The 136857-nt window shown below is 38.3% G+C and overlaps 6 protein-coding genes and 1 long non-coding RNA gene across 8 annotated transcripts in view; 3 read left to right on the top strand and 4 right to left on the bottom strand.

Moving 5' to 3' along the window:
- Positions 1-36433, top strand: part of LOC140227882 (RILP-like protein 1) — a 37616-nt gene extending 1183 nt beyond the window's left edge. The window contains exons 2-7 of the mRNA XM_072308268.1: positions 1904-2039; positions 3327-3445; positions 25990-26202; positions 28898-29031; positions 29711-29800; positions 35866-36433. Coding sequence (XP_072164369.1) covers positions 1904-2039; positions 3327-3445; positions 25990-26202; positions 28898-29031; positions 29711-29800; positions 35866-36433 — 1260 coding nt within the window. The remainder of the gene's footprint in view (positions 1-1903; positions 2040-3326; positions 3446-25989; positions 26203-28897; positions 29032-29710; positions 29801-35865) is intronic.
- LOC140227261 (uncharacterized) lies at positions 16268-22065 on the bottom strand. Of its 2 annotated transcripts, none has more exons than XR_011901032.1 (4): positions 21948-22065; positions 18838-19105; positions 18296-18518; positions 16268-17774 (listed from the first exon to the last, which is right to left on the bottom strand). It is a non-coding gene; the product is annotated as an uncharacterized lncRNA (long non-coding RNA). The 2 variants fall into 2 exon arrangements; XR_011901033.1 differs by lacking the exon at positions 21948-22065 and adding an exon at positions 20347-21073.
- An 8189-nt stretch (positions 36434-44622) lies between the features above and the next one.
- On the top strand, positions 44623-46847 carry LOC140227260 (carbohydrate sulfotransferase 1-like). The gene has a single exon (XM_072307682.1). It carries the CDS (start codon positions 44975-44977, stop codon positions 46703-46705), a length of 1731 nt encoding a protein of 576 aa, XP_072163783.1. The 5' UTR covers positions 44623-44974; the 3' UTR covers positions 46706-46847.
- Positions 46848-52187: 5340 nt separating this feature from the next.
- On the bottom strand, positions 52188-73014 carry LOC140227881 (C4b-binding protein alpha chain-like). The gene is made up of 11 exons (XM_072308267.1): positions 72870-73014; positions 69911-70087; positions 69043-69222; positions 63740-63913; positions 60775-60960; positions 59896-59924; positions 56437-56632; positions 55160-55339; positions 54633-54806; positions 53920-54099; positions 52188-52764 (listed from the first exon to the last, which is right to left on the bottom strand). Exons 1-11 carry the CDS (start codon positions 73012-73014, stop codon positions 52565-52567), a joined length of 1821 nt encoding a protein of 606 aa, XP_072164368.1. The 3' UTR covers positions 52188-52564.
- A 4420-nt stretch (positions 73015-77434) lies between these two features.
- On the bottom strand, positions 77435-85232 carry LOC140227880 (C4b-binding protein alpha chain-like). Its single transcript, XM_072308266.1, has 8 exons — positions 85136-85232; positions 83960-84145; positions 82846-83040; positions 81679-81858; positions 80785-80958; positions 80377-80550; positions 79395-79512; positions 77435-77708 (listed from the first exon to the last, which is right to left on the bottom strand). The coding sequence occupies exons 1-8, from the start codon at positions 85230-85232 to the stop codon at positions 77435-77437; spliced, it is 1398 nt and encodes a 465-aa protein (XP_072164367.1).
- A 13337-nt stretch (positions 85233-98569) lies between these two features.
- On the bottom strand, positions 98570-102893 carry LOC140227879 (zona pellucida sperm-binding protein 3 receptor-like). Its single transcript, XM_072308265.1, has 4 exons — positions 102767-102893; positions 101037-101222; positions 99680-99871; positions 98570-98763 (listed from the first exon to the last, which is right to left on the bottom strand). The coding sequence occupies exons 1-4, from the start codon at positions 102891-102893 to the stop codon at positions 98570-98572; spliced, it is 699 nt and encodes a 232-aa protein (XP_072164366.1).
- An 18238-nt stretch (positions 102894-121131) lies between these two features.
- Positions 121132-125040, top strand: LOC140227259 (uncharacterized). The gene is made up of 4 exons (XM_072307681.1): positions 121132-121929; positions 122702-122850; positions 124037-124161; positions 124948-125040. Exons 1-4 carry the CDS (start codon positions 121278-121280, stop codon positions 125030-125032), a joined length of 1011 nt encoding a protein of 336 aa, XP_072163782.1. The 5' UTR covers positions 121132-121277; the 3' UTR covers positions 125033-125040.
- The last annotated feature ends 11817 nt before the right edge of the window (positions 125041-136857 follow it).

Here is a 136857-nt window from a genome sequence, read left to right as displayed (position 1 = left end):
AAAACCAATTTTTATCAAACAAACTTGAATTCCTCTTAGAATTGTATGCACTTGCATATTTCATAAGAGATTTCTCATTATCTCATAAAAAAAGTTGAAGCCTGAAGACCCATTTCCAACAAAACTATTCCATCCCTTTATGGATGATCATCCTGAGAATAAACAATCTGAATTTGTTCATTGTTTACATACTTTCAAAACATTTTTTTTTTTCAACAGTGTCACTATATTGCATTGGCCTGGCATTTTGTTTTTGTAACATCCAGTCCTGTCCTATATTAGTATTTGCTGTAGGTTTAACCTTTACATTGTACGAATTATGTGAATGCAAAACAAGGAAACATTTCAAACTGGATTAAAGCCTTATATACAGCTCTGTTTAACTTCCTCATGTTCCTCTTCCCAGAGCTCTGTGAGCCATTTTGTCCAATTTTGTGCTTAGCTTTGCCAGTTTCTCATAACTTAGTTATTGGGTGTGCTTCACTACATCTGGCAGCCACCAGGACTGGTTAGTAGAAATATGAATTCGCATGCACTGGAAACTATTGAATTAATGTCTTCCTCTGTGAAGGCTGAATGCAGAATAATCATTTTCATTTTACCATTTTCTAAGCTTGATAAATTTGCAGTATGAAGAAAGAATTTGTTTTTTCTTTTTTTGCAACTGATTGACAAACTGCCCTACATCGACGTAAATAAGCACTGAATTGATCAGTGTTTTGGTAATATCCGTGATAAAATATCATGGGCGTACATACTCGAGCAGGATTCGAACCTACGCCCTCCTGATCACTGGACAGGCATCATCTCCACTAGACCACCGAGCTTTCGCCCGACAGCAAGTGTTGGTTCTAATCCTTATAGCATGCAGCGGGTACTGCGTAATTATTCAAATTCATGAAATTCTTCCATCGAGATGTTTTCATTGCAAATGATTGACAAATGCCCTACATCAACTTATTTATGTCGATGTAGGGCAATTTGTCAATCAGTTGCAATGAAAACATCTCGACGGAAGAATTTCAACAATTTAAATAAGATTTTTATTGTTGTTGATTTCTTTTAAGGAATAGTGATTGTGCAAGAGTGAATACATATTTTGCTGTTTTGTTTTGTAATTGAGTAGAATAATACAGACTGAATAGCAATGTAAGGTTCAGCGACTACATAGTCAGAACGAATGTACCAAGAGAGTAAACTCTTTTCACTAAGGATACTGTAAATACTGACATGTTCGCATTATATTGTACATATATTGATACATATGTACAGTGTATTATCACCACTGGTGGTTCATTCAACCTTGTAGTAAGTTGTTAATATCTCACTTTTGTTGTCTTCTCATTATCGGTATGATTGCAAACAGTTTTTAAAATGATACAAACTTTCAGAAGAAAATGTGAGTTCTCAAACAAACTTCTTTGTTAAAATATTGCCTGAAATGAGATCTCAAGACAAAAAAAAAAGAAGAAAAAAGTAGGCCCTACTAGTGCCAGTATTCTCTTAAAATTGCAATGCTGGAGTGCTGGCCTTAGATGGTGGATGCAGGGCAAAGTCTTGTTTCCATTTTTTCTCAATATTTTGGTTACTGAATTGCAATTGAGAGCCTATTCCAAGGCTGCACACTGGTACTGGTCAGACAGTCCCTGACCAGTAAAAATCAGTGTTGAACCAGGTCTTGGACCAGTAACTTTTCCAGGAATAGATGAGTAAAATATAAAAAAAAAAACTGGGTACCTACTGATCCGACAGACAGGTTGAACCAGTAGAAAAAATGGGTTAGTCAGCAGCCCTGCCTATTCACAGAATTCACCATAATTAACACTCCCCCGTAAATTTTAGCATTATACAGTAACACTGATAAAAGTCAAACACCAAATTTTATCTTATTATAACTCCACAGGACCTGCAGAATCTTGAAGATGAACACTTTGAAAACTTGGATGAGTGGAAGGGACTGCTGGCAAAGGCTCGCAAGGAGAACGCGGCACTCAAACAGCAGCTCAACGTCAAAGAGGGGGAGGTTTCACAAGAAAAAGGTGGGTGTCCAGGACTTGTCCAATTATTCTGTGATTGTCCCTTTAAGAGAAACTGTGCTTCATGTTCAAGCATGCTGTAACATATATACGGTGTAAAAGAAATTGTCAGTGAAAGTTTCTTAACCCGTTGAGGACGAATACTGAGTATACTTGGGCAGGTGTCTATATGGGAAATGCGTGTTGTAGCAAAATCAGTCCATCCTCAATGGGTTGAAGATGGTGCAACGAGTGGGAGAGTAGTGATGTTGTGACACCGTGGCCTCATTTGCTAACTTATTATGAAATATCCGAACAATATGATTTTGATGTTTGACTTTAACTTGTTTCACGGCTTACTATGCTTGTGCCGTTTCTGTTTCAAGCCTTTAAAGGACAAGTTCATCTTTATTAACATAAGGATTGAGAGAATGTAGCAATATTAGTAGAACACATCATTGAAAGTTTTAGGAAAATCGGACAACCCGTTCAAAAAATATGAATTTTTGAAGTTTTTGTGCAGTCACCGCTGGATGAGAAGACTACTGTAGTGTATGATGTCACATGCGTACAACAATATAGGAAAATATAAAGAGAATTTCACAAAATTTCATCTTTTGAAAAAAGTACGCATTCCCTTGACTCGTTACTGACATATGTTATGGGTAATAATATTCCCATTGCCTTTAGAAAGAGGCAAGTCAAGTGCTCTTTTATTATGCGAAAAAAGTGAAAATATGTTGAATTTTCTTTACATTTTCTTTATACTGTTGTACTCATATGACATCACGAGCCCTAGTAGTCTCCTCATACAGCGGTTCCAACACAAAAATTTTTAAAATTCATAACTTTTGCATCGATTGTCCAATTTTCCTCAAACTGTCACTGATGTATTCTACTAATATTGCTGCATTCCCTCAATCCTTATGTTTATGAAGGTGAACTTGTCCTTTAAGAGTAAACTAATTTCTTGCAAATTTTATTATGTCATTATAGAGTCAGAAAACCTAAACAATAAATGCTCCATTAATGCTCAGTTAATATACAGTATAGGCCTTCAATTACCTTGTTGGGTTTTGTTTTTTGTTTGGGTTTTTGTCTGTATTGATGAGTTTTCACGAGAGGATACTGTAAATTGCCAATGAATGAGAAGTTTTTATCTGCAAGTTAAGGAAACCCTCTGCAGTGTTGTCTCATACACATTATATAAATGTATGGAGGGTAACCTACTACAGCATACAGTAAAGAAAACAAGGGATGTTGGTAATCATGCTCATTTTAATTCATCTTTTTTTTTAATCGGGTGAACAGCTCATGAGCAGGAGGCTCTCAAAGTGCTGATGAAGCTCAAAGAGACGGTGGACAAGCAACGGGACGAGATTCGGGCAAAAGACAGCGAACTCCGGGCCAAGAATCTGGACGTTGAAGCGGTAAGGGGAGTGTGAGAGGGACTGCATGATGTACAGTACAAGTTATAGTCATGATGGATCCTCAAATTGGCAATAAAACAACGTGGATTTTATCTCACATTTGGGACCCTCATCCGAACTTGCCACTTAGTTACCCTGACTCTTGGCAAGACAACCTACTTCCAGAGTGCTTTTTTTTTTTTGCCCTTTCAGCTAAAAATGTTTCACCCTTGTTTCGCCAGTGTACAAATAAATGCTCGCTCATCTTTTACCAGTGAAAAATTCCAGCTTTTGATCTTGTCATGTGACTCTACCACTTGCAAGCATAAATATTATTACAAGTGTCTACATGTATGTCTTACACCTTTCAAGGATACTGTGCATCCTTCTACAAGGAGTAGGGCAATACCACTACATACAACAGTAACAAGTTTTGAGGGATGCATACTTCCACGTGCATTTCTGGTACCAGCATTAATAGTGGATCAAAAGAGTGTTGGTTTTGGTTTTACAAGGAATAGGGCAATAGCAATTTTTACAAGTACAGCAACAGGAACTTTAGAGGGATGCAATTTCTAGTAGCAGTGATAGCTGGACCCTTGTGGTTTTACAAGGAGTAGGGCATTATAAGTACTATAAATACAACAACAACAACAAGTTTTGAGGGAGGGTGCAAACTTCCAAGTACTTTTTCTGGTGAACTATGTAAACCATGAATCAAAATACCTGTAGTACCTGCAGTTTGGGTCTGTTTTATTTTTTCATATACTATTGATATTGCAACGTGGCATTAAAAAAAAAAAAAAAAAAAAACAAGGAAAGAAAGCATAGGTGCTGTCAATCATTTTGTAGACATGTCCTCATTATCAGAAGTGCCCATCCCAAGAAATGTGTGTCGGTTAAACAAACAAAGTAGGAGAAGATCTATGTATTGCCCGATATCAGAGTTCGATGTGTGCCTATATACCACACTGTTCAGTGTATGTGACATTAATCTTTTTGGCCTTTCCTTCAGTGTAGTCATGAATGCCTTATAAATCTTATTAAGTGATGCAGGTTGAAAAACACATACACATACATCAAAATACCTGTAGTACCTGCAGTTTGGGTCTGTTTTATTTTTTCATATACTATTGATATTGCAACGTGGCATTAAAAAAAAAAAAAACAAGGAAAGAAAGCATAGGTGCTGTCAATCATTTTGTAGACATGTCCTCATTATCAGAAGTGCCCATCCCAAGAAATGTGTGTCGGTTAAACAAACAAAGTAGGAGAAGATCTATGTATTGCCTGATATCAGAGTTCGATGTGTGCCTATATACCACACTGTTCAGTGTATGTGACATTAATCTTTTTGGCCTTTCCTTCAGTGTAGTCATGAATGCCTTATAAATCTTATTAAGTGATGCAGGTTGAAAAACACATACACATACATCAAAATACCTGTAGTACCTGCAGTTTGGGTCTGTTTTATTTTTTCATATACTATTGATATTGCAACGTGGCATTAAAAAAAAAAAAACAAGGAAAGAAAGCATAGGTGCTGTCAATCATTTTGTAGACATGTCCTCATTATCAGAAGTGCCCATCCCAAGAAATGTGTGTCGGTTAAACAAACAAAGTAGGAGAAGATCTATGTATTGCCTGATATCAGAGTTCGATGTGTGCCTATACATATATACCACACTGTTCAGTGTATGTGACATTAATCTTTTTGGCCTTTCCTTCAGTGTAGTCATGAATGCCTTATAAATCTTATTAAGTGATGCAGGTTGAAAAACACATACTTTATTAACCTAGAACCTGCCATATCAGTGGTATTCATAAGTGAGAAGGTTTTTCTTTTGTATTTACACGAGTGGTTTGATTGAATTTAAAGGTCCACAATGTATGGTTTAAGAATACTGGTAGGTAACACTTTACACTGGCACTGGTCCAACAGTCCCAGACTGATAAAAATCACTATCAGGCCAGCAACTTTTCAGCAACTGCCAAATTTGCTGGTTCGACATTACCGATAAAAGCAAAGAATGACATTGTCATTGAAAGAGAAGAACAGGACTAATCAATTTAGGTTGGGACCAGTAAAAATGAAAAAAGAAAGAAAAAAAAAAAACAACCTGAGCACATACTGGTTCGACAGGGACAGGTCGGACCAGTAGAAAAAAAAAAAAATGGGTCAGTGTGCAGCCCTGGAATAGGCTAACATTCTTTTCCTGGTTTTATTTTTTTTTTTTTTGCAAGTAAGACAATGAAAGAGTGATCACACTTCCATGTTATCATTAGAGTCTGTGAAGTAAAAAAAATACTTAACCCCATATGAATTCATTAAACCTTGAGACAAGACCTATACCATATAATGTAGATCAAGGACTGTATGCTGATATTTAATTGATAACCCCTCAAAATTAAAAATATTGACATTCATTCAGTTCATGTGCCTTTTGTTGGTGACAGTTTCAGAAGCGCCTTTTTAAAACCAGGGAGGTGAACCCCTCCCTGGTAAAACACATCCTAGTGCATTTCTGCTCTAGACGTATAACTTCATTTTCACTCATACACCAGTAATGCTCCCTCAGTACACTGTACACAGCTTCATTTTGATGTTCTTGTACCTGTATGATATTGTACTATATCACCCCAAACTATCAAAGTTTGTTTGGTGGTGGACCTCAATCTTGCAGACATTTACAGTATGCCATTAACACAGCAGAGTAATCAGTTTACAAAAATAACCATGCATTGGAGTGTTCCAGAATGACGACACATGTACAATACTGATAAGATATATAAGTGGGTCGTTCTCTGAACGAGAGAATGCCGCCGCACCGAGCATCACGTCGCGATTAACGGCGGTATAACAGATTTTGACATCATCGTTGTGTTTGCCTTTTTATGATATCAGCATCACTGGTTCCGCAAGGAGGAGGAATCGGTGTAAGAATGGGAGAACAAACCATGGAGTAGATCCATGAACCAGCCATGCTAGCTCTCTGAGCAGATGTTGAGTTCATACATTTATAAAACTTCGTCTCACTGTATTGTTACCATAAGTGACTTGCATGTCTACAATGAGACCCATACTGGCTTTTGGACCCACATTGTGGGCTCGTTAGTGGGTGAGGGCTCAAGGTTGGCGGAGGTCCATGTATCAAAGGGTGAAATACCGTACCATCTGGTGAACTCCCAGTGCTGTGCTTAAAAGGCACAAATAGTTCTTGAGGCATGTATGTAAGATTGGTGTTAGGGATTGAGGCTTAGGATCGGGAAGACAAGAAAAAATTACTACAGGGGTCATACAATTTTGGTTGAGACCTAACATCAGGCTTTTTTCTCTTTTTTGGTGAGATAATGAGAAACTTCCTATGAAATATGAAAGAGCATACACCTTTCAAGAAGGAGACGATGTTTAGGATAGATTTAGGAGAAGGATTCAATGATGAAAATTGGTCTTGAAATGGCTGAGATATCTACAACAACAACAAAATGATCTTAATAAGATTGACAGGCCACAACTTTTATTAGGATCTCTTTGTTTTACTTTGTTTTTATATATATTTCAGTCATTTCAAAACTGATTTTCATCAATAAGCTTTTGATTCCCTTCGAATTGTATGCTCTTTAACACTTCATAGAGTGGTTTCTAAATATCTCACAGAACAAGCTGAATCCTCACCTCAACCAGTACTGTACAGTCCCTTTTGTGTGGTTTGGGACTTACACTGTAGGTGTGTGATTTCATTTGTATGGTCTGGATATGATGAGGATTATTAGCAAAAAAAAAAAAAAAACTTTGTTAATTCAACCATGTTCACAACACTCACAATAGTGGAAAGTGTATGGATGAAATGACAATAAATCTGTTTCCAACAGATAAAGTCAGGTAGACAGGGTGGTTGGGCTTATGAGGTCATAGGACTTTGGTCTGGCATACGGCACAATTTGATCTCTTGTCTAACCAACACACATGCACACACACACACACACACACCATCAAAAATTTATTATTAGAATGAAGATTCTTTGTGGCCTTGGGCCCTGTCATTTCATCACATTGTTTTGCATTGTCATCAAATGCCCTCTTCCCAAATTGTCTTCCGTTCGGCTTGATATGACCACATCATCATGTCAGTGATCCTTTTGCTTTGTCACTCGACATAGGACACTGACGTACATCCTGGAAATACCACTGGAACGAGGACAAAAGAAATAAAAGATAACAGCGTTTGAGAGCACTCAGTAACTTCCTCTTCAAGTGAAATGTTGGCAATGGTTTTACAGGCGAATTTGTGTGTGTAGGTGGATCCTATGTTTGGCAGTCTGCTTAAGTGGAATGTTCTATTCACTCCCTCTCTCTCTCTCTCTGTATGTCTGTCTTTGTCACTTTCTTCCCCTCTTCCTGGAATGTACACGTTTTGCATGCCTTTAAATGTTTGTGACCCATCACTGCAAAATGCTGATAGTCTTGTTGAACACCTACATGTAAATTATGATTGATCATTATTTCATTTGTCAGATCGTGAGTTGTCCAAGAATATTAACTATTTTCCACTGTATTTTCAATTAATCTACCACACTGTAGGAGGAAAGTTTACCACTAGACCAGGCCAGTTTACAGAATATCAGCTTTATGAATTTTTCAGGAACTCAGATGTAAGTGTACACTACAGGAGGTTAGGTGTTCCGACACACTACAGAATATTGTAGGTCATTTCAATTATCCAAATCTGACATGCTCCATACAAATGGAAACATTTAGATTTTTAAACATTCTCAGACTTTGAACTTGAGATACAAAGTACAGCACATGAAGGCATGATTTCAAAGTTTGTAGATTTTTTGTACTGATATCATGGACTGTATTTGTTTTCAGACACATTACCTGTACTCATTGTTTTACAGTCTCTCAGCTAGAATGTGTGTATGACTTTGTTGGGGGTATTGATTTTAGTGGGTGATCACACTTCATTGCCTTTGCAAGTCTAAACTCTGCAGTGATGTTCATTGTACAATATTATATTTAAAGAAAAACAAGAGAAATATTTAGACAGATTAGTTTAGGAATATGCCAGACAGTGTCTGGTGTAATCTATAGGACCTACACTATTGTGTATCCATACCCTGTATTGTAAACATGATGGTCTCTGATTTTTCCTGTATGTAGGTTGTTAGCATACTGTCTCGACACACTGTTTCACAAATGCCAGTAATTCAGACAGAGACAAGAACATACTATGGACTACAGCATGTAATCTATCCAGCCAGCACCCTTGATAATCATGTTAAAAAAAAAAAAAAAAAAAAAAAAAAGTGGTAGTCTACAGAGAAACAGAGACAAATTGGACAAATTGATCTTTAGCAAAATGTAGGGTCTGCAATGTCAAGACTATTCCCAGTCACATGAGCTGCTGCTTCTGAAGTGCCTATTATTGATCAACAAACATCTGGCAGGTTTTGAGTGTCATGCTGCTATTTAAAGGAGACAGACTGGCAGGGACGTATCAACTTTCTCTGTTCATCATTCAGCTGTCACAGTGTTGTCAAGTTTATGTGAAGTTCATATCCAGCACATTATTTGATAAAATCAAATAATGTTATGAAAAGAATTAGGGGGTACCGGAGGGTGTCTTGAAGATAGACTACCTGACAGTTATGCTCCCATCATAGCCCACAGAGAGAAAATATTTCTGAATGATGGCTTAGACAAAGATAATTACATTGAAAATGTACATTGCAGGACACTGACCTTTCATATATGCGTATACCTCCTTGTATATGTGTGCACAAATGGTGTATATTGTATGTGGATATCAATGATTTTGTAGGGCTTTGAAATTTGCAAAAGTGCTATCACATGGTATTCAAACATCTAGGATGTGAAATACATAGTCACTTTGTGCTTGGTGAACATTACACTGCATCTGAACTAATGACTATCTATAGAGACATACTTCATTACATTCATGGACAGACAATTTGGTCGTACAGTATGTAGGTGATATCTTTTTAATCTTGTATTCTGAAGAGTGTTTTTTTTTTTTTTTTTTTCATGTGAAGGGGGAGGGGATACAACATAGTATGATCTGTGTTTCATGGTAGTATTTTAATACCCCTCAGCTGGATAAGAATTCACAATGAACTGAAATAATTTGGAGATATACTAGAAACAGAACAGTGAAAGATACATGACGTACAATGTATGGACATTAGATTCTAGCATGAATTAGAAAGTCATCACATGTTTTATAGATAAAGTGGCATCAGTCACATTCATATTTATGTGAAAATTTGACAAAGGGATATCGTCCTTGTTTTTCTAATCTTTTTTTTTTTTTTATTTCACATGAAGCTGTACCTTAACTGACTTTAAAATGATAAACTTTTTGTAATGAATTAAAATTTGAATTACATATAATGACTTTATAAAGGGGATGCTAATATTTATTGAAAATCAACATTCAGATATTGGCATAGCTGTGTAGGGTTTCTTTCATTATTATGATGCCCTCTCTTTTTTGTAGCTTTACTCTTTTTGACATTGTCTACTTTAACATATAATGAATTTTCCCCAAAACAGAGTTTGTAACAATCATTTTATTGTACTGCTTCCCATCAAAAGGTAGGAAGATCATATCCCCTGAATAGATTGTTCACAGTTCTATACTGCGAGCCATTGTATCTCCCGTGGTGTCAAGAGCCCTCTAAAGTGATGAGTCCATGGGTGTCATTGGCCACCATAGTTAACATGTCAGATGAGATCTGCACATGTGTACTATACAGTTCAAATGCACCCAGCAGGTCCGTCAGAAAAGGTCACCCGTTTGGACCAAATATCAACAGAGTTAAAGGGAGCAGTCAGATCTCTAGACGTGAAGGTACACTGTATGTATGTATCAGACAGCTAATATTGTTGCTTGATGATGTCACTCCCTTGGGGGAAAATAATCTCTCATAAAAAGGTTTCTCTTCATTATTTCTTAGAGAGACATTGTAAAACATGCAAGGATGGTGCAGTCTTGTGCTGACCCAGACAGACTGGAAAATTTTGAGTTAAAGGGAAGGCAAACCCAAAGAGCAATGTGGATTGAGTAAAAGCATTAGCATTAATAGAACACATCATTGAAAATTTGAGAAAAATCGGACTATCGATACAAAAGTTATGAATTTTTAACGTTTTGGTGTTGGAACCGCTGGATGAGGAGACTACTAGAGGTTATGACGTATTAGTGGACAACAATATAAAGAAAATATAAAAGGAATTTCACAAAAATTCCTTTTTCTACCAAAGTGAAAGAGCTCTTGACTAACCACTTTCAGAAAGCAGGGTGAATAAGTGCTACCCCTCACATAGGTCAGTACCAAATTGAGGGAATGTGCAATTTTCATGAAAAATGAATTTTTACTGATTTCCCTTTATATTTTCTTTATATTGTAGTCCACTCATACGTCATAACCTCTAGCAGTCTCCTTTCCCAGCAGTTCCAACACCAAAACTTTAACAATTCATAACTTTTGCATCGATTGCCCGATTTTCCTCAAACTTTCACTGATGTGTTCTACTAATATTACTGCTTTCACTCAATCCACATTATTATTGGGGTTTACGTTCCCTTTAAGCAAACATGATTCAAATCATCATGTTATGATTTGAAAATGTTCTGTGTAGCACTGCAGACAAATATCACTCTGCTACGTGGTGATTTTCCAGCTCTAAACCGAGGAGCACCAAATGCACTAATTTTCCACAAGCACTCATAAAATAAGGGGAATAAAGACTCTACCAGTCTCATATCTGTCTATAAAGTGGACCAGCCCGAGCCATGTCACTTTTTTAGTGCCAAAGATGCTATTAAAAATGAATCTGGAAACACAGAGTAGTCATACAAGCCTGTTGAAAACTTTTGAGTTTGGTTGATGAGCTATAAGGGTGGACCCCTCTACAAAGTACACCTCATTTGGAGGCTGGAAAATTTAGAGGGACTACATTTTGTTTTGCCATAGATTCAGAAAAAAGACATGAAATCTTTTAGGAGTGAAATCATAGTCGTACTTTGAGGGTCGCTTTAGAAGCAGAGTTTGAGCAGAAAAACGAGACAAGCAATACAAAACTTGCAAATTTCTAGACTGAAGTGAAATAAGTTGGTTTATTTAGATATGAGACATAATTGATAATTTTAATCTTTATTTTTAACTATTAGTATGGAGAATTGTTTACAGATGTGAGACCAACTATGTTCTATCTAACAGCAACTTGATATCCATTCAAATCTGAATTCAAAATTTCCGAACTGGTTGGAAATAAGTTGGTTCACTTTGCCAAGATACAAACACAAAAGATACTGAACATTTTGTGTATTTATTTTTAGCAGTGGAGAATCAGTTTTACTGAGAGTGCCAGACCTACCATGTTCTGTCTACCAGCACCTTCTCCATTCTAATCTGAAAGAGAACCCTACCGACAGTGTGATCATATGGTCAATCCCATCACTCAGTTGATATTGGCTGTGTGTCTTAATTTATCGCCTGTCAGACATCTGCAGAAAGAGTATAATTGGAGAATGAAAATGAAAGTACTTTTTGAATGTGAAAGAGGATTCAGAAATAATGATGGTGATCATGATAATCTTATATATCTGGATTTCTTCAGTGCAGTATAGTCATTGAGGCAATTCATTTTTTATGATGATTCTTTCTTTCAGATAAAAAAAAAAGTTTGAATCTGCCATCAATCTGTGGGCCCATATGGCAAATGCCTGATCGTTTTTAGCTCACCTGAGCCAAAGGCTCAAGTGAGCTATTGCTAACACTCTTCGTGCGGCGTCTGTCGTGCGTCGTGCGTAAACTTTTAACATTTTCATCTTCTTCTTGAAAACCCCATGACCAATTTTCACCAAACTTGGCAGGTAGCTTCCTTAGGGGGTTAGGATCTCAATTTGTTAAAATGGGCACCATGCCCCATCCAGGGGGCTACCGGCTCCCGGGGGGAATCAGAAGGGATAGAGCTAAGTAGATACTATGGGTTAGTACATAATGCAGTTTCAAGTTTGTTCATGGGCAGATCCAGGGGTGCCCCCATGGGGGCAGGGGGGGGGGAATGGGGAGGTCCAAATTGGGGCCTAAATTGTACATTTTCATCTTCTTGAAAACTTCACAATGGATTTTCACCAAACTTGGCAGGTAGCATCCCTAGGGGGTTAGGATCTCAGTTTGTTAAATGGGCACCATGCCCCACCCGGGGGACCCCCACCCCCCCCCCCCCCCCAAATTAAGGAATCTTTAAAAATCTTCTCTAGAATTTTCATCTTCTACTTGAGAATGCCTGGTCTAATTTTAGTAGAGCTGTATGTAATTAAGATTAGTAACTGCGTGAAAGGTAAATTTGCGATACTCAGGTGAGCGCTAGACCCCTGGGTCTCTTGTTTTGTTTTGTTTTTTTGTTTTTGTTTTTTATTGGTGATGTTCATAATACCAGTGAATAAGTGCTCATCAGATATTAGAGGTATAATTCATTTTGACACAAACTTCTCATTTTTTACATATCTGCTACACACATTTTTCATAGACACTTGCTTGAGTATACTCAAGGACTTGTCCTCAATGGGTTAATACCCTGCAGTGGTTCAGAAGAGAAAGAAACATGACAATTATCATTGTTATTATTGATAATAGGAATGGTGCGTAGATATGAATGTACCTGTTCCTCTTTCATTCACATCATTCTATGATGTAAAATACCGATTCCACAGGTAGAAGACACTGTTCCTGTACGATGAAACAAATATTGTGCAATCCCACAGTCTGAAGGAGGAAGCTCACCACCTGTGAGCAACAAGAGAACTTTGTGAATCCATGGATATTTTGCTTTTGTTGAATGAAACATGATAGTGATAATGTACTTTAATATATAAAAGGATAACATTGCAGGCTCTCATGTCTTTTATTAGTCGAACATAATCACTTCCTTTTGGGTTGTGTTGCATGATGTTTAGTACTAATAGCTCATTTCTGTCATAAGGAGTGCCAGATACGAGAAAGTGTCATTAATCCTTTCCTGCAATCCATAAATTTAGTATGACTGCATACAGCGTTTTACTTTTTATTTTTCCTCAGTCTGGCATGAGCATCCTAATGTACCTGTCCAGAAATATTTGTAACATCACTGATTACCTCCGCCAAGGGAGGAGGTTATGTTTTCATTACCGTTGGTTTGTTTGTTCGTTTGTTCATTTGTTAGTTAGTTTGTCAGTGTGCAAAATAACTCAAAAAGTAGTTAACGGATTGGGATGAAACTTGCAGGAAAGGTTGAGAATGACACAAGTAACAAACGATTAACTTTTGGTAGAGATCCAAGAATTTTGGGGGAATTTATGAAGGATTTTTGATATTTTGGCAGGTACACTGTAGGGTCAATGAACTTGGGAGTTCAGGCTGCGCGTATTTGAGGTTTGCATGCTTGCACTAAAGTGCGTGCTCTAGTTTCTACTAGGGCGAGGCGCCGTGCAGCTGAGGGTTTATGACGTAACAAAGGCTTCTATATTGGGAAATCGGGCGGCTTTCAGCACACAATGCTATAAGTACCGGTACGTATGGGTGGAAATCACTGATATCTCTGTGGAAGAACAAGATCAGTGGTGGAAATGAGCTGCATGCTTGGCGGAGGTCTGCGCTCTCAGAGTGCTTCTCTAGTTTATTCATGCTTCAGGTCTTCTATACTGTGACACACTACCTTGTACACGTGTACATAACAGAAATGTAATCTTGGCAACATGTAACATTTTTCTTTTTAAGTGAATCAGGATGCTGTCAGCCATTTTCAGTTTTTACTTGGTTATTCTGCATCATTTGTTTAATACATATTTAAAGAACATGGAACACGCTTACTTCACAAATATGGACTAGTGTAGAATTACACTGTATAGTCACACACACTATGGATTCTCAGTCTGTCTTGTAAAGATAAGGGTTAGGGTTAGATAAGACATTGTACAATGTGCACATACTGCTCTACTTTTATCTAAAGTTAGGTATGAGCTCATCATTCACATCTGTGTGAAGTATTGTATGGGGAGCCATGGTTGTGGGACATTATTATGCTGGGGGTATTTATCCCCTTCTTCAGTGATATTTTTAGTTTTCTCTGTATGTGGTTATCCTGAATATCTCTGTAAAATACAGAAATATGGGTACTGCACTATATTAAGGCAGGGGTATTTATCACATTCAGTGATATGTCTGGTTTTCTCTGTATGTGAACATCCTGAATATCTATGTAAACCCTTGTAAAAAAATACCATGGTTTGACTATGAGGCATAACCATGGTTTTACATTGGATTCATCCATGGTTTAACCATAGTGCAATATGGTTTGATTATGGTCAAACCATGGTGCACTAATGTTTAACCATAGTTTAACAATAGTTAAACAATAGTGCACTATGGTTAAACCATGGTATCTACGGTTAAACCATAGGTTTAGCATGGGTTAACCATGGTAACCATGGTATAAAGGTGGTAAATTGGAACGCACTTACCATGACATTACTGTGGTATTACCATGGTCACTACTGTGGTTCTACAGTACCAAAACCATGGTTAAGAAAAAGTAAAACCATGGTTAAGGAAGTGTGAAACCATGGTTAGAAAATGGTGAAACTATGGTTAGGAAAAGATTAAACCATGGCAAACTTATGGTTTAACCATAGTGCAATATGGTTTAATTATGGTCAAACCATGGTGCACTAGTGTTTAACCATAGTTTAACAATAGTTAAACAATAGTGCACTATGGTTAAACCATGGTATCTACGGTTAAACCATAGGTTTAGCATGGGTTAACCATGGTAACCATGGTATAAAGGTGGTAAATTGGAACGCACTTACCATGACATTACTGTGGTATTACCATGGTCACTACTGTGTTTCTACCAAGCCAAAACCATGGTTAAGAAAAAGTGATACCATGGTAAAGGAAGTGTAAAACCACAGTTAGGAAATGGTGAAACTACGGTTAGGAAATGGTGAAACTACGGTTAGGAAAAGATGAAACCATGATAAACTCATGGTTTAACCATAGGGCAATATGGTTTAATTATGGTCAAACCATGGTGCACTAGTGTTAAACCATAGTTTAACCATAGTCAAACAATGGTGCACTATTGTCAAACCATGGTAACCACGGTTAAACCATAGGTTTAGCATGGGTTAACCATGGTTTAAAGGTGGTAAATTGGAACGCACTTACCATGACATTACTGTGGTTTTACCATGGTCACTAACTTGTGTTTCTACCGTGCCCAAACCATGGTTACGAAGAAGTGAAACCATGGTTAAGGAAGTGTAAAACCATGGTTAGGTAAAGGTGAAAGTTTGGTTAGGAAAAGATGAAAACATGGTTTTACAGCTGCCAAACCACAGAATTACAACCAAAATCACGATACAACCATGATCCATTGTACATAGTAAACCCACTATTTAACCACAGTGCAATATCATAGAAAAATGTATTTTTAACTACAGTTGTATTTCACAAGTACTTTGAGAAACCATGGGGAAAATTAGTTGGAGAAATATATTTTTCCACAATTGCTTTGCTATTTGATGAATAATGATCAATAAATAGCACAGTAGAGTCTTCACATAAAGTGATGAAATAAAAATATTTTCAGTAAATTACCTGGAGCAGAATAATAATTCTTACAATTCCTATACATATGTATTGTGATACAGTACATTTGTAAACATGTATATGAACCTGGACTCTGAAACAGGAGAAAACCAATTCTCTATTTTCCTTCTAGCTATAGTCTAAAAAATATGTACAGCTGTATTTAAAAACTGACTTCCATGTGTGTGTTGGTGGATGGGTGCAGATTGTAAGTGTTAATTGATTCACTGTTTAATAAAAAAAGCTATATGTAGCAACGAGTAGGTCGATGCTCTTACCAGCATTGACTTTCACACAGCCAAAGCTCTCCCCAAAACATACATGTATATCGAATACACTATGGCCAAATTGAGGAAACCAATAAGTCCCAATTTTTATGGCCTAGTCATGTGTATTCCTCTGAACATGCAGAAGTCAAACATTGCCCAATTTGATGCGCTTTTTCAGTCAAAACTGACTGACTGGAGTTGACTGTACTGTCATTAGCATTTAAAGGCGCATAGACCCGGTGGTTTGCTTGCGTACATGGCGCACGGCACAAGCTTCCTTGAGAGACCTATGCTATCGACTCCTCTTTATCGTTAGCGTACACGGCGCACGGCACAAGCTTCCTTGAGAGACCTATGCTATCGACTCCTCTTTATCGTTAGCGCTTACGCTTTGACCCATTTCCATGAGTCCGAAGTAGTCCAATCCACTGCTGATGATGACAGCTTTAATATTTTTTTCTCTGAAGTCAAACAAAGAAGCATGCACCCTGGCATTCAAATTCTACGGACTGTCTGACACGCAGAGAAGACAATGAAGGCAACATTACCTAGCAACACCTACGCGCTTTACCGTTGACGACAGCTCAATTTTGGCAGTCTTTGTATCAATGCTAATGGTGATCGGCACTCTCATCCAAAAGCGCTGCAGCAACTACCGGGTCTAGGCACCTTTAAAATAAGAAAGTACACAAGGGTAGAAACAGTCAACTATGATTATACATTCAAAAGTTATTTTTCAGCAGCTGGGTGTGAGAAGTCAAAGTATCATACAAATATCACATTATTTCCAGTTGCAAAACTGTAGGTTTATGTAAACAAATCAATGAAGAAAATGTACTCTTACTGAACCTCAGTCAACAAATAAGACATAAGAATGCACATTTGCTCACTTTGCTGTTACGTTTGAAAAGTAGCTTTTTATTGCTTCATGAGCAGCATCTTGACTGTACGTAGGTATGGCTTATTGCCAGTCACATGATTTAAAACTATAACAATATCACCTGCAAAGAATTAGTCGGATAATTAAATACAGTGTACATATATTAGTGCATGTTTGATGTACATGATCATTTGTAGCTTTGTATAGATAATGCGAATTTGGACTTAAGTGACACCAGGAGCACTGGACAACAGAACAAAACAGCATCCAAAAAAAAAAAATTTTCTAGCAACCAACAGTCCTGACATGAGAGCATACATGCACACTTCACATGCTTTGAAAACTGTCCTTGTACTTCTACTGTCCAAGACTATCCAGCAGTAAGCTTTGGTGCAACTTCTGGATGAGGCTTCGCAGGAACTAGGTCTTGATATAGCTTGGTTAGTGTGCCCTTTGTCGTTGTGGAGCCTTGAGATGTCCTTCTTTTGCAACCGTGAGCCGTGAGAATTTTCTTGGGGAAGATCACTCCTGCAACCAACTGAGAATTTATTTATTACGCTAGTATCTTTTAAAAATAATAATAACATGTAGTACGTGTTAAACTCTACTTCAAATACTCAACACACAAAATTCTTGCACAGAATAGCTACCTTGCAAAAAACATAAGAAGAATGGGATTAGATTGATGTGGTACACCTAGCCATCATTTCATCACTCTAATGTGCTGGAGAGATACTGTTTAAAATGCAGTGTACTTTTACAATCATTTTAACCCCTAAGTGCCACATACAGGTGAAGCCATTACATTCAACATTCCATATCATGTATTGTGCACAAATTGCCTAGAGTAATTTGATGTTTTTCAAAAATTGATCACATTCTATTTTAAGCAGGTTGCCAATATTTTAGGATGCTGCATATCATGCTGCTGGTATTTGAGGATGTTGCACAAGAATTTGGGTATGCTGCAGTGTAATGCTCAAATTCCTCATGAACCACACTAATAATGGGTTGAAAAAAAGAAAGAAACAAAGAAAGAAAGAAAGAGGAGTATCTTACCCTTGATGACATGGAAAAGCGGGAGAAAGTACGACATCAGCAGATGACTCCTCTGCACCAGAATTCAGCCAGGAGGATGCCATACACGTATCAGCACTGCATGTACTTGTACCCATGAAAGGAGCTAGCTAGGGGACAGCCTGATCGATGGTCATGGGTGGACTTCAAGTCTTCTATGGAGAAACCTTCTCGTCTCAGCCACTGGCACAATCAATCATTGATTCTGATGAGGAAAAAAAAAATAACACAACATAACGATAATAGTTATGATTGAGAGAAGTGAAATAAGGTTAGGCAGAAAAATCACACAGGAAAATGATGTAACATACAAAATACAGCATTGGATGATTTAAAGTTTGGTGCTTGTGCTAGCTCCCAAATGACTGCTGGAATAAAAGACTCCCAAATATTCTACAATGTCGCATAGCATGCTGCTGGTTTTTGAGGATGTTGCACAAGAATTTGGGTATGTTACAGCGATATGCTCAAATTCCTAGTGAACCATACTGGGTTGAAATAAAGAAACAAAGAAAAAGGAATACCTTCTCCTTGATGACATGGTCAAACGGGAAAAAACATGACATCAGATGATCCACTTCTTTGCACCAGAATTCAGCCAGGAGGATGCCATGTACACATATTGATGTAAATCAGCGCTGCATGTGTATCATGTACTTGTACCCATGAAAGGAGGAAGCTAGTGGACAGCACGATCAATGGTCATGGATGGACCTCAAGTCTTCTATGGACTGCAAGTCTTCTATGGAAACACCTTCTCACATCAGCCACTTGCACAGTCAATCTTTGATTCTGATGAGGAAAAAAAAAACACACAACATAACAATAATACACCTATTAATGATTGAGAGAAGAAAAATAAGGTTAGCCAGAAAAATCACACAACAATCCGTTAGGTGAATGATATACTGGTATAACATACAAATTACAAAATACAGCATCCTTTGCCATTGGGGGATTTCAAGATCAGTGCTAGTGCTAGCTCCCAAATGACTGACTTAAACTGAGCTCCAACACCGACGGTCGGATTAACTAAGCGATACTTATCAAAGTTATTGATCCCCAGCAATAGGTGTTGGAATCGCAGCATCGCAAGGTCCGTGAGAATCGCACGACGAAAAGTGATGGCGCATGATTACACTCGAATATTAAAAGATGCAGGACTGCTTAGTTTTTAGACACAAAGTGAGGAAGACAGACTAAAATGCCCCAAATTTCAACCATTCTTCAAAACACAACTTAATATTTAATTTTATGCTTCCAGGCTCAGATTTACGAAGCCACATGCTCGTGTAGGGCCTACGTTTCGTGGCGTGGGCGACCATTGCATTAGCATAAGATGTACATGCTACAGGCCTAACTCTTACACTACGAAATGGCGGAGCTAGGTTCAGCAGACGACATTCTTTGATTTCAACACCAAGCCCAGCACTTGACCGAAAGATTGGTCTGTATCTCGTCAACGGGGATATGTTCCACAGAGCAGAAACTGCATCTGGCTTTACGGATCCCCTCCTATAGACATAGTCCGGAGGTAGAGAGCCATAAGTAACGTCAAAAAAAAAAATAAAAGAAGACTCCTTCGGACAGATGAATCTTTCAGAAGTTTGCCCAGCACCAGCAACCAGAAATTTATGACATATTTTTGAGGTCATCCCACCAGCACCTACGGACTTCAAGTTCACTTCAGTTTTATCGCCAGTGCCAGTGGCTGCCAGTGCTTAAGTTAGTGCTGAGACACAATCAAAGAGTATAGAAGCTAAGAGGGCGTACTCTCGCGACTTCGCACGCAAACGGGTGTAGTACGGCATGGAGCGGGAGCCCAACATGGAGCCCAATGGCAGCCAATTTAGTAATAATACCGCAAGCTTCTTAAACACGTGAGCCTATGGAGCAAACCCTACCTTCCTTTCATTTTCTTCATTTTAAAAGGAAGCACACAGCGGTAGAATTGCATTTCAGACCTCAAAATATCACAAAAAGTATACTTTCTGTCGATATGTAAAAAAAAAAAATTGAAGTAATGTAATTACTTTTTTATCAGTAGTCCCTCAGCAAGTTTGTGTTTGAGCTGACAAATGCCACCTATCTCTTTCTCTCTCCCTCCCGAAACATAGTTTGGTCTACCTACTTCAGCTCAAACTTTGTGGGCCTGCAGATTGCGATTGGAAAGTAAATGACATTTTTTTCAAATACATTTCATGGTTAGACAGGAATGATACTTCTTTACGACAAAACAAGATTCTAAGTACATACATCGGTACATATCTTCCCCTGTATGCCCCCTAAAAAGGGGAAAAATGAAAGGGAGACAGAAATACGAGGACCCAGTGATACGGCACTGATATCATGATCGCGTAATATACAGTACGCCCTCTAATCAATCTATCGGTCTGTTGCTTTCAATGGTGGAATGGCGTCCGTATTTCGCCCATGAGCATACTAGTTCGCAGGAGTAAGCCCTTGTGTCTTAGCGTAGCTTCTACTGATACTCTTGATTCACTGGAGCAGTTACCACTAGAAGTCCCAACAGAGTTAGCAGAAAATAGTGTTGTTGATGTAGCTTGCACCGAACCTGATATCACCACCCAATATGAGGTAGGCCTATGCCTACTAACATTGTTAGGGATTACGCCTAACTGTTAGAACTACCGACTACCGTCTTGTTAGCCCGACCAGATGCTGTTAGAGTACGCTGTGCGAATAAATTATAGCCTGTCACTACTAGTAGGGTTGGGGGTACCACGTATCGTCACCCTAAGGATCTGTAGCTTGTTTATTCTAAAATTAGCACAAATCCGCCTAATTCTTACCTCAAATATGCCATAAATACTGCAGTTTTGAATGTCGTGACCGTCTCGTTGATTATGAATCTCCGTTTTAAAATAGCGCAATTTTAGCGCGTGCGTTTCGTTTTCTTCGCGCAGCTAAAAAGGGAACCTTACGATCGGCACCCCCTAACCTCCATAGGTATACACGTGAATTTCACAGCATAGGTAATACACGTGAATTTCACAGGCCATAGGTAATACACGTGAATTTCACAGCCATGCGTCGTTACTGAGCGGATGTGTAATTTTTAGCGGCCAAAGGCTTGGTTTGTTTGAGTTTGATTTTCGTTTCTTCGTTTTTATTGTTTTTATAGCTCATGACACTTAATCCCGCGCGTACCTTTTCGTTCTATAGTGACTATACGCAAACAGCCATGATACGCAGGGTGCCGAAGGGAAGGTGCCCTGCCGATAGGTGGTGCCCCAACCATACTAGATCTACACACTGTCTACAGCGACTGGGTTGTGTATAGAATCTGCGTAGATAACTTGTAGAATTTACGTGACACAGTAACACTAACAGTTCAGTACATATACAGTAGCTGAGTTAGAACAACTCATTCCAAACTCTTGAGCTCTCATGTCATACTCTCACACTCACTGACTCAGTCACACTTTCAGATACAGAACAGTCTACTGGACTGGTTATCCCCACTTGATACGATCATGCGAAATTTGCACAGCAGGGGCAGGGCCGCTGCCGGCCCCGGGTCGGTCGGGACAATTCAATGCAAATCTCGCTGGTAATTATTTTAGCTAAGATTAGGTCTACTAATAATGTATTAAAAGTTACGTTGACCAACCTTCCTCGAAGAATCCCGAAGGAGCAGTTCCTCTTTTTCTTAGGGGCCGTTTGCTAGCCATTTCTGAAAATATCAGATGGTTCGTACGTCGAGATGTTTGACTCCGGTCAGAGATCATCACGAAAGAGCGTTTGAATGAACAGCAAATCGTAGCCGTGTGTGTGGTTTTTGAGCGCGGTCGCGGACTAACGGTTCAGCAGTACATCGTACATACACATAAGGTTCAATCAGCGACAACAACAACACGCACATGACCTCTTACGTTACATTATTATCAAGAAAACTTGTAATCATTAATTTTTTGGTTTTGAATAGAAAAATATATGTTTAAAACTTTTTTTATTGCAAATCAAATTATTTTTAATGTGTCAATATTTTTTGTGCTCCATATATTTTGAAATATATTTTTGTTGTGATCTTTGGTACGAACGAGCCTCATATCAACAACCCGGATCTCCCGATCTCCCATTCATCGTACACAATTACTACACGCCGATTGCATTCATATAGTTTTCTATTGTTGTGTGTACATGTCAAAGCTACGGGGAACGAACGGGCGGCAATGGGTTACTACCTTTTTTATATTTTTTCACGAGTATGTAATCTCATTTAAGGTTTTTTACGTGCTTTATTCCGTAGTGAATAGATGTTGCATTTTAGGAATGCTGTAAATCAACCAAGTGAAGCAGCTTTTTGTTTGCAATGGTAAGACTACTGTTCGTTTACATAATCCTGTTGAAGCCAAACGGGTGCGGGTGGTTGCGTTAGATCGAATGTCCGTCATGACTTGCATTGGCATTGCGGCCATCAAATTATGAGTTTTCATATTGATTTTTGTGATCGACATCATTCAATAATCATAGTGCACGTGGTTTAAACTTTGGTAAAGCAAAAAGTTAACCATGGTTTCACTGTTCTTATGCTATCATGCAAGGTTCCATGGTTAAAATTCTAGAATATGGTTTTTCTGCACTCTATATCTGATGAGCAATGAACCACGGTTGAAACCATTGTTAAAATAACCACTTTTTCAACCGTGGGTAAACAAAAGTTAAACCACGGTTTTATAACCACTGTTCTTATGAGCTATCATACAACCATGGTTAATCATGGTTTTTTAACCGCCTCTTCACTATCATGAAACCACGGTTCGTAGAACCAATCAATGTTTCATAACCATCCTTTGCACATCACACTATGATAAAACAATGGTTCAAATCCTGGTGTAGCTATGACCATCCTTTTCCTTGCTAAAATGGAATTTGAACGATTGTTTAAAACCGCTGTTTTCACACTTTTGTTAAACCACTGTTAAAGTCATGGTTATATAGCCTAACCATCATTTTTTTAACTATGATAAAACCATGGTTAATATAATCATGGTTAATAGCCATGATCGTTTTCAACCTTTGTAAAACGAAAGTTAAACCATGGTATTATAACTAGTGTTTTTGTGCTATCATAAAACCACGGTTAAAATCATGGTTTTATAACTATTGTTTTTACACTTATCATAAAACCATAATGAAATCATGGTTTTATAACGATGGTTTTCAACCTTAGTAGAACGAGAGTTACACCATGGTTTCCTAACCATTGTTTTTATACTATTGTGAAACCATGGTTACAACCATTGTTATATTATTATGTTATTTTTACCAAAGTAGAACGATAGTCTTGTTGTGGTTTTCTCACCATTGTTTTTTGAATTTCTTAAAACTGTGGTATAACGATAATTTTTTAACCATGGTTTTAAAACACTTTCATTAAACCACTGTTAGAGCCATGGTTATATAACCATCATTTTTTAACTATGATAAAACCATGGTTAATATCATGGTTAATACCCATCATTTTTAACCTTCGTAAAACGAAAGTTTAACCATGGTATTATAACTAGTGTTTTTGTGCTATCATAATACCATGGTTAAAATCATGGTTTTATTACTATCTTTTTTACACTATCATAAAACCATGATGAAATCATGGTTTAATAACGATGGTTTTCAACCTTAGTAGAACGAGAGTTACACCATGGTTTCCTAACCATTGTTTTTATACTATTGTGAAACCATGGTTACAACCATTGTTATATTATTATGTTATTTTTACCAAAGTAGAACGATAGTCTTGTTGTGGTTTTCTCGCCATTGTTTTTTGAATTTCTTAAAACTTTGGTATAACGATGATTTTTTAACCATGGTTTTAAAACACTTTCATTAAACCACTGTTCGAGCCGTGGTTATATAACCATCATTTTTTAACTATGATAAAACCATGGTTAATATCATGGTTAATACCCATCATTTTTAACCTTTGTAAAACGAAAGTTTAACCATGGTATTATAACTAGTGTTTTTGTGCTATCATAATACCATGGTTAAAATCATGGTTTTATTACTATCTTTTTTACACTATCATAAAACCATGATGAAATCATGGTTTAATAACGATGGTTTTCAACCTTAGTAGAACGAGAGTTACACCATGGTTTCCTAACCATTGTTTTTATACTATTGTGAAACCATGGTTACAACCATTGTTATATTATTATGTTATTTTTACCAAAGTAGAACGATGGTTTTGTCGTGGTTTTCTCACCATTGTTTTTTTAATTTCTTAAAACTGTGGTATAACAATGATTTTTTCACCATGGTTTTAAAACCGTCGTAAAATGAAAGTTTTATCATGTTATCATAACTATGGTATTTTAACAATGGTATTACCACACTTTCGCCACACATTTACCATGGATATGAATTAAAAATCATGGATTACCATCGATCCATTGTAAAACCGTCCATAACCATGGTTATACCATAGTTACGGTTGTAAAACCATGGTTTTTTTTTATAAGGGAAGTATGTTACCATGGTTGCAGCACATTATCAGACCCCGTTTACAGTGCGGGCTGGGCCGAGCCGCGGCCGAGCCCAGCCTCATGCAATTGCGGGTCCGAGCCCCACAATTTTTACACTGCTGGGCTCGGCCGCGCTTTTAACTCAAACCTTTCAATATTTTGTCGTAGTGGCGCTGTGCTTGTAAACAAACGCAATTTGGTATAGCCTGGTTTTCAGACCCTTTGCCAACTGGATTCCGTGGTGACAAAGTCGCCGTTCGGGCAAAGGCCTCTGCTGAAGGAAAAATCCTTTGCAGTACAAAACCACCTTAAACTATACTAGTTTTCGACGTTGAGGGGGTTAGTATCCTGAATAGCGAAATAGTACGGGCAGAGGGTTTGGAAGCCAGACTAAAATTGGCCGCGCAATTGGCCCAGTTTGCGTTTACACTGAGAAAAGGCCACGAGACCACTTCCAGAGCGTGGCCCAATGCGCGGCCAATTTTGGCCGTGCATTTGGCCATTTGCGCGTTTACACTGAAATGAAGGCGGGCCCGGCCGCGGCCATGCAGCAGCTGAGCCCCGCACTGTAAACGGGGTCTTAGGCTAGGGATATTTATCGCTTTCAGTAATTGTTCTCATTTTCTCTGTATACCCCATATGATCATCCTGAATATCTCTGGAAAGTATGTTGCCATGGTTACTGCACAATATTAGGCTGGGGTATTAAAGGTATTGTTTACCATTGGGAGCAGTGATTTAAAAAATATATGAGTTATCACATTTGATGCATAGATGTCTAACAGGTCAGTTGTATCACAAAACATCCTACCATATAAAAATGTTGCAATAAAGCCTAAAGTATTTAAGGAGATATCATTATTCTTCTCAATAAACCATAACTGTAGACAGTTTAGTCTAGAAACAAATTTTATTATAACTATTGTTGACATTTTCTTGATATTGATTATACTGATTAACATTTTTACATTGGTTTTTTTCTATCCCTAGCTCACATTTTAGAACCATTTTTAACCACTAAAGCTGGCTTTTTGTTTCATTTGCAAATGGTAAATGATGCCTTTAATTATGTTCAGTGATATTTCTAGTTTTCTCTGTGCACATGATCATCCTGAACATCTCATTGATATTCTTCTTTTCTTTATACTTTTCCTCCTTTTTTGTTTCTTGTGGCTACCATAGCTGCAGCAGCAGGTGGAGAGGCTGGCCAAGGTGAACAGCAACCTGCGCCGGAAGCACGACGTGATGGAGAACCACTCCCGCTCCCTCATCCGGCAGAAGTCCACCCTCCAGGTGGACGTCATGACCCTCAACAAGAACCTCAATGCCCAGCGCTCCCTGATGGAGGTGGAGGAGGAGGGTGAGGATGAGGATGAGGATGAGGAGGAGGAGGAGGTGGTGGATGAGGGGAAGAAGAAAAAGAAGGAGAAGAAGGAGGGAGTGGGCAAGGGCGGGACCGAGACGGAGACATCGAGTTCGGAGAATGAGGAAAAGAAGGCAACGTGCGAGGTATGTCATAGGGCTTGATTCCTAGATACAGATATCTGGGCAAGAGCCTGTACCAGTATGTGATGCCTTTAAAGGGGCATTCCGGACGATTTTCATAATTTCACATCATGTAGTACATAAATCAACAGCTTCATGTATAGATTTGTAGAATTTATTGTGGTTCTTGAGCAGAGAAACAGTACTTTCAAAAACCTTAAACAAATTACACTGAACAAAGATGATGACATAGGAGCCTCACATATCTCAGAAATGTAGCAGTGTCATTCCATTACAATACCGCATGCTTGCAAGCTCACCTGTGTGTAATCTATGCATGCCTTCTTCTTTTGTGCTGCTTCCTTGAGCCACATCTCATGCATTCTTACGGTGAGGCTGCCATGTCATCATCCTTGTTCATTGCAATTTGTTATAAACTTCGAAAACATTCTTATTTTTCATCCCAATCATTATAAATCCTGAAACTCTGTACCCAGTATAACTAATTTATGTATGTTCAAATGTAAAAATTTGAAAATCATCCGGAGGTCTCCTTTAAACCCTTAGCTGTGCTTTCTTTGTTAAACAATTGGCAGGCCTGCTGTATTGGCTTTTTTGTTTTGCCGATAGGCACATGATAGACGTTATTGCCAATGAGTACATGTAGATATTATAAAGTTTGGAGGGATTAGCTGAGTGCTTGTACAAAAAGTTTGCAAAGTTGAAGTTACAGTGTGGACACATAAAAGGTTAATGGATACCGGACCATTGTAAATTCGCAAACTTTCAAAACAACTTGTTTAACCTGTTGAGGATGAGTCCCGAGTATACTTGGGCCAGTGTCTATGGGAAATGCATGTTATAGCAAAATCAGCCCGTCCTCAAATGGGCTAAGCAATATTGGCTGAGTCCCATATCTTCCAGTATTAAGTTGGGTTTGGTTGCCACGGAAACAAGCCGGATATTTCCAAATATAACATAGGTGCTTTGTTAGTCATCATACATCTTTCATTTTAAAGGTACTGTTTACCATTGGGAGTAGTGATATAAAAATGTTTGAGATATCACATTTGATGCATATTTGTAGGTCAGTTATATCACAAAACATCCTGCCATATAAAAACTATGCAATGATGCCTAAAATATAAGGAACCAATAAAACATAACTGTTAATTATAACTATTGTTCAAATTTTATATATACAATACTTAACATTGATTATACTGATTCAAATTTTTACACTGGCTGTTTCCTTTCCGTACTCACATTTGAGAACTATTTTGAAGCATTAAAGCTGGGTTTTTGATTCATCTGCAAATGGTAAATAATGCCCCGTAAGTGACAAGAAATATCTAATAAGGGCTTATGGTAATTATGGGGGATGCGGTCAGTGAATGCATCATCTGATTTTTCTTCCTTCACAGATTGGCTGATACAGGAAACATGAGAGGAACTCATCATATTATCACATTAGGTCGTAAAAACCACATTGTCAATACAGAAACAGAAAGTGGTCAGCGCTTTATTAGAGAACAGAATATCTCAGTCAATATAGTCAAATTTCCTAGTTGGGTATCAACAAAATGATTTTTGGTTTCATATCTCAGTGGATACCAACGCATTTGTCAGATGCCATTTTCAGCTAGATATGAGAATATTGAATGTAAAGTGGTTGGTGTTCAAATGCCTGAATGCCTTTTACTTCCTGGATGAACCCCCCCCCCCCAAAAAAAAAAAAAAAAACTAAATAAATAAATAAATAAATAAATAAAAATAAATAAATAATAATAATAATAATAATAATAATAATAATGATAATGATAATAATAATGATAATAATAATAATAATGAATTAGATTAAAGAGATGGCACAGTATTGGTGGAGATGAGAATTGGGCCTTTAAGTTTTTGCGAGATACCAAGAAGACACTTATGATATAGTACAGAGCATACCATTTTAAGAGGAATTCAAAGTTTATTTGATGAAAATCGGGTTTTGAATGACTGAAACATCCAAAAACAAAGTGAAACAAAGCGATCGTAATAAAGTGTGGGTCCCACACTTTATTAGAATCGCCCTTTTTTGGATATCTCAGCCATTTCAAAACCAATTTTCATCAAATAAGCACTGAATTCCTCGTAGAATTACATGCTCTTTCATATTTCATAAGAGGTTTCTCATTATCTCACCAAAAAATGTTAGAAACCTGAAATTTGGTCTCAACCAAAACTATACGATCCCTTTAACGTGTCAGAGAGAAATAGAGTAGTTAGGGCGGTTGTTGTTGTTGTTATGGGGCATTTGTGTGTTTGGTTTGGGGTTTTTTATGGAGCATGCAGGCACTATGCCTAGGTTTCATTGGGCAAGATACACAACAAAATAACAGACAAATCAACGCCGATGATGATTAATCCCCTTCTTCCTTGGCGGAGGTAAAAAATCGGGTAGAGGATTTAATATTGTGGGACGGTTACACCAATGAACCAATTTTTTTTTTTTTTTTTGGGGGGGGGGGTGTAGGGAGTGGCTAACATAATAAAGCATGTATATATTGTATATTCCACCACAATGACCATTCTTTCCTAGATTGACTGCAGGAGGGAGAGTCGGCGAGCGGTCATCAAACGCGACCCCGACAGACCCCGCTTCACCCTCAATGAGTTGAGGAAGGTCCTTGAGGAGAGGGATGAGATGCACCTCAAGGTGGTCGCCTTGGAGGAGGAGTTGGAGGAATACAGGTGTGTTTTATTCTCTCCTTCTCTTTTTTTCTTATCATTCTCTCCTCTCTTTCTATGTCATCTCTCTCTTTTTCTCTCTCTCCACACGGAGGAGTTGGAGGAATACAGGTGTATTTCATTTTCTCCTTCTCTTTTTTTCTCTTCTCTTTCTCTTCTCTCTTTGTATATCATCTCTCTCTCTCTCTCTCCTTCTCTCTCTCTCTCCTTCTCTCTCTCTATCTATCTATCTATATCTCCACATGTCAACCCATATCTATCTAGATATTATGTCTACATATCTACCTATATCTCTCTGTGATTTTTTTGTGATCTTTTCCTTTTTTCCCCTTTGATCGCTTTCATTCTCTACATCAAAGTATAAATCAATCTTTTTATGATATTCACAGCCTCTCTCTATCTCTCTTTCTTTCTCTCCCTCTTTCTCTCTCTATCTCTCTCTGTCTGTCAATTGTCAGTCAAATAGATATTTTCATTCATGTTAACCCTTTTTCATGTAGCTCTTTTGTAGACCAAGGATGCTTGTTCACCATTTATTCCACTCCATATATTCTGCTTCTGCTCGAAAAAAAAAAAAAATCAAGCCATTCTCTCCCCCCCCCCCCCCCCAGCCAACCTCAGGCCCTGTGCTGTCTCATACTCATGTTTTCCCTTTCTAACTTTCATCTTTGTCAATCTACAGACCGAAAGAGGAACCACGCCCGTGCGCGGGGAATGTCCCAAGCTCGGATGAATCGCCTTGCAAGGAGAGGACGTCTGGAATCAGAAAATTGTAAGTCTGTGGGACGGAGACATCCGCCGACGCTGCTTTGGCTGTCTTTTGAAAAGTTTCACTTTCGCTTTTGCTGCTGCATTTTTTGTGAGCAAGTGTAAAAATCGGAGTAAAACAAAATTTCCTTGTGGAATACAAGTGCAGGTTTAACTGTATTGCAATTATGTTCTTTGAGTTCTGGGTCGCATTGACAGTAAAGCAATTTATGCTGTATGTGGGACAGATGCTGTTTTAAGTAGTCTGACCCAATAGCTAAGAATTTCAGCCAAAGTACTGAAAATTGACACTATTGATTCATGAATGGATCAAAAACTTTGTGATGTTCTTCTTCTTCTTCTGTTCACTACAAGATACTCTTTGTGTGGGACTAAACACCACCACTCAATTCTGCACATTTGCACATGCATGGGGCCGAGAAAGTCTAACATGCACTCTGAATGATAAGGGGCAGAATGAATGAATGCCTCAAATTGGTCCTGGAGTATCAGGAACACGAATGACTGGCTTCTGTTTGTTTTATGTTTTATGGTGGGTTTTTTTAAAGACATTTTTTAGAAAACAAATCAGTCTTTGCAGATGGCTGATATTACTTTCACAACACATTCACTCTCTGTGTGTAGTTATATGGAATAAAAAACAAAACAAAACATGGATAGGGTATGCATACAGTGTGTATGCTATCACATGAGAATCAGGGCATTTTTGTAAGGTTATATTTCTTTTTCTTTTTCTTTGGTTTCATTAGGGATTTTGTTTGTTTGTTGTTTTTTTTTAGGGTGGGGGAAATACTGCCTACAGCTGTAATTGATATAATGGTATCTACTTCATTCTTGTCAATATTGAGACCCTAGTTCTGAGGTAGGTCTTCAATACCCTCAGAAATATTCATTCAGACTCCCATGCCATGATATGACTTTTTTGGTGCGTCAGTTTATCAGTGAGTAGCTTTCTTGTGTTTTGACCTGCACTCAGCAAAGCAGGCCAGAGTAACTCTCAAACTCTTGAACTTCCCACCTGACTAGAATAGCTGCAAGAAAATTTGTCACAGTACAATTATTTTGTACCGTTCTGTATGAGAAGTTATGTAAAAAATACTTGTACATCAAGTGTTGTGACTTGCCTTGATATAATTTCTTTGCTAATATTTGTGGAATGTTTGGTCATTGACAGCTCAGCAAACATATGATTTATAAAGTTTCTACAGCATGGTGGCTATTGATGTCACAAGTCAATGTTCAATGCGCATGAGAAATTTTATCTTTTTTGTCTTTTTCTCTCTGTATTTGTGTATGTCCTGTCAAAAAGCATAAACCAAGCTGTTGACATGTCTGAAGTTTTTGTTTCTGCCTTTCCTCTCCAAAATTATATTTTGTAAGTTCCTACTGCATTGCGGCTATTAATGTCACAAGACAGTGTCCAATGCGCATGAGAAAAAATTTTCTCTTTTTTTTTTTCTCTCTCTATCTGTGTATGTCCTATCAAAATGTTTAAGTTACGCTGTTGACATGTCTCAAGTTTATGTTTCTTCCTCTTCTTTCAGCTCAAGAACCTTTGCCTCCTTTGATTGCAAAGATTTCTTTGAAAAAATGCACTTTTACCCATTGAGTTTGAATTGAACTGCCTGGTGGCACATTTTGTTCAATATTTCCTTAAACCTTTCTAACTCTGTCGTTACCATCAGCCACCAGACTGTACACAGTGTCCCTGACATTTTGCAGCAGTGGTACTATAGGCCTGGGTTCAACCTAGATGGAACAGAGTGTTTAATAGTAACAGACCTTAATAGTCCCATACACTGTTAAATATGTTTTATCATCCCAATAGAGACCCGCAACCCTTTCTTACTTTGAATATGTAATTTGCAGCATCAGTTGTCCTATGTGCTGATTTCATGACAGTGTGTGTTTGCGTGCACGTTTGTACACTTGTCTGTGCATTTCACTGTCGTCCGTTTGTCTGTCTGTCTGTCTGTCTCTATCTCTATTTCACCCCCCTCTCTCTCTCTCTCTCTCTCTCTCTCTCTCTGTGTGTCCTGTCTATGTGCAGCTCTGTTTGTTGTGTTGTATATTTGTCAGTCTGTGTGTAGTCTCTCTGTATGTCTGTCTGACTACAATCTGTGAGTCTGTCTGTCTGTCTGTGTGTGTGTGTCTGTCTGTGGGATGTTACAGTAGCTATGGCCTGGTACAATACAATCAGATGAGATATCACAATAAATTTCTTTCTCACATAGACCCATTCACAATCTTTCTTGGTACTACTCAGTGATCAATTGTCCATCAAAGCAGTTTGCAATCTTGGACAGAAAGTTGAAACATGGAGAACAGAAAAAATAAATGTTACGATCTAGTCATTTGTCTCTCCAAGATCACTGCTTAAAAGATCTTACAGGAGACATACTCTTTTGCTTTCTACACACGCAGATTTGCTGAGGCTTTAAACTACATCCACCACAAAAAAATTGGGGGAGTTAAAGACATTGCATTGGTATCCTAGTTTCCGTGGCGATGGTATCGAGGCAAGGATAAGTCTTCACTTTTTTGCAGCAAAATTTCGGAATGTTGCATGGCACTCTTGCATGGTGGCACTAATAGAATTTTGTTCATGAGAATGCACACTTTAATTTACTAACCTGAATTATATGACTACACATTTTAGATACCTCCTGAGGACTCACATTTGTTCGATATGCAGGTGGATATGAACAGTTTTGTTTGCTTCATTTTGGAAGTGAATGTAGCTGTACAACATAATTCATTCATTTCTCCACAGGCAATTTGTCCTTTTTACCAGGATAGGTTTGCCCTTTGACATTTTACTTATTTGTTTTGCTTTTTGTAGTGATTTTGATTTTATCAGAATGCATTAAATGTATAAGCTGTTATTTTTGTGAGGGTTTTATAATTTTTGCAAATTTTGTGAATCATTGTTGGACCACAAATTTTAACATCATGTGAAATGTTGCCATGTGCGAGGGTAATTCTGCTCTGGCGATAGCCTTGGTGTCAGTTCACGAGAACAACATCTAGCGAAAATGACATTGATCTCCTCATTCACGGAAATATGTGTACATGAAAAAAGCAGCTTATACAGTATCAAGTTTTCAATGTACAATCTATATGCTTTTAATTTCCTCATGAATAAGAAGACATTGTGACCATTTGAGAATGGATGACTTAATTACATCATCTGGCTCATTATTATCAACTGATATTACGTGTTTCAAACTTCCCAAATAGAACACTTGATACTTTCTGTTTCAGATTTTATGCATTCATTCTTCAAGTATGAACACAATCATACACAACAGTTGTATACTCTGCCATAGGCATGCCTGACATAGCAATAACTAACATAGATAACCCCAAAATTCATTGAGCGATGCAGAATTGAAATGATTTGTTTTTAAGTCCACTAGATTGTCACTTTGCTGCTGGCCACTTCCCATTTTAATATTCACCGTCACTCCAGTTTTTGTATTTTCCCTCCATGTTATTGTCCTAACATCTAAAATCCAAAATAAATACTAACATGTGACAGAGCAAAGGCCAACTTACACTTTGTGAAGATTAATTTTGTTCATCATGTGCAGTTGTTTTCTTAGGAGTCCACCTTCTTGAAGGTGGCACAAAGTTTAGATATTTTGTTTTGGTTTGTTTTACAATATGATGTATAAAGCTATCTATTCCTTGCATGTTTCAGAATGTAAACAGCAACTTAATCTAAGAAGGACAGATTATGCGAGGGTTTTTTTTTTTTTCCAGCTCTCCTCAATTAAGTTCTCTCATAAGCTCCATCTTCAAAATACATGTATAATCCGACTACATTTACTGAAAGTTGATTTGGTGTGCCCAAACAATTTTTTGAAAACATGTTTCTAACCCTAAAGACTAATTTTGCACCCGAATAATGAAGGCCAAACAAAGAGAGTAAAGTTTATCTGGCTTTCATGGGGACAAATCATGTACTGCTGCTTTCTTCTTCTTCTTCTTCTTCTTCTTCTTCTTCTTCTTCCTCTTCTTCTTCTTCTTTTTGTTTGAAGAAGACTCTCTTTTTGTCATGTACCTACCACTTACTGCAAGAATTTTCAGATTTAATTCTAACTTATTTGTGGACAACAACCATCCTGCATTTATTGCAACTCATTGACAAATTGCCCTACATGAATGTAGGGCAATTTGTCAGTCAGTTGCAGTATAAACAACTCGACGGAAGAATTTAATGAATTTGAATAATTACGCAGCTCCCGCTGCATGCTATAAGGATTAGAACCAACACTTGCTGTTGGGCAAAAGCTTGGTGGTCTAGTGGAAATGTGACCTGTCCTGAGATCAGGAGGTCATAGGTTTGAAATCCTGCTCGAGCGCATACACCCATGATTTTTTATCATGGCTACTACTAAAAAACACTGATCATTTCAGTGCTTATTTACATCGATGTAGGGCAACTTGTCAATCAGTCGCAATAAAGATACCTCAACGGAAGAATTTCATGAATTTGAATAACATCCTACATTTGTACATGCATTTCTAATGGCACTAATTCAACAGAGAGGGAAAGAAATTATGAATGTATGGAGTTTTCATTGCTTGCATTGTTAAAGTAACAATTTCACACTAAGTACAAGGTTCCTTCATAAGTAGGATAGATTCAGACAAACAGAATGATAGATGTTTTATCAAGATTGGACACAGGATAAAAAACGCTGTGGAATTCTAAGACAAAAGTTTCACATTCCGTTTTCAAGGAATGTATGAACAGGTGAGGCAAAGACATCATCACGTCCACCAGGTTGATTATGCAATGCGAGTAATATCACTGATTCATGGAAACATGGGAAAATTTCAAAATTCCGTAAATTTCTTGCTGTAGTTGAGATTATGATGAGACCTCAGTCATTGCATTTGTCTGCCAATACTCTGTGTGTAAAAGCAAACTTTGAACATGGTGTGGATAGTGTAATATCACTCTTTGCCACACTGCAAGAGGTTATTAGTTTTAAAACCTTCCAGATACAAAGAGTCGTATGCATGACCAATGTTATATGTTTTCAAGTCATTCTAATTTGCAAATCGTTGCTTTATTTCTGTTCATTTGTCATTGCCATACTGTATAATATGCTGTACACATTCAACATTGTGATGAAAAGTGTGTTCAATTCAAGATGTCTCTGTAAAAGTAGTACAATGAATTAACCTCATCTCCATGCAACACAACCTTTGGCATGACTCATCAAGCCATGTTGACCATTATTGTATGATAGTGAATTTTGCCAGCAACACCATTGTTGCACTTTCAATGAAGTATAGCATGTACATTGTAAATCTGTGTAGCATGTTGTTATAGTAGAGGAAGCTGTCAAGTGGTAGCCAATGATTTTAATCATATAAAACATATTCAAACTATTGAACCATGTATTTGTTGTTTCCACATATACAGTGAGACCCAGCTGTACCAAGTACCAAACACTGATTATCAATCAATTCAATTTTGTATTTTGCACTGGCTTCAATGTGTGAAAATTCATGACCTATTTAATCAAGTCTGTTACTTAACAGATTAAATGAAGTACAAGTGAAAGCATGATACATACAATGGATGTACAAGTATGTGCATTTCATAATATCAATGTGTCTGCCACACTTTATGAATTCCCATACTGCATGTTTTATGTTATTCCCATTGGAAAGTGACAGAGAATACATTGGTCACTGTTTTGTCATGTCAAAGGCAGAAATGGTAAGAAACACACACATACAAACAGTCTTTATATCCAACCAGGAAACAGCATGCACAACCATATCATATAAAAAAAATATATAATGATATATCTATATATATATATATACACGTATATAGATATAGATAGATAGATAGATAGATATCCTTTTTTTTGTCAGTTTCTTTGGCCGTGTTTTGTGTTCTTTTCTTTTTGTGTCGCAGTTTTGTTTCATACTTTTGTTGTTTTGTGTTGTATGGAGAATGCACTTGTCACTATTCAAGCTGGGAACCAGGGATTTGACACCCTGTATTTGCTTTTTATCTCCTTCCTTTTTTTTTCATTCCAGCTTTACTAATCTCTTCGGGATTGGCAAGAGTAAAACAGATGTAGAGGAGGAACTAAAAAATTGGGAAGTGCTGGACATTGAGAAAGAGGACATTCCATCTGCAGATGATGAAGAGATTCTCAATCTGTCCATGAGCTCGGACAATTCCAAGAACGGCTTTGCATCGCCGCCCGCCGTCGTGCCACGGAGGAACTCTGACCTGACGCAGAATCGCCGCAGCAATGGCGGACCCGTCGTCATGAGTGGCAAGAACGAACACTGGTTCCTCAATGCCAAGCAGAGGTCGGCCAGTGAGGCAGAGATGTACGAGATGACCGCCACGCCGCCGCACAAATCCAGACTCGCGGCATCCACCAGCAGTTCCCGATCTCAATCTCCCGTGGAGAGGTGCTTGCAGATGTTAAAGGGCACACCGTCGCAGAGTCCACGCTCTGAGAACGTTGGAAACGAACCAAAAACGAACGCTGCAAGCGGCGATGCCGGTGGTGGATCAAGGGACACGTCGCCATCCAGATGTTATGATTCTCGTCTGGTTCCGATCCATGATATCGTTGGCACACCATTTTAAATTGCTGATGGACACTGTCATCCTCCAATATATGATATACATCTGCTAAAAACTGCCCTCCTGAATACACTCTGTAGACAAAAAGTACTCAATTGAAGCAGAAACACTTGGCATTTGCATTTCTATTATGATAATTGCGATCAAAGCTTTTTGAGAAGTGTGAGACATGTTTTTCTTTTTACTTGATATTATTGGTGCACATATCTTTCTATTCATACGTATATTTTTCCTGGAAGGAAGTCCTGGTAATACAGCAATATCAAAAAGCATATTCATCTTCTGGAAATATTGTACTACATGTATTGCAAATATAAAGAAACTCATTGTTTTGCGTGTTTTATACAGAATTATTTGGAGGTAGTGCACCATGAACAAGTCATTTTTTTAGTGCCTGTGACTTGTATTTCAGCGAGCAGATGTTTTTGCCTCAAGTATCCAGGTGGTGATGAACACCAGAGCTTACTGGACTCCATGGCACATCTACAGGAGAATTCCTAGATCAGTGACCCAGAGACCAAGGAAAATAGCCCCCTCTCAAGTTTCTGTGTTGCAGACAAGAGTACCTTGAGATTTGTTCATCCATCTTCATCCCAAGATTTTAAACTTGAAATTGTATAACATAGAAATGGTTGCAAAATAAACAAACCAGTACCGTTAGACACCAGAAATGACCATCAGTGGCAAATGAACAAAAAAAAAAAGATAATGACTGTTCTGTTGTTTTTTCTCCTTTTTTCCCATTTCTGTTGCCCCCCTTTTATAGGAGGAGGATTTCAGTGCGTTGGAACTAATTGCTCGCAAGCTGTAGGTAGCATTGTAAGATTTGGATAACATGTGCAGCATAGCTGACATCTTAGCAATTAGCTACAAACCGTATCCTTCATAATACACTTACTAGAGTCTTTACAGTGACAGATTGGGTAGACACAATGTAGTAAACAAGTCTACAAGTAACAAGGATGAACAGAATTCTGACATAAAATGCTTCTGACATGTTAATGCGTATGTAAGGGACAGTGTATACTGGTAACCAACATGACTTGATTGTTAGCGAGTGGGTGTATTATATCTTCCAGATTTAAAAACAACAATAACAATAATAATAATAATAATAATAATAATAATAATAACTGTTCATCTACTATAAAGCAAGATAGTTTCAAAGCATGAAATTTCCGCAAATTGGAGCAGACAGCCTTTTCGCTGCATGAAATTTTTGCAAAATGCCTCTGGCATTCAATGCATATAGTGCAGGCAAGAAATTTTGTGTGCCTTTTGATTTTGCACATCTTGGCTATTGTGAAATTTGCAAAATACATGTAAGATGTATGCAAAAATTTTGGGTTTTACAGTATTTAATGAATGACTTTCATTGACCAAGCAGGCTCTGTCCCAGTTGTGCCTTACATTTGTATTATGATGTAATTGGTTTTCTGTAATGCTGCTTTAACTTTTTTTTTTTGGGGGGGGGGGTTGTTTTTCGACCTGTTTTTTAGGGCTTTTTCAGAGTGGGATTATCTTTATACATTATTATGAATACATGTATTATGTTATATCCTCTTCAGAATTTTTGTGCCTCCAGTGTACGATGTGACATTCAGTACTTGTCAAATCTTTACAAAGAGTCCACTCTGTGAAATCTGTCACACTAGCCTTTACAGTCAAAGTGACTCTCTGGGCATAGTCATGGCTGCCATGTTTGAATTTTGAGCATTGATGCCCATTCATAAATCTATTTCAAATAGCAATGCCATTCACACGCTATAAACCACACTGTATAAAGATCTGTGTATACGTTTGCAAACACAGAGCATTATACATGATGTTACATGATGTTGTGTCTAGGAATGTATCGACTGACTCCTGCACACAAATTCTATAGTGCCTATGTGTATGAAAACACAAAGTACACTCGGTTGATATAGACTACAGAAGTGCTTTACTAATGCCAAAATCTGATTTAGGTTCATGCTACTATCGACCCATTATAATCTCTATAGTAAGTATGCATGTTATTGTGTAGAGGCAGTTACAGAACTGTGTATCATTTTCTTGGCAGCAGTACTACATTACTGGATATATATATATATAAGAAAACTGATCAAGTGATTAAGATTGGATGGCCAATGGCTATGTTGAACAGATGGCCATTGCATACAAGCTTTTCCATGTATTTTTGTCATGGGGGAAATGTCTGTGGCAGTGACAAAGTGGTGCCCCTCCCCCCCCCCCCCCCTTTTTTTCTTTTTTCTTTTTTTTAGATAGGTGATCACTGTCACAGATTTTAAAGGGATGGTATAGTATTGGTTGAGATGAAGATTCAGCTTCCAACTTTTCTATGTGATACACGTACATATTATGTACTTAGAAAGCCTCCATGAAATATTAAAGAGGATATAGTTCTAAGAAGAATTCAAATTTATTTGATGGAAATCAGCTTTGAAATGGCTAGACATCCAAAAACAAAGCAAAATGATGGTGAATCCCTCCTTTTATCAAGATCCCTTTGTCTTGGATATCTCGACCATTTCGAAACCAATTTTCATCAAATAAATACTGAATTCCTCTTAGACCTATACACATATGCTCTTCGTAACAGATTTTTTTATTATTTCACCAAAAAAAAGTTGGAAACCTGAAGACCCAATCGCAACCAAAACTATACCATCTATTTAACTGTAGTTTCATATAAGCATTAGTCATTCAGGTGCTGGTTGTTGGTATTAACCTGTTGAAGACGAGTCCGCAATTACACTCGGGCAGGTGTCTATGGGAAATGGATGTTGTAGCTAAATCAGCCCGCCCTCAATGGGTTTAATAATTCCTTCCAAATAACATGCATTACTGTATTGTGAAAATTGTAGACAGTGTTAAGGTGCCTTATTATAATTTGTGTGTGTGTGTGTGTGTGTGTGTGTGCGTGTGTGTGTGTGTGTGTGCATATTCAAGCATGCATATTCAGGCATGCTCTTTAAATCCATTCTTTCTACTCAGTTTGCCTTACCTGCAAAAATCCTCCCATGCAACTCTGATATGATCTTGTAAAAAAAAGTTTCACTATATAACTACTTGTGGCCATGTTATTCTATGTATTGTTCTGAGAGTGCCTTATTCTGAACTAAAAAGGACAGAACTGCGCAACAGTACTCTTTTTTTTAACACATCTGAAATCTCGATGTAAAGTTTTTGTATTTTTGTGACTCACTTTGTGTTCATTGCATGCAAATGATTTTTGAGTAGAACTCATGAGGTCAAAGGTCATGGAACTGAATTTTAGGGGCAAAAGTAACAAACTGAATATCTTGCCTTGGGTTGATTGTGGGAAATATTGTAGTGTGCATGATTTTATCATATTTCCAGGTAATATGTAAAAATGTATAGGTTTTTATTACAAGATAGTGTCACAATGAGAACATTTGGTTAATTAAGATCAACTAACAAGCATTTCAAATTTTTTATTGCAATGATGAGTGAAATTAGTAATTTGTGTAAATAAGCAATAAAACAACTTCAGCCTGCAGTTAATGTTATTTGAGCATGCTGTTTTTGTTTAAAAATGTTAAAGTGGTATATATTAGCTAAAGGAATCTATACTATTTTACTCAAAATTTTAATCTTGGGCATATGCAATAGTGTAGATTGCAGACTTCATTACAATAATGAACATAGTATCAAAATGGCCTAAATTTAGATTTAAATAAGAATAAGAGCAATGTCTATCGCCATTTCAATTATGGTGGAGACTTGATCTGTTAATGTTGGTGTCATAGAGATGATGTGTTTCTAAAATGCAATTTTTGTAGTTCCTTTCTTTTGTCTAAAATTTAACTGTATTTACCTCTGCAGTGATTTGGAGTAATAGGTTCCTATTTACTAGCGAGACATCCTTGTTCAAAACATTTGAAATTGGCGTTTTGAAGGGAGTGCCATTTACAGGTAACAATTTCTCGAGTTCATGGCATCACAGATATATATCTAATTGACTTGGTAAACACAGAAATTGTCCTATGTACAGTATCATTAGCATGACATGTGTGCAAACAGATCTATGATATTATGCAGTAGGTTATAGACATGTACCATAATTACTTTTGTTGTCATTGTTGTTTCTATTATTTTTATCATTGTTATTATCATTATTATTATGATAACTATCATTATTTCTGTATCAAATGAGGACATCCTAAATCAAAGGTTGGGGTTTTTTTCTGAATGACACTGCTCAAGAGTGCAATGAGTGAGTTAATATGTTCTGATTTTATCAGGTGGATATCAGACGTGAGTATGACTTCTTATCACACAGTTACCAAAGAGCAAAAAAAAAAAGAGAGTAAACTCAGGAATTCTGATAAATACATTTTTGAGCTTTGAAGTGTTCAATTTTCATAGAGATTGCATTGCTGTGTTTCAGGACAATGTTCCTTGCCAAGTAGGTTTTATGATCCTTTTCTGTTAGACATATAGGGCCAGTTCACACCTACACTTTTGTTTGGTTTAAACCATGATTCAAGCACTGTTTAAGGTTCAGTTTGAAATTTTTATTTTACTGTTTATTTTTTTCACACTGTGTGTGTGTGGGGGGGGGGGAGGGGGTATACTGACAGCATTTTGAAGTACGTTATATTTTGATATTACAATATGTTGTGTTAGTAAACAGGTACATGTATATCTTTTTTACCTGCCTAATCAGTTAATAGATATGATAATTCATAAAATCTCTCGCCTAAAATGCCAGGAACTGCATTCTATTTCATACACTGTTAATTGTAGTGCAGTGTTACGAAGACAAATCGTACGCACGGTGTACAGTGATGATGCAGTGGTTTAGATTTGCCAGTTCATAAAACCACTTGAAAAATGCATAGAGAGTCCAGTCTCTCTATTATTTGATTGAAGTATTAATTTGAAAGATCTTGTTGTGAAATGAATATTTTGCTGAAGTTATGTTGTGTTTCATTCCAACCTCAGACATATGTAAAATTTGTACAGAGTATACATTGTATTTCTGCCATCAATATTATGTAGAAGCAATTTATCAAAAATTGAGATATGAGGTACAGGTGTATCATGAATAAACTTTATATTTCCATGAATATAAATTTTATATGGAAAAATAGTATGTATTTTCACAATGTACTACAGTATTCTATCACTGCATTTGACTTCTAGTTTTATCACCAAATTTTGGAATACATATTCTGGTGCACACTTACCATGTGCCTTATATTGCATATTCTGCTGGTGTTATTGTTGAAGTAATAACGTATCAATACCACCTATTCCTTCCTATAAATAATAACTGCGTGTTCCATTTTTTCGTACATGTATTGTATTTTTTTTTTTGACCTTGCATCATGCGCCATTTTGTTTTCCCATTTTCTATGTTCCTTATGCAGACCTGCCCCCACAAAAGATAACAAAGATATAGGTATACTGTATGAAATAAACCCGAAAATAGAAACTGAAGAATTGCCTCCATTGCACTGTATTATAATTCTGTCTCCTGGCTTTTGCTCTTTATCCGCACGCGTAGATTTGAAAGCACACGCCACTTTCGGCGTCAGATGGTGATCTGTCAAAAATTTCAGCACCTCTAAAGATGACAAAAGTACATGGGTGTATTAACAAGACGAAGCCATATTGTTACTTCCTTTTCGGATCTTCTGAAATACGCGCAGAAGTTTTCAAGGCGTTCCGACAAAAGGAATCCCTTAATATCCTCTACCATACAGCTGAGTTAGCAAACTCTTGTGAAATGTTATTTGTTTGCTAGTGAGGTTAACACCAGCCTGTAGAAAAGGCCGTGTCATTGAGGTTTACTTATCGTTACATGTAGGACCTATGTCCCATGCAACCCACAATAACAAGTAAGCCAGTTCGGGGTTACACATGAGCAGAAAAAAAAAGGATCATGTTGTACAAGCAGGGCACGTTGGGTTTTAGAATCGCTGAGATGAATGATTATTCCAGTAATCCTTATACACGTACATGGTGAATGCCAGCATATCGACGTGACGGCAAAAGCGGTACACTGTACATGTATTATTTGGCAATACTAATAGGAATAGATTGTTATTGGTTTATTGTTTGTTTGCTTATTTATCATCCATTTCATATTAGAAAGTACACGGAACAATACGTGAATCATGCATAAATCAAATTGTGGCAACATGCAATTCAAAGTAATGAAATGGACGCTTTCCCAAGTGTTTATTGTCGGACCATTATGGTCACCTCGGGGGCATTTCATGAAGCATTTCGTCTGACAAAATTGTCGGACAAATTTGCTCTCAGCCAATCAGATGCAAGGATTTCAGTAGCTTGTAACAGTTGGGGAAAAAAATATCAGACCGAAACGCTTCATAAAATGTCCCCCTGGACTATGCAATTTCATCCTTTGTTTGAACATGATTGGCGAGTTCCTATAAATTGCTGCGTAGAGCAAGCTTATGCATGTGAGACAGGTAACGGAAGATCACTAGAGTGAATGGTTTGACTTTCGTCCACCGCCTCTCTTTACGATTGGTCTCGTTCATACGGAGGAGTCTTCTCACCCTAACCCATGGAGCTGTATATATTGTAACCCCATTCTTCACCTTTTCGTACTGAGAAGTATGGAAACATCCTTAGTGCTGTTGGCTCTTCTAAGACGTCAAGGGATCGGAAGTTCGCCTCAGATGAAAAAAAAAAATACAGAAGCACAAAAAAAGAAGAGATATATCCATCATGAGTGGTCCATATTTTGCGCATTGAGATATTGGATCCTGTAGCTGGTGTGTGAAGAGCAAAAGGTCGGTTTTGCATTGCACATAATTCTGACTTTACGACTGTCATTCTGCATGTCAATAGACTTGCTGAATGGCAGAAAATCGTATAATCATTAAAAATAAAGTGACATGAGTTTAATTTGAGAGGATATAGGCCCCGGAGGTGTTTCATAAAGTTGTTCGTAAAGTTACGAACAACTTACGAGCGACTGGTGATCAGTTCTTGTGCTGAATTATTAAGATTCTGATTAGTATATTACATCAGAACTGATCACCAGTTGCTCGTAAGCTGTTAGTAACTTTACGAACAGCTTTATGAAACAGGGCTTTGATTGTGACGAGATTATGAATGACATTTTTAAGGTTCGGCGTTTTTCTTTTTTCTTTTTCTTTTTTTGCGATATAGTGATGATACAAGAGCAACCAGATAGAAATGGATGCAAATAGGTGTTATATCATGGCCTCATATGTCTCTGGTTATGGACCTGTGTACACATGCACACTTGTCACTTGTATTTTTTACACGAAATTTGATATCAAACCCTTTCCCTCAGCGTCACTCTACTTTTATTGCGCTACAATATAAACCAGCAACTTTACTTCTAGGATTGAATTCTTCGAAGACAAAGTGTCTATACCGTAAACTTGATTTGTATTGATGTTTGTCATCATTATATGATGTGTATGGATGACATCATCACACTAGCTACTTTGCATGTAGGTTGCAAACTATATCGCGCTATTCGACATTGTAAATTTGATGTCTGTTACTTTATGTTTATGTCCTGCTAGATTTGTTGAGATCGAGTACTGTACTATGTTCGTCTGTTCGATACGTATGTATTTTGTTTCAACCCAAATGGAGCATGATTTAGACTAAATACATGTTTTCAATGCGTCAGAAAGTTGTCATCTGAAGTCTCACTTTGCATAAGATTCGACCATTTTGTTCATAGGATTTCACTCTGCTTCTACCCCCCCCCCCCATTTTAACACGGAATGGAATTTTGCTTTAATGGCTTCTTTGCCACGTTGCTTGTGTAGAATACACTGAGTAGGTTCATCAGCAATATCTAGATGACGACACATTTCGTTGTCAATGCAAAATACTTAAGAGGCAACTGACCTTCCAAATCAGGTTGTGTCAAAAGAAAAAAAAGGATGAAAGTAAGAAAGAAGTCAAACTTTTTTTTTAACGATATGGTGCACCGCAGTGGCCAATACGCGACAACTAGGGGAGTAGTAAGTAGGCCTACATACTGGGACTGAATATCAAGACTACGTCGTATCGCGACGTGGTCCGAAACGTGGGGTGAAAGCTTTACAAAAGCCGATGGAATCTGTTACGCAATCGGACACAATAGGAATGATTTCGCTTGATGCTGCTGTATAGCAGTCATGTCAACACGGGAGCGTCTTCTGAATGGTAAACCTCGCCGTGACATTATGAATAGCGGCAGTGAGCGAGAGAAAGCTCGTCTGAATCGTTTCTTTTTCAGTCTTCAAGTAAACTTCCAGGCAAAGGAGCTATATTAGAATGGAAACTGTCTCAGCGAGAGTCAAAACTCTACGAGTGGGAGCAAAAGGTGCTGCTGGTGCTTCATTCATCAATGTATGACATGTCAGTCATGCGAAAGTGTTGTAGGTCTGCTACAATCGTTCGTGCAGCAATGTACATGTAAGATCGAGCGTCAGTCCGCATTGCAGTTGCAATTCATGGGTACTGGAACAACACGCACAGAGATACTCGGGAGCTGCAGACTGCGCTAGAACGATGTCGCTGAAGTTTCGAAGACAGTGCGTACCCGGCAGGTTCCGGCCAGTCTTCCTCCTGCTCTTGCCAATCATGGTCTTTTACACCGTGCGATATCTGGTGAAAAGATACGAATGCAGCGGTCAGACGACTCCGTATAGTGAATGCGACGTTGGCTTCGGATCGTCATCGCGAAGAAACGACCAAGCCAGCGTTATCAAGGCCGTCCAGGGGAACATTGTTGTTGAGGACGTTGATGATCACGGACGAGAAAGGCAAGTAGGACGGTTAATGGATCAGGGCGGTCCCGAAGGGGGACATGGGAGGGAAGTCGCTTACGACGGCGGCCTCCACGCAGATGTCGGGCTCGTTCAGGGAAACGTCGTAGAGAGGAAGGACCTGCCACAAGACTCCCCAGCTGGCGCAGAAACGAAGATCTCTGAGGGCAACAAGGATTCGGAGGATTTTGCCACCTCCGATTCCGATGATGGTGATGACGGAGCTATGCTGAGCTTCAGGAAGGACGAGGTTGTCATCAAGAGTGGACCCGCGGAGGACAACGAGCTCGAGGTTGTAGAAAACTCAAAGAAGAATGACGCACTGAAAGCAGAAATGAATGAGATTTATAAGCAAACTCATGACAAGGTCGCAGAAGACAAACTAGCAGGAGATGAAGGAGGGGTCGATCAGGAGCCACCTGCTAACGAGGGTAATGCAGGCTCTAAAAGAGTCACCGCTTCAATCCAGAATACGAAGATATTGGAGACCAGCTACGACGATGCTCCGGTCTTCGTCATCATCATGGCTCAGTGGAGATTTGGGTCCAGCGTCATTGGCGAGCTCTTCAACCAAAACCCGGAAGTCTTCTACCTTTTCGAGCCGCTTCTGGTCGTTGAGGACATGGTCAAACTTTGGCGAATACCGGGCCCATTCACCCGGGAGACGTATTATTACTCGATGAAAATTCTTGGGGATATAGCAAAATGTGACTTTGCTGATAAGGTTGTCGACTTTGTGAATATCACGAATAGCCAAGGGGGACGGACTCGCAACCGAGCCATCTGCGAGGCATTGCCTTTGGAGGCCGATCGCCAGATTCCCGACGCGTTGTGGCTCCGTGACCTGTGCCAAAAGCACAATCGGAGTTTAGCGACGAAGATCATCCGCGGAGATCTCGGCATGATCAAACCCCTCGTAGTGAGCGATAAGGTGAACGTGAAGGTCATTCACCTTGTAAGAGATCCACGAGGATCCGTGGCGTCGAGGCTGAACTACTTGTACCAATGGGGGCACGAAAACCTCGCTCACAAGAACTTCTCCGCCTCCGGCCGACTGAAATCGCTGCAGCTGCTCGACAAAGAGACGCGTCACATGGAATCGGTACCTTTCATGTGCAGCTGGCTCCGGGAAAACTTTAAGGCCCCGTCGCAGCTCCCCGAATGGCTTCATGGGCGATATCTTCTCCTTCGCTACGAGGACTTCGCCGACGATCCCGTCGGAAAGACGGAAGAGTTGTATCAGTTCGTCGGGTGGACGCTCCCGGATAGCGTGCGCGAGTGGGTGAAGCAGAACACGAATGCTCAGATGACCGACCAGGGTACGTTCGGCATCGCGAAGAACGCGACGGCTACGGCGAGCCGGTGGATGAGTGAGCTCAGCGAGGTTGAGATCGAGCAGGTCGAGAGCTTGTGTATGGACGTCATGAAGCTATTGGGATATCCCCCTTACAGTGCTCTCAAGCGGAGCAAGTAAAAATGAACGTGGGTGTACTTTTGATACAGGCATATACAACTTTGTATACTCATGTATGTTTCCCATAACCTTCATTATTCTTTCCTTCCTTGTCCTTCTCTGTTTCCTTCCCATCTTTCATCCTAGCTCTCTTTTCTTGGTAATATTTGAAGAGTTTGTTCGCAAAAGCCGATAAGTCCATATTAGAAGATTTTGAAGTACGGTCTCTGTCATAAAGTACAAAATAATACCTTTTAAATGATATATTGGTCACTACATATAAAGGTAAATTTTTGAAGTTATGGTCAAAAGAAGCAAAAATTTTCTTATTATTCTCTTTATTTTTCTTGACCTTTAATCGCAAATATCTCCATTTGGCAAATATGGACTTATCGCTTTTTGCGAACAAACTCTTCATTTATTCACAGTCTCCATTACTTTCTTCTTCACCCTTCGTTCTACTCCTTACTCCATTTCATCTGTCCATTCCTCAATCTTTTTCCTCCTCATTTAATTCCACCATTCTAAAATTTCACATTCTGTCACTCCTTGTCCTCTGTCTATTCCTTGTACAATGTATTGTCATTTCCACTCGTCCGATTGTGTATAATATCGTTCCGACATGAAGCGGTGTGCGAGAACAGTATACTTGTCAAAATATAATTTCTGTTTAGGGGATCCTCTGTTAGCCCCTCTGTACTTGTAGAACGTGGGTTATTTGTCCGTGTATTGTTTGTAGAAGAAGAATAAGGTAAAGGAATTTTCCACTTGACTGGATTAATCAATACTGGAAGAGGGAGATAAGTAGCATGCATGCAATGGCTCTCTAATACCTTACAATTCTCCTATCTTGTGAGGAAAGAGAAGAATAATTATTCTTTACTTCTGGTTTGTTTTTGTTTTTTATTTCAATTTCTTTTTTTTTCTTCTCTGTACTGTTTTCACATTTTTCCCTTGATTTCTTCCTCATTGTTTATTTTGTCGTTTAAAAAAGAGCACTTTGAAACGTATTGTCATTTGCAAAAGAAAACTTTTTTTCTTGGAAGTATTTGTGTTTTGTTTTGTCTTGTGTTTTCCTCTTATCAAATATCCTTACTCGGGAAGAGTAACGACCTTGATTGCAATAACATAACCAACGAAGTAGTGTGAAATGACAAATGGACCACTATTTACCACAGAAGTGACAGATTTGAAATTGTCGCAACTCATCAAAGTTGATTTTGTATAATGTAGGCCTACTTGCTTTCCAGTTCAAATCTATCTTTAAAGAGAAAAACTAAAACTGAAAAAAACTAACGTGTGTTATATGTATATTTGGTATTCTCGGCACTTTATTGCGAAAATACAGTGTACGTGTTGTGCCCTGCCAATTACGCTCCAATTACGCTCCGTTCTACAATAGGAAACCTCGTAATTTCAATGTACATGTATATCGCTCGGACGTCATATAGCACTGCCGGCAAGTATTTATTTCATACTTTGTATCCTTGTACGAAAGAATTATAAAAGAATTAGAATAAATATTATAGGAGTTGTACTGTCTACTATACCATTCAAGTCGAAATGTATATTCCCAGTCTGTTCTGCATGTACCGTATCGGGTAAGTTCAAAGTGATGGCCAGCGCTCCCAATATTCAACTCAGTGTCATATTGGTTTGTTTGTTTTTGTTTTTTTATTTTGAGGAATTTTATACCCAAAAAGAGATATATAATAATAAGATATCTTTATCTTCAGTTTTTTGAATTTCAATTGTAAAGAGAAACACTAATATCGGATCAGGTGGTAATAAATTATACACGACGAAAATCGCGATGGCATAAGGCTGCAGTCATTGTCATTTGTAAGTCGCCTGCATAGAGGCCAGTGACGTCAGTAGCTGTCAGTAGCTGTCTAACAGTTAATCATGATATCAATAATTGTCCATCCACGAAATAGAATGATGATGATGATGATGGTCAAGTGGTGGTGGTGGTGATGATGATGATGATGATGATGATAATGATAGTAGTAGTAATAATAATAATAATAATAATAATAATAATAATAATGGTGATGGTGGTGGTGATGATAATGATAATAATAATGATGATGATTATGATTATGATGATGACAATCATGATGAAAATGTGACAGTGTGTGATGGTGACGATGACTGTGGGTCAGAATAGATGAGAGGGAAAACAGTTTGAGTGTCATCAGGAAGAAACAATAAATGTGTCACGGGATTGATGAGATCTGCCAATGAAAGTGACCAAAGAAATATCCTGTAATAACTCGGGTTTGTGTTTGGGGTATGTGTTTAGAGTTTCTTCTGACACTTCATGTTTCATAAACTTTTAACATAGCCACCTGTCCGATAACTTTGTTGGTCATTCCAACAAAAGGCCAATCTACTCAGCCCATTTTTCTCTGTTCATGTTCAACACGCACAAGCTCTCAGCGACAAGCCCTGTCTTGAATATCAAGAGAGAAATGGATAAAGGGTTAGAGTTTGTGGGAATGACCAAGTCATCGACAACGTGACCATGTTGAAGGTTATGGACCATAAAAGGTTAGGAGAAACCCTGCAACCTGCAGTCGTGCAGGCTGCCCTCTTAATTTGACTCTTTCATTAACATATATCATCCATTCAGTGAGACATTCATTGTTTCTTCACGATCACACGCAAACTTGAAAAAAAATGCAATTTGTCATAGTTGTCTTTAAAGTTCATGTGCCCAGTCATGCGTAACATTTGTCAACATAATTAGGTATCAATGGAAAGAGGAAGAGTTCTTCTTTTCTCACAATCATCATTGCGCTCACCATAGCTTGCAAATGGATGAAATGGTGGCCCTCCAGAGTTGAATTACGTCTTCTTCTTCTTCTTCTTCTTCTTCTTCTTCTTCGACTACTTCTTCTTCTTCTTATACACACTGTATAGTGAATTTAATGACTGACTGGAGGCCAATGCAGTGCGTATAGTCAGCTTTCGGCCGAGTCGGCCCTTTGAATGCACTACAGGCAGCGGATTTCGTGTGTGGTTCAATCGGTTTACAGTGAGTTAGATGGGCGGAAAATCCCCACTTGCTACCGAGAAGTTAGTATCATAGCAAGAATTTGCCTCTATTGTTGGCTAAGAGCTCCTACACCCAGCTTTAGCAAAGCACAACAATGAGTGTTCTCCACAAAGTAGTCTGGTGCTATGCGATTTCTACAGGGTGTCGAATGAAGTACTTGTATAATACTATGTATACTTTACTGGCTTATATACGCGAGCCGAATGAAATATTAGCTCAGGCACAGTTTGAAGGCCTCGGCAGATAGAATTGCTAAATATGCTGTTCTTCAATATGAAACAATTTAAAGGCCTCTGAAATCATATTAAAAAAAAACACCATTCATCACAAAAGCACAGGAATGATTAGTTCAACTTGCTTCAATCAGAATGAAACACAGCATGAGAACCATTCTGGTGAATAGGATAAGACAGAATGGCCTCTCCCTTTATTAAAGCAAGGGCAAGATATAACAGAGTTGTACACTTGAAGTATTTTATTAAAGAAGTAGAAAAACGTGATAATTAAGAGATAGCGGTACAGAAGGAGGAGTGATGACGTGGTAATGAAGTGGTAATGACAAAGACATATTAGAATTTGTCGGAGTAATTGTCATTTCAGTAGAAGTAGGAATAGAAGTAGAAGTAATTGAACAGTAGAATAGAAGTTGGTGTTGTAGTAGTCATAGTAGTAGTATTCGTAGTAGTAGTATAGTAATAGTAGAAGAAGTAGTAGTAGCAGTAGTACATGTAGAAGTCAAAATGGTAGTAGAAGTAGTAGTTGTAGTAGTAGTAGCAGCAGCAGTAGTTTTTCTTTTCTCATGATCAAAAGAGAACGATATAAAAAAGTAAAGAAATTACGACTTGGTCACTAATGATGAGACATAATGACTTTTGCCTTTTTGAGACGACTGGTCCTACATAGTAGGGTGCAGAATACAAATGAACGAAAATGATAAACTTATCGTGCAGTCACAATAAACAGAAGAAACATATCACAATCTTTCCAGAAAATATATTGAATAACGCAACATCAGGTCTATGAAAAAAACAAACATTGAAGCATTTGACATTATTACTATTGCCGTTTGATGTTTATTTCTGTATTTACTAACATAATACAACATGCAACATTACGACACAATATAGCCTGACACTTACTTTACTGAACACAAGCTAATTTTAGAACGTTAAATGTGATGAACAACACGTATCACAATACATTGATGCTGTCGCAAAACTAGACTAAACATTGAGCTATGTCGTTGCGATATACAACGTAATGAATCCAGCTTGGAAGGTACAATACATGATATTAATTTTTTTTTATGAAGAAAAACGTAAAATGAAAGTCTCTGGTAGTCTAATGGAACTCAAGATGGGAGGGACCTAGGGCGTTAGCATGTATTGTAAAAGCTTCTAAACACAAAACGATTAACCACGACAGGGCAATGTCCAGTAATCGAATCTGTTGCAAACATGCTTGTGATAATTTAAACAATCCTTACATACATGTCATACGATGGTCATTAAAGGGTTTATAGAGCGTCATGTAAGTCCATACTCAGCATATGAAACTTCTCATGAGGAAAAAGGAGCATTTACTTAATAATGAAAGTTCACTATCAGAACTAGGATCTAGGATGAGATAGTGGGAAGAAAACGAGGCAAGGAACCTAAAAGTAGATATCTTATAATCTTGAAATGTCACTTTTTCGTGGAAAATTTCCACTAGATACTACACAGTCATGCATCGGTACACTTTCTGACTCGTTCTTTGGTTACATTATTACAATATCCATAGCATAATTAATATTAGCTCGGTTGATGCCCCATGCGGTCACCACTGACAAGTAGAAAATGTATACAAATGAACACGTATAGGTAAGTATGCTCATCTTTACTACTTCATTTCTTTCTTTTTTTTTGTGAGGTGAAAGGCGAAATGAAGGCATTGTATTCTCCATATGACATAATTCTGGAAATGTTTTGACTTCGCATGCAAGGATGACATTTAAGGTGTCTTCTATTGGCGAGAAGATTACCTAAATAATAACCAACCTACCCTCCACACAAACAAATTGTTGAGTTTTGAGTCTATGACATAATCCTCCAACATCTTTCATCATTATTGTGCAAGAAAAAAAAATGACAAAAAAAAATCAATTTTATATTTTGCCTTGGATTTCTGTGGAACTTTCTCCTCCTCTGTTTGTTAGCTCCATCCTCTATAACTTTAAGATATAAACTTTTTTTTTTATCTCTTCAAGAAATAAAATAGGAGGGTAAGGGAGCCCCTGCGTCTAGATTATGTTTGGCGGGATGTTACTTAAAGGGGCGATATATAGTTTTTGGTGAGATGGCTTTCAACTTCTTAGTGAGAAAATGTGAAACCTCTTATGAAATATGAAAGAGCTTACAATCTAAGAGGAATTCAAAGTTTATATGATGAAAATTTGTTTTGAAATGTTTGAGATGTCCAAAACAAAGCAAAGCAATCCTAATAATAGGTGGGACCGACCTTTTGACAGGTTCGCTTTGTTTTACCTTTTTTTATACCAGTTTATATGATGAAAATTTGTTTTGAAATGTTTGAGATGTCCAAAACAAAGCAAAGCAATCCTAGTGATAGGTGGGACCGACCTTTTAATAGGATCGCTTTGTTTTACCCTTTTTTTTATACCTCAGTCATTTCAAAACCAATTTTCATCAAATAAACTCTGAATTCCTCTTAAAATTGTATGTTCTGTTTCCTAAGAGGTTTTTGCAATTATCTCGTAAGAAGTTAAAAAGCTGAATTCTCATCTCAACCAAAGCTAAACCACCCATTTAAACCACAGGTTAGATACACACAGGTAGATAATCCGGAGTCCAATATCCATCATTACAGGTTAACGTGCCACTCGGCGGGCCATCTACGTGTCGGTAATTTGGCGCGCACGTCACCGTAATGTCGTCGTTGTGGTAGTAGTGCGCGTCGTCTGTTCTGGGGGCTGGAGTTATCCTCAGAGAAGGCGGGAATGTGGGGGCTGGGCAGTTTGCTACACAAAGGGTAAACGATGTGATAACATCCATGAAATGACATAAGAAAAAATATATTAAATTATATTAATATCAAAACAACAATAACTACGAGAGTGATAACAACTCTGATGGCACGAATATAAATATCATGGCAATACGATGAAAAAAAAAATAAGAAGAGTGTCTTAGTCTAAGACTGAACATCAACGATAATGATTGTAACCATTATGATTTTATCAGTCAGTGTCAGTGTGTATGTGTGTGTGTTGGGGAGGGGGAGAGAAATCATTGATTCACCCATGACCAATTAAACAGCAAGCACCCCCCCCCCCCAAAAAAAGACACACACACACGCACACACACACAGATACACAAACAACAATACAAATAAAAAAAAGAGAAAACCAAAACCTATTCGTATTTGTGTCTTTCTTTTTCTAATAACCTTTTTGAAACAATGGGGACACTGTGTGTCATTCCCTTATATCCTTATACCGGGTGTCCCCCTCCCCCCCAAAAAAAAAAAAGCGGAACGGTGGATTTTCAGTACCTTGCGTTCTAAAAGTGATATATTTTTTAACAACATTAGAAAGAACATCTTCCGCAGAAGACAATGGTACCAAAATCATTAAATTTCTCTAAATGCAGTCATTTTCAAATTTCACCGGATTTTTGCGACGTATGAGATAATAATTTGGGTACGACACGCGTTCCATACGGCGAATAATTGTGTAAGCTCGTTGATCTATATGTCGAGAAAAGATACAGCTTTCACATTGGGCGCGGAGCAGGAAAAAGCAGTTTGTGTGTGTGTGTGTGTCTGTGTATGCACGCCCAATGTGAAAGCTGTACTTGGTATCTTTTTTGACATGGATCAACGAGCTTACACACAATTCGTCGTATGGAGCTCGTGTCGCACCCAAATTATTATCTCACACGTCGCAAAAATACAGCGAAATTTGAAAATGACCGAATTTACCGAAATTGGCATAGAACAAAAAGAACTGAACCAAATTTAATGATTTTGGTATGATTGTCTTCTGCGGAAGATGTCCTTTCTAATGATGTAAAAAAAAAATATATATATATATCACTTTTAGAAAGCAAGGTACTGAAAATCCACCGTTTTTTGGGGGGGACACCCGGTATAGGCCTACAATGCAAATGATTACCGTAGCAGTAGACAGAAATGTCCCATACACCATCACTGCAGGTAATGGGCGTAGAGTAGTTTGACCCGGATCCGGAAGTGTAACCGTTGTCGCACGTTACCACCACGTACTCTCCATGAGCTACTTCATATCCGAGTGCTTCGTAGTTAGAATTAGGGATCAGTGGCGAGATGCAGTTCTCTGAATCCGGGAACGTATACATAAAAACCGTACACGAGGTTTAAATGACTAATCAGGTTTCTTGAGCTCTTGTAGAGCAAGCCGCACTCTTAAAATGCATCAATGAAACGCGTGTACATCAACATATCATAAACTAAATAAACTTTTACCTTTTTTCTGAACCAATGTATAGTTCGTGTTGAATGACTTCAAGTTGATTTGATCTTTTTGGTCCGAATTCACGAAGGTGGTACAAATGAAACCGTGGTTCAAACCATGGACGAAAACCATGGAGCGCCAAGTGTCGCATGGAATATTTCGTTACGAAATCAGTCATTTCGTCGATGAAATGGTTATTTTGTAACGAAACGACATCATTTTGTAACTATATTAACATTTCTTCCACGAAATGATAATTTCGTTAACGAAACCGTCATTTTGTCGACGAAATGACCAATTTCGTAACTCAGTGTTGATCTACTATATAGTAGAGTATTCGTAGATCAACATGTTCAGTTAAAATGGAGTCCCAGACTGACGAAAATCATACGCACCTAGGCATTGACCAATTGCAGCCTGCCACATTCCATCCCGACACGTGACCGAGTTTGGACCAGTAAGAGTGAAGCCTTGATCACATGACACGATAAGTACTTCTCCGCTCAGCACCAGAGTGCCGGGTGCAAAAGAGGCGTCACCATTGGACAAAGCTGGCACAACGCAATGCTCTGCGGAACACGATGCAAAAAAAAAAAAGAAGAAGAACATAATCGCTGAAGCATCTCAAGAATGCGTTCGACGTTTAGTCATAATAACTATTTCATTTTGACTGAGTGTTGTACATAATATTTCTAAGGTGCATCAAAAAAGACAAAGAAAATTATACGATTTTCTTTACTGACTCTTTTCAACAATTTATTCTTATCACTATTTTTGTTTAAATTGGCTCCGTGTAAAGCCGTTTACGATATAATGTAGCTGACAAATCTGCAAATAGTAAATGAACTGAAAAGTAAAAACAGTTACATTGCAGTTTATGCACTAAAAATCTTACGCCCTTTGTACATACACACACTCCTACCTTCACAAATCGGTACGGCCGGTGTCCATTCGCCAGTTCCGCTACACATTACTTCCTGGGATCCGAACAAACTGTACCCATAGTTGCAGGAAAAGAACGCAGTGTCGTATAACACGTACTGGTTCATGGAATCTTCTTCGGATCCGTGAAGGGGAGGAGTTGGTGGTGGGCAGAAATTTTCTACAAAATGTAGATTTTTTTTATTAAACAACATAAAGTCTCATGAAATGACGTTTCCTTTGGAAAACGAAACGCGCTTCCTGGTGATACACAATAAACAAAGATATAGATTTGTAGAAGTCCTTTCGGTTCTATCATTTACAGCGTTGCGCTGTTTGAAAGATGAGTGTAATAATTGCTGATTTATCCTTTCTTCAGTAAATGCATTCGCATACAAAATTATACCAAAAAAGGAAAATTACTTCATTCGAATTTATCATTCACCGTGTGAGTGGCAAATTAAATGGATTCAGATAGAGAGACGCTGAAAATCGGAAGTTCTAAGCTTCTCGCAGGGACATTATTTTGTTCCTCAAAATATGAGATGAATTGGCCCGACCAGCGAAGCGGCAGGGTTGTGTATAGAAAGATATAAATTTAAGTGATGTATTCATACAGCACTACTCTCTTTTACTTTTCTTCTACAAAACGTGTGACTAAAGCAAAACTTCTGTTTTACACGTCTGTGACTATACTACATAAAAGCTGCGACTTTTCAATACAGTTCAATTCAGTTCACTTCAAACTTGATTTCATTTTTCAACAGTAGACAAATAATCAACAAAGTGGTCGAATAAAATGACGATATAAGGGTGTAATCAAATGGGAATTATCATTCTTTTTGAACAAAAAATACTCTTGTCATAGCAATAAAAGGAACCTTTCAAAAATGTTAAGAGAAAAACGGAGGGGCAAACATATTCAAATCTTTCAGTGTGCGGGGCCTCAAAGGAAATCCACATTAATGAATAAGAAATAAGTAAACAAGTCAAAATGATGAGTTTTTGATCATTACAGTGTCTCACCTTAGAGGAGGCATAACAATTCTTCGTACAGTGGACATTCTACTTCAGACAGCGGAGCTACATTAATTGCGGTCTTTAGATCTGTGACGCCAATCCTACGAAGCGGCAATCAAGCCAAAAAAGGAAAAATCTTGTTCTGCACATGCGCGATACAAACAATGGGTGTTCCCATTGTCCAAATCGCAAGTATCAGCGCGTGTCATAACCTTGATAGCGTCGCAGATCTATAGCTTGTTATTCTTGTGTAGTTACCCTCACAGGTAGGTGGCGACCCGTAATCATCAAAATACCAATAGCTCAGATGGCTGTAGTACGCATTCGACGACCCGAACAGGACGCCGCTACAGCCAATGGTCACGTTACTTCCGCCGGGGTAGCAGGAAACGGACGGAGAGAAAATAGGAGTGCCACTCCCGTAGACCGTAGGGGTGGATGTGCAGTTTGCATACTCTGAAACGGGGAATGATGCAATAAGTGACTCTCTCAGTAATGGATTTAAGATAGATGGAAATACCCGAACAGATATCTATCATAATCATCTAAAAGGGATGTGTCTTCGTACACAGTCATGTTCAGAATCAAGGTTAGTCAGACCTTAATAGAAGCAGCTATTTTCATCTATTAGGCTTAACAACATTATTTGCAAAAGGAAACAAAGACATGATTTTTTCCAATATCTAATAGGTCCTGCAGTCCCATTGATTTACGTTTGTTTTGTTTTTGTTTTGTTTTTGTTTTGTTTTATTTAGAACATGCCTTTACCAGGAAGTATGATGGGTGCTTATGTTATGAACCGATAAGTAAGATAGAGTTTGATATGACTATTATACACCTTTATACTACAGCCACCGCAAGGTTAATTTGCTTTCACGACAAAACATGAAGAGAGCATTAATGAATAGGAAAGATTGGTTAATCATATAAAGATATTTGACTCTACATGACGAACAACGGTCTATATAATATAATTATATAGACGGAACTTTTACTCCTCAATCTTGTTTAAGAGGATATGACATCTAAAGCAGATATGAAAGAACTTTTTTTCACTACCATCGAACAACACCTACTGTGTCTCAACTCAGCATGCAAGCACGTTTCATTCCTCTCTTCCTCGCTCTCTCTCTCTCTCTCTCTCCACACACCAACACACACGCATACACACACATACACACACATGCGCGCGCACGCACGCACATACTTGTGCTTACCCTAGCTCACGACACAAAATCGATTCTTGCTCAACTCACCTCCCCCCCCCCCCCCCCCCCCCCCCCCACTGATGACATGACTACTAGTATTCGAGATATTATTGTAATGCAAACTTCGCTGTTCCCGGCAGGTGTCTCTGCATACCATGACACATGACGTCAGAATCCAACTGGCCGTCATAACAGGTCACAGGAGTAGGGAAGTCTGACCCGGAAGTATACCCTTTGTCACATTCCACGATCACGTAATCCCCGTGTGCGATGGAGCCCCGGTCTTCTGCCAGGTTCGAATTGCCGATCGTCGGGGAGGAACAGTCCTCTATCATGACATAACAATTTCGCTGCATGCTTAGTATTATTCATGAGAGAGAACCAACGGAGCAAATAATTACAGTTAATCATTATTTAATCATCTTCTCCTTCTACTTCTTCTTCTTCTTTGCCTTTTTGCCGTTTTTCTCTGAACTCTTATCCTTATAGACTAGGAAACACAAATCATCAAAGTACACAATCTCACTTTATTTTACTAACAAAGTCGGAAGAATTTAGTAAGACGTCAATGTGACATTACAACCAAACATTTGGAGTCATCTCGCCAAGATACTTACACTTTAACAAGGCTATAAAGCGTAAAACAAAACTCGGACAGAATGTAAATGGTTGCTATGTTTATCGAATAAACTATAGCTATACCTCCATTACTGATTTGGCGTTTTCCTTATTGTTATCCTAACGGAAACAGTCGCCAATGATTGGATCCCAAACACGGAATCATACTGGAACAAAATGTCAATCTGCGCTATAATTGCTAAATAATGACTGCTTTGTTCGTAGGCCTAATTGACTTCCAGAATTTCCTTCCTGTTCTTTATTTTTTAACAACAATGAGTCTACTCACTGAGACATTCGCCGATGATTGGTTCCCAAACTCCATGACGACACGTTGCTGAATCCGGCCCGGTGAGAGTAAAGTCGTCTTCACACAAAATACTGATGGTTTGGCCAGACCGAAGAGAGGTGCCGGGTGCAAAACTGCAGCTACCGTTGGTAACTGAGGGAACGATGCAGTTTTCTAACAAGGAGGGGAGCGGAAAGAAAGTAGACAGACATCAGTCCATAAATGCAATGGCTCAGTTTTTATTTTCCTCTTTTTTATTTCTTTATCCAAAGATCCATACATATCCGAAGACGGGTGGCCTATTAAAGCCTACATTAAGTGTTATTTGATTGTATCGAAAATAGAAGAAATTTTTTAATAGTGTTATAAGCATTGAAAATAATTTATGTGCCATGACACTGGAAAGGAAAGAAATTAAGAGACCATGATTATACTCTAACATGTTTCAATGTAATAATCAATATCTCATCGTAACAAAGCAAACGAATGCAAGAGAAACATTACGGAACTTACATGACGAAACTGATTTTGTGAGAATGGAAACAAGAAAAAAAAAACAATATTATTATTCCTGGCTTCTCAAGCACTCTAGCTTGCATGCTATGTATATGTTATATAAGTATATGTATATGTGTGTGTGTATATATAATAAATATAATATATATATTTGCAGTCTCGGAGATAATTTCAGTTAGAAAAGCATTTCGACCAATAGTACTACTCCATGTAGTAATTGACTAATTTGAATTTCCAAGAGATTCAAAATCTTACAGTGCTGTTCCATCATTGACCCATTCAAATGGAACATGGTGTGTGTGTGTGTGTGTGTTTGGTTTTTTTTTTAATTTGTTTGTTTGTTTGCTTTCTTGCTTGTTTGTTTGATATCCAAATCATATAAAATTACCTGCACACAAAGGAATAGCGGGTTCCCATTGACCAGTACCGGTACACATCACTTCACTGGATCCGACCAAACCGTAGCCGTCGTCACAAACGAAGGACGCCACGTCGTACAAAGCGTACTGATCGCTCGGATATTCTTCGGATCCATGTTCAGGAGGAGTTAGTATATTGCAGCTGGACTCTTTTATTGCGCCACCAAGCGGTACAGATGAAGAATGAAAAGTACTTTGATGATAAAGCTGTATTTTTTTTTATAAAAAAGTGCTCCTCAGCGCTTCAAAGACTTTATTGTTATTTATTGTTAGTATATTATGCTACCAATAATCTTTGTTGAAAAATGAACATTCAACCATTAACCATGGGAAAAGCTAACGCAAGTCATAATAGTGCGCTCTATGCATCAAATGCAAACAATTAGATGTGAAGGTTGATTTATTGTAAAATGTGTGAGCTACTATGTTTTCAGAAGGGCTAAATACTAGTAACATGTTGGCACTGTGTCTCTAGTCAAGGGGGTTCTTTTTTCTATTACATACCTTCACACGTAGGCGAGGATGAGGTCCAGTCGTAAGACCAGGAACCGTTGTAGAAAGCACTCGACGAGCCGAACAGCACTCCACTGCAGTCGATTTCCACCTCAGCACCGAGTGGGTAGCAAGTCGCATCCGGTGAGAAGCAAGGAGTACCACCCCCGAGTACTTCGGGCGTCGAAGAGCACTCTTCAGATTCTTGAATGTTCATGATCCAAAGCAAAGCATAGAGATGGATAGCGATTCAGCGATTATAAAGAGTGAAGATTAATCACTGCGGAAGTTTGTGGATCCACGGAACGCACTAGGAGAAACAGATACACACACACACACACACACACACACACACACACACATATATATATATATATATATATATATATATATATATAACAGCAGCAACAACAACAACAGCAGTAGCAGCAGCAGCAGCAGCAAACAAACAAGCATAGAGACCCGGTGGTTTCACTTTTCACAAATTCGTGAAGACTATTACGCAAGAAAAAATATAGCAAACTTGACATATAACCCTACTTGGCACATAGCAAACTTCGGGTTACTAGTATCTCACAGAGGGCATCAGTTTCCGTTTGTAGGCCATATTCTATCACAATGGCGTTGATACCTGCCAAGTTTGTGGAAAAACTTGACGTTTTTAATAATACTATCTAAATCGTAGTGCCCATTTAAACCAATTACGACCCCTGATCACCCCAGGATTGCTACCTGCAAAACTTGGTTGAAATCCGTCATATAGTTTTCATGAAGAAGCTAAAAAACAAACAAACAAACAAGCAAAAAAAAACCGACGGATGCCTGACTATGATTAGCTCCAATAGCTAAATTGAGCATGTTCGCTCAGGTGAGCTAAAAAGGAACAAGATTGGAAAACAACCCTGAATTTCAGACTCTATCAATAAACTCACGATTAATACTCAAGTCGCCATCTCATTAATCGTAGGAGTATCGAAAATACCTTATTTATGCAGCTTCATAGGGAATGATCGACATTAGGAGGCCCTGACAATAGGAAGGCAAATAAGTATACCTGAGCAAGTCACTGTGGAGTCCCAAGAGCCGTCATTGCATGCTAAAGGCACGGGTAAATTGGCTCCTGAACCAGGAGAATAACCAAAGTCACATTCAACCACCACGTACTCTCCATGTGGTACGGTCACGTGACTATCGGCTTCGGCGAAATTCGAGTTAGGCACGGTCGGGTGTAGACAATGACCTGACATACATATTAAAATAATGGCAGACAACATCAGTCCAACTTTACATTGTTAAAGGCTGCATTAGAATGAAATAATTCATTAAAGGTTTCACGTGATCTATCCCTTTGAGCAAAAGGCTGGTGAATCCTGGGCTGTACTTACAATTCAGATTTGTGTTTGAGCTGGTAAGACAATTTTTCCACAAGTAACTCAACATTAATCCGTACAGTATATCTGTATTCATATGAAAACGTTTGTAATCACTAACCCTCGCTTGTTCAGATGTTATTTCTGTTTTGCTTAATTTCTTTTTGTTGCGGTTAACTTGAGGGACGTACTCGAACCACGAGTAATATTCGGTAGCGTTTATTAGCATACACTGTACTTTGAAATGGGATTAGAAAAGCATAGTATGGCAAGCAAAAATAACTCTTAAAGTCCAAATTCATGAAATTCTTCCGTCGAGATGTTTTCATTGCAACTGATTGACAAATTGCCCTACATCGACGTAAATAAGCACTGAATTGATCAGTTATTTAGACAAGCCTTTTTTGTTAACATTTCCTTTATTCCTTTTCTCATACCTCGTTTTCACTGGTATTTTCTTTCTGCCTCTCTTTCTTGCGCCATGAGCATCTATTCTTGATGGATACCGGCGCATTACAAGTGTTCATATTATTATTATTATTATTATTATTATTATTATTATTATTATTATTATTATTATTATTATCATTATGATTATTATTATCATTTTAGTAATAATAATTAGTCATAATAATAATAATAATAATAATAATAATAATAATAGTAGACATAGTAATAGCCATGATAAACAAATCATGGGCGTACATACTCGAGCAGGATTCGAACCCACGACCTCCTGATCACCGGACAGGCGTCATCTCCGTCACGAGTATGTACGCCCACGATTTTTTATCATGGCTTCTACTAAAACATTGATCAATTCAGTGCTTATTTACGTCGATGTAGGGCAATTTGTAAATCAGTTGCAACTTTAATGTCGTTTATAGCCATAATTCAATTCAATTTTTCAATTCAATTCAATCATAGTTTCTTTCCAATCAACGAAAATCAAAAACATAGTACAATGTATACATGTCATTAAATGATATTGTTCAAGCGCTTGCAAAAGATTCATGTAATATACGAGACAAATTATAGAACAACATAATGTACAATAATAAAGAGGAACACTGTACAAATACTACGTGGGCGAGCGGAAAATAAATTCCATCATGGAAAATAGTGATCCACTAAAAAGCAAAGCTTGTCGGATGTGGATCGCTAGATAAATAATGAGTGAATGATATACTATTCTATAACAATATACATGTAGTTATTTTGAGATACACAGGTCGGGAAAAAAATATAGAATACCAATGCTATAGTGCCCGGACACTGTTCATTGAACCACGTGTACCGGGAAAATATGACAAGGACAGTACATTCGTACACACATTCAATTACCCACACGCATATGCACTGTTGGACGCGAGACAGTACCGAGAGGAGAGAAGACGGTAACAATACAAGTCTACGAAGAACAATAGACAGGAAAGGAAAAGGAAAGAAGAAAGAAGAGAGGTCTGCACACAGAACACGCCAAGTGCTGCGACATCAGGACAGGTGAAAGCTCAAGCATAAATTATAGCAATTTAAATTATCTAAGATTTTAAGTAGAAAGTAAATGTTTTCTGAGTTTATATTTAAATGTGACAAATTTGGGGGAATCTTTTAAACTATTATCTAAATTATTCCAAAGTCTGGGTCCAGTATAAAGAAATGTATTTTGGGCATGTGCGGTTCTCATTAACGGAAGATGGAATTCGTCGGATCGTCGCGTGGGATAGTTATGAACATGACTGTTTCGATGAAATAAATCGTGGAATATTTTAGGTAAAAAGTTACTGTCGTAATTAAACATAAACTGACCAAGTTGAAACACATACAAATCATTTACTTTTAATATTTTATGGTCAGAAAACAAAGCATCTGTATGTTCTCGGGTATGTAAATTAAAAACAATTCTAAGCGCCTTCTTTTGCAATAAAAGAAGTTTATCAAGTTACATCTGATATGTATTACCCCAAGCAAGAATCCCGTAGATTAAATAAGGGAGTATCAAACTAGAATAAAGAGTTAATAATGCAGATGAAGGAAGATAATATTTCAATCTATTCATTACGCCAATGTTACGTGAAATAATTTTACATATGTTATCAATATGATTCCTCCATTCATCAGGGTCACGTCGGGTGCACAAACAAGAATTGAACTTTTCCCAACACAGTAACAATTACTTGCGTATAGTCATCAAGATAATGAAGAACCCCTACACGGAGATTTCATTTTTTTTTTCTTTTTTTGTCTTCTTAACGATAGACTTCCGCGGGGGAGTAACAGAATTCAAAACACATCTATCACGTCTATGGACGTGCCCGGAGTGTGTTTAGATAGGTGGGTTCGGTTCCTGAAAACAAACAGGGAAAACCCAGCAAATACTGTCTTCATTATCTATCTCAGCAGAACAATCATTTCTGAGATTAGCTCTTCAATGGCTTCAGCATTTCGTTTTATGCAATTTCCCATTTCGTAGCATTTCAGTTTTATGATAATGTGTTTACAAGACTTTATTTTATGTGATTTCCCATTTCAATAGCATCTCATTTTCAATTACGTAGGCACAAGAAAACATCCCTGCACCCTGTTGCCGCTCATTAGGCTAGGTAGCCATGGTAGCAAAGCGAAATTTAACAGTCTAGGACAACTCACTCAGGCACTGGCCGATGAACGGCTCCCAAATTCCGTCATTGCATGTGACGTCATGAGGTCCAGTCAGGCTGTACCCCTCGTCACACGACACTTCTATGCCTTGCCCTTGAGACTTTGACGTTCCGTATGAAGATGAGGTGTTTCCATTGGCAACCACTGGAACAACGCAATTCTCTGCAAAAATAAAAGGAAAATTAATCTAAACTACTAGAATCTTATTTCATAGCGATATAGATGCTCTCCATGCTGTTTTAAGAATGCAATGTACCAATTTATGATTTCAAATGTTTCAAAGACACAGCACACCTTACCCAAACTTATAGGCAAAGATTTATATGAAGCAAAAAACAAAAAAAAAAAAAAAAAAACAGTCCGAATAGGCACGATAAAGTTCATGCAAAGTATGCATTTTGGTCTTATACTTTTATACATTCATTTGCACATACATTTTGTACTGTAGGCTTTATAGCTTGTACTTCTTTATTTTTTGTTTCATATTTTGTATCATTTGTCGTCTTTTATTTGATTGATATAACGCCAGTAAATAAAAGGGGAAACCGTAGACGATTCGGATGAGGTTTGGATCTGGTTTATTGCCGTGGCCGAGACAACTACGGCAGGCCAATTGTGCACAAACGTAGATTACTACATACACTGTATATAACACAACCAATACTGGCGTGACTTCTTCTTTCTTCCTCTGTTCTCTGACAGCTTAATCATTACTTTCCATTAGCAATCAATCATATGTTTATACAACCTCAAAACTTGCCTCTGTTACAAACACTCTAAAAAAACTGAAACTAATCACTAAGTAAAACCACAACTGAACAGTTAGCATATCACCCATCACTGTGATAACAATCACTATACTGTAGTTAATAACAAAACTCTATCGCTGTCAACAAACAATTGATAACCTTATGCATAAACACATTGATCATACAGACTATCAATGTCCAACAAAAATCTTGCCCATTTAACCTCTGCATACAAGTATATCGACACACAAATGTAACTTGACTTGCTTTACGATTTTCACAAAAAAACACAAAATCATCATATTCATGTAAACTACCGGTACACTGTATTTGCACCCAAACTCCACTCAATTACCAACATCATATTGTTCCTAGATTTCTGACAACAACTGAACACAAATCACATTTCACAACAATCTCACTATTGTGTACTGTATCCCAATATCTTCTCTTCCCCCATTAATTAACTAACTACGCTAACATGACACTAGTGAAATATAACAAAATTGGAAAAGCCCTATACATGTATATCATAATCAGATACATAAACTATACATTGTACATGGTCATCTGAATAAAACATGAAATTCCTCACTAAGTTGAGCACGTGCAATGTACATGGTACTTATAAAAACATAACTGGATATGAATTATAACATAACCAGGGCAGACCTGGAAAACACTGTTTTGTTTTCATGAATCAATCCTGCTCAATAATAGTGAATAAACAATCCAGACAACCACACTATATAAAAATACATGCCGGTAAGTATGTTTAAGCTGTACATATATGTGCCAATCTTGTGGGAAAAATTAACAAAACTGTGCTAATAAGGGGCATGGGCATGATAACACTACAAATCTGTAATACTGTACTGGAAACATACAATGTATACGGTCATACGAGTCTAATTTACCATGGACAGTAATCAGGCAGCCGGGAAGTTTGCCACCATTTATCAACATTAGTATTAAAAAAAAAAATTATCATAATTTTGATCCTCCATATTTACAAAACAACATACAATACCTGTAGTAATAAATGAGTATACCACATATGTATCCGAAAAAGCGAACAGACAAATACAAAAGTGTACTGTCTTTAAAAAAATCATACATACCAGTAGATTCCACTCATGTGTCCTATACATTCTATGACCATCAATAAAAACAAGTGACAAATAATAGCTAGCTAAATACGACATCAGCATGAGATACTTGTATGTACTTGCACAGGCTGCAAAAACAAACTTATTGTGAGTCAAAATGAAACTGGTGAAATAATAAGCATTAAAATAACTAGACGGCTTGTGCATTGCCATACACAGTCAGCGATATGTTGACATCAACCCTGACAAAAATCGTACATGTCCAGTCTATCTACATGTCTGGTTAAATACTGGTATGAGATGAAATACAGTGTAGTACATAGCTGCCATACTAGGAACACTAAAAACAAAAAGGCACCATATTCCTGCCTGATAGCCAAAGTGGTAATAATTACAAAAACACACATTGCATCCTTAGTCCAAAGGGCAAAAACCTTTACTTGAAAAAGATTCAGATCTCGAGAAATCAAAACAGAAAACTGTACGAAAAAAAGGGGTTCACAAAATGATCAAAACATCAAATGATACCCAAAGAATTTTAGAAAATGTAAGTTTACCTATCGCAATGACAAAAAGGTGGGTATAAAAACGTACGATACATACAGTTGATGCATGTGGAAACATGTGAATTACAAAAACACACACCTAACACTGTGCACCTTTATACACACTACAAACATGGGTACAGAATACAACTGAAATGACCAATTAACCTGGAGGAGATAGGGGCATGGGAGGACCATGGGTTATCGCTGATGGGCGGGAGGAGTCGGGGGGTGCTGAGGGATGGGGGATCCGGAGCACGCAGGGGAGTAGGACATCCATGATACCCACATCAGCGAAGCCATGGGTAGGAGCTCGGGGATCATCAGATGAGTGTTTGGTGGGGATCATCTGGTAGAATGCACGCGAGACTCCATCATCGGGAGAGGGGGAGGGATCTCCTTCGGACCACAAACGGGACAGGCACAGGCCGTTGTGCCATGGTGGAGCCTTCCAGGTCGGGTGTGTGTCACGATCGGCGAGGCCAACGTCATCCATAGGGAGGCGGAGGCGAACAGCATTGTTGGAGGCAGGAAAACCCTCTGGTTGGATTTTGGTGACCACGCTGAAGACCACCATGAACTGGTGTTCACTGTCTGGCGGCGTGTAGGAGGGAGAGGCATCATCAGGAGTGAGGTAGTAGCCAGGCGGAGAACCTGTAGAAGATGGTACTTCACCCTGCAAACGAGTACCGAGGACATCGACTGGCTGATGGGTGAATGTCGCGGTGGTCTTCTCCACACAGGCAGAACCATGACTAGCACGATGTCGATCAATGCCAAATACACGCATGTCCATGTGGGTTGACACCTTGGGTAGAGGGACATGATCCGTGACAGGAAGAGCGTCCTCACCTGTCTGACAGGGAAGAAGCTTGGAGAAACCTTGAGGTAAGGTAGCTTCCACAAACTGGTACTGTTCATTGAGACTTTGAGGATCATTGTAGGTATTATACCAATTGTCAATGGGAGTGTATTGACCGTGGTTGTTAGACTGTGAGTGTATGTGTGAATGCACTCGTGGTTGCTGTGAAGTGTCTGTGAATGTATTGTCAATGTCAGCGTGAGGGTTTGTATTGCCCATGAAAATGTTTGTGCTATACTCAGTGAAGAGAGTAACAGAGCTAGGCTCAGTGAAGGGAAAAACAGAGCTGGGCTCAGCGGAGGGAGGATCAGAGCTGGGCTCAGTGGAGGGAGGACCAGAGCTGGGCTCAGTGGAGGGAGGAACAGAGCTGGGCTCAGTGAAGGCAGGAACAGAGCTGGGCTCAGTGAAGGGAGGAACAGAGCAGGGCTCAGTGAAGGGAGGAACAGAGCTAGGCTCAGTGAAGGGAGGAACAGAGCTGTGCTCAATGAAGGGAGGAACAGAGCAGGGCTCAGTGGAGGGAGTAACAGAGCTTGGCTCAGTGGAAGGAATGGCCATATTGGGACTCTCAACATCACAGACTTCAATGCCAACCACACCTGCATAATCAAACGTCAATGAATCACTGTCAGAATTTGTCCCATATTTCTGTTCACACTCAAACCAATCGCCTTTGTCCACAGCAGTGATCTCACTCTGTCCATCATCATAATTCGGTAACACACACTCTATTACTTCATCTTCTGTATTCCACATCTCACATTCAAACCCTGGATCTTGCACTTTTGCCTCTTTCACCATTAAGCCTACACCAACACCTTCAGGCTGCATGTTGTGTGAATTACACTCTGCTTCAGCATCCTCTGTACTTTCCATCTCACACTCAAACTCATTGTAATCATGCGCATGTATCTCCTTCTCCATTACACTGACAGGAACGGCTTGTGCGTGATGATTGTTACGTGAATCATAGCCAGCGGATCGATCGCTGACACTGTAAGTGTACATAGTATCATCTCCAAACATAATCTGACCCTTCGAGGGACGAACAGCAATATCATTTTGCTCCATGAAATCTGCACCTGCGAGCACATCGACACCGTCATTCATCACATGATCATCCACAACGAAACCGTTAAACATCAAGTCACACTCATAGTGGTATAATGTACACGAAACAATACCAACAATATTAAGCTCTGGAAGATCACCTGAGTGACCAAGGGGTACATCAATGTAATCCTCATATCCAGACCCATCGACAAGGATTTCTAAACCAAGCATATCAGCTGCAGTTTCACTGATCAGACTACAGACAGAGCCACTTCGAACTTCAACCTGTATGACCTGATTATCATTCCCTTGCCCTGTAGCAGGGAAGTGTGGAGGTTCACGTTTTGTCGCGTCTGACAACGCGGATTGCTGGCCAAGGCCAACCTGCTGGCCCGCGGGACACCCCCGCTTGGGTGCCTCAGCTGCCGGGGCTGCGCGTCGCTGCATCGACGGGGAGCCGGTGGACCCGGCCACGGCGGCGCATCGCTTTGTTGATGCAACGTGCATATCACCACATGGGACTACACACTATAAATCGCCCAAATACTATATACGTCACCCGAATTATCACTGTAAATTACAACAGAACGCCTACTCCTGCGTATATCAGGCGAGATTCTCCTTTCTCTTGGACTAGGGTAGAGCAAATTAATGGCGTTAAATTCGCATCCAGCTGCCACCACGCCAGTAAATAAAAGGGGAAACCGTAGACGATTCGGATGAGGTTTGGATCTGGTTTATTGCCGTGGCCGAGACAACTACGGCAGGCCAATTGTGCACAAACGTAGATTACTACATACACTGTATATAACACAACCAATACTGGCGTAAAATGATTAACTAAAATTGAATTGAAACTAAAATTACGTCATTTTTTCTCAGATGGGGAAAATATCTTATTAGGAAACGTGTACTTATTTTTCAGCATACTGAAACAAAATTAATGGCTAAAAACACTAGATTCACCTAACGTTACCTTTGCACTTCGGTATGGTCGGTACCCACTCGCCAGTACCGGTGCAGCCCACCTCTTTGGATCCGACCAAACTGTAGCCGTTGTCACAGGAAAACATGGCAGTGTCGTATAATACGTATTCATCCATTGGGTATAATTCGGATCCATGATCAGGAGGACTTGGTGACGAGCAGAAGGACTCTGTGAAAATGTGACGTCAGCTTTTTATTTCTGGCTTAGTATATGCACTATACAGGCCTACACAACAGCGTCTACTATTCTACTAATTGAAAAAGCATTCGAGAAATGATTGCTCATTATTGTTCTTTTTAAGTGAATTATAGGATGAAATCAATCGGATTACAGTGTAATATTGTACATCCTTCAAAAACAATATCATGGAATTTGTCTTTATATATTATATTTAGGCCCTTCAAAGGTTTTTTTCATTAATCTCTCTGATAGAATCTCTGTTCTATCTCTGTTTCATACAAAGAAGGATCAGGCTCAAATCTGTCAAGCTTATGATGATCCTGCGTTTGCATCAAGTGCCCTTCAAAGCAAAGGATTTGTAATTCTCACTCGCTTTGGTTCCCTCATCTGCATAGTGACAATATTTTCGATAGTGGCAATGATTTTCGAAAGTGCTGCGTGAAATAACTTGTGTGGACTTGTTAACATAACTGATAATGATAACTGACTCGTGATGTTACTCTACCTAAAGATGTGTAATTTCGCAACTGAGTGAAGATTTCAGCGTACACTTCAGCCAGCATCAGAAGGCCAGGAAGTCTGATTAATTGCTTTTCTAAATGTTTCCACTTTTGTTGTTTTTGTTCTTTCTCCCCTTTTCGTTCATTAATTTTAAAGTTCCTTTATGTTTGCCTACCTTCACAGGTTGGCTCTGCATACACGTCCCAATACCCTTGGACACAGGTTGCATTCTGAAAGCCGCCGTACAACTTTCCGCTACACTCGATTGTGACCACTGTCCCTTCCGCGTAACACGAGACAGCCGGTGAGAACGTAGGTGTTCCACCCCCGTACACGTCTGGTTCCGTACAATCTTGATCGGAAATATTGTAGGAAGAAAATAGCGCAACGAGTAGGGCCTGCATGGTTTGTGGTTGGTTGAAAATAGACGTGACGTGACATCATTGGCCAATACACGATTGTACATTTAGATACAAATGTGTACAACGTAATTCTTGGACGAAAAGTCCGAAGTGTGTATGTCATAAGTATGTTCTGCCATGCACAATTCTACAGACCGAAAGATGCACATGATTTCATGAGGTTTAGATCAGGCATGTTACTTCACTTTTCGTTGTAAAGAAGTCACCTTGTAAACAGCCCGTTCCACTCTATCATCTGCATTTGATTTCGATTAACCCTAATGCAAGAATATAAATTTATTCTAATGCAGTCTATAGTCTACTTCCGTTAATCTATTTCAATTCTAAACAAAGAATAAATCTTGCACTATATGTATTAACATAATTATGCATGTGAAGAGGGTAAAACAAAAACAAAAAGAATGGTTGCTAACATACTAACAATCTAAAAGTACTAAAGCATAAGAAGTGCACGTGGCCAACATAGAATTTGGCTTAAGAAAAGGTACAGTTGATAGCGGCAGTCATGAGTGTATACCAAAACTTTTTATTAACACAAAAATGTGATCTAGTACATGAGTGCGGAGTTTGTTTGTTTGTTTGTTTGTTTGTTTGTTTGTTTGTTTTTTTAGGGAAAGTCCGGGCCAGTTAAAAGTTATTGCAACTGATTGACAAATTATCCTGCATCGACGTAAATTTACCTTCATTTAGGGCAATTTGTAACTCAGTTGCAATAAAAACAACTTAACGCAAAAATTTCATTAACTTTCATAAATGAAAGTCTGATAAGAAGGAGTATAGACCTACTTTGCAAGAACAACAGCAAAATGTTGATAAAAAAATCAAATACAGATTACGGAAGTTCTATGACACTGAAGTTTCGCTGATTTTTTTGCGAAACAGTTTTGACACAGTGAATGTGAATATGCAAATATTAATATGATTGCATGTCCTCACACACTGTCATATTATAGTTATGGCGCAATTATATTTTGTATTATACGCAATTACACCCCGTTCTCAAATCCTACTATAGTATCATGCTCTACACTTTCACAGTACAAGAAATGAGCTTTTATACACGATGAGTGAAAAATTGTTAAGTGATGACATCATCAGCTCACTCATTTGCATTTTATACCAACAGTAACGGCTATGCAACAGTTATTTTATTTGTTTATTTTAATTTTTTTTAACAGTTACTTTTAGTCTGATTTTGATCAGATTTTCACCGTTATGCCTTTGAAATACCATTTTTCTGTTTCTTTTCAGGCTAGCATTAATTTGGTCAGAAAATTCGTCTCTAAGAAGAAAGTGACAGAGTACTCATTACAGAATGTCTATTACACCATCCTGAACCATTCATTCATTCCTTTGTTTAAAGCATACAACATGATGTATTTAGCGGAAACTGACATAATATCGATAAGATACGAGAACCAAGACAAAGAATTGTATTTCCACGTGTCTATCGCACTTTGATTTAAACTTTGTAACAACTTTCAAAGTAAATTTGCTGAAAGACAAATAGGCCTATATATACATATATATATGTATATATATATGTGTGTGTGTGTGTGTGTGTGTGTCTGTCTGTCTGTATGTGTGTGTGTGTGTGTGTGACGTGTGCAGAAGTAGAATGATTATGCCGAGAATGAATTATCATCTAAACTGTCATTTAGAAATATACAAGTATTTATCGCTTTTCATATACAAAAGATGTAGATTAAATGATAACTATTTTCCCGAACTCAAAACATCTCATTGAAGAATAAGGTTAGGAATAACATTCTGGGAATCACAATCTTTTCTTGGATAGAAGTATACCTTAACACTGTCAATGTGAATGGGTAGATGCAGTTAGACTTATCATCAAATATTGATTATGCATTACAGAATATGTAGACAATGGCATCATCCATTGATATCAACATACGAATACAGCCCACATGCAGGAATAAGTAAATAGATGAATGTGATATATATCGCTTTTTGTTTTGTATGTTAATTGTTTACGCGTGTTGATATTTCCAAGTAATGTTTTCTTAACTGGATAATGAAATGAAATGAAATGAAATGAAATGAAATGAAATGAAATGAAATGAAATGAAATGAAATATGACTATGCTTATTAATCAGTATTCAGAAAAAATATAATAAAAAAATGTGCAATATTTCATAGAAACATTGCGACACTGCAGATATTGCTGAAGAACTTACTGTAAAATCCCCCACAACTGCCTCTAACACACACGACCAAGGAGCAAAGGAAGAGGATCGAAATCCAGAGCGGACTCCTTCCCGCCAGCTCTCGGCGAATTCGCCGCGGGAAGCTCACCATCGTCACCTGTCTTGCCTGAGATTGTCCACAACATATGGCAGAATGATGCCAGCTATTCCAAGATCGATGGCATATGTTTGGATTCAGTAAATATCTCCTCTTTGAACCATTCACGCTTTATAGTCTGCCCGACATGGTCGAAAACGACAACGCGACAGTCCTTCCAACCAAAAATGTTGCTTTTCACCCTCACCTTAAATACTTAGTAGAAATCACCTGCACGTTCTTTGGTTATTTCTGTCTTGCAGATGATTATAGGGTTAATGTTCGGCATACACAATGCTCACAGGCTTAATTGTTTATACATTTTCTTATCTGATCTTCGTGTGGAATTAAGAACGCAAAGTCCACTGTCATGACTGATGACTTAACCCTTTGTGTTCTGTGAGTACCGATTGGCACAGCAAACCCTATAGCGTTGAAGGGTCCTACATACTGTCCAAAGTCCGTGACAAAGAACTGGTTAACAACAATAGAGTTGTAGACATCGATAGAGTAATACTTGGTTGCATTTCTAACATCCTGGTTTACAGCCATTTTCGGTATGTGAACATTTTTGGACAATACTTGAAAAAAATAAGGATGACATCTTTGCATCTGATTTACGTCGATGTAGGGAAATTTGTCAATCAGAATATCTCGACGGAAGAATTTCATGACTTTGAAAGGATGACATCTTGTAGTTAGTTTTTTTTCTCAAGTAAATATTCCTAGAGCTCAATAAAGCTGTCGAAACACTGCTACACACTTAACAGAGTATACAATAGTCTCTTAAAAATATCAATACGTGATCCCATTTCAGTCTTATCAGTTATCTTTGTGCCGCACATGATTGTCTAACAGGAGCATTTATATTGTCGGAAAAATATTTTAGCTTATAGAAGTATATGTACAAAGGAAAATCGGTAAAATAAGACGTGGACTGTAGTTTGGTTTCCTTATTGATTACCAGTAAACATACTCAATTTAATTTATTTCAAACTTCTTCTCTTTTGTTTTTACTCCATTACAACAAAAAGAAATAAACGCTCATGAATCCTCAAAGGCAGTTTTATGGGCTCTTCCTCTCTCTCCCTCTCTCTCTCTCCCTCTCCCTCCCTCCCTCTTTCTCTTTGTGAGTGATCACACCACAGAACTCACAATCCTCCAAAATTTTCAAGCAGCCATACAAGTCCCGAATTCATGTGACACTGATTTTGCGAAGGAAAAAATACCCAATGTCAACCGCGGCTAAAATTAATAGTTCTCCTTCAGTTATAATCTTATCAACTGTTTGTTATTTCTCTCCCCCAAATCAGTGCTTTGCTGTTGGGTTCGGCAAAGTAATAGTGTCTAGAAAGAGCCTCTGAATACACCACTGTGACACCACAAACATGGATTAGACCACGGTGTGCCAATAGCGATCAAATGACTTCCATTTGCCATTTCTGAGAACTTTGTTGGCTCAAAACACATTCATCTACGATGGGCCAAAGTATTGGAATTCACTTCCCAACAACATTACAACAGCTCAATCTCTGAATCCCTTCAAGAATAAATTAAAATCATTTTTATTGAAATTTTATAATATCCAACCGAGTTAGTTTCCCTTTATCATCTCAGTCAAGTCATCATTCCTTTTTACATAAGTCCTCCTTCTAATTAAGTCCCTGTCTGTGTTCTAAATATAACGATGTGTTTATTCTCTCTTTCTCCTGCATTCTTACCAACATAATTACGTATGAAAAATGTTTTGCATTACATTCAATCCAGCTTGTATTTCATCACTTATTTTACATTATGAAATCTAGATTGCTTGCGTACACGATGGCACGTGCTGTAGTTTTTTTTCCCCTTTTTTTCCCCTTTTTTTTTCTCTTTTTTCTCTCTTTTTTGCCTTTTCTTTCTTTTTCCCTTCCCAATCATCTTGATGTCAGTTGACATCAGTTCGTATATGCTGTTTTGTGTATTTTCTGAGGGTCCCATATCGTACAAGCTCTGCTTCTTAGTGGGACCCTCCACTTCCATCCTCATCCTTAGTTGACTTGTATTATACGCTTTATGTATATATTAACAAATATGTAATCGCATCTACTTCTCATTTTCATATTTATGTACCTTGTCAAATTATGTTCTGCAAGTATTACAAATATCCTGTACATATGCAATATATATAATTTCTTTGTTTATTTGATGGAATTGAAAATAAAGTTGAATTGAATTGAATTAAATAGCATTTCACGCGAAACATGAAATTACAGTTCAACCCCATAACGTTCTACACAAGGAATTCTATTTACAAATGTAACCCAGACCCAGTTGATACTTCAAAATCCACATGTTGCCTTTAATAAGAGGTATCTGGGAGGAAAATCCGATGCGTACCTGGTGCCGATGAACATTACGCAATGTACAACTAGCAATATCGTCAGTGTTTTAATGCAAACTGAAACTGTTGTTTATAATTAAATAGATTGTAATGATGATTTATGATTAAATACATTGTAATGATGATAATAAGGTCTTATTTACCCAAGGTAGCCTCTCCAGTGTTGCCACTGTTCTACCAGAGGGCCTGCCATTATCATTACCCTAGCGTTGCCAGGTACCCATTTCTACACCTGGGACATGGTGGGTAAAAACATCTTGTCCAAGGACGCCGTAAGCACTGGGCTGGATTTGAACTCGGGTCCTCCGATCGGGAGTCGGGAGTCTTATCCACTGTGCCACAGCGTCCCCATTTGGTTTTTTGTTTATTTTGGTTTGCAATCTTAATGTAGAAATTGTCTGTCCCAACCGTTCTTCGACATTCTGCCAGATGTAAGCGAACCTTAGAAGTGTTGTTTCGTATTTAGGACCATAAACACAATAAAATGTAAACACAAAAATCTGTTCATGTCCGTCTAGTTTAAAGGGATGGTACAGTATTGGTGGAGATGGGAATTGGGCTTTTAACTTTTTGAGAGATACCAAAAAAGCACTTACGAAATAGTACAGAGCATACCATTTTAAGAGGAATTCAAAGTTTATTTGATGAAAATCAGGCTTGGAATGACTGAAACATCCAAAAACAAAGTAAAACGAAGCGATCGTAATAAAGTGTGAGTCCCACACTTTACTAGAATCTATTGTTTCATGTGGCCGCGTGTATATCTTCTCTTTTGGTTACATTTTCCTGGCATGCGCGGCAAAATAGTGTCTGTGCTAAATTTTTCTATATTATGATATATTTTATATGTATGCATTCTAAAATCACGCAGTAAGTATTGTTTATCAGCATCATATATCAATGAGCAAATGTACAATGGTATATATATGAATTTTATAGATAAATTGGTGCTGTCGCTGTTTTATTCCGGTGTTTAGACGTCCTGCAAGCTTGACTTTTTAGTGGAACACTAATTTTCGTCGTTATGATTACTTACTTATTTCTTACCATGACAAAGTGTGCGTTGTCTCTTTTTTTTATACAGTGTATAATATCATTCGTGCATAATTATTACTTCATATTGTATTCGACGAACTGTATTATCAGATGAATGAAAGTCAACAACGTCGGTCAAATTGACAATTTGTATCGCTTTGAATCATGCTTTCTTTTTCTTCTTAGATGGAAATAAAATTGATGGATAAAATATTGAATACATATTGAAAATTGATATTCATTATATAGTTAATGAACGTGAAAAAAAAAAGAATAATCAATGTGGGTTGTTCTAAGTAAATTGATTTTTAAAAATGGATTTATTGGCGGTCAAAGAAATATTAAGCAAGAATAGATATCGAGCAAAAAATGGAGGACAGGTACCAATACAAGCACTTGACAAGAGAAACAGTGCGTGAATATGAGTATGACTTGTGTTGGAACAGAACTTTGAAATAATTGGACGGTTCTATACTTGCTTGAACAAAGGCAAAGAGAAAAGCATAAGTATATATTTGCCTGGAAATCCATGAAGGCTTACACATATAGAGGATATTAGTTAGATATAACGATTTCTCATCTTTTACACACACACACACACACACACACACACACACACACACACACACAACTATGCTTATAAGTCAAAGAGGGAGATAGAGAGGAGAGAGAGAGAGATGTGTATATATGCGCGTATATGCGTATGCATTATTCCTTGTGTATCGATATTCCATCATGCATACATACAGTACATGATTCCATTTTTGGTTACATACAGCAGTTAATCAGCACGAAGTTGAACGACTACAGGGACAGCTTACCGGTAACTTTTTTGGACATTGAGTTGTATGACTGGTGTTGGGGGAGGGGAATAACCGATGAAGTTTGAGGCAATTCTGAAGGACCGTTCTAATGCTATAATTTTTTGATACTTTGCATAAATATTCTTGCCACCATCGCTAGACGGGAATAAAACAGCAGTACGAGTTATCACGATAGTTCAAAGATATAACAAAAATATAAAGAGAATTCCACAGAATTACTTTTCTTCTGAAATGTGCACATTTCTTCTACTTGTTACAAATATAGTTGTGATAACGGTAATGTAATTCCCTTGCCTTCTGTGCCCTGCTGCATGAAACCCTTACCGCTGGACTTACCGCTCCTTTCTAGCGGTAAGTCTTCAAATTAGCGGTAAAGCTTATAATCCTTGATGCTGATTGGCTGTGACGCCTAATTTTGACGGTGGTTACCATTGAATTTCAACGGTAAGTTTTATGCAACGGGCCACTGGAGTGAAGTCATGAGTTCAATCAGTAAGGTAGATAAAAATGAAAGCACATGACGTTCGCTTTACGTTTTATTTTTCTTTCTTGTTTTTTATCGTTCCACTGCTTAAATAAGAAAACTCTTGTATACATCCTTATAAAAAGACTATACTTGAAGCATGCGCACAATTATCTTTAAGATAATGTTACCATGATCAATCCAGTGTATCGACCAATAACTGTCCTGGCGTCTGTAGCCAGTAACGGCTTAATGGCTCGTATTTTATCAAAAAGTCGTTTTAGGAAAAGTAGCCTCAATGGTCTCGTAATCGTGATGGACATCTAGTTCCAAGTACTCTTTGTCAATGCCCACATTGTCGTAAGGACCTTGGTGAGTTTTATCCAGTTCCTGTAAAGAAGTATACTCTGACTGACTCATATCCGATAGGGTGAGATCACTGTAACCGGAAGAGGCGCCCTCCTCGTTCATTGGAGCCGAAGATGCTGTGTCGTCCTCATAAGGCGAGGAAGGAGGAAGATGCGTTCCAGAGGATGATGCCCTTGGGAATGACGAAATACGTCAGTGATAAAATGAGAAGTTAATGAATGACGAAATAATTGAGTATCTGAATATAAGAACGACCCAAGTCCATGGAAGGCCATTTCGAGTAAACTTTAGAAAACTTCATATTATTTTTATTTGTCCAATGATATTATATTTAACTGTGATGGGAAGGCAACTATACAAATTAGAATATATATTATTATGACAATTAACATTTAGATTAATTGTGGACAGGCCATTTTCTGTGATGGACTTGGGTCGTTCTCTGAATCATATACAGGATAGGCTGCTATACAGGGTGACCCAAAAAGAACGGAACTCATAAGATCTTTAATTTCAGCAATATCGTTGCAAATATGTCATCATGTTGCATACTATTTGAAAGGCCATTTTTTTTTCCAATAGAATGACACCAAACTCTTTAATTTCAGTTAATGCGTTATGATTTTAGCCCCATTTTTGTCAGCCCTTGCAATTTTCAAAATGTGATCATTTTGCACTCTCAGAGATACAGAAACCAGTGAAAATTCGGCTTACCGTAGAACCAGTAGCGTTCGCAATGTGCGGAATGTGGGGCGGAATGTGGGGCGGACAGTGTTATTGTCGTAAGGTCCCTCATTCACAATGGTAACGGACAATGACAGCCACATTCCACACATTGTAAACGTTACTGCTTCTATGGCAAGCCGAATTCTCGCTGATCTCGATGTCTCTGAGAGTGCAAAATGATCACATTTTGAAAATTGCAAGGGTTGATAAAAATGGTCCTGAAATCGTAACGCATTAACTGAAATTAAAGAGCTTGGTGTCATTCTCTTGGAAAAAGAATGACCTTTCCAATAGTATGCAAAATAATGACACATTTGCAACGGTATTGCTGAAATTAAAGATCTTAGGCGTTCCGTTCTTTCTGGGCCACCCTGTATATATGAGATGAGAGAAGCGATGAGAGAGGGCGCTATAATATGAATGTAAAAATGACCCAAGTCCTGGACTTGGGGTCATTCTTACATGTAAGATTTGACTCATTCATTTCAGGCACTTCCGGGGATAATTAGGATTTATCATTTATTATACACAAGATGAGTCCATGCATAAGCTACAATTTCCCATGTCAAACTGAATTTGGCCAAAAATTGGACTTGGGTCGTTCTTATATTCAGGTCTTCAATTGAGAGATTCGGGTCACGAGGTGCGCATAGTTAGGCAATGCCATTCATCCTGCTACCCCACCCAGACCCATATCGCATATTATCCACTACACACAAACACATCATGACATCTCACATGCTCATAATACGAACATGATTATCTTATGTATGCAACGAAGAGAGATTGTATTAGCGATGTGAACATCTTTTCTTTTTCTTTTTCTTATTTTTTGAGTTTGCACAGAGCTGTTCTGTTATGCAGCATCGTCTTATGTTATGGTTTGTTATGTAATGGTATGTTTATTATTAGCACTTGGTGTTGTGCTTGTCTTTCTCATCTTATGTAATATGTTATGCCATGTTAAGTAATGTTTTGCTATGTCATGCTATGCTATATAAGCTATTTTGTTTTGTTTTGTTTTGTTGTATAGAGTGGGATGGCACTAAATTACCTATTAACACACGAAGCTTTAGTTTGTGGTGCCGTAATTTCATTGTTAGAATTATCCAGAAAAAAAAAAACAACTTACTGCAGCTTTCTCTTCTTCACGGCCACACAGTAGGATACCAGCAGGACATTCACAATAGTGAGCACGGACACTAACACCGCAACGATATATATCGCTATCGACCCACTGCCAATCTCCTCTGCGGAAGAAAACAAAACAAGTTAAGCACCCTGTATGTTTTCAAAGTATTGTAAGCTTAAATGATTTCAAAGACAAAATTCAATGTTTTGTTGTTGTTATTCCGTTACTTAAAATTTGATCAGTATCAACCAATAAAAAAGTTTTATTGCAAATATGGCTGAGCGTCATTTCTAAACATTTTAAAGTAAGTCGACCCATCAAATTGAGAAAAAAAAAAATCTTCAGTGATACCTCAATTGCTGCATGACAAGGCATATTCTTGAATTTTTGCTTAAAGATATCCCAATTTTCTTACAATTTCCTGTTTTTATCAGATTTAATCGCAAGTATCTCAAATCGACAAAAATGGAGTTAACTCGCTCTGGGATGATTTTTTCAATTGCAAAGTAATATTCTACAGCCGCCTTAAAAAAAAAGAAATGATGGTATGGAACACCACTATTGTTCGATCAATAATGCTACTGATGTGACGTCACCAGTGCACAAATTGCACTACCAGCATTGATCAGCACAAGAGACTTAAACCCAACGTTCACTATTCAAACATTGCAACAAAGTATCACATATACAATGTTTCTTCCTCCAGATATGAACTTAAATTCTCTAAACTACTAAAGATTTTATCAATAATTTGACTTTCTTATACAAATTGTTACATTAACTGAAATAAAACAGGAAATTAGCAAGGATTCAAACACATTTTTGGAAAGAATATCATTGCTGTTCGTTTATAAACATGGGGCGATTTTGCGATGAATCCATGTACCAATTTCATAATCTAACAGATTATTATTCTTATTTTGCCGACTTATTCAGATCTTATCGCGGCTTTCTTGTTGTGTAATTGCTGTTGTGGTGTTACCGTGACATGTGACTTCAAAATTCCACTGTCCGTGATAACAGGTCACAGGAGTCGGGAAGTCTGACCCGGAAGTATACCCGTCGTCACATTCCACGATCACGTAATCCCCGTGTGCGATGGAGCCCAGGTCCTCTTCGTGGTTCGAATTGGCGATTGTTGGTGCGGGGCAATCCCCTATCAAGACAATAATTATAGATAGATAGATGACCTATTGTGAGCGTTTCGTTACGTGCTCATTATAGCTAAGCGTCAATAAGAGAGAAGCAAATGAGGCACGGTAAATTGAAGAAATTACTTAATTCTTTATATTTGCCTTTTCCCATTTGTTTCTTCATAACAGTATGGTTTTTCTTTTCCAGAATTTCCTTCCTGTAATTTATTTTTTTGAACACCAATGCATCTACTCACTGAGACATTCGCCAATGATTGGTTCCCAAACTCCATTACGACACGTTGCTGAATCCGGCCCGGTGAGAGTAAAGTCGTCTGCACACGAAATACTGATGGTTTGACCAGAGCGAAGCGACGTGCCGGGCGTAAAATTGCAGTTACCATTGACAACAGAGGGAACGATGCAGTTTTCTGTCGGGAGGCGAGGGAGGGGGAGGGGGTTATATGGATATAAGGCATTAGTCCACTAAGTTTTGATAGTTTGGTGTGAGTTTCACCATTCCGCATTTCTGCATTCAAAAGATCGTACACGTCCGAATGACGACGGCCAGCCTAAAGAGGCCTATAGATGATAATATTACGTCAACGATTTCTATTTCAATTTTCATTTGAATTTCAATCTGTTTCTCATGCTTCTCAAAACAAGAAAACATTGGTTACGAAGGATTATAAACATAGGCCTACAATTCTGATGGGGATGACGTTAGAAGGAGAAGAAAATGCGTAAACATGATCATACATTTCAATGTCATGTATAATGGTTATAATTTTTATGAATGCATTTCAAAGTAACTTCTCTTTGTGAATAACTTCGCTGGCGTGCGTCTCCTCGGAGACGGCATACGTAAACTGAATTAACTCAAACTCATCTTGGAATCTTTTAAAGCATAGTTGCCTCTTTTGGATTTCAAAGAGGTTTAAGATTTTACAGTTATGATTCATCTTTGTTATAGGGCCTACTTCAATTCCAATGGAACTTGAAAATGTTTCAGTTTAAATGGTTTTAGGACTGCACTTAGATTTGAATAGATCTGTTGCGAGTTTCCAGTATATTCTGTGTTTTAGGTTGCTTTTGGTTTACTTTTTTGTTTTTTGTTTTTTGTTTTCAAAATCCGCGTCATATGAAATCACCTGCACATGAAGGAATATCTGGTTCCCACTGGCTAGTACCGGTACACATCACTTCCCTGGATCCGATCAAACTGTAGCCGTCGTCACAAACGAAGGACGCCACGTCGTACAAAGTGTACTGATCGCCCGGATATTCTTCGGATCCATGTTCAGGAGGAGTTGGTATATTGCAGCTGGACTCTTTTATTGCAGCACCAAGAGGTAGATGAAGGATGATAATGATTACTTTGATGATATGAAAAAGAGCATATCAATGCTTGATTATTCTCTTTGTGCACATTTTCTTTTTTGACGTAATTTGCAGTGTATGTTAATCAGTAAATAATCAATGTTATACAACAAACACAGGGAGATATACATGTTTTAACGCGCACTGTGAAATAGTCTATATCTCCTGTGGAACTGGTATAGTTATACAAACCTAACAAAAAGAAATCATGAAAAAGACGGAAAAAACCCGAGACGTTGTAGCTGATGCTCTAAATTTCAATGAACGTAAAGAAACTGTTGAATTCTGATGACGTTCTCAGATTATTAGAAGAAAGCAAGGACACACACATACACACAGACACACACACAAATCTTCACTGGAGCAAAAATGTTTGGTATATACCACTGATGACAACTGACAAACCAGTGTTTGACTAGCTAGTGTGACGCGGAGTGAACTACACACTAATTAACGTAAATTTTTACAACCACGATGTGTGCCAGAATTGGTTATCATCGGCAACTGGAGTATAAGATGAAAAACTGTACAAAAACCTTCTGCAAAGCTAACGCATTCGATAGACACAGAGTGGCAAATCCGAAAGTAATGTTGATTTATTTTTAAGAGTGTTAGGAAATCTTTCTGCAGCATGTGAGTGACACTGATTTCACAAGGAGTGTATAAATGTTGGCTTTTGTCTGCACTCTAAAAAATCCGGGTCAGAACTGACCCGGAACTGGGTCCGTTGGGGGTCACACCCCGTTCCGGGTCAAACATGACTTGGAATTTGGTCGTGAAGACCCGGAATGGGGTCACCCTGACCCAATTCATGACTGTGAATGGGGTAATATCTGACCCCATTCCTTGTAATTTCTGTAACCCCAACGGACCCTTTCCGGGTCAGTTCTGACCCGGAAGTTTTAAGAGTGTGGAGTCAAAGAGATCTTATACGCCACCTTCACACGTAGGCGAGGATGAGATCCTGCCGTAAGACCACGTCGAACCGTAGTAGAAAGCACTCGACGAGCCGAACAGCACCCCACTGCAGCCGATATCCACTTTAGCGAAGAGTGGGTAGCAGGTTGCATCCGGTGAGAAACTAGGAGTACCACCCCCGAGTACTTCGGGCGCCGGAAAGCACTCTTCGGATTCTTGAATAGTTGTGATTGAAAACAAAACAAACAAAGAGCAAACAAAAACAATTTAACTTGATCAACAATTAAAGGGTCCGTAGGGGAAAACAACACCATCCTTTTCAAATGCAATAATAAAGTATTACAAAATCGAAAAGGAAGCAATTGTACATCACATGCATAAAATCAAACTCCAGACTACTCCAATTGCAATTGCCTTACCCCACATGCCACTCTGTGCGACATTTAGGACATCGGATGATTACCTGTGGTTCTGAAAATTACAATACCGTAGGTATGAGAGTGTGTTGCATAATACATTTTGCACACGACATGACTGCGGAGATATTCGAGAACGCATACCATCGAGCCATTTTATGAGTGGTTCACAATATACAAGCTTTGTTACCTCTCAATTTTTTTTTTCAACTGAAGCATGACTTTGTATTATTTTTTTGCCAGTATGCGCTCTTATGTTTATCGGTATCATTTATCTATTGCAAAGGCAAATGTTTGTGTTTATGTTTGTGTTTAATTCCATATTTATCTTGTGTTGTGTTTTGTTGGAAAAAGAAGAATGAAAATAAATAAATTGAATTGAATTGAATTGAAGCCCTTGACTTCACAGTAGTGTATTTCGATGTTTAACAATTTATTCCCTTCTGCCTGCTATGGACATATTATTAAGCTGAAAAATAAGAATAAATCAGTACAATGGCATGGCTAGAGTGAATCTCTGGACTGTTCAGTTCAGTAGTGTGAACGCTCGAGCAGGCTGGATGCTTTAGCAGGTATAGAAGCGCACGTTTAGGCTCTTTGGTCTGTGTATTCAATCGTTTGCGCGTTCCAGTCCTTGTTTCTGAAGTCGCGCCGCAGTGTCCGTCCGAAACCTCAAAGACGAGAGGCCTTGTTAGAAGACTCAAAAAAATATTCGTACCTGTGCAAGTCACTGTGGAGTCCCAAGAGCCGTCATCACATGTTAAAGGCACGGGTAAATTGGTGACCGAACCTGGGGAGTAACCGAAGTCACATTCAACCACCACGTACTCTCCATGTGGCACGGTCCGGTTAGTATGGGCTTCGGCGAAATTCGAGTTGGGCACCGTCGGATGGGGGCAATGACCTGCCGTACATAAAAACAGAGGTTGCATGCAACATAATCTGTGCATCTTTAAAAACTACATTTGAATATCATTCATTTAACGATTTACGTATCCGGCTTCAACCAGAAAATCTCCTTCAGCCACAGAAACAATGGGAAAGGTGTGGGCATCATTTTGTTGTGCTTACCATGCAGATGCGTTTAAGCCGTAAAGAGTTAGTTTTCCCCTAGAGATTCAACATTCGCATATCGCTTACTAAGTGGTAATAATTTTTATCATGCCATGCTGATTTTGTTTCAAAGTTTTTGCATTTTTTATACTTTGCTATGTTTTTTAGTTGCATTTCTCTTGGTTTAGAATTTGTTGGTGTTTTAACTTTCATTATCTTTGTGGGCCCTGTTTTATAGATGCGTAGTAGGTTCTCAGCCATCATAATTGTATATTACCCAGTTGGTACGACCACAAGATTATCTTAGCCCCCCCCCCCCCCCCAAAAAAAAAAAGAAAGGAAACTGATGTCCCATGGTCATGATGGTATCTATTGGTATTTATAACATGCCGAATTTTATCCGAAGGGGAACTCATCTATTATAAAGTGATGTCAGACAAACTAAATTATATGGGGCTAGCATAAACAGCTTCAATATAGTTTGTTATGATTCATAATTCACCAGAATCACATTGGGCAAACAAACAGTGTTCGTCGAAATCAAAGTCCATGATTATACGCTATCTCATGGTAGAGATACCAGGTGCATGGAATCAGCGTCATCAACCGACAGAAATCAAGCAGAACGTGATCGCATTATAACTTTGTACTGGAGTTAAACTCGTCCTGGTTTCAAAATCGATTTTTATCAAATGAACTTTGAATTCCTCTTAGAATTATGTGTAGTTTTTTTTTTTTTTTTTTTTTTACTTTTTAAGTGGTTCCTAAGCATATCGCAAAAAGTTAACGGCGATTTTTCACCTCAACCGATACAATACCATCCCCTTAAAGGCCCACTCACTCAAACATTGACCGATGAACGGCTCCCAGTTTCCGTCATTACATGTGACGTCACGAGGACCAGTCAGACTGTACCCCTCATCACACGTCACTTTCATGCATTGCCCTTCAGACTTTGACGTGCCGTATGCAGATGAGGTGTTTCCATTGGCAACCACTGGAATGATGCAGTGTTCTGAAAAAGATATTCGATTAGAATGCTGCATACAATATCGCGTATTATGCAATTCACGAATCATTTGAAATTGAAATCACGTGATCCACGTGATGTCGGCGTAGCAGCAACGCTTTTGTAGAGAGCTCCCACTCATATTCCGAATTTTGGAGGAAATACGCGATATTTGGATCATATTTCTCCACATTATGGATGTAAGGAGAAGGGAATATAATTTCCGCTCTCAGACAAGTGGAAAACCTAAACAACCGTCATCTAATACGAGAAAGGAACCGTCAAATCTCAGTGGTTGTGCAGCTAGAAATTCAAGCACACATGAAGCTATGCAGACCAGCGGATCTATTGGTGGCGCCACGAGCAGCACCATGGGCGGAGCCTCGCCCGCCAACACTTCAACTACTTCTACGGCTAGCAATGTGTCTCTGCTCGAGTCCAGCGACCAGCCGGTCGCTACAGCTGCCGCGCCTCCTGAACTTCTTTCATTCATGAGGGATATTAAGGACATGTTTCGCTCCTTCACGAGTCAGGTAAACACAAAACTCGACTCTGTAGTGAACGAAATAGCTTCGCTCAAGAACGACCTTGCAAGCACGAAAAAGACGGTTTCTGACCTGGAAACGGGTCTAACTGATGCTTCTGATCGGCTGTGCACAGTGGAGAGGGATACCCTTCCTCAGCTGCGTATCTACATCGACAACAAAATCGAGGAATTAAATGAAAAACTTACCTTGAGCGAAATACATGACAGAAAACAAAATCTCCTTGTCTATGGCGTACCACCTAAACACAACGAAAACATTCATGAAGTTGTCACTGAAGTACTTACCAACTTCCTGAACATCTCCACAACGGAGGCCTCGTCGATACCCATCATCAATGCTCATCGCTTGCCACCAGCTAATCGTGGACCCCAAGACTCTGGACGCCAAGACTCTGGACGCCAGCCACCGGCACTCATCATAAGATTCGCACGCATGACGGATAGAGACCGGCTCTTGAACGCCTACGAGCATCGCCCCCGCCAACGCCGTGACCAAGGCCAGCAACCCCCTCCTCCTGGAAGTGACGCGTCTCCAGCCCCGAATCCCTTCAGTCGAGTCTCCATACGTACTGATCTTCCCCCGAAGATGAAGCGCGAGAGAGGGAGACTGGCAGCAATGGCATACAACATCAGGAAAAACAATGACCTATCGACCAGGATAAAGGTAGCTGGAACCAAAGTCATCCTCCAAACCAGGAAAAGTGCACGAAATGGAGGGAACGCCGACCGTTGGACTGACTGGAAGGAATAACATGTAAGATTAGTATTATTCGAATTTGTTGTACTCTTTAATTTGAATTGATGATATTTCCGCTCCATTCACATTTTTCCTATCTCATGTTGAAATTGATAATTACTTCAAACAGTACAATAAGTGCTACATGTATCTGTATGCTTGTTGCTTTTGGTTTCCCGCCGAAGTAGTTGGTGATTTTGAATGTTTGTTTCAATGACCCATTCTTTAACTCCTAATCAGTTGCCATGTGGCTTACCCTTAAATTACCCCTAAATTATATACCAATTACCCTTAAATTACATAGCAAGGTACAATGAAAAGCCACCTTTTGTTTACACTGAATCATCTCGTATTAGCATTAAATGCTATTGCTGTCAGTTACAAAATCGACTGTATTAAGAATTCAATAAATTGTTGTTCAAAGTTTCACTCCAAAACTGTCACTAAAGTCACTGATGTGATACGTAGCATATCCGTCACACTCCTCCAATGTCGTATTTTGTCTGAAATCCTTATGCTCAGAGTTATAATTACCCCATGCAAACAAATACCGAGTAGTGTATGTTTGCTTTTTTTTTAAATCTGAAGTATTAAAAAAAAAAACCCTGAATTTTGCTCTAATGACCCATTATCATTTTATACTCATTTCGAATCAACTGCCAACTGGCTTCTTACCCAACGTGTTTAGCAAATGATTAAATAGAAATGTATGTACTGTATATCAACTGTCCTTGAAAGGTTCAATTTCATGCTAGTTGAATTTCGGGCTAGTACGATTACTCCTGTTGTGAATTTTCCCCCAAAACGGAAACTAAAGTCATGTATTTGATGTACAGCATTTCTTTTTCTTGTCCCAAATTGCTTACAGAGTGCATAAAACTTGTCCATACACTCTTCACTGATATCCACCTGTGTGTATTCCTTAGATCGTTTCGTTTGCCCTATTACTCATAATGTGTTAAACATACTCTTGTCAAGACGTTATGGAATCCAAATAACACTCATTCTTTGTACAGCTTTTCAGGGTCTGTACCCTTCCATTGAAGGTCAAGGTGTTTTTTTTTGAAACCCATTCCACTCCCCCACGGGTATTCACACACTATAAGACTCGTCTATTTTATGGATGTACATGTGTACCCCCAATTTGATTCAACTTTTAATTTTCCAAATACTCATAATGTTTTCAGTTGTATTTGTTTCCACAATGCCATTAATTTTTTTTTTTTTTATCATATAGTACTTATTTCAACCCAAACTAGAATAAGACCAGAGGGTCATTACGTGTACGCTCTCTTTGTTCATCCCTTACACCCCACATTATATGAGGGCAGTCATCTCAACCACTTACCTTATAGCCAGATCAGCGAACTTCAATCTCCATTTTGATCCATCGTGTATACCCCTCCCTGTTATGTAACATTGTGCTTTGCGTCTGAATTGTTTTCACATTTTTTCTACTTGTTGTGTAACATGACGCGTGAACTGTTTTCATGCACATTTTTTCCCTTCCTTTGCTAGACAAAACCCGGCAAAACTTGGCCGAGAAGGTCGTTTGTCTGCTCTGGTTGTTCGCAAGTTCAATTACCCTCTCTTTTAAAAGCTGAATTGTATGAGTGTTTAAACAGCCTTGGCGTTTTACATGCTGATTTTTCATCACATGCCTGAGAAATATTTGTCTATCCCACCTCCGCCCTTTTCCCCCTCCTCATCGAACACTTTTATTCTTCTTCTCTCCCTTTTTTTTTTATATACGTGAGTGCTTAGAAGTCCACTGTTTTTCCACACCTTGCCAAACAATAAGTTACACATGCAATCAGTGCGTTTAACTCCGGGACGATTGAATCGGGAGCGGAGGTGCAGGATATACAGTACATCCTTTTCCGAACAATAGGCCGGTTTATTCATGCATCCAAAGGTATTTGACGCTTCCCCTGAGACTTTCGAATGATCTGTTGTTGTTTTTGTTCCGTGTCACCTTTTGTAAGTATTATAAAATCAGCTCGCATACAGCTGTTGCCCTGTCTGCCCCTGCGAGGGTCATCAGTAGAGTACGGACATGTTCACTCATTTCAGCAGTGGTCCGACATGCGTTATGTCAGCAAATTAACTTAAATCTGTTTCATTCGTGCACTGGTATTCACACGTTGCAAGACTTTGCTATTAATATTCTATGTACATTGGATTATAATGTACCCCAATTTGGATTCAACTTATCGTCATCCCAATACTTACAATGTTTTCAGAGGTATTCGTTTTCAAAATGCCCATGGATTTTTTAATCATGTGTATAATCCAGTTTCAACCAGAGCTATGATAAAACCAGAGGGTCATTATGTGTATCCTCTTTTTACTCATTCCTTACACCCCCCCCCCCAATTGAGGACAGTCACCTCAGCCACTTACCTTTATAACCAGATCAACTAAGTTCAATCTTCATTTTGATCCGTCCTGTATACCCCTCCCTGTTATGTAACATTGCGCTCTGCGCATGAACTGTATTCACATTTTTCTACTTGTTATATAACATGACGCGTGAACTGTTTTCACGTTTTTTCTATTCTTTTGTAAGACATTGCCTTGTAAAACTTGGCCGAGAATGTCGTTTGTCTGTTCTAGTTGTTCGCAAGTTCATTTCCCCTGTCTTTTAAGAGCTGTATTGTATGTGTGTTTAAACAGTCTCAGCGTTTCACATGTTGACTGAACAACTCATGCCTATGAAATAATTATTGTCTGTCCCATCACCTCCACCCTCTTCACGCTCCTCATCAAACACTTTGGCTTTTGTTTGTTTGATTGTTTTTTGCTCTTGTTTTTTTGCTCTTTTTTCATAAGTGAGCGCCTAGTATTCGATTGTTTTTCCCCACTTTGTCAAATAATACAAGTTATACATGCAATCGGTACGTTTAACCCCAGGACGGTTGAATCGGGAGCGGAGGTGGGACATACAGTACATCTTTTTCCGAACAATAAACCGGTTTATTTATTTATGCATCCAATAATGTACGAATAACGCTTTTCCTGAGACTATGGAATGATCTGTTGTTGTTGTTTCTTATCACCTTTTGTAAGTCTGGCATTCAGTTCGCATACAGCTGTTACCCCGTCACCCCTGCGAGGGTTATCATTATCATCATTGTAGCACGTTCATGTTTACTCATTTCAGCAGTGTTGTCCGTCATGCGTAATGTCAGCAAATTAACGTGAACCTGTTCCACTCACGTATTGGTATTCACATAATATAAGACACATTTAATGATATATAGGTACCATGGGCGTAAATCCCGGGGGGGATGGGGGGATATATCCCCCCCCCCCCTGAAATGGAGGAGGGGGGGATGGCCTGTACAATCATCCCCCCCCCCCTCCCCCATAAATTTTGAAGGAAAAAAATGGAGGAAGCAGAAATGTGATTGTATCAATTTTGGCATATTGCATGACGTTTGTACGCCGGCCTTCAGACAGGTAACAGAGCTGAACAGTATTCTATCTTGTAAGAAATCGAATGCATAATTTTCTCAAGCGCTCGCTCGCTTCGCTCGCTCGCGGACATGGACATACACTTATAAGGTATGGCTCAGACGTTGACAACGTCAAATAGTGTAGGCCTACATGTAAACATGCTAAGACGAGAGTAACTTGGGACCATCTGCAAAATATGTACGAAAACAAACAAACAAACAATAACAAAACTATATTGCCATAATTCAACCCCCTCCATTTCCTGAATCATTCATGAGGAACGACAGTGACTGATAATTCAGTCAAGATACATCTATGGGTATACCCAGGGAAGATCAGGGGCGTCGAAAATATCTCGGGGGGGGGGGGGGCAAAGGGCATTTGCCCCGCCCCTACGAAAGTGTTTAGGCAGGCAAATCATTTATCCCCCAAGCAATTTCCGAGATGAGGACAAATTTCGAACTTTCTTAATGGAATTATTGTCCAAATACCGCCAGAACTATGCACCAAATCGTTGAATTGCAATCATAAACATGCAAAAGCTCCGCTATACTGGATCCCTTTCGATAAGTACACTGTTGAGATTGACGTATATTTCCCTAATTTGTCAAAGAGTGTGCAGCATATCTTTCACTTAACAAAAGGTCCCTCATATGCAGAGGCGTCGATGGGGGGGGGGGGTGGTTCCCCCATAAAAGTGGGACAAACCAAATCGCAAAAATATAGCTAAAAACGGCAGTTTTTGGGGTGTAAAATGTCAAAATTTTAAAGCTCGCTCGCTCCGCTCGCTGGCATTTAAGCGCAGGTATAAGCCATTCCCCTGATGTTGCTACCAGTGATTGACAGCAGTTGCGCCCGGTGCCCCCCCCCCCCCCCCGCCAATCTCCAAAGCAAAAAATATAGCTACAAATGGCAGTTTGGGGGACTGTAAGATGTCAAAATTGTTCAAGCTCGCTCGCTTCGCACACTCGCATTTAATCATTATGCCATTCTCATGATGTTGCTGCCATAAATTGCCAGCAGTTTTCGCCCGGTGCTCCCCCTTAATTTCCAAAGCTAAAAATAAAGCTACAAACGGCAGTTTTGGGACTGTAAAATGTCAAAATTTTAAGGCTCGCTTGCTCCGCTCGCTCGCATTTAATCGCTATGGCATTCTCCTGATGTTGCTGCCAGTGATTGACAGCAGTTGTGCCCGGTGCGTCCCCTTTAATTTCCAAAGCGAAAAATATAGCTACAAATGGCAGTTTTGGGGACTGTAAGATGTCAAAATTTTCAAGCTCGCTCGCTTCGCACACTCGCATTTAATCATTATGCCATTCTCATGATGTTGCTGCCAGTAACTGCCAGCAGTTTTCGCCCGGTGCTCCCCCCTTAATCGCCACAGCGAAAAACATAGCTACAAACGGCAGTTTTGGGACTGTAAGATGTCAAAATTTTGAAGCTCGCTTCACTCACTCGCATTTAATCATTATGCCATTCTCCTGATGTTGCTGCCAGTTATTGCCAGCAGTTTTCGCCCGGTGCTCCCCCCCCCCTTAATTTCCAAAGCGAAAAATATAGCTACAAACGGCAGTTTTGGGACTGTAATAAGTCAAAATTTGGAAGCTCGCTCGCTTCGCTCGCTCGCATTTAATCATTATGCCATTCTCCTGATGTTGCTGCCAGTAATTGCCAGCAGTTTTCGCCCGGTGCTCCCCCTTAATTTCCAAAGCGACAAAATACAGCCACAAACGACAGTTTGGGGGACTGTAAAATGTCAAAATTTTCAAGCTCACTCGCTTCGCTCGCTCGCATTTAATCGTTATGCCATTCTCCTGATGTTGCTGCCAGTACGAACTGCCAGCAGTTGCGCCCTGTGCGCCCCCTTAATTTCCAAAGCGAAAAAATACAGCCCAAAACGGCAGTTTTTTACTGTAAAATGCCAAAATTTTCAAGCTCGCTCGCTTCGCTCGCTCGCATTTTATTGTTATGCCATTCTCTTGATGTTGCTGTCAGTAATTGCCAGCAGTTTCACCCGGTGCCCCCCCCCCCCTTAATTTCCAAAGCTAAAAATAAAGCTACAAACGGCAGTTTTGGGACTGTAATAAGTCAAAAATTTTGAAGCTCGCTCGCTCCGCTCACTCGCTCAATCATTATGCCATTCTCCTGATGTTGCTGCCAGTAATTGCCAGCAGTTTTCGCCCGGTGTGCCTCCCCTTAATTTCCAAAGCGAAAAAATGCAGCTACAAACGACATTGTCTGGGATTGCAAAATGTCAAAATTTTAAGGCTCGCTTGCTCCGCTTGCTCGCATTTAATCGCTATGGCATTCTCCTGATGTTGCTGCCAGTGATTGACAGCAGTTGTGCCCGGTGCGTCCCCTTTAATTTCCAAAGCGAAAAATATAGCTACAAATGGCAGTTTTGGGGACTGTAAGATGTCAAAATTTTCAAACTCGCTCGCTTCGCACACTCGCATTTAATCATTATGCCATTCTCATGATGTTGCTGCCAGTAATTGCCACCAGTTTTCGCCCGGTGCTCCCCCTTAATTTCCAAAGCTAGAAATAAAGCTACAAACGGCAGTTTTGGGACTGTAAAATGTCAAAATTTTCAAGCTCACTCGCTTCGCTCGCTCGCATTTAATCGTTATGCCATTCTCCTGATGTTGCTGCCAGTTCGAACTGCCAGCAGTTGCGCCCTGTGCGCCCCCCTTAATTTCCAAAGCGAAAAACATACAGCCCAAAACGGCAGTTTTTTTTTTTACTGTAAAATGTCAAAATTTTCAAGCTCGCTCGCTTCGCTCGCTCGCATTTAATTGTTATGCCATTCTCTTGATGTTGCTGTCAGTAGTAATTGCCAGCAGTTTCACCTGGTGCCCCCCCCCCCCTTAATTTCCAAAGCGGACAAAATACAGTCACTAACGACAGTTTTGGGACTGTTAAATGTCACAATTTTCAAGCTCGCTTGTAACAGTTTGTCAGAAATATATCACTCTCCTCCCACTTTATATTTCATGCAAAAGAGTGAGACATCCGATCCCTGTAAAGTGTGTGTGTGTGTGTGTGGGGGGGGGGTTACCAAGCTTCTCTCACCCCCCGTCCCCCTCAAGGCTGCGCCGGTTCGGTTAAGGGCTTGTTATAATCGTGGTGATGGTGACTATCGCCGATCATCCCCCCCCCCCCACTCCTCAGTATGGATTTACGCCGTTGATAGGTACATGTGTATCTCAATTTGAATTCAACTTGTCGTTATACTCATAATATTTTCAGTGGTATTCTTTTTCACAATGTCCAATGTTCAATCGAGGGCAGTCACCTCAGCTACTTACCAGTCCTTCAGATTAGCTACAATTTCAATCTACATTCTGATCCGACCAGTCCTGTATACCCCCGTGTATATCCCTGTGTATATTATACTCCTCCTTGTTTTGTAACAATGCACGTGGACTGTTTTCACATTTCCCCCCCCCCCCCTCATTTTTCTGCCTGTCATGTAACACGACGCATTTGTTTTCTCTCTTATTCTGTAAGTCAATGCCGGGTGTAACTTGACGGTCGCTAGCCTGCCTTGGTTGCACGAAAATTTAACCACCCAGTAAAAACTGAATTGTATGTGTGCTTAAACAACCTTAGCATTTTTCTTGCTGATTTTTTCAACACATGCCTATGAAATACTTGTCTGTCCCACCTTCGCTTTCTTCACCCTCCTCATCAAAACACTCTGTTTGTTTGATTATTTTTTGCTCCTTTTACACGCGAGTGCGTTTAATTCCACTATTTTTCCCATCTTGTCAATCATTACAAATTAAACTGTAGTTTTTGTACACATGCAATCAGTGCGTTGAACACCGGGAGGGGTGGAATCGGGAGCGAGGGTGAGATATACAGAATGAATTTACAGATATTTTTTTTTTCATCCTACAAATCAATAATTTTTTTAGACAATATTCATAACTATTTCCTACAAACAGCAAATCTGCTCAAATTCGGGAGCTATTTCTATGTCCGTTTACATGCTTTGTACTGGTCCAGTCAAAGTTCTCCTACAGACTTTGACTGATTGTGTGTACGCTTTCTACCTATATTGTTTATGTAATTTATGTTCTTTTCCTATGCTGTTTATGTATTTTATGTTTTTGTTTATGTTGCCAGAAATCTATCTCCATGTGAATTTGCCTACTCGCTGTTCTATCCGTGAACCCGGAGCTGTTAGTGCTTCCCTTGTGCCATTATATTTCATTCCTTTACAAACTCGTCAGTTGACATGCCTTCATATACTTTATGACTCTCCTTATGGCTAATCGACTCAATGCAGCATTTGATTCCCTTGATGATGATGAACTCTATGATTTGTTTAGACGCTTCCCTTCGGAATTAAGTCGTACTAAGTTACATTCGTCTGTTTTTTTTTTTATAATTTTATTGCCAACAATGTTAACGCATCTTCAAAAGATTTATATAATGCTTTTGATTTTGAACATGACTTAACTCCAACTCCTTCTAAGTATGTCACTGTTGATCAATTCAAAGATTTTACAAAGAGTTTTTCACAATGCACTTTTTCTATGTTACATCTGAATATAAGGAGTATTAATAAACATTTTGATGAATTACAGATATTATTAGATAACCAAAATAAACATCAAATTTCAGTGATAGGCTTATCTGAAACATGGTTATCATCTGATGATAATTTGCCGTATGCATTAAATGGTTATGATTTTATTGTTAATAACAGAGGGAACAGGACGGGTGGTGGAGTTGCGTTATATTTATCTCAAAAATTTGAATATGGTGTTTGTGATGAATTCAATATCATGAATGATACTTTAGAGTCCCTGTTTGTGGAAATAATCATTCCGCAAAGTAAAAATATCATGATTGGTATTGTTTATAGACCCCCAAGTTCAAGTCCTAAAGATTTTCTGGATTGTATATCAAACTTATTAAAAAAAACCCATTTTATTAATAAAGATATTTTCATAATGGGTGATTTTAACATTGATTTGGTTAAGAATGATGATAATACATCTCAAGAATTTCTTGAAATGTTTTTGTCAGCTTCTTTTTTGCCATTAATTTCGAAGCCAACTCGTGTTATAAATCATTCCGCCACCCTCCTTGATAATATTTATACTAATTCCGTGCAGATTTTAAATTCTTCCATAATTTTATCTGATATTACTGATCATTTCCCCATTATAGCATGTTTTGACCTTAAACATTGTGTTGATAAGTTTCATTCTTTTTCATCCAGACGTAGAGCTACACCAGAAAATTTGGCTAGTCTTGGTGCTAACCTAGACAGGGCTGATTGGTCTAGTGTTTATGATAATGATGATATAAATGTATCGTTTGAGAATTTTTCAGGGATAGTTAATAGACATTTAGATGAATATATTCCCAGATTAAAAGAAAAGTCAGTTAATTATAAAACGTCCCCCAAATTACCATGGATTACAAAATCTCTTCTTCGTTCAATAAATAGGAAAAATAGGTTATATTATAAATTCAAAATGAAAAAAACTGAGAAGTTAAAATATAAATACACTTCGTATAAAAATATTTTAACGAAGATTATACGGTTGGAAAAGAGAAAATATTATATGATTCAGTTAGAAAAATATAAACATGATATGAAAAATACATGGAAGGTGTTGAAGCAGGCTATGAATATATCAAAAAAGAAATCAGAAATTATAAAAATAAGACATGATAATAAAGTTTTTGAAGATCCTAATGATATAGTCAATATTTTTAACTCTTATTTTTCAATGATTGGAGAGAATTTGGCAGAAAAAATACCGCAGTCAAATATACATTTTTCTGAATTTATAGGTCAATCCAATTCCAGTTCTATTTTTTTTGTTCCAACAACAAAATATGAAATAATAGATATTGTTACCGCAATGAATAACAAGCGAAGTGCCGGTGATGACGATATCAGTAATTTTATTCTAAAGGGGATTATATCTTCAATTGCTGACCCACTTTCATATATTTTCAATAAATCCTTATCAAGTGGTGTTTTTCCTGATTTTATGAAAATAGCTAAGGTTTTCCCTTTATTTAAAAAAGGAGATGATTCTGATATATGTAATTATAGACCTATTTCTTTGCTTTCATCTTTATCTAAAATATTGGAAAAATTGATATTTACACGAACAATTAATTTTTTGAATTTGCATAATGTTTTTACAAATTCTCAATTTGGGTTCCGTCAGAAACATAGCACCATTCATGCTCTTTTAAAGTTTATTGACCACGCTGCGCACACTATTGATAATCATTCTCATCTTATTGGTATCTTCCTGGACTTCTCCAAGGCCTTCGATACAATTAATCATGAAATATTACTTTATAAACTGTCTCATTATGGAATACGCGGGAAGGCCTTGGAGTGGTTCAGGAGTTACCTACAAAACCGAAAACAATATGTATCTCTGAACGAGTACAGCTCGAGTTTAGAATTCATTAAATGTGGCGTCCCACAGGGTAGTTTATTAGGACCTTTACTTTTTATCATTTATATCAATGACTTTTGTAGATCATCTGACATACTCTCATTTATACTTTTTGCTGATGATTCAAATATTTTCTTTTCTCACCAAAATCCAGATACTCTTGTACGCATAGTTAATTCCGAATTGAAAAAAGTAACTCAGTGGATAAGAGCTAATAAATTATCTCTTAATCTTCAGAAAACTAAGTATATGTTTTTTAGTAATTCTTTGGAAGATTTAGACACAGGTATTGTTCTTGATAACACTTTGTTAGAACGAGTTCCTCATATAAAATTCCTTGGTATCACAGTGGATGATAAACTTTCGTGGAGGCCGCATATTACTAACATTAGTACAATAATTTCACGCAATATTGGTATTATCAATAGACTCAAGTTTCATATTCCATTGTCCTCTTTGTTGACGTTGTATTTTTCTCTAATTTTACCTTATCTTAATTACGGACTCCTAGCGTGGGGTAGTGCCCATCAAAACTTACTAGATAAATTACTTTTGTTACAAAAAAAGGTTATTCGTATTATTTGTGGCGTCCCGCCACGTTCCCATACAGAGTCATTATTTATTAAACATGAGATTTTGAAAATTAAAGATTTGTATTTTTTTCAACTTGGTCAGTTTATCTTTAATTACAATGTAAATGCACTTCCCAGTATTTTTAATTCAATGTTCCCACGAAACCAGTCTTTTCATGATTATCCCACTAGACAATCTAATGAGTTTCATTTACCCCTCCTGAGAACTTTATTGGCTCAGAATACATTTATATACACTGGTCCTAGATTTTGGAACTCACTGAGCTGTGAAATAAAAAATTCCCCATCTTTGTATTCTTTTAAGCGCAAGTTGAAATTTTTTTTATTAAATCCTCCCTGACATGTTTTTTTTTTCCATTAACAACTATAGTTTTTGTTAACCTCAGAGTTCATCATCCACCCACCAATCATTCAAACACTGAATTTATTATTACGTAAAGAAGTAGCCATTACAATCCTTGCTCAGCTGCATGCAGCACCAACTCTATGAAGCACATTCTCTACCATCCTCTGTTCCATTTCCCTTATTCAGCGTGTAGGTATTCTCTCATTCTATATTTTCTTCTTTCTTTCCTTCCATACTTTTCATCTATTCTGGCAAGTTGTGTCATGTTGTTGCGTTTCTTGTGTTTTGTCCCGTCCTGTCGTATATTATATTCGTCACAAGTGTTTGTAAATAAGTAATTTATAGGTTTTATGAGTGGTTCACAATCTACAAGCTTTGCTTTTTAGTGGACCTCTCTATTCTTTCTTTCTTTTTTTTTTTTCAACTGAAGCATGACTTTGTATTATATTTTTTTTTTGCCAGTATGCGCTCCTATGTTTATTGATACCATTTATTAATTAAGACAAATGTTCTTTGTTTATGATGTAAAACCTGATTTATCTTGTGTTATGTTTTTGTTGAAAAAGAAAAAAGAAGAAGAATGAAAATAAATGAATTGAATTGAATTGAATAGTTGACTTGAATGCATGTCATTGTTCTCGTCTTATTACCGGCGTTACTTTTTATTGTCCATTTCTCAATAATCTATATCTCGAATTCTAAAACGCTTTGAAACATTTTTTTTTCAATCATGTCAATGGGCTTTGTAAGATTTTTTTTTTTAAGATTAATCATCGTGGCGCTTTGCCACAACATGAGTGGTAATCTACGTGACCTAGATGCTTTGTCGTTTTGGTATGCCAGTGTCTTTTTGATGTAAGAAATAATGGGTCCGAAACACACGGTAAAGTTCATGGTGCAGGAATGACCTTTTACCATAGCATCACAATCGCGACTGTGCCCGGTATTTTGTGCTCCTAATGCAAGTGTATAAGAATGAAAGGTTGATCATCGTCGGTCAATACAAACTCTGAAAATCTCTTTATTCTTTCCCAGCTTGGACGAAATTATCACGTTAAGGAATGGGTACTTTCAGCCAGCAGATGAAACCAAAGACGTCGACGGAATTATGGCTAAAAACACAAGATGTCGTAAGATTGAAATCACGTGACAGTACCTTTGCACTTCGGTATGGTCGGCACCCACTCGCCAGTACCGGTGCAGCCCACCTCTGTGGATCCGATCAAACTATAGCCGTTGTCACAGGAAAAGCTGGCAGTGTCGTATAGCACGTATTCATCCCTTGGGTACAATTCGGATCCGTTATCGGGAGGACTTGGTGACGCGCAGAAGGATTCTGTAAAGAATATAACATTAGGTTTTTATTTCTGGTATAGTGCTCTACATGAATATCTGTCAGCGTTTAGGGTTATCTACGGACCTGGTCAAACATGGCATACACGAAAACTGCGACCAAAACTTTCTGAAGATCATCGACAACCAATCAGCGGACGAACTCTCAATTTTTTGATTGGCGACTGCTGGTTGCTGACCGACTCGCAAACCATTTGATGATCGGTCGGAGAGTGCTTTGCGAACGTTTAGAGAACTTTTAGGGAATAACAGCAAAAATGATGGTGAATGTAGGCAACTGCTCGCTGAAAGGTTTGCAAACGTTTGGCAAGTGGTCATCGACTTTAATGAATTCTACCTTTATAATACTTTTAGAGATTGCTTATGTGTTCTTTTTGTAATCAAATATGATACGTTAATAAGTCAATAGAAGAACTGACACAATATCGTGGAATGTGCCGTTGTATAAGACGGTTTTAAGAGGTGCACATCCTTTGTCTTCTCTGCATGAAACGTAACCATGATCTTTTTTTACCAGTATATGCAAAACAACATGAACAATGAAGAAGAAAATGACCATTGACAAATCCGTATTTGACTTGCTAGTGTGACAAAGAGTAAACGATGATGCAACTAATTAGAATCTTTTTTTTTTCAACCATCCTGAGTACCGAAAATGATTACCTCCGACAAAAACCGGAATTACGCAAAAAAAAAATTACCTTCTGATTACTTCACACATATCAGAAGGTGATCCCGATTAGATTAACACGTCAATTGCAATCCGAACGTTATGTCGATTTATGCTAAAACATGTTAGAAACCTCTTTAATGGGTTGTTAGCTGCGGTCAGTGACACTGTTTTCGTGAAGGTCTAAATGTTGAATTTTGTCTGGAGTCAAAGAAATTTTATACGCCACCTTCACAAGTAGGCGAGGATGAGGTCCTGCCGTAAGACCAGGAACCGTTGTAGAAAGCACTCGACGAGCCGAACAGCACTCCACTGCAGCCGATTTCCACCTCAGCGAAGAGTGGGTAGCAGGTCGCATCCGGTGCGAAACTAGGAGTACCACCCCCGAGTACTTCGGGCACCGAAGAGCACTCTTCGGATTCTTGAATGTTCATGATTAAAAACAAAACAAACAGAAAGTAAACATACAAATCTTGATTCAGTGACTGAAGGGCCCGCTCGGGAAAAACACATCATCCTCTTCAAATACAATAAGATTGCAAATAATGCGATAACAAAATTTAAAAAAAAAAGCTTGTACATTTAAACTTATATACAAAAATCAAACTCAGAACTATTTAGCACACACCCTCACTCATTATAGGGCATTCCTCTGAGGTATCGCACAAAACTGCGTGCGATATTAGTGTGAGATATGAAGTGTTTGATTATAAAAGACGGGTTAAGCGTCATTCTTAAACAGTTTTAGGTAAGTCTATCACCAGATAAACCAATATCAGAATATAGAATATTTCCAATTATACCTCACTTTTTGTATAATAAGGAATATTCTTAAAATTGTGATCGTGAGTGTCCTGTTATTTCCTTGTTATTTTCTTTGATGTAGCAGGTACAATATCGCTAATATCTCAAATGTTCAAGAATGGAGTTAACTCATTAGAATGGAGTTAACTCTTTATTATAGCCAGTGCAGGACGTAAATCTACGTCATTATCATGATTACTGAAAATTACGATACAACATAGGTAAGATAGTGCATGACACGTGTGTTGCATAATAGATTATGCAATGAGACACGAGTCAATTGTCTTCCTATCTGCGTGGCAGATCCTGTTTGGCACATGCTTCAAACGTGACTGCTGAACCAAGCAAAGTCAAACTATTGTTTTTTCCGGTGTTAACCAATTTATGCCCTTTCATATGCCTTTGTTTATACTCACACCTGACAGGACATATTATTTAGGGCCTATTCTTTCCATGGCGTGAACAAACCAGAGCGATACTCGATAAAGTTATGTGACATACTTTTAAGTACAATGTATAGCCTTTTGGCTTTTGACATGGTCACGAAGATGAAATTTACATCTAATACAAATTCGTGTGAGAATAACATAGCTTGATACAAGGGCGTGACAATATGTGAACCTCTGATCTATACAGTTCAAAAGTGTGAACGCTCATGCAGGATGCTTTAGCTATTGTATCCATTCGTTAGCTTGTTCACGCCTTCGTTCACCCTTTAGTTTCAGCCGTAGTGTCCGATATAAATGTCAGATAGGAGAGACATTGTCAACAGACGACAATACCTGAGCAAGTCATTTCTGGGTCCCACAAGCCGTCATTACATGTCAGTGGCACAGGTAAATTGGCCCCTGAACCAGGAGAGTAACCAAACTCACACTCAACCACCACGTACTCTCCATGTGGCACGGTCAGGTTGGTATCGGCTTCAGCAAAATTCGAGTTGGGCACCGTCGGATGGGGGCAATGACCTGGTGTACACAAAACGGAAAGCTGGTGATGTTCATTTCCAGTTGTTCGTCAATCCGAAAATAAAATAAGGTTCGTTATTCCCAAGGTTCGTCATTCCGAAACACACAAATTCACTATACCAAGATGTATTTGAGCATTTGCGGTGTTGTTCCGAAGGTTCGTTGATCCGTAAATGAAATAAGATTTGTTATTCTTAGCGTTCGTTAATCAGAAAAAAGAAAAGAAGGTGCGTAGTGACGAACCTTCGTAATAACGAAACTTATTCGTTGTCTGATTAACGAACTCTCCAGAATAAAAAAAAAAAAAACCTCTAAAAACAGTATAGCAATCCCTTCGAAAAAGAAAATGAAAGCAAGTAATGAAAAACACCTTAGTAGATCAAACAGTACTGCGATTCGATTGTCTATTGATCCAGCCTTGTTTGTCATGGGATTTGTCATTGTACATGACGGATTGTGTGATATGACGACATTATTATTATCATTATTACACGTGTATTATTATATTGTTATCATTATTATTATTATTATCATTATTATTATTTTTTTATCTTTATTATTATTATTATTATTATTATTATTATTATTATTATTATCATTATTATTATTGGTGTGTGTTTTTTTGTTTCGTTGTTGTTTTTTGCAGTGGGTACAGAGAAAACACTTTTGAAACTCTTTCACACGTTTGAGGTCATCGATGGGATTATCACTTTCAGACCCTCGGCAACACATTTCTAAACAATGTAAATAAGATTTAAGAGTGGTGGTCCTGAGAGTATCAACGGCAACGAACTCTGTTTTTATAGGCCCACTCACTCAGACATTGGCCAATGAACGGCTCCCAAATCCCGTTATTACATATGACGTCACGAGGACCAGTCAGGCTGTACCCTTCGTCACACGTCACTTCTATGCCTTGCCCTTCAGACTTCGACGTGCCGTATACAGATGAGGTGTTTCCATTGGCAACCACATGAACGATGCAGTGTTCTGCAAAATATTGACTAGACTGCATACAATATCGCTGATTACGCAAATCACGAGTTATCTAATTGACTTATACATGCGTGTTAATTCTTTGTAAATTTCTTAATAATCCATACATCTTGAATTGTAAAGCTCTTTGAAACATTTATGTCTTTGACGCTGTCAGGCCTGTACAAATTTTTCATGTTATTTTGATGCTGTGTGGCCACAAGTGACAATCTACATGACCAAGAAATGTTTTTGTCGTTTTGGTACCACTGGTTTTTTTCTGAGCAGACAATGGGTTCGAAATGAAAGGTACGGTTCGCAGTGCTTGAATGATGCTTCTTCACGGCACAACTGCGCATGCGTGGTACTTAATCAATCTCAAGAGTATGAAGGGTTAATTATCATTGATAAGTATCCGAACTCCTAAAACGTCATCATTTCTCACCCAGGACAAAATTATTACGGTAGGAAATGAGTACTTCCGTTCAGCAGATGAAACTAAAACGTCGACGGAATGATGGCTAAAACATAAAGATGTCGTAAGATTTAAATCACGTGACGTATAATACCTTTGCACTTCGGTATGGTCGGCACCCACTCGCCAGTACCGGTGCAGCCCACCTCTGTGGATCCGACCAAACTGTAGCCGTTGTCACAGGAAAAGATGGCAGTGTCGTATAGCACGTATTCATCCATTGGGTATAGTTCGGATCCATGATCGGGAGGACTTGGCGAGGTGCAGAAGGATTCTGTGAAAATGTGACGTCGGGTTTTTATTTCTGCATATAGCGAGCACCCTATACGTAACAACTTTGAGGGATATTATCATGCCTACCTAATTCATAAGGCCCTGAGAAATTGCTTTACCGTTCTTTTTGAATTCACTCTTTCACTCTTTCTATCCGACTCAACCCTCCCCCTTTGCTACCTTTCTTCTTTGTTCTTTACTGTGTAACGGAAACACGTATGTGACTTTGTTGTTGTTGTTGTTGTTTGTCTCGTTCTACAAGAGAGAATACAGCTCCTTATATTAATTTCTTTGTTAACATGGACCTGATATTGCATGAAATTCCAAAAAAAATAAACAAAAAAGTTTGTGTGTGTGTGTGTGTGTGTGTGTGCACGCGCGCGATCCCGTGGTTAAAAAAGTGGAAAATAATTATGATGGTACTTTGCGTAATGGGTAGAGTGGTAAGGAAAGGATGGGTTATTATGAGTGGGCGGAGTGGGGTTTTCCTTCATTTCTTTTCTTTCTTTCTTTCTTTTTTTTTTTTGGAGGGGGGGAGTGTATAGCATAGTATCATAGTAAAGTATAGTAAAGTAGTATATTGTATTGGTTGGGAAGGGTAGTGAGATTAGTTAGGGGTGGGATTTATTTTAGATATAATATACTTCCACTTTTTTTCCTTCCGTCATTGCTGTGCTGTCGCCATTTAATTTTTCATATTGAAACATGAAAATGTATAGTTATCTTTAAAAGAATATTCCCTTATGATTGAACAGTAATACCAAAGAGAATTGATGTATTTTGTATCATTTGACTGGATGTTAATAGTATCATTTGGACAAAACAGTGATTACTTTGCCTACCTTCACACGTTGGCGCTGCTGGATGCATGTCCCAGTACCAATGAATACAGGTTACATTCGGAAAGCCATACAACTTTCCGCTACACCCGATGGTGACCTCAGTCCCTTCCGCGTAACACGAGGCAGCCGGTGAGAATAGAGGTGTGCCACCCCCGTACAAGTATGGTTCCGTACAACCTTAATCGGGAGTAATATTGAAGAAAGGGAGTATAGAGCATACAGTACATGGCTTGTGATTGGCTGAATATAGGCGTTGATATCAACATACAAATTCACTCCACATGCATAGGTCCTACTTATGGAGAGAGATTGATAGATTTGTTTTTGTAATACGTCCAAGGAAAGAATTGATACAATGTGTTTGAGGTTAGTTGTGTATATAAATACAACGTATAAAAAGATCAGTATACATTAATTATATATATACATATATATATATATATATATATATATATATATATATATATATATATACAAATTGTGTGTGTGTATACACCCATGTATGCGTGTGTGTATGATCAAGGAGGTTTAAGAGTTGGAGTTCCAACTGTCTGTAATTATTCAAACAGTTGTCAGATTTCTATTGATGTACAAAAGAATTTCACACGTGCATTTGTGCCTTTGATGATAGATGATAAAGCATGTTTACAAAACAAAAGTCAATCCCGTGCAGAAATTTGTGCAAAATTGTAAATTAGAGCTGTACCATCCTGGAAAGCCGGTTTTATCACTTTTCCGTCCGACAAATAAAACTAACATGGAATAATCTTCAAATATAATTCTTTATTGATAGATATATCATATTACTGCCCGGGTATGCCCAGTCGAGTAATTTTCATCTTAATTTCAGCATATTTTGCGCAATTTCCATTCGCACATCCTCGTGTCTGTACCACCTGCCTTTTATAAGAAGGGATAGCGAAAAGTAATTACCATCACAAAGACATATCTTTTTTAGAAAGTGGCTGGTGACTATGCAATGAGACACGAGTCAATTGTCTTCCTATCTGAGCGGCAGATCCAGTTTGCCACATGCTTCAAATATTTTTGAGCGGCGGCATCGAACATCTAGCAAAGGAAATAAGACAGTTGTGACTCCATTCTCTTGAACCTCCTTGGTATGATATACATACAATTACTCTTCTTCATTTCTGCTCACCATTACTTAATCATTCCTTTGTTTCGTATCTAATCGAATTGAATTGAATTTAGTTTTCATGGTTATTTCACGACAAAACCAAATACAATACATGTCACTGGACAAAAAAGACAAACATCAAAATCATCAGATTACTATTCAAACATGAAAGAAAAAAACCGCATTGCTACAAAAGTAATTACAATGATATCAAGGCGAACTGACAAACACAAGGGTACATAACTAAATGACGGAACCAAAGCTAGGTCCATTACGAATAAAAGTGTGAAATGTGATGGAACTAACCAAAAGCAATGTTTGTAAGTACTGTAGTCGGTTCCTAAGGTTGCGTTTTATATAGAAGATACCAACAATAATATTGTTGGCATCTATTATGTATGTTCGTACGCCAACAAAATGTATGTTTGCTGTGCTGTTCTCCTTTTTTGTGTGTTTTGTAGTTGCCAATTATGCTTCAGAAATGTTGTGTTGAAGTCGCGTCCAGTTCAATTCTGTGTTATTATCTTGCTGTTATTTTCAATATTTCTATCCCATGCGCGTAAGTTTATGCTTATTTCTCTATTCATCCGTGTTTGTGTGCAGCCGATAAAGTTGAGAAAGACAAATGTCGAAAGCTGGTACACTCTGGCATCTTGCAACATCCTGCGACATCATTCATTTGTCATCATTGTCACATATCATATAACCATTGCAGATGCCACCAAAGAACTTACCGCTACCAAGGCAATTTTGCCGAGGGCTGCTCCTAACATACACAACCAAGGAGCAAAGAAGGAGGGTAGAAATCCACAGCCCTGGACGAAATTGCAGCGGAAAGCACACCATCGTCATCAGTCTTGCCTCAGCTTCTCCACAACTTAACATCAGATACCAGCTAAGATATTGTTCCGTACACCCAAGCTTATGATTTACGTTTCGACCCGATGAATATCACCTCTTCCTACCATTTCCGTTGTCCGAGAAGGTCACAAAACGACAAGGTGCTAGACGTTCCAACCAATGTTGTTTTCTAACCTGTATATGTAACAATGTCTCTGTATATTTCCTGCACACTGCTTGGTATGTTGCCAGATTGAAGGATCAATGTTTACGAGCTCAATAGGTAATATAAGTTTGTTATCTGAATATGGTTTGGGAATAATAGATACTCAGAACACAAAGTTCGATCGCTGTCTTCAGTGACGAATCGGTCGACTATTATCATCAATTCATGGTTCCTCATTTGAGATCCTGTAATAGCGCCATTTCTAAAAGTATTTGTCAATATTTTTAGACATTTGTAAAAAGGACCGCTATAAAGTAAGGGACAAATTTGGCATCGATTGTGTTAATTTGAATAAAAGCAAACAATGGATGTGATACTGATGACTATAGATATCTGTAATTGATTTTCTTTATAAAAAAAAAAAAATCTAAATCTGTAATTGCACCGATCCCTCACAGCTGTTGAATACTGCCATAAATGGCGGTAGTATAAAATGATGAATTACGACAGATCTCGGTACGCGCAAATACCCAAGTTTCAATTTTCAGTTTCAGTAAGCTTTATTTCTCCACTTGTACATAACAGAAGATAAGTATGAAAATATCGAACATATTTTTCACAAGTCATGAAAATGTAAACAAAATGTCGCATTACAAATATATAATATGTGAAATTATACACAAACATCATTTCAGATCTTTAAGGCCCGGTCACACCGCCAGAACTTTGCTGGAGCGTTCCCGGGGCGGTGGAAAAAAAAAAAAAAATTATCACCGCTCGTAACTGTTCACCACCGTTTAACAGAAGTTGGCCCCCGTTAAGGCAACGCCGTATACGCTCGGCCACCGCTGATGGTCCCTCCTACCGCTCCGAAAGTTTTGAGCTGCACAAAATATTGCGAGCGGTGAGGAGCGGGCAATTTTCGGCTCTGGCAAAGTTCACCACCGCTCCAACAACGCCCAGTCAAAGTTTGGCACCGCTAGACGCAAGTTCGTGGACGCTTGGGTCCGCTAGGCCAACGCAGAAATCTTGAACGCTGGACCACCGCTGCTTCGCCAGCTTTGCCCGGGCGGTGATTAAACGTTGCACAAACTTTGGTGGAGCGGTTGTAAGCGTTTTACGAGCGGACATGGGATTGCTGGAACGGTGTCGGGCGTTGAAGCAGCGATCCATTGCGGTGATGAACTTTGATTTGGCGTTGGTATGGAGATGTCGAAGCGGGACCAGAATTTGGCTATAAATACGGGTAGGGGAGCAATTGACCAGGAGCCCATTTGGAATCGAGCTGCCGTTGAGTGCAGACCTCATTTATATCGAATTTGCTCAAAGTTACCATGGATGCTGAGAGATTTGCTATGATTGGTGCACTAGTCCAGCAGCAGAATCAGAACCTCCTCAGATTGCAACAAGCTGTTGCTCAGTAATGATCTTCTTGAAGGCTGCTGCCTTTCCTTCTCCAGCCTTCCTCTTCTTTTGTCCACGTGGCATGATGAACTTCAACTATCGACTTCTATTAAAAATCTATCAGAACTTCTATCAAAGCGATCCGTTCATCTCCGTAGTCAAAAGCGGTATGCCGCTAAACCAACTTTAAACCCCCGCCGAGCCAACGCCCGCGCTGCGCAGAACGCCGCTCTATCAACGCTCGCGCCACCGCTAAACCAACGCTCGCTACCGTTAAACCAACGCTAAAGCAACGCCGGCTTCAGCGGTGCACCGCTAAGGCAACGCCCGTGTTATCGATTTTTTTTTTTTCCATTTTGTGCGCGGTGACGAGCGTTGTTGAAATTCGGCCCCCCTCTCCCTACCGTTCAAGGAACGCTCCAACAAAGTTCGGGCGGTGTGACCGGGCCTTTAAGTGTACAGGTGGAGGAGACCGTTGTCAATAAGCGAAACGCTTGACTTGGACAACGGCCTCTGAACATAGTATGCCTTGTAACAATTTTTTTTTTATTTAACTAAAGGAAGGAACGGAACAATTATACGCACTTAGAACAAAAGTATTTTAAATGTCATTTGACCAAAACGGACAACTCAAGGTGGAATGTATAAAGACCAAAGAAGGACAAAACAAAACAGAACAAAGCCCGAGAACAAGGTACTCGAATAGGAAGAGTAGAGGAAAGAGAGAAGAGAAAAAAAAAAGCGATGAGATAAAGTGTTCAGGAGTTGGGAACAATAAAACAAAAGCGTAATTTCTTATTCGAGGGGTACATTGCGAGAAGAACATTTTCATAAGATGATTTAAAACATTGTAAAGAAGAACTGCGTTTAAGGTCATTATTTAATGTGTTCCATACATCTGGACCATGATGTCTTATGGAATTTTGAGCTACAATGAGTTTAGGGTTTTCCAAATGATAATCTGTTGCATGACGGTTATGATATGAATGGATGCTATGATATACATACCTTTAAAGATAATATGTATATTTCAAATTCAACTTCACGAAGTACTGCTTCGTGAACTTAATGCAAATAATGATGATATTATGAAAAATGATATTAATGATGATAATAATGCTAATACTACTACTGCTACTACTTCTACTACTAGTACTAATGATAATAATAATAATAATAATAATAATAATAATAATAATAATAATAATAATAATAATAATAAAAAGTGCAGCAAAGAAACCCGATAAGGTAAACAGATTCGTATTAGGTATAGGCCTAACCCGCGTAAACCAGCTTGTTTAACTCTCACCGAAAGTTCTTTTTCCCCCTCAAAATATTGGTCCCAAAAAGCAGAGGATGTTAGTTTCTTTCTCTCTCTCCCCCCTCTCTCCCTCTCCTTCTCTCTCCCTCTCCCCCCCCCCCCCCATCTCTCTCTCTCTCTCTCTCTGTCTTTGTCTTTCTTGAAGTTCGGGTGTTCTATTTCTAACTCAAAATGTCAAAATGTTTACAATTTATAAATGTTTACAATGAGTCAAAACATACTTTAGATGAAGTATTTAGTAAAATAAGCAACAAGGATATTCATCCTTGCATCAAATAACGATATTTGCTCATAGGTTAGATAAAGCAGACAGTATTGTATTCATCCATTCCCGCCAATCAATGTTCTGACTATGGATACAGCCTGATGCAAAAGTACACATGTACAATGACATATACACATAGGTGGTGGGCTTATGCACCACTGCAGCTGTCTATATACTCTCTTCATGCTCTTGTTTTTGTTTGTTTGTTTGTTTGTTTTTTCATGTTGCTTTAGATTAAAAGCAAAAATGCTTGTCCTTATGGGGCAGAAAAAGAATGCACCATGCAAGCGGTTTTACAACAGCTGATTCACACAAAATAAAAGTATAGGCCCTGCGACTAGCCGGGTACTTTGGGGGCGTAGTGACGAATCCGACACTCACAAGTCATACAGCCCGCAAGTCATAAAGCCTATAGTTTTGACACTATAATAGGCAAAGATGCCTACGAGCCTGACACTAGGCAAACAGGGCCCACAGGACTGATATTACATTATGCGTCCGTCTCGTGGGCCATTTTTGCCTAGTGTCGGACTCGTGGCTTATTTGCATTCTGCCGAGCTAGGGCCGTGTGATTCGTGGGTGTCGGGTTCGTGGGATAACCCCGTTTTAGAGGGGTCAGCATCGGTCTCAAAAGAGTTCGGGTTCCCACGCCCCCACTCCCCGCTCCCTGTTCCACTGGCCGTGCCTATGATGACATTATACATTCCAAACGTGACTAGCTCACAAAAGTAGACGTACAGTATACAATGTTTTTTTTTGTGTGTGTTTTTTCTTTTTTTTTAAGAGTCAGTTTGAGTGATCTTCGCATTCACATATACGACAGAATATATGGCTAACAGTCTCATACATGATATTATCCCTATGGTCCTTGCGTGTTATATTATTTTGCAATCAGCTAGTTTATGACGCGACAATAAAGCAATAAAGCAATAAATAAAGCAATATATCATTTCCCTAACCGAAACGGACGACTTGAAATTTGAAACCATAGATTTTACGATAGTTCGCTATATGATTGTCCATTGATATTGTTTGCTTTCCAGTAACACAGACGAGGTCTTATGATGTTCTCTAGAAAAGCTTAGCTACACCGATAATTTTCGGTTATCATGGTTGTATAAATGTTCACGTAGATCTGATGTTTAATTTTCGGTTATCATGGTTATATTAATGTTCACGTAAATCTGATGTTTAATTTTCGGTTATGTAAACGTTAACATAGATCTGATGTTTATATAGTGAACAGCTCTACTTCTTAAAGGACAATATACCTCCCTAGACATTAAATAATCTATACAGTATCATAATGCGCGTTTAGCCAATGCATAAAAGTGAGTCGAACATTTTCAGTGAAACTAGAAAAAAAAGTTGAAAGGGCCTTTCAAATCTTTATAGTGGTTATACGATTTGTTTAAATCCACGTGTCCTTATTGCTGGATATCTTGGCAACAAACATACCAGATATCTCGAAAGAACTAAGATAAAACGAAAATCTAAAGAATTATGCCTTTCATAAAAAGAACACATTCCCTTGACTTGTTACTTATAAGTTAAATAACGCTATTAATGCCAATGCTAATTAAGTTGATTCTCCTGCCTTCTATATTATAGAAGCAGTCGAATCAAGAGCTCTTTCACTAGAAAATGCTGGGCTAGAAATAGAAATAATATGGAATCCTTTCAGATAATTCTTTATAACGTTCTACAGTAGCTGACATCAGGAACTACTGTATAGCCTTCTTATAGGAGAAAGATGTGACGCATGAAGCATAATTATCTTCGACATGATGTTATCATGACTAGAGTAGTCCAGAGTGTCGACGCGCAAATGGAATTGTTCTCTACAGATGTCTCTGGCCGGTGACGGCTTAATGGCTCGTATGAATGAGGCAATGGTTCAAGGAAGAGTACCCTACATGTTCTCGTAATCGTGACGGACATATGGTTCCAAGTACTCTTCGTCAATGCCCACGTTGTCGTAAGGACCCTGGTGTCTTTCGTCCAGTCCCTGTATAGAAGCATACTCCGACTCTGAGTGACCCATATTTGACAGGATGAGGTCACTGTAACTGGAACAGACGCCCTCTTCGGTCATTTTCGGCGAAGCTGCTGCGATTTTCTCGATAGGCGGAGAAGGAGGAAGATGCGTCTTAGACGATGCTTCCCTTGGAAATGACGAAATAAGTGAGTGACGTAATTAACAAATAGGTGAGTAAGTGAGATCGGGGTCACGAAATGCGCATGATCAGAAAAAGTCATTCATCCTCCTTGCCCATTCCAATGTCATTATGTATTTAATGTTGTTGTTTTTTGTTTGTTTTTTTAAACGAGATGTGACATTGAATAATTATTGATTATGCCCATAAAATGATGACATACAGTAATGATGATCATTCTTGTGCATGCAGCAAGGAGAAAGAGTTCACAGCCACAGATGTGGACGTCTTTTCGAAGAATTTGCACAAAGATGTAATGTAAAATCATGTTATGTCGTTATTTTATGTTAAATGTTATGTTGTTGTACGTTATGATATATCATGTTATGTTATGTTATGTTATGTTATGTTATGTTATGTTAATAATACGTTATGTTATGTACTTTAAGTATTTTATGTTTTGTTAAGTTAAATAATGTATTATGTTATGCAAAGAGGTACACATGTTACATGACTGGACATGTGTTTCGATGAGCCACATTTTTCTACAAATTTGCGTGCTTTTGGTTTTCTCGATTAAAATGCTATGAAGATATATATTTTTTTTCAATAATCTAGCTATCAAGAACCTATTCCCTTTATGAATACACCATTTTTTGCCATTGATGATTACAAGCCTAGAATAATTCTTCGTGAAGAGCATGATTTTTCCCTTTTAAAAAAAAAAAAAATGCAAGAAAAGATGACTATCGTAAGTGGTGATCTCTGTAGGTAAGTCTACGGAGGGATGGCGCCATCATCGCCAATCCGATTACACATAATTATATATACTGCAAAAACATCGGTGTTGGATTTAACAACATGGATGTTAAATCTAACACCGATCAAGTGCCAATAGAGGACCACACCTACAGGTGTAGAAAGTATGTTGTAATGGTTTTGAAAAATGTTCACCTGGCACTTCTTGGTGTCAATTTGACACTGTAGCGGGTGATATTTTTGACACTGCGCTGGTGTTATTTCCACAATGACACCGCACGGTGTTGATTTGATATTGCTGGTGTTTATGGCAATGGTATAACACCCGTCCAGCTTCAGTAGGAGACCTCACCAACTGGTCTTACTGTGATGTAAATGTGTTCACACCTTAAAAAAAAATCAAGTACTTTATCGGAAAATTCTTGATCGTCTTGTTAAAGTATAAAATCATCAAGAACAGTAACTAAGGAACTATTCAAAAACAATTTTATATTTTGAAATGACACCAGGCGGTGTTAATCTAAATGAGCACCGGAAATTTAACACCAGCACGGTGTTTCATATTTAACACCGGACCTTTTTCAGTGTACATTATGATATCTTGAAAACTTTTTTTTTTAATCCACTAAACTTTCTTAACTGTGTTCGGATTTCAATGAAACATTTTCTTTTTCTGTCTGGTTGCTTGATTATACTCCGTCTATTACATTCAGCTATGCGGAATGGAGTGTATCAACTTTGAGGGTTTAGTTTATGGCGACGTGACTTGAATTGTTACATTGGAATAAAAAGCAACAACTTACTGACTCTTTCTCTTCTTCACAGCCACACAGTAGGATACCACCAGGACATTCACAATAGTGAGCACGGACACTGACACCGGAACTATGTAAATCGCTGTCGACTTGTTAGCACCTTCCTCTGCAGGAGAAGTCAAGCATCTTGTATTAAAATTATACTTTCAACAATATTCAACAAAGTACAGATAGTATAACATTAGCAAAGACTCCTTCAAAAAAAAAAAAAAATTAATGTTTTACGGTATCCTGTTAATAATTCAGTCAATTTAATGGCATCACAAATTTATACATTCAAGCTACTCTTGGAAAAAGAAATGAATGATACAAAATACCAATTTCATATCACGGCTTTCGATGAATAATACCAGTGATGTGACGTCATGGGTGCACAACCCAGCGTGTACTAGCAAACGTGTCCGTTGTAGCGCCAAGGAATCATGCATTGTCATCGTTCATTTCGCACACATCGTACACATATCACCTCTGTCATTGTCTTCACAACATTTCTTCCTCCAGAAATGAACATCCTTTTTCTGAATTGAATGAATGCTTTCAGATTCATAGAACTGCGGTAAAGGTACTATAGAACGCATTTGCAGAGTGATTATGTGCATAGATTTTAGACTGGTATATCTCAGTTCTCTAATGTAATTATTGAATTGTTCTTATTAGGGCAACGTATCGATCATAACATTGTTTGTTGTTTTTGTTTTGTTGTATTACCGTCACATGTGACGTCAGAATCCCACTGTCCATTATCACAGGTCACAGGAGTAGGGAAGTCTGACCCTGAAGTATACCCGTCGTCACATTCCACGATCACGTAATCTCCGTGTGCGATGGGGCCGCTGCCGTCTTCCGCGTAGTTCGAATTGGCAATGGTTGGGTAGGAACAGTGCTCTGAAATTACAATCAAGACACTTCTGCGTAGATTTGGTAGAGTTGTCTTTCGGGGGAAACAAGGGACTTTTCCAATTGGTCAGTAACAGTTATTCTTTTACTAGTAATTATGGCAGATGACTGCAAACTAATTCGATGATCACTGCTGTACAGTCGTCCAACCCATACATGTACAAGGCAGTACGATACTTATTATCGTTGATTGATTCTAGTTTATAAATACTGTAACATCATCACAGCTCATAATCATTTCGAATTTTTGTGGTGTATTAATTCATATCACCTAGAAAAGCTTAGCTGAGAAGGGATATATTTACGTTAGTAAGTTGTATCTTGATTACACTTGTATAGTCAACTCTCGCGCATGGAATACACACACACACACACACACACTAAATGCATATATTCATTTTTCAATGTATAAATTCTATATTTTTAACCATATATAATATATATATATATGTGTGTGTGTGTGTGTGTGTGTAGAGAATAAAAAGAAATACATGTTTATTTGTCTGAAGTTTATGCATATTTGTATTCATTTATAATTCAGTATATCTTGCGTACGGGAGCAAGTAACAAGAAATACCAATTGAATTTTGGACCCAATGGAAGAACAGAATCATTATGATAATGAATCTGACAATATTAGCAATCTATCCATCTTTGTTAATGTAATCTTTGATTATTTCTGTGTACTGTTTAATGTGAAATGGAAAAGAGATAAACAAACAAACTAACTGAGTGAAACTGACTTTGTGAATTGCCGATTACTTGCCAGAGCATTGACCAATGAACGGTTTCCATTCCCCATCATGGCACGTGACCTCTCGGGGTCCAATCAGAGTAAACCCATCGTCACAGAAAAGCGCCATTCTCCCTTGGCTCCTTACCGATGTGCCGTGTAAGAGTGACGCGTTACCATTTACAATTCCTGGAACAGTACAATGTGCTGAGAAAAATAGAAAAAAAAGAGGTTGTTAACAAAATCAGATCCTTAAAAATCTAAATGACTCGTCGCCATGGTTACCCGGTAAACTTCTGCTCTTCGGATGTCAGTGCATTGAAATCACAACTTGTCAGTGGCGGATCCAGAGGGGGCGCACCGGGCGAGCGCCCCCTCTTTATTTCTTCTTTTTTAAACAAAAGAAATAAAAAGAAAAAATGGGGGAGGGGAGCGTGCGTCTCACCCCCCCCCCCTTTAATTTTTTAAAGGCGCCTCCCCTAATGCGGAATTCCTGGATCCGCCGCTGCTTGTCGATTGTAATTTACTTTTCGTTCACAGAGCACATGTATCTTTTAAGATGTGAAAGTTAATTTATTACAGGCTATTCCGAAAGTTCGTTAATCCGAAAATGAAAGAAAGGTTCTTTACACCCGAGGTTCGTTAACCCGAAAATGAAATGAGGTTCATTAATCCAAAAATGAAAAGAGAAATGCGTACGAACGAACCTTAGGCCCTGTTTCGTTTTGGGATTAACGAACCTTCGTAATCACGATCGATTTTTTTTTTTTCATTTTCGTCTAAACGAACATTCGGAATCACGAACCTTCTTTCATTTTTGGATTAACGAACCTTCGGAATCACGAGCCCTCGGAATAATGAACTGTAACCGAGGGAAAGTACCATTATGTCCATACAACTTTGAAAAAAAAAAAATGATTGCAAAGATATGCGCATAAAAATATGCACATACTGTCTTTTCTATATATATTTCAGGTTCAGTTTCAGGTTCAGGTTCAATGACATTTCTTTCCAGCAAATAGGGCCTATGAGTATATAAGTACATGGAACATGCGATATAATGCGATACAATGTGAATAATGTTAACGGATTTTGATGATTTATTGAATTCACAGATAACTAGTTGTACCAACGTCTTGTGAGTTAGGCTATGTCGGCCAACGAGTATGGTTATGTAACGCTTTCGTCTCACCTCCCTGGTCTCGCTCCCCCCCCCCCCCCGCCCCCATCTGTTACTCCATTCCCTCTCTCCCTTCCAAATCCTTGTCTTCCCGACTCTTGCTTCTGTTATCTCTTCCTTCAAGTCTGTCCTTGCTTCTGAAGTGTGTCCGTCCAATAAGCCTGTGTCCTCAGCATGCCCTTAGCCAATCAGGTCAAGGACGAAGTACTTGGTGCAGCCTTGTGGCCAGTTATCTTTGCTCTCTTGAGACTTGGTCGCGTGCCGCCCAGGCCAGGTCCAGGGGAGTAGCAAAATATGTAGGGCCTACAGGGAGATGTAAACCCCTGGATGATATAAATATTGACTCCCGGACCTTGTAGAAAATCGGGTGAGTCTGCTGAGAGGAGTCTGGTTAGAGACGCGTCACAAGTTTAGATTAGATGCTACAGAGCGACTAATAAACTTGCTGTCATGCCCGAAAAATACTGTGTCCACTCTACTTCCCGTTCTCGAACCTGTCCGACTGAACTGCGTGCCGTGTGTGGTGCGAAGTGATGCTTTGCAATACATCTGTTATTATACTCTAAGTAAACTGAAAGCGAAGTTTCCTGAATTCCCAAAAGCGAACATTTCGTTATATATATTATGTATATATATATTTTTTTTCAATCACCTTCACATTCTGGGAGATCAGGTATCCACTCGCCCGCACCGCTGCACATCACTTCCTCGGATCCGACCAAGCTGTAGCCATCTTCGCAGGAGAATGAAGTCGTGTCGTACAGCACGTACGCATCCATCCGACGTGTCCGATGTACTAGTAGTTCGGCTCCATGTTCGGGAGAAGTCGGTATCTGGCAATGGTATTCTTTAGGTGGAATTTCAATGATCTGGAGATAACTGACTCATGCGTAGACCTATACTTGTTAATGTTTATATCCAATGATATGCGATTCCCTCTTTCTGACTTTCTTCAGTAGTGACTACTAAAAAATACACTATAGACGTGCAAAACTTCTGTAAGCATTTTTCAAATGACATTATTACGTTGAAATTTATGCCGAACGTCAAGTCTGTAAACGCTGACAATTTGGGCAATATTGTCTATACATTACATGACTTTGACTTACATTACAGGACTTTGAGTTTTCGGTACAATGTATTACACAACATGTAGGCTCAATTATTGACTCACCCCATGAAGAATAATTATGTTATCATGTGAAGCGATAAAACTGCTTTTTAAATTCGTTTCATTCTCCAAGTATAATTATGAATAACATAACAAATTGATGGAAGTTGATTATACATATATGCAATAATTAATATTGGTCTATGCCAAAAATGTTTTGGCGGTAATCACGTAAAGGTGATTCTTACCTTCACACGTAGGCCAGCTACTTGGAGACCAAGAACCGTCAGAGCACACGGCATCTGCAGGCCCGAAAAGGACCCCGCTACACCCGATGGATACCGACGAGTTCGCGGCGTAGCATGAGGCGACGGGGGAGAAAGTCGGTTCACCTCCTCCGTGTACATGTGGTGCCGCGCATGCTTGATGTCAAACATTAAAAGAACGCATTGATTGAGACTATACCTGTGTGATCCTCATTGGCGTAAATACTCAATCTTGAGTGATACACGCCATTAAAACCAAAACAACAACAACAATAATTGTGTGACATGCGTGCACCATAAAATGATAATAATAATGATAATAATTATATGAGGGCAGTCGTTTTTATCTTGTATTATCATGTGGGTTTAGTGAAATTGACTGATCTGTTCAAAAGTTATGAATCTCAACAGACTGCAGTTTTAATTTTCATGAGCCTATAACAAAATTTTTTTATGATACAGGTATCGTAAATAATGTCAACATAACATTAAAATAAAGGATTACTGAACGACTTCCGTTTGGGGTCCCACAGGGTTTTATGTTTATTAGGTCCGCTTCTGTTTCTTGTTTATATGATTTTTGTAGATCATCAGATTTTCTTCCTTTCATTCTCTTTACGGATGACTCAATTTTTTTTTTCGTATGATAATCCTCTTACCCTTGTAAATACAATAGATCTTGAATTACAAAAAGTCGGTCGCTCAATGGATAAAAGCTAACAAATTATTGTTTAATCTTAAAAAAACAAAATGCTTTTTAGCAACTCCATAGAGGCACTATACCTGATGATATTATTTTTGATGGTACTCCGCTGTAAAATGTTTCCCATGTTAAATTTCTGGGAATAACAGTTGATAATAAGCTTTCATGGAAACTTCATATTGATAGTATATGTAAGACTATTTCACGAAATGTTGGTATAATTAACAAGATTCAATTTTGCCTTCCTTTGTCGTAACTGCTTACATTATATTCATCCCTCATATTGCTTTATCTAAAGTGGGGAAATACATATCAAACGCTCTTTATAGATAAATTATTTCTGTTACAAAAGAAGTCACTTCGTATTATATGTCACACTGCATTTTTCTCTCATATTGATCCTTTATTTTTTGAAAACAAAATATTTAAGATCAAAGATTTGTATTTGTTTAATTTAGGACAATCTATGTATAATTATGATAAGATTAATCTTCCAAATATATTTGAAACAATGTTTTCAAGAAATCAATCCGTTCACGATTATCCAACAAGGCGATCCAATGAATTCCATTTGCCATTTTTTTAGGACTTTGCTGGCTCAGCACACCTTCATCTACGATGGGCCAAAGTATTGGAACTCACTTCCCAACGACATAGTATCAACACAAACTTTGAATTCTTTCAAGAACAAATTAAAATCATTGCTATTGAAATCTTATGATATACAACCGAATTAGGATCGTTTGTATTGTCTCAAACAAGTCATCTTTTTTACAAGCATTAAGCAATCATACAGAAATCATTTTTTTTTTTAGAGAGAAAAAAACAATATGTCCAATATAAGTCCTCTTCAGATGGTACTTTTACTGTTGTATAACAGTGTGGCTATTCTCTCTCGCTCTCTCTCTCTCTCTCCCTCTTTTGTATGTTCTCTCTTCTGCATTTATGCCGATATGTACCCAATCCTTCGCAGTATCAATCCAGGCGCGTCTTATCATTACACTTACATCATGAAATCCAGTCTGCTTGTGTCGACGATGGCACGTGTTGTAGTTTCATTTTAGTTTCATTTGACATTAAGTCAATATTTGTTCTCTTATGTATTTTCCGAGGGTCCCATACCCTACAAGCTTTGCTTTTTTAAATAGTGGGACCCTCCATTTCCACTCCAATCCTTGTTTTATGCATATGTATATACCATTGAAAATGAATTTATGTTGTTAATCGTGATCACATGTACGTTTTTTGAAATTGTTACAAATATGTTCTCTTAATGCATTGTATATAATTTTCCCTGTTTATTCAATGGAAATGAAAAATAAAGTTGAAGTTGAAGTTTTGAAGTTTGACTTTTCAGTGCAATTCAGTTCCATAGATCAGTTTTATTTCTGCATTCCATTGCCAATACATTATAACAAAATCTAAATTATAGTGTAGGCATAATTACTATAGTATATTATGTGAATTTATTTGCATAGTGGAATCGTAGGAAAAACAAATTAAGGCTATATAAAGTAATGTCATATCAGTGAAAGTATACAGTCCGCACTATAGCAGAGGAAACACTTCAAATAAAGTTTTGAGAAAATTATATTGGAAATGCAGGGAACCATCTTCATATAAAAGCAGACGAGCTTGACTATGATTAAGATGGACCCATCACAGGAAATATTACTTATTTGGTTATGGTTTGATATGATTTTATTATCATAAAGATCATAAAGTACATCATAAATCTTGCCCCTATACTCGGAATGAACAGCAGTGCACAAAATCAAAATTAATTGCGTCTGTCTGTGGTGTGTGTATGTGTCTGTGTGTGTGTGTACATTGTATGCGTGTTTGTATCATCTATTATACCTACAAAGGAAGTTTTGACGCCACTGTTGTAACGAGAGCTATACGTTATAATGACACGGTATACATCCTATATAATGCCGATGTTTTGTGGCATATGCATGACCACCACCAACAACAACAAATCCAACAACGAATCGGTTAAACTTACCGGTAGGTTCTTCACAGCTACCTTCAGTCCGTCCCATCACGCTGAGGCATGATGTTAGCAGTATGATTAGGATCCGTCCCGTCTTCCCCATGATATTATTTGGCTTGTCCTATAAAAGGGGTTCTATTTTACACTTATCAGAAATCTCGACGCATCAATGACCACCGAGATGATGCGAGCATGCATGGAGTAAGATGGGAGAAAGCCAACAATCTTCTACGGCCCAAGCCGAATTAATGAATAAACTGAATTTTAACAAATGCGACTTCAAATGCGTCAGTGATTTATTGCAGACATTGCCAACAGGGAGAAGGAACTTAAACTAGTAGTATATAGTGTCAACATTTCGCTGAGGGTACATACGATCGCACCTTATCTTTACTTTAATCAACGTCCGTGTTGAGAATTAGGATTAATGGCCGAACTGAACTGTTTATAAATCGTACACTGCTTTATGGGAAGCTTGTTTTGCTTGGGTATCGCGTGTCGGTCAGTTTCCATGATAGCGATTGCATAACACATAATGGATTACATGAATGATTACAAATCAAATTGAAGGAAAGCTCCACATTAGATTCCCGAAATTTCAGTTTTGTGTATGTGTTGTGGTCCTTTTATGTTTATTTATCCATTCATTAATTCATTCATTCATTTGTTTGTTTCCTTATTAAGGCCTACTTATTTGTTTATTTCTTTATTCATTTATTTCATCTATCTACTGCTATCAATCTATTTGTTTTGAGAGAGAGAGAGACAGCTTGTGGATTCTTACGATTCTGTGTCCATTTTTTTTAGCTCAAAAGATGAAGCAAAATTAACAATGTCAATAAGAATTAACAACACTTATTGATAGCGTATCACAGTGTACGACTTGTGTCGATATGCACTCTTTATTCATTTTCTTGTTTACATTGGTCTGTTGTTCACTGTGATTTCTTGTTATGAAATACGATAGTCTATATTGTTAAAGGGAACACTTTGTGAATAATATCCACACTAATAAACCTTTACCCTTCACGGTAAAAATCAATTTGCTGTGCTTAAACTTATAAAGTAGCATAGATAGGGCCTACTAAAACTTACACTCACCATTTATCATCCAAAGTCATTATCAGGGCTGTGTCAATGTCAATCCCAGGGTTTCCGGGTCCCCATTACGGGTATAGATGAAAAATGAATGAATGAATAGACAGATAGATAGATGTCATACATACATACATACATACATGTTGTGTTCTTGGGCCTTATATTTTAGTTTTCCGGTAAATGTCGTTTTCAACCTTGGATACGTAGATGCACAAACTAGTCTTAAAATCCACAGTCTCTGCTGGTGATGGTTAGGTCATGAGGTAAAAATATTTTTTATGTGAGCAATCATTGTATTTTAGGTCTTTTTGTTAGGTTATCCTACCTCTGTCAAGAGAGGGCGTACGTTATCAGCTGAGCAGCTCCACTTGTAATGTAAACACGAATCCCTATCGATGCATTTATGGCATGGTACATGCGAATGTACTATGATGTGATGTGAGCGTGCGTATTTGACCGAATGGTCTTCACAGAAGAGATCAGGCGGTATCGTGACTATAGTGTGTCGATCGAGTGATACCCAAACTCCAAAGGACAGTTTTGGGTGGCGAATCTATCGTTGAAAATCCAAAGAAGTACGTGTCCTCATCATAAGAGTCTCTTGAAGCTTCAACTGAATGCTGGTATACACAAAGTTAGATAATGGTGGTCGACGGGAACATGACGATTGACGATGCGAGGTTTAAGGAGCAGGTGATTCCCATCGAGACGCTCCCAAATCTCAGGCGGGTGGACATGGCGGGGAAGCTGTACAGGTCATCGAGGCAAGACTTGCTGAGTCGATCGGATAGTCGGAGGTTGTCCGAGTTGGGCATTCGCACCATCATCGACTTTCGCTCCAAAGCCGAGTACAAATTTGCTAGGGGAGAGAAGATTTTCGATCAGAATTCTGAAATACTCGAGGTCATCATTCCAAAAGGGCGAAAATTCATGCAGAATGTCAAGGACGTACCCGTAAAACCGGTAGAGCTGAACAAACCTCCACCGAAAGCCATTCAAAATGGAGCAGGCGGTCATGGCCATGAATCCGTAATTGAACAGCAGGAAGTTGCTGCGCCTGCGAGGCGACGATACCTCATCAACTTCTTCAAGCTCAATTATGTGGCAACGGTGTTCATGAGGATTCCGATCTACAAACGTTTGCTCTCAGTGCTCTATCTTATTGTCGATGTCCTTTTCCGCACACACTACCGCTACTTTGTCTCCTTCTTTGCCAAGGAATGTCTGAATCCAGCTGGCTTGCTTGCAAATTACATTGACATGCTGGAGCTGAGTGGTCCACAGATTTGTTTAGGTCTGTTCATTTATTTGTTCGAATCGGGTCTAGGGCAATTACCCCGGACCCTTCCCCTGACCCTAATCCTAATCCTGCTCCTGAACCTAATCCCAACCCTAACCCAAACTCCTAACCCTAAATCTAACCCTAACCCTAATCTTTACTCTAACCTTACCACTAACCAGTATTTAGGGGAGGGGGGAGGGGGGTAATTGCCCTCTGGGGATAGGCCTAATTGCCTGGATACGGTTTGAAACAATAGTGCTGGATATTGTGCACACAAGTGTGCAACATTCTATCTATGGTAGCCCCCTACTGAATGATGATGCGCAACTGAATTTTTGTCCAAAGTAAACATATCAGGAAAATTTGAAAATGTATATTGATTACCAGGTACTGCATCCATAATACATAACCTTTAGAGATTCTGTTAAGTGTACAAATTGTAGGACGGTAGTAGGAGGTTCATCTACCGAATACAACCTTTCATACGATTGTAGGGGGTTCATCTTACCAGGTAGGCTACTGTTTGGACCCCAGCTTCAAGAGATTTAGAATGATAGTGTTACTGTTAGCTTTATAGGAAAGAAAGAAAGGGAATCAAATTCATGTAATGATCACTCTTTTCTCCCTCCTCTCGTCTCGTTCTTTGTCCCCTTCTTGTTTCCCCATCTCCTGTGTGTTCATTACCTTCCACTTCATCTTCTTCATCTTCTTTCTTTTTCTACTTTTTCTTCATCTTCTTCTTCAATCAATTCTTCATCTCATCTTCTTCATCTTCTTCATCCAGCCCTTAGGATCCTGTCTGACCCAGGAAACCTGCCTGCTCTGGTGAGCTGTGCTCATGGCAAAGATAGGACCGGTATCTTGGTTGCCATGGTGCTGTCTCTGATGGGCAAGTCAGAGGAGTACATCTCCTCCGAGTATGCCCTGTCTGAGGTGAGTCAGATGGCATCTTTCCTCCTCCTCCTCCTCCTCCTCTTCCATTAAAGTAGAGCTTCAGTCCTAGAGATAAAGCACTCTGCGAGCATGAGTGTAATCACTTTTGTGTGCAGGTTGCCTTTGTGGTATTCCTGAAAAAGCATTAAGTTATATGTGTACTGCTTTACAGGTCGGTGCAAGATGGCTTATTTTTTTGTTCCATAAAGACCATACACAATATGTAGAAACAAACCTACCTTCAATAAAATGGACTGATATTTGAGGTACAATAAGCCAAGCTTCCCTAAACATAGACTGATGAAGGGTTTCATGGGATGGGGAGTTGGTAGGATCTGCTGGTAGGTTGTTCCAGTCCTTGACAGATCTGGGGAAGAAAGATGAGGCATGAACTTTTTTTGAGATTTCCTCTTTCTATTATGTCTTTCTTTTTTTCTGTGTGTGTGTGTGTGTGTTACATGTGTGTGTGTTAGTAGTTCATCTCAAACCATGGTATCGCCAACATCGTATTGTAAAGTATAGATTAAAGTGTGTTAGGCTTTTTATGATTATATTTCTTTTAACCCATTGAGGACGAGTCCCGAGTATACTCAGGCAGCTGTCTATGGGAAATGTGTGTTGTAGCATAATCAGTCCGTCCTCAACGGGTTTATGTTCAAGTGCCTTTTCATCAAATATGATCAATGTCGTTCAATGTATATATCTTGCTCTGTTTAGTCAAATTTAAAGTGCAACTGCAGTACACTCCACTCCATTGAGACGATTCTAGCCAGCCTGCCAATTGACTGCATACACATGCCACTTCAATCTCATTTTTAACTGCCTGCACGGTACCCTAACATACGGACAGGGGGAATCGAGCAGGTGTCTCACTCAAGGAAAGCTAGTGCCCTGGCAGGGCTAATTGAACCCTGCCCCTTCCAAAGTAAAGTACCATGTATACCCTAGGCCACAGCACCTCTACATTGTTGGAGATGATCCCCTGCTGCAGTGCTACATGTATGTTATGTTTTGATCCAGTCATTGCTGCCGTGATTAAAAATGATACAGTCTGGAAAGACTTCTTGAAATTGGAGTGAGACAGGCCTTCAGAACTACTTGGAAGTTAAAAGGTGTTCAGATTAGGAGGTAGATAGGCTTTGTTATGTGCTAGGGTTATTACCCTTTTTATGGTTGCATTCTATAGGTCGGCCTCAACCCAATTCGAAGCAGAGTCTACAAGGAGATTGTCGAGAGGACCAGCATGGATGAATCCTTCACCCATGCCAAGAGAGAAACCATGGAAGGCATGCTGCGGTACATCCAAGAAAGGTCAGTTCAAAAACCCAATGCATTATGGAAAAAAAAAAAAATTGAAACCTTTTTTTACTAACAGGTTAAGAGTTTGTAAGTTGCAAACTTCGCATTTCTTAGCATAAAACTTCTTATTTTTCTACCGAAACATGACCCACTTTGCTCTTCTCTCTGTGACTTTCTTAACAAGTACCATGACGGGTCATCATGTATATTTAATTACCAGTATGTCAAGTGTTGTTGTATAAACAGAGAGGTACCACGATGTCACGCATTGACAATTTTTCAAGTTGGCTTGAATCAAGAGATTGAAGTATGAAAAAGTGAAAGTTCCATGAAAATCAGACAAAAAAACAACAAAAAAATTTACAATGTATCTTATCCTTTGTCACAAACACATACTGTAAAGCAAGAAATATTTGTGGCATGAATTTCCACCAATTGGCATTCGCTGCATATAGTGTAGACAAGAACTTTTGCATTCATTATAATTTTGCGAATCTTTGCTGTGCAGGTTAGCAAGGAATAATTATGAGAGAAAAGTAAACAAGTTTATATTTGTTTCTCTTTCTATCTTTTTCATTCCAATAAAACTTTCATTTTTTGTTTGATTTTACTCTTTTAGAGTGAACATAAATGAATATCTTTTGATATTCTTGAACATGGATGAATATCTGTTTAAGTGAACCGTACAAATGTGGTGGATGCATCCACTTTAAAGCTTAAATGAATTTTTTACAACTCCACAATGTGTAATGCTCTCATTCAATCTCTTCCTCTAATTATAATCCACCTGTTCTGCAGTTATGGCAGTGTTCCAGACTACCTCGAGTCGATCGGCTTTTCGAGGGCTGAGCAGGCACGGCTACTGAAGTCGTTTGAGGAGTGAAAGGAAAATCCGACAGGTGTGGTACTCTTGTTTGGGGGTTGATTTTTTTTTTCATGGAAGCAAGCGTGTGTCAGGCAATCATGTCACTTCAGACATTAATTTGTCAAAGATTAATTCATCCTCGATGCAGAGCACAATCAGGTTGCGTAATCGGTCGTAGGCAGAGGGCGAGTGTGCTGATTGATCTGGCGTTGCTTCTCTGACGGCAAAATGTGTATAAACCGAGGCATGGATGCTCATGAATGCTCTCAGACTGTTGTGTACTTTTTAATCAGCAGTAATTTGTCAATCAGTTGCAATGAAAACATCTCGACGGAAGAATTTTATGAATTTGAATAAGCAGTAGAAAGCATGTACATAACTTCCGCCATGAATTTTTTATTGTATTTTTTTTTTTTTTAATTCCTGTTGAGGTACAAATGTACATATGGAACTACAGTGTATAGTGTTCATTCATATTCTATACTTTATGTAGATGTTGTGATTATCCTATTTTGATGAAAAATGTAGCTTGATATTTGATTGTACATGGTGGCTGGTCCATAACTAAACCATTTCACGCTGGTGAGGCAAATCCTTCAGGGATTAATGCTGTTTGTGTGTCATGCTTTCTCACATCTTGCAATATTTGCATTTACTGCTTTAAAAAGGACATTTCAAAGAAAAGAGTTGTATGTACAATGACTAAGTGAGAGAAAGAGCAGAATGAGTGCCATGCAGTAGGTTGCTTCTCGTGCATAGATCTTGGCCGCTTGGAAAAACAACTGTCATGACAGAGCAGCAATACTTGACAAAATGATTAGCCTTTTTCAAGAGTTTTTATGTCAGTTTGCCACATTCTCACATTCATATGGCGCATACAGGCTCTCTATACAGCATGCAAGGAGCTAGAGAGATTTTTTGGCCATCATATCAAAGTCTCAATTCAAATGTCAGGGCTACCGATGTGATAATTTTATTTTGTAACTGTGAAGTCCGAGGTTCAGAATGAGTAACATTAATAGTTAGTCATCAAGGTTTTTTTTAATGAATTTGCAGTATTCTCCACACGCAAATGCTGTTTAGTCCTAGTTTCTAGTATATATTACATGCCAATACAGAAATGTTTATTTCACAGCAAACACTATATCACATGCGGAAGTTGTGTATTAAAGTTATAATTACATTACTAGCAAATATTCTGTTTTGATGCATCTTGAAGATGTGTAATGTTGATCCATTCTTTCATAGAGTGCAAAGAGAGTGCATATGAAAGACAGCTCAGTAATCATGTCTACCAAAAATAAAAGTGATATGTACTGTATATTTAGAGGTTATTTATCTGCAGAGCTATGCATCATATTGAATGATTTATGATCATATTGTATAGAACTTGCCAGATGTAGAAGATTTATAGTGTGTTTTCATAGTAAATAAGCTATCTGCGTAGGGATTGTGCTTACTTACATATTGAGCAACTGTTTTGAAGCATTTTTTACTCAATCAAATTGTGTTTCATTGAGCTGGTAGTCAGTTCAGTATTTTCAGCATATTCACATGTTATAATGAAGGGAATGTAGAATTTGTAGTACTTATTTTTGGAATGAAAGCGTAAGAAGAGCTTGTAATGCACCACAGCAAATACAAGATTGTATAGTAGCGGGGTTCACAGGAGAAATTGATGGAAAGGAAGGTTGGAGTATTCCGTCCCAATGCAATACATTACAATGAAGAGCTTTTAGTTTATGTCTGAAGAGTCAATCATGGAATGTGTAATGAAATAGAGAAATGATATCCAGTGGTATCATGGGTACTAATTGAGTATATCATTATATGCAACTCACTATATTTGAATACTTTATCAAAAGCTTTGTTCATAGGCTGAATTTGTGATGAAGGGTTTAGCTCTGTCTGCCTCATATGAGCATTGATGATGTGTACATATCTGAACTCTAAGTTTGATCTGTGATTTTGAATGTCTTTGATGGTCTGGTATATTTAGGGATGTTGATATGATGACGGTTTTAAGACCCTGTGGCGTGGGGATACCATAGAGTAGGAGGGCTGGTCAGGCTCCGATATTTTGAGAATCACTGTACTGAATTGTCTACAGCGTCCTGATCTCTGTGGAAGTACACACATGGGCGTAGAATCTCAACTAGAGTCGATCATTAGCGATGAGCATATACAATGTACGTGCTTCAGTGCACATAATTTTAATTTATATTCACAAACAGGTGCTATTTGTGGTTTTGAAATGCACCGTGGTGGGCAGCGAGTGAATCGGACCAACCATGAAACCCCACCCTCTGGGTCATTCAAGTAATTCGTCTGTGACTTTTTCAGAGATGACATGATGTTATTGTGTGGTGCTTGGGACCACTCGGGGATCTTGGCTCTAATTGCTCCCTTCCTGCAAGAATGATACTCTGTCAAGCCAGTGGTTTCAGGTGCCACATGAAATCACCTCTATTGCAGCAAATTCATATATCAAGTCAAGTGTATAGCGATCAGGTCTGTGAGGACAGGAAGTGAGAAGAATATCCCTCTTTCACTCTTTGCAGGAATATATTTCTCTTTTTTTTTCCCAAAAAAAATACATGATATATATTCATGTGAATGGTCAAACCTTGTCAATCTTCACTAGTGTGAGTAATTTGTGTGTAATGGGGGTAGGTCACAGTAAAATAAGCAAATTGAATTCATGCCAGTGCGATGTACACTACCATCCCATGCCAGTTGTTAGCAATAAACTTGTTTTATATTGAAATTTGATCATCAATTGGCTACCAGCATGGCTTAGTTTTATTACGTCATGGCAGCGATGATGTCCAACAGTTACAAAGAAGTAGCCTTCAACTGCCTGCTTGTGTTGCATTTACCACTGCCTCACCAAGTAGGGAGCTATCATAATAGTGTCAGTGTCGTTCATTATCCCACTCAATTTGGGGCCCACTTTCAAAAGATTGTGCAATTATTGCTAGTCACAGTATTAGTGGTTACTATGGCAACAACCGATATCTCAAATGGGGCTAATAAATAGTCAGGATGCCCCATGTTGACAGTGAATATTTCAACTCACAGTTAGCAGATGTAAAATTCCAAATGTAAAGCAATGAAAGAGATGTGATCCTCTGAAAGTCCTATGCATCATATTGAATGGACCAATCAGAATAGCCCCCCTTCATCATGTGACAGTTCAGTAATGATCCTTATGCAGTACCCCACATGTAACTTGATGTGCACATCCAATATGTTGAGAATATGATTTGTTTTTGAGCTACATTAATATTAAAGACAATTCATTACCTTCTATCTTGCCAAAATTTCTTTCAACTACAAATTGTATGGGGAGATAGATATGAGTATCAATGTTTGATATCAGCATTAACATTAATTTTTATGCTATAAGTCATTTGAAGCGTTTATGGTGTAAAAGGATTGTAGCTATCTTTATCCTTCAGAAATGCTTATCGTTGCATTCAAACCCTACACAGCTCTCTGTTTAAATCCCATTTGATGTTTTTGCTTAACCTGTTGAAGATGAGTCACAAGAATACTCGGGCAGATGTCTGTTGGAAACGCACGTTATAGCAAAATCAAGCTGTCCTCAATGGGTTAAAGAAACATTTTATGATTGTAGCATTACAACATTTATGTGAACTAATTTTAGATGCAGTTATGAAGCACTAGAAGATCAGTTTTCAAGACCTCCCATGTTCTTTACTTGTTGGGGCTGCTATCTTTGATGCAAGTTTTGTCCAAGATGTTACACAAACAGGGCCCAGAGCAGAATGTAAGCCAATGGGTTACTGACGGTTGGGCAGCTTTTATGTTAAAAAGAAATGACTGCCATGAGATTCTGCGGGTATGGAAGGCAGTGGTCCCTGTAGGGTGGATTTCCATTAGACACAGGAGGCGTCAAATTACATACAAGTTGTTACCCTGTCACCTGCCTAATTAATCGATTACGTGCATATTTTCCTTGAAACGATATGCCAATGAAACATCTCATCAGGTTCACCATGATTAAAGATCAGATTGATTGATGTTTCTCTTCCAGCTTTGTTGTAAATTGTAAGATTTGTCTGCAGGTAATTTCATCAAATTTAGAAACAAGTTATTATGGTGGTGTTTTTTATACATTATTAGCCTTTATAGGGCTTGTTCCTATGAGAGTGTAATATCTAGACCTACCTGAGGAAATTTATAGGCCTATTTATGGCTTCTTGTGCTATGGTGATATGGAAGATTGCTAGGAAAATGAAATTATATTGCAGTGGCGGATCCAGAGGGGGGTGCGCTGGGCGTGCACCCCCTCTTTATTTCTTTGTTAAAACAAAGGAAATAAAAAGAAAAAATAGGGGCGCTTGCACCCCCCCTCCTTTTAATTTTGTAACTTAGGCACCTCCCTTTTATGGAATTCCTGGATCCTCCCCTGTATTGTGCTACACAATGTTTTTACTCTTATGTCATGCACTTTGAAGCCATTTTGATTGGTAATTTGAGAGATATTTTTGGACATGGGTCCAATGAGCTGTAGCTCGTTAAACCAGAAACTGCCCTTGATATTAATCTGTGTGTATCCTCAGCAACAGGATTTCTTGCTGTTTGAAGCAACTATGAGTTCCATTCACATGACCCTCGACTTAAAGGTACTGTTTACCATTGTGATCAGTGGTTTTAAAAGTGTTTGAGTTACATGTATCACATGTGATGCATACGTGAAGGTCAGTTGTATCACAGAACATCTCACCCCTTAAAAATTTGCTATAAAGCCTAAAATGGCTTCTAAAGGAGATAACACTATTTTTCTCACTAAACCATAACTGTAGACGGTTTAGTCTGGAGACAATTTTATTCTAACTATTGTTCACATTTTGTGTATTTAACAATACTTAACATTGATTACACTGACTATTAACTTTTTTACACTGGTTGTTTCTATCCCTAACTTACAGTTTAGAACTATTTTGAAGTACTAAAGTTGGGTTTTTGTTCCACCAGCATAAATGGTGAATAATGCCAGTTCTGTTTGAACCTACTGGTACAAGGAACCTTGTTATAATGAGGATGTATAAACCATTACAAGTTGTAAGGTTTTTGACTATATCAGCAGGGAGGTGGCCACCACCCTGGTATCAGCGTACAAATACAAAAATGTGTAGAGTTGGGACCTCCAAATCACCTTGTTATTATTTTATGGTTTTGCTATATCGCACCTTTTGAAAATGGGGTTCCACCATAATGCTATACATGTATGACATACCTAATTGGCTTGATAATTGGCCAGGAAATCTTATAGGTTTAATCTATTTTTAGAGCACATTCCTGTGATTGTTCATGTATGATATTGTTCCCCATGTGGATAGAAGGAATTTTGTCTTGTGTTTTTGCCCTTGAGCGAATGCTAGGTGTGACTCTTGCATAATTTCAGAAAGCTTCACTTGGACTGCTAGCTTGTCACTATATTAAAGATGAAAGTAAATTGATTGTGATTATGTAAGCTTAAAATGAGGATTATGATGATGATGATTATGATAATAATACCTGTAAACCATAATGATAATGAAGAGCATGACAATTATGTTTATACCAATTAGGTAAATAGTAGTTATAATGATAGTGGACCCTTATGATGCACAACATGATTATCCATATACCTAGTGCTGGAGGCACACATAGAATTAGGGTGTTTTTTTCATATATTTTACATTTTAAGTCATTACCAACGGAAACACTGGTAGATAGGGCCCTATACATGCGAGGTGTTTAACGTGTTATGACATGTGTATTATACATTATGGAAGGAATACAAAACAATAACTTCTATGCAATGTAATCATTCATACTGAACATTTGTGTCCATTGATCCATCCTTATATATTGCAAAGATCACAATCAAGACTACATGTAGTCACTTTCAGGTGTATACCCTCATTGACTGAAAATTGATTGTCGATGCGAATATCAGCTCATGTTTTGAGTACCGTGCGAGTTTTTGGTTCTAATCAGGAAAACTCTATTTAATGATGTATATTTACACCATATTTTAATGTAGTGTACAAGATACATTATGAGACCTCTACAGTTTTACCAAATACTCACTAGTGCATACTTTAGCAGATTTTCAGAAGTACTGGCAATATTTTGAGTGAAGTTGATTATAATAGTGAATGTGGTGGTGTCAGCAAAGACCCAACAGTGTTGTGTATATGTGTGAAATCCAGTATCCTGGTATACACATGTAGGCCTACTGGTATGTGCAATGCATATAAGGAGGAATATTCATCGAGTGCATCATGCATAATTTATACACATGTTGACATTCTATGTGAAAGAAGAGGGGGGAAGGTGTTCACACATAACACCAAATTTGGTCAGATGGAGACAAGTCCATGCAGCAATGGAAGCCTGATTGACTAGAATGTGTGCTGTTTGTGACTCTGCATCACAAAAACCAACAGCAAGTCGCCAGATGGGGATTTTTAGTTAATAGCAGATTTGGAAAGAGCAGACTTTAAGCTTGAAAATGATGTATAACTCAAGTCAAATGGACTCTCCTAACCTATATAAATGCTGGAAAGAAAGCAGACACTCGGGGGAAAAGTGTGAACTGAAAAAAGAGGCTCTGAAGGTCAAGGGTCTATTCAAATGCTTAATCTTTACCAAGCCGTGCTTGCTGTAGGATGAATGGGACAAAAAATAGGATGTAAACCACTGGAGGAACAACAATCAAGGTATTATTAGATTAAGCTGAAATTGAATATGCTTTATTAACACATTCTGTCCATGATTATTGCCAACTTTGAAAGCAGTAGCATCATCCTTTTTCAATTTATTATAGTAGAAAATGAAGAGTGTGTACAGGGCTTTTAAGCAATGAAAGGGGGACTCTGTAAGACAAACCTAATCACAATATTCTACAAAAAAGTGTTTGGGAAAAACTCCTAAAAACACAATTTTCTGTTCTTTTTATGTTCCCAAAATTAAGCATGATGTAGCAGAAAACATGCTTTTTCAGAAAATATGAAAAACTCAAGATTGGCTAGGTTGATCCATTTCACCTATTTTCAGTCCTAACCCAAAACCAGTGCGTGCAACTTTTTGTTGGTTTTGTGATGCACAGTCACATTTAATCGTCAATAGCTTCAGGTATTGGGATGTTGTTTCCTCTAGAAAGAGATGTAAAATATGTTACTCGTTAATAGCGACATGAGGATTGGTTGTCAAGACACCGTCCAAGTTTGAGTTTGTGTGTGCACTTCACTTGGATGCGGAATGATTACAGGAAGAAATAAGCCAGTGTGCTTTTGTTTTTCCTTCGTAAGTTCACCACTTCATGAATGCCAATCCATAGCCCGCTAAAAATAATGATAAATTAGTTCAGCAGGATTCCGGAGAATGTAAAGTGAGTTTATTCAAGTAAATATCAACCTCAAAAGAATGGGAAAACTTAGCAACAGTATTTGCTTCCCATGAAGTGCATACATTGTATCGCATAACTTCAAACAAAACCCCCTTTTCTTTGCTGCTGGGTGGATGCGTTGAGTTGTAATTCCTGTCGTCAGTTTGTAAAATTAGCTGAGCGTATCCAATTCATGGCACAAATTGTATTGTGTATACTAAATCTGCGATAACAGCTATTGTTAAGTGAACTCTGTGATTGCTTATATAACTTGTAATGACTTACAGTCACATATTTGTTTGTGTTTTGTGTGTGTCTCCCTCAGAGTTGAAGCAAGGTAATATCTGTGGGTTTTTGGGTTTTTTTTTTAAATTAAAGGCATTCAAACATTCCTCTATGTGTGGATCATGATTAGCAAAAACCGCAATTACTAGTTTTCTTTAGCATGATAATTGTGTTAAGCTCACACGGAAATTCATTTTGCGTTGGGCAATCATGCAAATCTGACGTATTCCATGGACATCCACTATGTAAATTAAACTGAAACCCCTAAGTTTCAACAATAATGTTCTGTTGTTTTTGTGAATGTTTGATATGTGAATGCATTGTTATGTCAAATGCTGGTAGTACATGTACTTTGTACAGAAATTGGAATGTTTCCATTTGTGCACACGTTACTTGTTTACAATCATAACGACAGGTCCATTGTAACTACTCCACTATCCTGTTCTAACACACACACACACACACACACACACACACTGACACACAGGGAATAATTTTACTTCTCAAATTTGATTAGCATTGATTAGCAGTTTTGATTAATGGGAAAATACTTAAAGGGACATTCCAGACGATTTTCATAATTTCACATCATGCAGTACATAAATCAACAACTCCATGTATAGGTTTGGGGAATTTATTGTGGTTCTTGAGCAGAGAAACAATACTTTTAAAAACCTTAAACAAATTACACTGAACAAGGATGATGACATAGGAGGTTCACATATTTCAGAAATGTAGCAGTGTAATTCCATTACAATACCGCTTGCTTGCGACTTCACCTGTGTATAATCTATGCATGCCTTCTTCTTTTGTTCTGCTTCCTTGAGCCCCAACTCATGCATTCTTATGGTGACTCTGCCATGTCATCATCCTTGTTCATTGCAATTTGTCCTAAATTTTGAAAATATTCTTATTCTTCATCCCAGTTATCACAAATTCTGAAATTTTGTCCTCAGTATAACTAATTTATAGTTGTTCAAATGTAAAAATCTGAAAATCATCCGGAGGTCTCCTTTAAAGAAAAAAAAAAACTTGCGACACACAAGAAATACCAGGAAAATTATTCCCTACTTGTAATAATTCTAATTTACTAACAAATCAACATTTTTGGACAAGTATTCTAGGGGATCTCGCAGGGACGTAATTTTGAAGTACCTACAGTATGTTACATCATAGGCACACACACATACCATGGTGCACAACTTTTGCTGGTACTTGTATACACTTTTTCTATCCAAATTTCATACGTTCAGATTATGGTGCCATGTACACCTGTCCTACATATAACTGGCTACATTTGATGATAAAGCCGGGCTGTTGGAACATATTGTAATTTTACATCAGCTATGTCAATTGTATCTGCAGTAGGAAATGACTCTATAGGAAAAGTTTGTTTTCCCCTATAGCGCAATTAGGAAACAGGACTTCATTAGTTCAGGGATGTGAGAATTTCTAGTTCAATGTGATTTCAGATTATTTTTAAAGATTTTTTTTTCTTACTATGCACAAAGCCACTATACCTTTTTGGCAATTCAAATACACTGTACATTGAAATTTCAACAGTTCAATGCACTTCATACTTTATTTTCAGATTTTCAATTTTTTTTTCAGATTTCTTATTTTTCTTGCAAGTACTTTCACACCCCTGTTTACTACAGAAGACTTTCCATTGGTCATTTTCTTACAGTCATTGGTCTAGCCTGGTCAATGGCCAAAAGTGTAAAATCCTTGTAGCTGGTCGCAGTTTGACAAAAATTTAAAGGGATGGTATAGTTTTGGTTGAGATGGGTCTTCAGGTTTCCGACTTTTCTGAGCAGTAATGAAAAGCCTCTTATGAAACATTCAAGAGCATACAATTCTAAGAGGAATTCAAAATTTACTTGATTAAAATCAGTTTTGAAATGTCCGAGTTATCCAAGAACAAAGTGCATGAGATATCCAAAAACAAAGTACATGAGATATCAAAAAACAAAGGACAAAGTGGTCCCAATAAAAGGTGGGTCCCACCTTTTATTAGAACCTCTTTGTTTTTGGATATATCTCAGCCATTTCAACACCAATTTTCATCAAATGAACTTTGAATTCCTCTTAGAATTGTATGCTCTTGAATGTTTCAAGTCTCGAATATTTCATAAGCGGTTTCTAATTACCTTGCTAGACGTTAAAATCTGGATTCCTCGACTCAAACCAAAACTATACCATCCCTTTAAGGTAATTGGTTAGCAGGGGGTCATTAAATCGGAACCTGTTGCCTCAAACGGAGTTCAAATTGAGGTCAGAAGAACTTATTAGCTCTTTACACAACCTGCATAATCTGCATGAGAATGAGACTGGGATGTCTGAGTCACTGGCACGCAACGCCCCGGAAAGCAAGGCAGGTGGTCACTGTTGCATGAAGTAAGCATTTGCCAGGCTTTTCTAACCTAGTAGACGGACAGACAAAAGCCCAGACAGACAGATAAACAATGTGCAATGTCATGAACATACACACATGCATTCATGTGTGCAGAGTCACACATCAATACACTGACGCAAATTATTTACATATACCCACACACACCATACAGAAAGGCAACCGAGGGCAAAGGGGGGGTGGGGCTACACACAGTCGACTCCAGACGAGTTATTGTAACACTTCATGTCTCGCTTGTCTCACATCCACCTGTTCTAGTTCTGCCAAAGCCAGGCGCTTAAGTCACGGTGACCTTTCCCAGACTCTTCTCAAGAATGAAACAGGGCGATGATGATTAATGGGTTGATCTGTTTCGTCTGCTGTATATTATCATGTCGTTTGCGCTGTATCTGATTTTGTTACCAGCTGTTCTATGTCTCTCTACGTATCACTGTCATATTTCGTGATAGCAAACACCCGCAAAGAGGAAGATATTCTATTCCTTCCCTTTAGCCATGAAATGTGTGCATACAAACAGTAATGGAAGTAGCAATAATCTTCCTTTGGAACTCTGCAAGCTCCAATGACCATTTGCCCTGAAACTAGGCAATGACATTGAGACTACTCACTCATTTAGAATTACCGACAACAATGTCTTCTGATTTCAAAATGGTGAGAAAAAAAAAAAAAAATTCTTGCCATGATCTCCCAGTGCTCAAGGCCCACTAATAAGAATACAGTATTCAATGTTCTGTTCAAATAATCTTTTCAGTGTTACAGGTGGTAAATTTAATGCCCCAATCCGTTTTTTTAATTAAAGCTGTATAATTATGCTAATGAGAATCATCAGAAAGATCACCACATACACACATACATACATACACACACATACATACATACACACACACACATACATACATACACACATACATTTATATCCATGTATATGTCTCAAATGCAAAAGCACATATCACAATGTGAACAAAAAATATTCAGTTAAACCAAGTGTCAAATTTTAGCGGCACATAACTTTGAATTCCCAGATGCAAAAATAAATTCATCACGGTAGATGAAGATCAAGTGGAAGGAGTAAAACAATGAATAAACACATACATTCAAAATACACTTACCATGGTATGCATACATGCATTAAATTCATACACACATGCATACACACACACACTTGTACATGCGAACTGCACAGTCAGTTTACACACTGGCAGTCAGTAAAAATTCTTGATTCGTACTTGTCACCCTTTCAAAACACAATGACACAAAAGAACAGAATCATGGCATAGTTTCATAGATTCATCTTTTAATATAAAAAAAAAAGAATCTTCTGTTTTTAACCTCTTTACAAATCTCGGGTCCTACACTTCACAAAGTCATATCGCTCTCTCTGTAATCTCTTGCACTTGAATCGAAATTCACCCTCAACAGCGTAGGAAAGATTACTAAACCACTCACAAATCAAAAGGAAAAAAAAAAAACCGAGTCTCATGCAAAACGCATCGAAGAAGGCAGAAAGGTACATCGGACAGAGATTTCAACGAGAGTGAACCTCATAGGAAGATTTATCATAATTGTGAAGTAAAGAAAAAAAGAGAGAGAGAAAGAGAGAGAGAAGCAGCAAATCACAGAGATTTAGACCAGAGTCAGGAAAATATCAAAAAGGAAATGACAGCTCGAACGACCTTTGACATAAGCAGCAGTCAATGTTCACTTTGCAATATGTGTACGCACTTCTTGTTTTTCGTCCTC

Source organism: Diadema setosum, chromosome 4 (assembly GCF_964275005.1).
Source record: "Diadema setosum chromosome 4, eeDiaSeto1, whole genome shotgun sequence".
NCBI lineage: Eukaryota > Metazoa > Echinodermata > Echinoidea > Diadematoida > Diadematidae > Diadema > Diadema setosum.
The sequence above is the reverse complement of the archived record's forward strand: the minus strand, read 5'-3'. Positions and strand labels throughout refer to the sequence as shown.

Excerpts from the sequence above, each read along its gene's own strand:
- LOC140227260 (XM_072307682.1), top strand. The coding sequence starts at position 44,975 with ATGTCGCTGAAGTTTCGAAGACAGTGCGTACCCGGCAGGTTCCGGCCA.
- LOC140227879 (XM_072308265.1), bottom strand. The coding sequence starts at position 102,893 with ATGGATGAATACGTGCTATACGACACTGCCATCTTTTCCTGTGACAAC. Across the intron at positions 99,872-101,036 it reads CCCAGAAATGACTTGCTCAG|AATCCGAAGAGTGCTCTTCG; the intron begins GTATTGTCGTCT and ends TGAACATTCAAG. Across the intron at positions 98,764-99,679 it reads ATCCTCGCCTACTTGTGAAG|AATCCTTCTGCGCGTCACCA; the intron begins GTGGCGTATAAA and ends TATTCTTTACAG.
- LOC140227881 (XM_072308267.1), bottom strand. The coding sequence starts at position 73,014 with ATGGCTGTAAACCAGGATGTTAGAAATGCAACCAAGTATTACTCTATC. Across the intron at positions 70,088-72,869 it reads AGGGTTTGCTGTGCCAATCG|ATTGTACGGAACCAGACGTG; the intron begins GTACTCACAGAA and ends TTTCCGATCAAG. Across the intron at positions 63,914-69,042 it reads GACCATACCGAAGTGCAAAG|AGAATTGCGTTGTTCCAGTG; the intron begins GTAACGTTAGGT and ends TTATTTTTGCAG.
- LOC140227259 (XM_072307681.1), top strand. The coding sequence starts at position 121,278 with ATGGTGGTCGACGGGAACATGACGATTGACGATGCGAGGTTTAAGGAG. Across the intron at positions 121,930-122,701 it reads TGGTCCACAGATTTGTTTAG|CCCTTAGGATCCTGTCTGAC; the intron begins GTCTGTTCATTT and ends TTCTTCATCCAG. Across the intron at positions 124,162-124,947 it reads CTGCGGTACATCCAAGAAAG|TTATGGCAGTGTTCCAGACT; the intron begins GTCAGTTCAAAA and ends CCTGTTCTGCAG.
- LOC140227880 (XM_072308266.1), bottom strand. The coding sequence starts at position 85,232 with ATGAAAGTGACGTGTGATGAGGGGTACAGTCTGACTGGTCCTCGTGAC. Across the intron at positions 81,859-82,845 it reads ATCCTCGCCTACGTGTGAAG|AGTCCAGCTGCAATATACCA; the intron begins GTGGCGTATAAG and ends CTGCAATAAAAG. Across the intron at positions 79,513-80,376 it reads TTTTGAAGTCACATGTCACG|AGGAGATTGGCAGTGGGTCG; the intron begins GTAACACCACAA and ends TTTCTTCCGCAG.